The sequence below is a fragment of the Oncorhynchus kisutch genome, linkage group LG20 (assembly GCF_002021735.2).
Source record: "Oncorhynchus kisutch isolate 150728-3 linkage group LG20, Okis_V2, whole genome shotgun sequence".
Taxonomy (NCBI): Eukaryota; Metazoa; Chordata; class Actinopteri; order Salmoniformes; family Salmonidae; genus Oncorhynchus; species Oncorhynchus kisutch.
This window is the reverse complement of record NC_034193.2, coordinates 44,564,099-44,708,277: the sequence shown is the minus strand read 5'-3', so window position 1 is coordinate 44,708,277 and position 144,179 is coordinate 44,564,099. Positions and strand designations below refer to the sequence as shown.

The window sequence follows — 144,179 nt, the reverse complement described above, 5'->3', positions numbered from 1 at the left end:
GGACTTTCCTCTCATGCAGGCTGCCGTTTGCAATGGTGTGGAGTGGGACATGGGAAGGGATGGCTGGGTGAGATTTATACTAGTAGATTCACAAGGGGCTGGAGTGAACTGGTGCTTTTCTCTGCTCTCCTCTCCTCCCATTTTCTATACAGCTGCCAGGTATGTGGGTCACAACATGATTTTGTGTGTGTGTTTTCACCCACCTGTGTGTGTGTGTGTGTGTGTGTGTACCTCGGCGTGCACCTGTGTGTGTGTGTGTTCCTATATGTGAATGTATCTCTCGCCAGACAGAGGGAGATATTTAAGTGTGACACGCTGCATGGCCTGTTTCCTTGCTCCCAGCCGTCAAGAGAAGTGTACACATCCCTCACCCAGGCCAGGGAGGAAGGATGTTTTTGATGAAGTGGAGGGCTGAATTTAGGCCCAGGCATTCTCAGTATCTGTCACCCAACTCCAATAGATCACACCTCAGTGTGTTGCCCTGAGGAAGTGTGTGTCCATGTTGACTCCCTCCCTCCCAGCTACAGATTGCTTTGAGCTGAGCCCAGTAAATGCACACAGTGCTTTCAGAAAGTATTCACATCCCTGACTTATTCCACATTATTTACAGCCGGAATTCCAAATGGATTAAATAGATGTTCTTTTCACCCATCCACACATAATACCCTAAATACTTCCGAAGTGAAAACATGTCTTTAGACATTTTAGCAAATGTATTGAACATTTAAAGGCTTGTTAGAATCACCTTTGGCAGCAACTACAGCTGTGACGTTTTCTGGGTAAGTCTCTAAGAACTTTGCACACCTGAATTGTACAATATTAGCACATTATTTTTTAAATTCTTCAAGCACTGTCAAGCTGGTTGTTGATAATTTCTAGACAGCCATTTTCATGTCTTGGCATAGATTTACTGCCTTATTACAAACAGGATGCATGTTTTGGAATATTTGTATTCTGTACAGGCTTCCTTCTTTCATTGAGGTATCGTGTGTAGGCCAGTGACACAATCTCAATTGAACCCATTATAAATTCAGGCTGTAACACAACAAAATGTGGAAAAAGTAAAGGTGTGTCAATACTTTGAAGGCAATGTACACAGTGACACTTGCTTTCCCTTCCTAAAGTTTCCCTACATTTACTTCCCTACTAAATTGGAGTACATCACTTTAAACTTCCAGTATGTATTGAGATGTTTGGATGGACCTTAAAGTCCTCAGGTTGAGGTGGTCATGCGCTGTATCCTCGGTCGACTACAACGTATTTTGAATATGGTAGGGAAACCGACTGTGCTGTACGTATGTTTGAACAATGCCATAACAATGTCATCTGCCTTGTTTAGAGTGGTTTACCAGATGGCTTCCATGGAGTTTCTCAACCTCCACCAAATAGGGAATTGCCATTGACAGCAAGTAAACAGCCAGAACACCAACTGCCGCCAACGTAAACATCTTAAGGTAGCAAGCGTCTCTGCTACATTCAAAACCACGGCTGCAGTTGTCAGGTAAAAACAACATCCTCCTTACACTACCTCTCAAACACTTTCACAACCCAGACTCAACTCTTACAATCTCTATCCCAAATGTTGAATTAACGTTGAATGAATGTATTAACTGTATACATATTATCTGTATAGGCTCGGTTAAAGGTCATAAAGCATCCAATGACGGGTGGAAATGAAGACCACACAGCTTGAAGAGATCAGGTTGAAGAGGGAGGACATATTTAACTTGTGGGTCATAGGTCAAACTCTCCCCCTTTCCATCTCCCCCGCTCTCTTTCACTCTCTATCAAGGCACGAGGCGAGACCCAGATGCAGACACAGGAGGCAGATGGTTGGAGTCTTACAATGTTTAATAATCCAAAGGGGTAGGCAAGAGAATGGTCGTGGACAGGACAAAAAGTAAAAACCAGATCAGAGTCCAGGAGGTACAGAGTGGCAGACAGGCTTGTGGTCAAGGCAGGCAGAATGGTCAGGTAGGCGGGTACAGAGTCCAGAAATAGGCAAGGGTCAAAACCAGGAGGACTAGAAAAAGGAGAATAGCAAAAAGGAGTATGGGAAAACCACACAGGTTGACTTGACTAAACATACAAAACTAACTGGCACAGAGAGACAGGAAACACAGGGATAAATACACTGGGGAAAATAAGCGACACCTGGAGGGGGTGGAGACAATCACAGGAACAGGTGAAACAGATCAGGGAGTGATAGTACACAGTACATCAGACAGAGGGAGCCCAGTGACAAAGTCCAGAGATATGAGACCAGGGACGATGAGGGACCGGTAGTGACTGAAGGAGGCCAGAAGGAGCTTGCCGTGGATTCTTGTTCTGAGCACACACTGTGCATGCGGCGACGAAGGCAGAGATGTCAGGGACCATTGTGGGACACCTGAAACGTTGTCAGAGGAAGGCTAGTGTACGACGGGACCCTGGATGACAGGTCAGCCTGGAGGAATGAGCCCATTCCAGGACCGGACTGGATTAGGGACAAACAGCCGGTTAACTGGGCCGCCTTCAGGTCCAGGCTGGGAGCGTTGTGGTTCTCAATACCCCAATCCACAGTGGCAGCAAGGCATGAGGTAGGAAGAACGGTTTCAGAGGTTGAGGGTGTGGCAGAGGAACTGTATAGGTGGGAGAGGGCGTCAGGCTTCACATTCTTTGACCCTGGGCGGTAGGAGATGGTGAAGTTAAATCTGATGAACAGGAGGGCCCACCGGCCCTGCCTGGAGTTGAGGCACTTGGCTGTATGGACATATTCCAGGTTTTAGTGATCGGTCCATACCAGGAATGGCTGTTCTGCTCCTTCCAGCCAGTACTTCCACTCTTCCAACACCATCTTCACCGCCAGGAGTTCTCGGTTGCTGACATTGTAGTTCCTTTCAGCAGGATTGAGATGGGACTGGACGGCACAGGGATGAAGCTTCTGGTCCTGGGCAGATCGCTGGGACAGGATGGCCCCCACTCCAACATCCGAAACGTCCACTTCCACCACAAATTGACGCGAGGGGTCCGGATGGATGAGGATGGGTGCTGTTGTGAACCGATGCTTCAGGTCCACAAAGGCTTTGTCAACAGCTGGAGACCATTTGAACTGTACCTTGGGAGAGGTGAGTGCCAAGAGGGGGGCCGCCAGGGTGCTGTAGTCCCAAATTAAAACGGTGGTAGAAGTTTGCAAACCCAAGAAACCGTTGCAACTGCACCCTGGACATTGGATGAGGCCAATCCACCACTGCTGTCACCTTTCCAGGATCCATCTGAACATTGCCCTCAGCAATGACATATCCCAGAAAGGTTATTGTAGAGCGGTGGAACTCACACTTCTAGGCTTTCACAAACAGTTGGTTCTCCAGGAGGCGCTGAAGGAACAGTCTGACATGAAGAACATGTTCTTGTGCAGATCGGGGGGGGGGGGGGGGGGGGGGGGGATGACGTCAAAGTACGCGAACACAAACCGGTTTAGCATGTCCCGAAGCGCATCACTGACCAAAGCCTGGAAAACAGCGGGGCTTTGGTGAGTCCAAATGACATGACCTGGTACTCATAATGTCCACTGGCTGTTTTGAAGGTTGTCTTCCACTTATCCCCCTCGCGTAGCCGAACCAGGTGGTAGGCATTTTGAAGGTCCAACTTGGAAAATATGGTGGCCCCCTGGAGAGGTTAAAATGCCGAAAAGAGGTGGGGGGGGGGGGGGGTAACCACTCAATGCACGGACGCAGGGTCTTGTCCTTTATCTCCACAAAGAAAAAGCATGCGCCGGCAGGAGATGCAGACAGACGGACAGCCCCAGTAGCCAGAGAATCCTCTATAGCTTTGGTCTCTGGTCCAGACAGAGAATACAATCGACCCCGAGGTGGTGTAGTGCCTGGGAGAAGATCAATGAATCAAGCATAAGGACAGTGCGGGGGGAAGGAAGTAGCACATGCCTTGCTGAACACTTCCAGGAGGACATGGTATTCTGTGGGGATAGCAGAGACATCCACAGTCTTGCTAACATCTAGAGGAAGATGACTTGAGGAAGGCTGTGCTGCTTGAAGGCAGTGGGAATGGCAAAATGGGCTCCAACCCAGGGTGGAGCTTGTGGTCCAATCCACTGGATTGTGCTTTTGAAGCCAGGAAAATCCCAAAACAACCGGAACATGGGGAGATGCAATGAGGAGGAACTGCATTGTCTCACTGTTATTACCAGAATCCCGTAATTGAACGGGCACAGTACTATGGGTGACTTCCCCTATAGAGCAGCCATCCAGTGCCCTAGCATCCGTGAGCACAGAGAGAGGCTGAGTGTGAATACCATGCTCCGAAGCTATCGTGGCATCCATATGACTCTGGGGCTGATGAATGTCTGTAAGCACTCGGAGAGACTGAGATTGGTCTCCCCACAGCACAAGAGCAAAAAAGGGTGGGCGGGTGATGGGAATTAGGGAACTCCCAGTCTGACTCACCATAGTACTGCTACCAACTAGAAACAAGGGTTTCCTAATAGCGCAGGTAGCTATAAAATGTCCTGCCCCTCCACAGTACAGACAACAGTTATTATTCATCCTTCGTGAGCTTTCCCCAACTGATAACCTAGCTCTTCCCAAATGCATATGCTCAGGAGTATCCAACTCACCCGTTGTGGATTCCCGAGAGGGATGGGTGGCTTCCAATCCTCTCGTAAGAGCTGGCTTCGGAAACTTCCAGAATCCCTTGGAGGTGAATGCGCCATAGCGGGTGCGCGAGTGTGCCTGAGACCAGACCGCCTCTCACTCTTGCGGTCCTTTAGGCATCCATCAATTTTAATGGTAAGGGCAAGAAGGGAGTTGAGATCCATCTGCAATTCCCGAGCAGCTAGCTCATCCTTTACCGCATCAGATAATCCGCGCAAAACAAAGTATCGGAAAGAAACTCCGGATTCCAGGCACTCTCTGCGGCCAATAGGCGAAAATCAACCGCGTAGTCTGCCACACTACGGGAGTTGGCGTAAGTCAAGCAATTTACTGGCCGCCTTTCTTCCGGAAACCAGAGACTCAAATACCTTTCTCACTTCTGCCATGAATTCCTCCAGATGACCATAAACGGCAGATTGTTGCTCCCAAACTGCCATAGCCCAGGGGAGCGCCCTTCCCGACATTAGTGTAATAATATACGCTATCTTCGACCTGTTTCAAGGAAACGAAGATGGCTCTAGCTCAGAAATAAGCGAGTACTGAGAAAGAAAACCCCGCCAGGTACCAGGATTCCCTGAATATCGCTCCAGAGGAGGTAAGCGGAGTTCTCTGGGAGCCGGGATGGGCTGTATAAACTCACCACAGATAGGTGAAGAATTACTGGGTGATTGGGGTTTGTCAGAGGTAGCCTCTGAGCCAACTCCCTCATTTGCTCCATAATAGCCTTTAACCCATGGTCGTGGCGTTCCGTCAAGGACCTGAGCCCTTCCAAAAGGCCCTGTAGAGACACCTCATATCTCCTAATGGTGGCTCCCTGCAGGGAGACAGCGTGGTGGAGCTGGTCCAAGTCTGCTGGGTGAGACCCACAAGGTGAGACCCAGATGCAGACACCGGAGGCAGATGGTTGAAGTCTTACAATGTTGAATCATCCAAAGGGGTAGGCGAGAGAATGGTCGTGGACAGGCAAAAAAGTCCAAATCAGAGTCCAGGAGGTACAGAGTGGCAGACAGGCTCGTGGTCAAGGCAGGCAGAATGGTCAGGCAGGCAGAATCCAGAAATAGGCAAGGGTCAAAACCAGGAGGACTAGAAAAAGGAGAATAGCAAAAAGGAGTACGGGAAAACCACACAGGTTGACTTGACTAAACATACACACACCTCTTTCTTTCCCTCTACCCTGCTCTTTCTATCACCCCACCTCTCTCTTTCTTTACCTACATGTATACTCCTCTCTTTTCCTCTTCTGACCCCCTCTTCTTCATTCTCACCCTTTCTCTCTCTCAGCCTGGCTGTTATTTCTCTGTATGTTTTGACTATGTGCTACCTGAGCTGGTCTGTGCTGTGGGCCTGTGGCAGGTCTCTGGCAGGCAGCAGTGTTGGAGGGAGGCTTGGTGGTCTGTGTGTGACATGGAGAAGGGCCCACCGGCACCGCAGCAGCCCCGCTGAGGCCAGATCTACAGCTGTCACACCCTGCCAGGGCCTCTGCTTACAGTCACTGTGAGTTACAACCGTTGCTCCTCACTCACTCACACACACACACACACACGCGATACACGCTGACAGGCGCACACACACACAGAGGCGAATGCCTCCCCCCTACTAGCAGCCACACACACTGCAGACACAAACGCTGAGGCAATATATATTCCTACCAGGAGCTTAAGCCCTCTCTGAGAAAGCCCATTCCCACTGGGCTTGTTAAAGACAGGCCATGTAGAAAGAGCACATTTATAGCCCACACATCAAATACAGGGGCAATGTAATGTGTAGCTAATAGCTCTCTGTGCATTCACACCCACACACCCCGTACCAGAGGGCATGCACGCACACACACACCCCGTACCAGAGGGCATGCACGCAGACACACACGCCGTACCAGAGGGCACGCACCCACACACACGCCGTACCAGAGGGCACGCACACACACACGCCGTACCAGAGGGCACGCACACACACACGCCGTACCAGAGGGCACGCACACACACACACACACACCCCGTACCAGAGGGCACGCACACACACACACCCTGTACCAGAGGGCACGCACACACACACACACAATGAATAACCCCCACCAGGGGCCAGACGCACACATAGACGAATGATCCTTAATAGAGGACACACACAAACTCCCAAAGCCCTCAATCACAGTTGTGTACAGGCCCAACATACATGTTTATGTCCACAGATCAATCCAGCTGATCCAGCAGCAGACCGACCTTGACCTGACAGGTCAACAATGCTCTCTGTCTCTCCATTATTGGTGAGATGTTTGGACACAGCTTGTAGCAGGTTGATGAGGCCAGAACTGATATTGGATTTCATAACCCTATAATGCTATAGCCCAATCATTGAAATGCTACAATTGTCTTGTTGTTTGTTCTACAGCAAGGAGAACATCCCCTGACGGTGTGTTTTTCTATCTAGTGTAGTCACGTGTGTGTGTGTGTGTGTGTGTGTGTGTGTGTGTGTGTGTCTGAATGTAAGACAGTATCTCATGCAACAATCACAGGAGGGATTGCTCCTTGGTCCACAGGAGAGAATGGATGGAGAGAAGATGGATGTAGACTAAAGATGGATGGATAGAGGATAGAGACTAGATATGGATGGAGAGAGGATGGATAGAGAATAGACTAGAGATGGATGGATAGAGAGTAGGTATGGATGGAGAGAGGTTGGATAGAGGATAGACTAGAGATGGATGGAGAGAGGATAGAGACTAGAGATGGATGGAGAGAGGATAGAGACTAGAGATGGATGGAGAGAGGATAGAGACTAGAGATGGATGGAGAGAGGATAGAGACTAGAGATGGATGGAGAGAGGTTAGATAGAGGATAGACTAGAGATGGATGGAGAGAGGCATGGGTATGGATGAATGGTGAGTGGAGGACCTGCAGTACTAAAAGCCGGCGACCCAGACCACACACGCTCACTCACAGGGACCGAACACCACTCACAGATCTGCTCCTTGGTCCACTGCTACCACATGCTAAAACACTTAGATACAACACACACACAAAAAATAGCAAAATGTTAAATGTGAAGTGCCAAGCACATTCAAAATATATTCCAGAGACACAGACTGCCAGTCAGTCAGAGACATAAACACATGTTCTTGTGTGCGTTGCTGCTATGCGATGGTGATGAGCAGCACATGACATGAATGGGGCGTGGAGCCCAACCTCTTATCAGACAAAGGAGATACACAGAAAGGAGGGGAGGGAGGAGGAGGGGAGGGAGGAGGGTAAGGAGGAGGAGGATAAGGGGGAGGAGGAGGAGGGGGAGGAGGAGAGTAAGGGGGAGGAGGAGGGAGGGGAAGGGGACGTGCCGCCCCAGACTGCAGTCATGAGGTCTTCATCCCGTTCGGCACGCCGAGTCCCGTGGGTAAAAGGCCATAAAGAAAACGTTGTGCCAGAGCTAAAAATCCCCCTCACACAGTCAAGAGTCACAACACACACACAGGAACGGGACTGCGTAAATCAATGCCACTCGCCACCGGAATACACCTCTGGCTTTGAGTTGAGGACGTCCAGACGAGCTATTTCACACTCACGCTGTTCATGTGACCCCATAAATTCACTTCCCTTTCTGTATGTCTTGACCGAAAAGTTGTGTTTGTCAATAAAATGGATGATTTGCGAGTATATATGTTGTGTGGGATTCATTATTGTGTTCACTTAGTGGGGGATTCATGCCCTTTCTATGCCATCCTCTCTATGCATATTCTGACCTTGAATTTAAGCATGAGGAAACGCATGACAGCCAGCTATTCATTTGGGCTGGCGATCATAGCTGCAGGTGTGTCTACCAATACGCCGTATTCTGCCCCTGACTCAATTCCCCCATAATTCCACCACCTTTCCTTGTGAGGAAACCATGAATAAGGCCGAGCACCAGTCGGTTCCAGGTGGAAAAACCTACTACTTCCGATGGAAATAACACCATTCTCCATGCACTATAATGTATAAATTGATAAAAGCTAGGTAAATGAGGAGTCCGTTTGGAGAAGAAGATTGTAATTACCAATAGCAATTGCTTTAGATCATTGTTCTTTATGATCGCTGGAGATGAATGTGAAACCAAGTCAAATGGAAGCAAACAAATCATATTAACATGATCTGCATTTTGGCCCCTTTTCCACAGTGAAGGAGGCTATAAATAGCTGTGCCATTATTCCGAATTTTAATTGTATGTCCTCCTAATTTGCCGGGATGAAATTTGGAGGTCCAAGCTATACAGTTCTGTAGCGCCGAACCTACCGGGTTGATTTATGCGCTCTAGAATGTTTTAATTATATTGCCCGGCTTTTCTCAATTTAAAAACTATTGGTAGCCACCGTCAGTTATTTCCACAAACATTTAAAACGGTCACTTTAGTGTTTGTTTCCTTTAATATGTACATTTGGCATCATTCCTTTTATATTCCATTCCGTTTACCTTTCTTTCCTCTGTCACGTCCATGTAGTTGTTCCTGAGGGTTGCTAGCAATAGTAGATCATATTAAGCCAATGCTGAACAATAATTTGAGATATGTAGCCTAAAGTGCATTCAGAAAGTATTCAGACCCCTTGATTTTTTACACATTTTGTTAAATTACAGGCTTATTCTAAAATGGATTATATATATATTTTTTTACCCCTCATCAATCTACACACAATACCCTATAATAACAAAGCAAAAGCAGGATAGACATTTTTGCAAATGTATTAAAAATAAAAAACGGGCACATGACAGCCCGCTTGGAGACACCTAAAGGACTCTCAGACCATGAGAAACAAGACTCTCTGGTCTGATGAAACCAAGATTGAACTCTTTGGCCTGAATGCCAAGCGTCACGTCTGGAGGAAACCTGGCACCATACCTACGGTGAAGCATGGTGGTGGCAGCTTTTTAAACCTGGAACCTGGCACACGGATCATGACAACTTGACCATTGTCATTCCAGTTCCATGATTAGTGAGGAATAGGTTATTTATAGGGCTTTTGTTCAACCCCTATTGTACACTTTTCAATATTTCATGGTTTGAACAATTTGAATATGGCAACTTTCAAGATGAATCAAACCAATGTATTTTTTTTATTCATCAATATATTTCGTCCGTAAAGGCTCTCCAAAACTGTTTTCTTTATGATTCATAAATACTTTCCTAATTCTAAATGATCTACAAGATCAGAGTATTTTTTTATCTACCAATTGGTGCAGAAATATGTCATTGATCCCTAACGTTCCCTCAATTATAATGAGTCTGTCGAGAAAATTCTAATTTAAGTACACCATATTAGAAGAGTTGGCTTTAGATAAATGTACTGAAAGTCCCATTGAATGAAAACTCCATGAGGAAACTTGTTGGCCAGCAAGTGGAAGGGTTTTCAATGGTTTAATTAAATGTATTCCTCTCCCAAATAACTCCTTGCACACCTGCATAAGTTAAGTCTGAATACCAAATACTGTGAAGTGCTTAAATGAAAATGCATAGGAAAGCCATATAAAATCTGAACCAGGCCCTTTTTCTAACAGAGCTAAACTCTCAATCTCTTATCCTCTGTGTCAACCTTTTTCTATGTGTGTCTCAGTGAATGTGTTTACATGCACAGTAATTCGATATTAAAAAAGGTAGAGATGCAAGACTTCGCTCTCACGCGGTATCTGCGCAGGTGCTTCTACACCTGCATTGCTTGCTGTTTGGGGTTTTAGGCTGGGTTTCTGTACAGCACTTTGAGATATCAGCTGATGTACGAAGGGCTATATAAATAAATTTGATTTGATCACGGGTTCGCTTCAAGCTCTTACCGAAGTTGAGCCTTGCTTCTGCGCTCTTGGTTGTGGAAATTGACCCGCTATGCTGTTTACTTTCTGCATCTACTTCGTATCACGGAGTCTACCTTTAAGCTAATTATGGCAAAACTCAGTTTGGCATAGGTTACTCTGATTATCTTAAGCCTAAAGCAGATGTTTTTCTCCATATCAAATCATTTCTGAGTAACAATGAAGTACCTTACTGTGATTGTTTTCAATTAAAATAGTCCAAAAGAAACAAAAATAGCTCCTTAGCAAAGAGCAATTTTTGGGAGTGGACAGGGGACTGAACTAGCTGTTATTGGCAGAGCAGTTTGGAACTCTCTTTTTATTGGTCTATTAACTAATTTACCACCTAGAGATGTCACGAGGCAGGCCAAAACTCCCCCACCAAAACAGGCTGTCATTTCAAGCGGTCTTTTCAAACAGCTCTGACACTAAACTGCACTGTAATTTTCACAGTATTGTGGTGAGGGAGGACGTCACTTAAACATGAACTAATTGCTCACACTTGTGCTTGCTTGCAAGACTCTGCCCGGGACGCTGAGAAACTTTTAAGGCAGAGCCGAGAGCGCAGGCTGGTCTTGGCAGGGGAGCTGTGCTTTGATGAATGTTGGGGGATTGCAGACTGTAGCTCAGAGTGGGGGTGGTGGGGGGGGGTTCTATGTCTCTATTATCACCTGTGGGTCTCTGGACAGTGTGTAGGCTTTTATGCCCCTGCAGTGAATTGCATGTTTGTACAATTAAGCTTTTCATTTGGCTAAGCCCAGTTTGCAGTGAAGTAGTAGTAGATACTTCAGTTCTCCTTAAATGTGCAGTACTAGTCAAAAGTTTGGATACACCAACTCATTCCAGGGTTTTTCTTTATTTTGACTATTAAATGGTGATGGTCGGATTTGCGTTTATCGTCGAAGAAATGAGCGTTACACCGAGGCCGGGATCGATTTGGAGGTGGAGGGTCCATCATGGTCTGGAGCGGTGTGTCACAGCATCATCGGACTGAACTTGTTGTCATTGCAGGAAATCTCAATGATGTGTGTTACAGGGAAGGCATCCTCCTCCCTCATGTGGTACCCTTCCTGCAGGCTCATCCTGACATGGCCCTCCAGCATGACAATGCCAAAAGCCATACTGCTCGTTCTGTGCGGGATTTCCTGCAACACAGGAATGATAGTGTTCTGCCATGGCCAGGGAACAGCCCGGATCTCAATCCCATTGAGCACGTCTGAGGCCTGTTGGATCGGAGGGTGAGGGCTAGGGCCATTCCCCCCAGAAATGTCCGGGAACTTGCAAGTGCCTTGTTGGACGAGTGGGGTAACATCTCACAGCAAGATCTGCCAAATCTGGTGCAGTCCATGAGGAGGAGATGCACTGCAGTACTTAATGCAGCTGGTGGCCACACCAGTTACTGATACTTTTGATTTTGACCCACCTTTGTTCAGGGACACATTATTCCATTTCTGTTGGTCACATGTCTGTGGAACTTTTCAGTTTATGTCTCAGTTGGTGCATCTTGTTATGTTTATACAAACATTTACACAAAAAAGTGTTGATTAAATCAAAATATACTTAATATGAGATTCTTCAAGTAGCCACCCTTTGCCTTGATGACAGCTTTGCACACTATTGGCATTCTCTCAATGAGCTTCAAGAGGTAGTCACCTGGAATGCATTTCCATTAACAGGTGTGTCTTGTTAAAAGTACATTTGTGGAATTTCTTTCCTTCTTAATGTGTTTGAGCCAGTCAGTTGTGTTGTGACAAGGTAGGGGTGGTATACAGAAGATAGCCCTATTTGGTGAAAGACCAAGTCCATATTATGGCAAGAACAGCTCAAATAAGCAAAGAGAAACGACAGTCCATCATTACTTTAAGACATGAAGGTCAGTCAATACGGAACATTAAGAACTTTGAACTTTTCTTCAAGTGTGGTCGCAAAAACCAAGCGCTATGATGAAATTGGCTCTCGTGAGGACCACCACAGGAAAGGAAGACCCAGAGTGACCTCTGCTGCAGGGGATAAGTTCATTAGAGTTACCAGCCTCAGAAATTACATCCCAAATAAATGCTTCAAAGTTCAAGTAACAGACAACATCTCAAAATCAATTGTTCAGAGGAGACTGTGTGAATCAGGCCTTCATTTAAAAAAAAAAAAAAACTTTATTTAACTAGGCAAGTCAGTTAAGAACAAATTCTTATTTTCAATGACAGCCTAGGCCTGTTCAGGGATAGAACGACAGATTTGTACCTTGTCAGCTCACGGGTTTGAACTTGCAACCTTCCGGTTACTAGTCCAACGCTCTAACCACTAGGCTACCCTGCCGCCCCATGGTTGAATTGCTGCAAAGAAACCACTACTAAAGGACACCAATAATAAGAAGAGACTTGTTTGGGCCAAGAAACGCGAGCAATGGACATTAGACCCGTGAAAATCTGTTCTTTGGTTTGATATTTTTGATTTGATATTTTTGGTTCCAACCGCTGTGTTTTTGTGAGACGCAGGTGAACGGATTATCTCCGCATGTGTGGTTCCCACCGTGAAGCATGGGGGAGGTGGTATGATGGTACTTTGCTGCTGACACAGTATGTGATTTTATTTAGAAGGTACACTTAACCAGTATGGCTACCACAGCATTCTGCAGCGATACGCCTTCCCATCTGGTTTGCGCTTAGTGGGACTATCATTTGTTTTTCAACAGGACAATGAACCAACACACCTCCAGGCTGTGTATGGGCTATTTGACCAAGACAGAAAGTAATGGAGTGCTGCATCAGATGACCTGGCCTCCACAATCCCCCAACCTCAACCCAATTGAGATGGTTTGGGATGAGTTCGACTGCAGGGTGAAGGAAAAGTAGCCAACAAGTGCTCAGCATATGTGGGAACTCTTTCAAGACTGTTGGAAAAAGCATTCCAGGTGAAGCTGGTTGAGAGAATGTCAAGTGTGTGCAAAGCTATCATCAAGGCAAAGGGTGGCTACTTTGAAGAATCTAAAATATAACACACTTTTTTTTGCTTATTACATGATTCCATATGTGTTATTTCATAGTTTTGATGTCTTCACCATTCTGTAATGTAGAAAATAGTACAAATAAAGAAAAACCCTCGAATTAGTAGGTGTGTCAACTTTTGACTGGTACTGTATATCTCACTAGTGTGTGTGTGTGTGTGTGTGTGTGTGTGTGTGTATGTAGTGTAACTTCATAGCACGTTAGCACACTTAATAGCCTGTGTGCCTTACACCTTCAGGTCATTGCAGCCCTCCTGATTGGGTTACAGAGACTTCAGGAATTTAGTAGGTCACCTAGCATTTCATGCACGTCGTGTTATGAAATGGTGTATTTAATAAAAGTTCAATGTTAGCTATATCTGTGATGAGTTTTTGTGTGTCCTAACCTCCGCCGCCAGACCATACCGGTCAGACAAAGGGGGTGGCAGCCTCACGCTACTCTGCTCAATCCAGTACTTGCTCCCTCTCTCAGGTGGTCAAGCAAACTTCATTACAGTATTATTCCAACCGCATAATGTGGAAATATATATAACACAGGAAAATCACGTTTTTTGGCGGCACTGGGCCTTTTATCGGGTCAGATAGGATAAACTGACTAAAACACCTCGATTTTTGACCAATGTTTCTAATTATTAGGACATTTTAGCTGTGCGTGACCAGCGTGAGCCTCCCTCTTTGGCGCTAGTGAAGTGAGTTCGGGGAAATCGTTAAGAATGAACCATTTTGAAGATACACAAACTTTGTGTATCTGAATATATATGATCACTGTGATGGAACGTTTGTTTTGAATGGCGTTTTCCTGCAAGTAGCCTGATGAGAGTATCAGCTGTCCATGTCAACCAGATTGTAAGGGAAATCAGTCTTCTTGCAAAGCATGTAAACATTTGAATCAAACTATTATTAAATCAGAGTATTCACAACGATCATATTATCAAAATAAATGTACAAATATACCCAATGAGAGGACATAGCCTACATCTCATTGAGATGACTCAAAAGTCAACTACACAATATATTTTGTGCGTCAATGTTCTCCAAACCAGTTTTTTTTACAAATCACAAATACAAAATTATCTACAAGATCAGAGTCTTTTTAAATCTACCAATTGGTGCAGAAATGGAGGGGAATGTGCATATATTTAGATGGCTTCCTGTCATCGATCCCTAACATTCTGAACCGTTCTCTCAATTAGAAGGGAAACCTTTCTTCTTGCAAAGCATGTCAACATTTTAATCAAACTATTATATTAAAATCAGAGTATTCACAATGATCGCATTATCGAATGCATGTCAAATGTAATCATCCCAAAAGTCAACTCCACACGTGACTGTCTTTATGAATGTGTCTGGTATTGACCTTGCGGAGTAGCAGCAGGAATTGAAAAGAGGGTCAAATCAAATTGAGGGGAAGGGAAGTATACAATATTGGCTGGTTGATCACAAGGCAGAGTCATTGAGAGGAAAAGCCCCAGGCAGGCAACCCAAGCTGGCACCAGGCCAGCCACCCAGAGCCCTTTTATATTTAAGGAACACTTAAAGAAACTGTGTGCAGTACAGGGGACTGGGTTCACCAACAGACTGATATGAAAAAGGCCTGATTGTCTGTGTTGTAACTGTACGAAATGGTATTTAACATGGTGGAATCACTTGTCTATGGTAGCTTCGAGCCAGGTGACAGAAGCAGCTGTTGGGTGTGTTAATGTGTTGTTTTGACGCACTACGTGTCATGATGAAGTTAGCGAATAAAGATGTGTTAGAGTCCAGTGTGTACAAAGGTAAACGGCCTCGAGTGTCACGACGTGAGTTTTATGTTATGGGACAGACACTTTGCTCTCACGGTAACGCATCTAGCCACTCTGCATGAGGTTCCTTGGGCGGCGCAAATTAAATGGGGGTAGGATTAGCTTATCGAGTTACCCCTTGCACCTCAACACGCACACACGGTAAGAATAAAATGACAGTCGTGGGGGATCTGTGAGGTTTAACAGGGGACGTGTGAAGGATCGCGTCTAGGTGAGGATTCTGACACCTGCTTCAATGACACAAAACCTGAGATTTCAGCTGCTATGTAAAACCAATGACACTCCATTTCCCATGCAAAGCAAATGAGAGAGAGTGGGAGACATCTAGGCTCTGAGGGGAAAAGCAATGTGCTAATCTTCTAACCTTGTTTACTTCCCCATCTCTTTGACTGGGTGACTTCTTCCCACTTATACAGACAAGAGGACTGACACACACACACACACTAAACACAAGTTACACACAGTTCAGGTGAATGCATTCAGTTGTACAATTGACTAGGTATCCCCCTTTCCCTTTCACACACACTCTGCTGATGAGTCACCGGCATACCAAGCATGACAAGCATGCTGCTTTCTCCGACTACCAAAAGGTCTAACACTTCAGAGTGGAGTTGAAGTGGTGCATTAAGTCATGTTTAAATGCATTTCAGGCGACGCGCTTCAGCTGTTACCTTACAGAGTCATCTTCCTGGTTCACACAGAGGCCAAATCATCCATTGAGTCTCATTCGCTGTGCTGACTTAGCCTAACTTAGTGCAGTGATACAATGTGGTCTGTTGGTATTAACCATGTGGCCATGCTGAGTGTCCTATAGACTCACAGATTTTGTGATAAAACCTACAGTACTAATAACTCTTAGATGAGTGGGAGGCTGGCGATGAGAGCCCCACCCTGGAGGACCATTCAGACAGTCCTCAAGCCCCACCCTGGAGGACCATTCAGACAGTCCACCAGCCCCACCCTGGAGGACCATTCAGACAGTCCACCAGCCCCACCCTGGAGGACGATTCAGACAGTCCTCAAGCCCCACCCTGGAGGACCATTCAGACAGTCCACCAGCCCCACCCTGGAGGACCATTCAGACAGTCCACCAGCCCCACCCTGGAGGACCATTCAGACAGTCCTCAAGCCCCACCCTGGAGGACCATTCAGACAGTCCACCAGCCCCACCCTGGAGGACCATTCAGACAGTCCTCAAGCCCCACGCTGGAGGACCATTCAGACAGTCCACCAGCCCCACCCTGGAGGACCATTCAGACAGTCCTCAAGCCCCACCCTGGAGGACCATTTAGACAGTCCACCAGCCCCACCCTGGAGGACCATTCAGACAGTCCTCAAGCCCCACCCTGGAGGACCATTCAGACAGTCCACCAGCCCCACCCTGGAGGACCATTCAGACAGTCCTCAAGCCCCACCCTGGAGGACCATTCAGACAGTCCACTAGCCCCACCCTGGAGCTGCATCAGAAGGCCCACGCACACAGGCCAGTGGGACCAGCCCAGGATTGTCAACCATGCAGACACTCCTCATCTGTACTTCCCCTAGCACTACTGCCAGACACAGAGCAGGCCGGCCCCCAGAGAGCTGGAAGATAAAGCAGATAATCGGGAGGCTAAAACCGAAGTGTATTCTAAAAACACAGCCTTTGGGACACAACACACTGCTCCATTGACATTAACATGTAGGTGGACAACAGGCTTGAGTCTCTCCCGGCTGCCTTGTCTTCTCTTCCTCTTCCCATGCGAATGCGTCCAGGATCTGTGTTTATTCTTGATAAGTACATACAGCTGTCAGCGTCCAGCGAACAATGTTGGCAGCTCCACATGTGCAACAACAGGCAGGGGACACATTACAGATCCTATTCTCAGAGGTACTACACTAGCTATCTACTCTACTCCATGTACAGACCAGTGTGTGTGTGTGTGTGTGTGTGTGTGACGTCCAAGCCACATTACAGTGTGTGTGTGTGTGTGTGTGTGTGTTCGGAGGGTTGAAGTGATTCACAGAAATCATTCAATGGTCATATGATGTGTATCCAGCTCAACTCAATGCTACCTTTTGTTTAGATACTGTAGAATGGAGATTGGCCTATAGATGTTTTGGTTAGAAACGCACTGTAGAATGTAGATTGGCCTACAAATGTTTTGGTTAGAAACGCACTGTAGAATGTAGATTGGCCTACAGATGTTTTTGGTTAGATATGCACTGTAGAATGTAGATGAACCTACAGATGTTTTGGTTAGATATGCACTGTAGAATGTAGATTAACCTACAGATGTTTTGGTTAGATACGCACTGTAGAATGTAGATTAACCTACAGATGTTTTGGTTAGATATGCACTGTAGAATGTAGATGAACCTACAGATGTTTTGGTTAGATATGCACTGTAGAATGTAGATTAACCTACAGATGTTTTGGTTAGATATGCACTGTAGAATGTAGATGAACCTACAGATGTTTTGGTTAGATATGCACTGTAGAATGTAGATTAACCTACAGATGTTTTGGTTAGATATGCACTGTAGAATGTAGATTAACCTACAGATGTTTTGGTTAGATATGCACTGTAGAATGTAGATTAACCTACAGATGTTTTGGTTAGATATGCACTGTAGAATGTAGATGAACCTACAGATGTTTTGGTTAGATATGCACTGTAGAATGTAGATTGGCCTACAGATGTTTTGGTTAGATATGCACTGTAGAATGTAGATTGGCCTACAGATGTTTTGGTTAGATATGCACTGTAGAATGTAGATTGGCCTACAGATGTTTTGGTTAGATATGCACTGTAGAATGTAGATTAACCTACAGATGTTTTGGTTAGATATGCACTGTAGAATGTAGATTGGCCTACAGATGTTTTGGTTAGATATGCACTGTAGAATGTAGATTAACCTACAGATGTTTTGGTTAGATATGCACTGTAGAATGTAGATTGATTGGCCTACAGATGTTTTGGTTAGATATGCACTGTAGAATGTAGATTGATTGGCCTACAGATGTTTTGGTTAGATATGCACTGTAGAATGTAGATTGGCCTACAGATGTAGGATCTTGATTTAGAATAGAATAAAACTTTGTCCATCCATCCAGGTTGGATGTTGTTGTTCTTTGGCATCCCCTTCCATTAAAAGGATCACATACAGTCTCATTTCATACACATTTAAACAAGTCAGTCCATCACATTGCATACACTAAAAACACAAGAGGACATTTGATACATTCACTCACAACTAACCGCTGTCCCAAACTGCACTGGATAAATAAGGACATATACTGACACAATTGAGGAACACAAGGAACCAATAAATGTTAGAACACGTTCTTCTTGGCCATGGGCGCCGGCCAGAGGGAAGTCTCTCAAACGGAGGGTGTAGAGGGTGGGAGGGGTCGGCGGTTTGCTACAGCAGAAAAATAACCCTGTAGCAACAGGAAATGTGAATTATTATGTCGATTATAATTAAATGGACATGTTTGCAGGGATTGATACATTTTTTCATGAGAGAAAATAAACATTTCAAAGTGGAAATTAAACTCCAGAAGCCTTTTTAAACCTCAAATACACACGTTTTAAATGTTCTGCATTGTGATCAAATTAAGATGTTAGTTATATAGTATATGAAAATATATTTTAAAAAATGGTCATCTAAACCCAATTAACTATAATAAAACAAACCAGTCATTATTACATTATTCCCACAAAACCTCCGCCTACTATCAATCTAGCCCGCCTCAAAGTAAACATTGTAATATTTTCAAATCCCACATAAATATTACATGAGATTCTGTTATGTTCTGTTAATAGCTGACATGTTCCACTGCTGAACCAGTTGATCAGGAACAGAGAGAGGAGGCCTCAGGGTACATCCCAAATGGCACCCCATTCCCTATAGAGTGCACTACTTTTGACCAGGGCCCATAGGTCTCTGGCTAAAAGTAGTGCACTATATAGGGAATTGGGTGCCATTTGGGACGCATGCTCAGTGTGCACTCCACTTCACGGCATTTCTGTCTACCTGGTAGGAAAGCAGACTGTAAATCAGACCGGAAAACGATAATGCATGTGATTGGTTCTTGTGAGGTTGGTGCCGACTGCTCGGGCGCTAAATAAGCTGAGAAGTGAAGTTGTGGGGGTGATGATCTAGGACTTGTCATGGTGCCATTTAAAGTGATACACCCTCAACTAGAGGTTGACTGATTAATGAATGATACCGAGGACGATATATTTGTAATATTGACAATTACAACAATACTGAATGAACAATTAACACTTATTTTAACTTAATATAATACATAAATAAAATCTATTTAGTCTCAAATAAATAATGAAACTAATGTGGTTCAAATAATGCAAAAACACAGTGTTGGAGAAGAAAGTAAAAGTGCAATATAATGTCATGTAAAAAAGCTAACGTTTAAGTTCCTTGCTCAGAACATATGAAAGCTGGTGGGTCAATATTCCCAGTTCTTCAATATTCCCAGGTAAGAGGTTTTTGGTTGTAGTTATTATAGAAATTATGACGCGTCGACTATTTCTCTCTATACCATTTGTATTTCATATACCTTTGACTATTGGATGTTTTAATTTGCACTTTAGTATTGCCAGCCTAATCTCAGGAGTAGACTTGAAGTCATAAACAGCGCTGTGCCTTCAACATTGCTAAGAGCTGCTGGCAAACGCAGTAAAGTTTGAATAAATGCTTACGAGCCTGCTGCTGCCTACCACCGCTCAGTCAGACTGCTCTATGAAATATCAAATCAGACTTAATTATAATATAATAAACACCGAAATACGAGCCTTTGGTCATTAATATGGTCAAATCCAGAAACTATCATTTCGAAAACAAAATGTTTACTCTTTCAGTAAAATACAGAACCGTTACGTATTTTATCGAACGGGTGGCAAAGTCTAAATATTGCTGTTACATTGCACAACCTTCAATGTTATGTCATAATTATGTAAAATTCTGGCAAATTAGTTCGCAACGAGCCAGGCGGCCCAAACTGTTGCATATACCCTGCCTCTGCTTGCACTGAAAGCAAGAGAAGTGACACAATTTCCCTAGTTAAAATTGCCTGCTAACGTGAATTTATTTAAACTAAATATGCAGGTTTTAAAATATATACTTCTGTGTATTGATTTTAAGAAAGGCGTTGATGCTTATGGTTAGGTACATTTGTGCAAAGATTGTGCTTTTTTCGGCAATGAGCTTTTGTTAAATCATCACCCGTCACTGCATTGATTATATGCAGCGCAGAACAAGCACGTTATTAACCTAGTAATATCATCAACCATGTGTAGTTAACTAGTGATTGTGAAGATTGATTGTTTTTTATAAGATAAGTTTAATGCTAGCTAGCAACTTACCTTGGCTCCTTGCTGCACACGCGTAACAGGTGGTCAGCCTGCCACTCAGTTTCCTTGTGGATTGCAATGTCATTGTCCAAAATCGGCGTCCAAATATGACGATTACCGATTGTTATGATAACTTGAAATCGGCCCCAATTAAATCGGCCATGCCGATTAATCGGTCGCCCTCTACCCTCAACTACATCTTATGTAGGCTATATGTTTAAAAGATGGCAGTAGTTATGATCATGACGAAAAGGAAAGGACATGTTTCACTGCCCGGCTACAATTGAGGGATTCGGGCATTGTGCCATATTTAATGTCGATGATGACAGTGACAAGGCATAAACTATATTGCTCCATTACCCAGACAACTGTGAAAGGGACATCATTCTGGACATCACTGTTTTGCTACAGTAGGAGATCTCCAGTTCCAACACCAGCCCCCATTACCTAATGAAACACACAACTTCACCCCAAGACTTAACTGGGTCGCAATCTCCAATCACCCATCTCCTCTCCAATCACATGCGCACACACACAAACATGACACCCTACTCAACAGTCCTGTTTTTTCCGACACCCACTGCATTGCACACGGAGAGCAGACAGACGGTTTTGCCATCCCTGCTCTTAAAATAGCCCAGTTAGCACACCGGGGTCAGATGGTTTTGAAATGCTGCCGGAGCTGGAGGGGCTGGAAGGACATGTGAAGGGCTTCGAGTGGTCCCGAGGCCTCAAGGAGGAGGTATCGCACTCCAATGACAATGATAGAGAGACCAGAGAGAGAGAGGGAGGTACGGGGGGGGCTCTATAAGCTGACGGAGAGAGGAGTGAGGCGAGAGAGGGGAGACTCGAGGAGAGGCTAAGAAAACACCTGTGGCTTTCTCCCTCAGGAGACACGAGGAGAGCACTCGAAGGTCCTCGACGGGACTAAATATATGACCCACCAGTGGAAACAACATGGCCGCTGGTAGTCTGATAAAATGGATGTGGTGAGGGAGGGGAGGAGGGGGACGCCGGCAGGTGGAGAGGGCATTCGCTTCATTGATTATTCATTAGCTTGTCCGATGACAGTGGAATACCTTTCATTTCTGCTTACGGATATGATCAGGCAGACAACATCCGTAGATAAGTGCAGTGTTCTGAATGTGGTGTTCTAAATAAGGATCCTTCTGGACCTACATCACGCAACGGTGTTTGAGAAAATACTCGGAGAATTGCAGAGTATCACGTGACTAGCTACAGTATGTGCATATCAACTACAACTCACGCTGCGATAAGTCAATCGACAGTATCCAGGCAGTACTGACAGATCTGATGGGGAAAGCTGTTTGGTGAAATCTACTCTCACTTCATCATCATCCTAGGGACTGAGTTGGGCTATTGATTGGTCAGAAAGTAGGCCAACGCCTACCGTAGCAGGAGAACATGCAGTCTCCTAATGATTTGACCACATCAGTACCCTCCCCCTCCCTCTCCCCTCAGGGCAGCAGTTAGAAGAGAGTGAGTCATGGTAGAGACGGAACAAAAAGAACCATTCAAAACACCCAGTAACACCAGATCAACTCTAGCCAAGAACTCTTAAACCACCCCTCCTCCTCCCTCTATCTCCAGGCAAAACCAGCTCACCAGACTGCTATGGCTGCGGTGAGACCCAGCCAATCCGGATGTCTCTGAGTAACTGTCTCCCCTCCGCCCTCACCATTTTGACTGTTCTTTCTAAAAACCACCATGGAGACAACCCTCCCCTGGAGTCCTGAACCACATCAGAGAAACTTCTGTTATGGCATCCTGGCATTAGAGAGAGGAGAACCATACCTTACCCAAATGCTGCTGAATCTTCTAATCTGGGATCAGTTTCCCCTCTCAGATCATATTGAGTAAGATTGTGTGGGCAGGGAGGACCTGATCCTAGATCAGCACTAGATCAAAGAGGAGAAACATACCAGATCCATTACCCAATCAAACTGCAGTCTTGACAGTTTAATTTCTCCCAGTTGGATGGTACTTCCAAATCCTTCCTTCCTAACCAACTAACTAGACCCTCGTCCCACGCATGCTGCCCTCAACGGGTTCCTATTGGTTCCCAGGCAGGCCCACGCTCCAGCTCCATCCACATTTGACAATTTCCCATGGTGACAGACGGCTGAACGGTTCTGGACCGTAGCCGGACAAATCAGTCAGCTGGAATTTATAGGGATGCGTCACAAAAGGGCTCTGGCCTAAAGTAGTGTACATAGGGAATAGTGTGCCATTTGGGACGTATTGTTTGTTTATAGCAATAAATTGGACAAGGATTGACGTCATCTGGTAACACTGACACGTACGAGGATGTTCTTCAGAACACGTACACGTCTACAGGCGCCACTCATTGCAATACATGTGTGTCTATGGTTGATAGGCTTTAACTATAAAGACAGGTGCAGAGCCTGTTGTCTTGCAGGAACGCTCACGGCTCTAATCACATGTTTCCTCCCACCGGAGACCTGGGTTCAATCCCCATGTCCTCCCTTCTCACCGTCTCTCCAACTCGACTGTCTCCCCCTTGTTCCATCTAAATAAAGTGCAAAACATACCTAAGGAGAGTGGAATTCCACAGGATAGCCAGTTCATTAGTCAACTTGACCCACAACCTTCTTGTGATGATTAGAAGTATGCCTAGAGGGGCCTTCCGAGTGGCACAACGGGCTAAGGCACTGCATCGCAGATCCGGGTTCGATCCTGGGCTGTGTTACAGCCGGCTGCGACTGGGAGACCCATGAGCAGTGCACAATTGGCCCAGCGTTGTCCGGGTTAGGGGAGGGTTTGGCCGGCCAGGATGGCCTTGTCCCATCACGCTCTAGTGACCCCTGTGGCGGGCCGGGCCCTGCACGCTAACGCGGTTGCCAGGTGCACGGTGTTTCCTCCGACACATTGGTGCGGCTGGCTTCCGGCTTAAGCGAGCAATGTGTCAAGAAGCAGTGCAGCTTGGCTGGGTCGTGTTTCGGAGGACGCATGGCTCTCGGCCTTCGCCTCTCCCAAGTCCGTACGGGAGTTGTAGTGACGGGACAAGACTGTAACTACCAATTGGATACCACGAAATTGGGAAGAAATGTTGAATAAATAAAGTTGAATAAATAAATATAAAACAATAAAAAAGTAGGCCTAGGTAGGCAGTGAAAGGACGGTTACTAAAGTCATGAAAGAAATGGGTCAAGGAAAGGAGATAAGGAAAGGAAGCGATGCAGGACTACTAGAACCCAGTTGCCTGTGGGAGCTCCGTGAGTTGGATCCTCTCAGCGTGTGAATCCAATTCCCAGTCAAATCGGACTTCATTATTCAACACATTTGGCTGTGAAAACCTCAGCGAGGCTCAAGTGGGAATGAAACCTCAGGGAATATGTGAGGTTTCTGTGTGTTTATATCTGGGAGCAATTATTCATGCTTGCAGTTATCACCCGACCCGTTCTACCTGCCAACAGGTAAAAAGCCTGCACGTCTTATTGTAAACGCTGCTAGCCAATGAGATGTAGCCGACTATGCAAATAATATTAAACGTACTGTACATAAAGGCCTTTGGGCCAACATCCTGACTTTGACACAAATCATGCATTCATGCCAATGTTAGCTTTGCATGGAAGTTTGGAATGAAAGGTTTGTTGTATTACCAATTTCAATAGACTCAGGTGTGTCTTCTTGCTACTCAGCTGGAGATAACTGCTCCGTCTCTCTCTGTATACATGTGATGGGGGTTAGAATGACTGACATGTAACACTGTGCCTGTGTTTGGTAAGCGTTGTTTGAAGGTGTCTGGGGCACGGTGGGTGTGTGTGGGGGGGACGTGAGAGGGATGCTCAGGGGATGACTCACCCTCAACCCTCACGACCCAGACTACACACACCCCCGACGCAAGGGTGGAGTTGAAACCTGTCACATAGGCCTCCAGGAGAAGAGAGGGTGTGCACTGTACCCAGCCCGAACCCACCATACAGGACTAGTATCAAGAGAGCGAAGCCATATGAACATACAATTCCTCACCTCCATAACAGACATGCCTCTCTCACCAGCATCTCTGACTATTCTACTAACATCATAGTCCTTACGTTCCTCAACGTGCAGTTAGCTACAGTTGAAGTCGAAAGTGTACATACACCTTTGCCAAATACATTTAAACTCAAGTTTTTCACAATCCCTGACATTTAATCCTTGTAAAAACTCCCTGTTTTAGGTTAGTTAGGATCACCACTTTATTTTAAGAATGTGAAATGTCAGAATAATAGTAGAGAGAATTATTTATTTCAGCTTTTGTTTTCTTTCATTACATTCCCAGTGGGTCCGAAGTTTACATACACTCAATTAGTATTTCATAGCATTGCCTTTAAATTGTTAAACTTGGGTCAAAAGTTTCGGGTAGCCTTCCACAATCTTCCCACAATAGGTTGGGTGATTTGTGGCCCATTCTTCCTGACAGAGCTGGTGTAACTGAGTCAGGTTTGTAGGCCTCCTTGCTCGCACACGCTTTTTCAGTTCTGACCACAACTTTTCTAGAGGATTGAGGTCAGGGCTTTGTGATGGTCACTCCAATACCTTGACTTTGTTGTCCTTAAGCTATTTTGCCACAACTTTGGAAGTATGCTTGGGGTCATTGTCCATTTGCAAGACCCATTTGTGACCAAGTTTTAACTTCCTGACTGATGTCTTGAGATGTTGCTTCGATATATCCACATAATTTTCCTCCCTCATGATGCCATCTATTTTGTGAAGTGCACCAGTCCCTCCTGCAGTTAAGCACCCCCACAACATGATGCTGCCATCCCTGTGCTTCACGGTTGGGATGGTGGTCTTCGGCTTGCAAGCCTCCCCCTTAATCCTCCAAACACAACAATGGTCATTATGGACAAACAGTTCTATTTTTGTTTCATCAGACCAGAGGACATTTCTCCAAAAAAGTACAATCTTTGTCCCCATGGGCAGTTGCAAACCGTAGTCTGGCTTTTTAATGGCGGTTTTGGAGCAGTGGCTTCTTCCTTGCTGAGCGGCCTTTCAGGTTATGTTTATATAAGACTCATTTTACTGTGGATATAGATACTTTTGTACCTGTTTCCTACATGATCTTCACAAGGTCCTTTGCTGTTATTCTGGGATTGATTTGCACCATTCGCACCAAAGTACGTCCATCTCTAGGAGACAGAACGCGTCTCCTTCCTGAGCGGTATGATGGCTGTGTTGTACAGATGAACGTGGTACCTTCAGACGTTTGGAAATTGCTCCCAAGGATGAATCAGACTTGTCTGGTCTACAATTTTTATTTCTGAGGTCTTGGCTGATTTCTTTTGAGGCACATAATTTGAAGGTAGGCCTTGAAATACATCCACAGGTACACCTCCAATTGACTCAACTGATGTCAATTAGCCTATCAGAAGCTTCTAAAGTCATGACATCATGTTTTGGAATTTTCCAAGCTGTTTAAAGGCACAGTCAACTTATTGTATGTAAACTTCTGACCCAATGGAATTGTGACACAGTGAATTATAAGTGAAATAATATGTCTGTAAACAATTGTTGAAAAAATGACGTGTGTCATGCACAAAGTAGATGCCCTAACCAACTTGCCAAAACTATAGTTAGTTAACAAGAAATTTGTGGAGTGGTTGAAAAACGAGTTTTAATGACACCAACCTAAGTGTATGTAAACTTCCGACTTCAAATATACATCCAATGACAGTTTGTGAGTAAGTAGACGTTTAAACTAGGCCTGTCTAAATACAATGACAATATAGATGTCTAGTTTAATGACTAAATAGATAGACATAAGTCCTGAATGATTGACATATAGGAGCTCATACATAGGACATATGGATTTAGTAGTCAATATAAACATATCTGTAACAAAGACATGAGTCGGAGTCTCTGTCCCTCTGTTTCACTGTCCCACTGTGAACGAGGTTTGGGAGTGAGACCGAAAAGTGATATGGGGGAGAAAACAAAATGGCCACCATCTGAGAGTGTTTGATGTTGCTTATCGGTGACTGTGTCATCTGTGGTATGAACTATGAAGAGGATCAAAACTAGGTGGGATGCAAAGTGTGAGAGGAGGAATTGGGGTGAGAGGAGGAATTGGGGTGAGTGGGTGAGTGTGTGTATGTGTGTGAGGGAACGGGCTGAGACGGCTGCAGAACTGCCGTTTGAGGAGAGGCTCAGTCGCAGACTTCAAACGATCTGTTGCTCTCTCCCGCTCTCTGTCTCTCACACAGGGAGTTCCAGCCGCGGTGTGGCCGCCATATTAAACACATCCATTCCTGCAGCGCTGCACGTACGTACACAAAGAGAGAGAGAGAGACAAAACATCACACACACACAGTAAGTGACATACAGACATGGAATATACAGGAGGCCTTGGTTGACATACAGGACTACATGAGCCAAGTCAGTTCATCACGGACATCAATGTCGACGGTGCTGTGCATGTTCTCTTTTCCCTTGGAACATTTACAGACACACAAAATAAATATATTTGACATATACCGGACACGTGCAGTTAAACGTGTTGGCTTTACAAGGTCAGCCATAGTCGTACGGCGGATCTGGAGCAAATTAGGGTTTAAGTGACTTGCTCAAGGGCACAGACAGATTTTCTTACTTTGTCGGCTCAGGTATTCAAACCAGCAACCTTTTGGTTACTGGCCCAACTCTCTAACCACTAGGCTACCTGCTGCAGATACCTGCCCAAACATAAGCACTGTGCCAGACATACACACACAAAAACATACTTGGCTCGATGTTGTTCGTTCCTCAGTACAGTTGTCAAGATGTATCACTGTTATGCAGGCCATACATACAGTGAATTCAGAAAGTATTCAGACCAGGGTTGCAAACTGGTGAGGACCCAAAAAGGTGACTGAAATAAGCAAAAAAATCCCTGCTCGGGAGAAATGCAGGTTTTAACTAATTAAACAACGAAGAATATGATCTACATGATCAGTCTCAAATTTTTTTTTAAAGTGGTTAATGTGAACCTAACTCGCAGCTAAAACAATTTAAGAAAGCAATCCAATGTTATTCATTGCCTAGACTTTACTGTAAATGACACTCAAGTCTGGAGAAAATAAACAATACACTAATATTGCAGTTAGCCATGACAGCCTTTATTATAGAACACCTGTGACCACACACACATCTAAATTTGAAAAAAAAAAAAACATTTTGAAGTAGAATAAGAATCTAACAAAACAGGCATTCTATGTTTGCTCTATTATAATTGCCAATAGTGGAAGTTGATCAGGTGCATAAGGCTACGTGTAAGGCTACGCTCACAGAGTCAAATTTTTACTAATACCCCCTTAATCACACACGTGTTACCGTCAAGTTCAACACAAAAACAAAAAATATTTTGTCCACACTGCACAGTATTACATACACTTTCTGCCTGTGGACATCTGTTCTCCAATGTGCCAGCAGAACATGATGCCATTTGTTGGCATAATGGATCTCTTTCAGGCAGAGTACACCTGACACACCCCTTTTCATCCACCGTCTTGATAAAAGGGAGAAGGTGTGTGGTGTTCCTACAGTCAAAAAAAAAAGCCAAAACCAGCTCCAGCTCCACTGGATCCCTAAATCCACTTGTTTAACAAGCAAACACCTCATTTCACCTAATGCTCTCATTCTGAAAATTAACCACATACTGTAGAGGTTAAACATTAGTTCACAGATAGTAGTTCGTTAGCATTTCACACAGATTGCCAAGGTCAGTAAGCAACAAACTCGTTATATAAACGGCAAGGAGTCGTATACCAGTTAATATATTTTTATTTTTTTACTTAATATTTATTCAACTAGGCAAGTCCGTTAAGAGAAAATTAATATTTAAAATGACGGTCTAGGAACATTGGGATAACTGCCTTGTTCAGGGGCAGAACGACAGATTTTTTTTACCTTGTCAGCTCGGCGATTTGATCTAGCAACATTTCGGTTACTGGCCCAAAGCTCTAACCACCTGATGTAGCGGTCTGACTTTATTAGCCAGCAAATGTTCACACCATAAACTCAATTATTTCATCAGTTAAGTTGACTAATGTTGCTCAACATTTCTCACGGAGAATTCGATCCCGCTAGCAAGATACTTAATGCTAACAATACTTGTTCCACCAACCCTTCTCCCTCAACTCAAACTTTCCAAATACTAGTTGTTTTTTGGTTAAAGCTCATGAAGTACACTTCATCACCTTCTCACCCCCGTATCTGAGGTCAGGCTTCTCACCTACCTCCTCATTATTGTCCAGGGGACGCGCTGATGTAGCTGGTAAAATGCCATTCCACTCTCCGCTGATACTGTAACTAGCAAATTGGTTGTCTCGTCTCTCTTCAGTCGCGTGCTGCATTCTGTTATGTGAACGATTGGCCCCAAACTTTTCTCATCGGATCTACATGGATCACGTAGGTCACCTATTTTGGATTCAAAACGGCGAATTTCGACAAAAGGTGACTGGTTTGCATCCCTGATTCAGACCACTTGACCTCTTCCACATTTTTAAAGCCTTATTTTAAAATGGATTCAATTAAAAATGTTCCTCAATCTACACACAATACCCCATAATGACAAAGCAAAAACAGGTTTTTGGAAATATTTGCAAATGTTTTAAAAATAGAAAACAGAAATACCTTACTTATATAAGTATTCAGACCCTCTGCTATGAGAGTCGAAATTGAGCTCAGGTGCATCCTGTTTCCATTGATTGGAGTCCACCTGTGGTAAATACTAATTGATTGAACATGATTTGGAAAGGCACACACCTGTCTATATAAGGTCCCACAGCAGACAGTGCATGTCAGAGCAAAAGCCAAGCCACGAGGTCGAAGGACAAGAGGTCGAGGCACAGATCTGGGGAAGGGTACCAAAAAATGTCTGCAGCATTGAAGCATTGTTTTTCAGTGCCAGGGACTGGGGGACTAGTCAGGATCGAGGCAACGATGAACGGAGCAAAGTACAAAGAGATCCTTGATGAAAACCTACTCCAGAGCGCTCAGGACCTCAGATTGGGGCAAAGGTTCACCTTCCAACAGGACAAAGACCCGTAGCACAAGACAACGCAGGAGTGCCAAGTCTCAATGTCCTTGAGTGGCCCAGACAGAGTATATTTAACAAAAATGTATACATTTGAAAATATTTCTAAAAACCTGTTTTTGCTTTGTCATTATGGGGTATTGTATGTAGATTTGGGGGGGGGGGGGGGGGGGGGGGTGCTGTAACATACTTTCTGAATGCACTGTAGATATGGCCACGGTGTGTGTTGACTATTGTTTATAACCATGGGAGGGATGTGACATGAGGGATGATACCGCGGAACAGAAAACAAAGAGAATGCAATTCCACAAGAACATCGTTGGCCAGCATATTAGGCTTGACGGATCTTAACAAAACCATCTTAAGGGATTTAGCCAACTACTACTACAGCCAATACATTAAACCCCACAGCCAAGAAACTTGTTATCTTCCCATTTAGACCATCTGTGTGGAAGCAGTCGGTTGAGTTACAAGATTTATACCTAAATTTGATGGTTCTGTCTAAATTTCTAATGAAAAACAAAAAAGGCTTGAGTGTATTCTAAGAAAGAAGGGTGCTGGATTCTTAAAGAAACTCAGGAGAATCCTGAGTAGAGAGCGAGGAAGGGGTGGGTGGTTTGACCATGTAGACAAAAAAAATCCATACAAGACAACCAATCCACTTCTGTATCCTTAATGGAAGTGCAACTGCATTGGATTTAAAGTCACCCAACTGGCTCACATCCAAAGTACACAAAACATGAACAGACTCCCTTGCTTTACCAAAGCTGCAAAGTAAACCCATTAGGAAGCTTTGAGGCTTCAGTACACCCAGTTACACATTTACGCTATTACTTATCAGATCTGGTTATCTGAGAAAGCTTTAGTCCCTATAATCCTAGAAGATTCTACCAAGGAATTCTCCCATCAAATTCAGTGGGTTTTCATCCTGCCCAGTGCTCTGGCAGGACGGCCGGCCGGGAGGCAAGCACATTTCTCTGAGTCATCAGAGAGAAGGGGAGGAGAGGAGGGGAGGACTGGAGTTCCCCTCGCTCTCTCCATTTCTTTCCCTCTCACACACGTGCAAACTCAACAAGCGCTACAACACACACACACACACACACACACACACACACACACAGAGTTAAGCTAACTAAATAAGAGCTGCAACCGACAGCAAAGCTAAGCAAGCCAAACCCTATTGTTCCGGACCTCCCGAAGATGTAAGACTTCCTGAAACACCACAAACAGTAGTTTGTAAGTGAGTGACTAGTGAGTACTCCCAACAGGAGGGTAGTACGCTACCTCAAAAAGATGGATGGGGATACATGCCGAAGGGCCGGGTCACATGACAATAAAAACAATCAATAACAAAATAAATTTGTGAAATGTCAGATACGGAAGTGATGGTTTGGGGAAAATTGCATCGTTGTGTCCCAGTTAAAGCATAAGCCAGTAATTATGATTATTCCCTCCATTGAAACCAATCTGGATGATAGGATCTCCTTCTTCGCATTCGCGTTCCTCTAGTTCAACGTCGAGTGAAGATTTATAGGGGCCGAGCTCTTAATGATGTATAGCAGGGCATGATGTAAGAGAGAACTTAAGTCACAATGACAGACCTATCTTCCTGCTGCATCGGATTGGTTCGGGTATTCCGTCAAAGCAGGGGGGAAAAGATAACGAGCCAGGATAAGTGAATCGTGAGACATACTGTAGTAGGAACCTCTCTTTGAAGTAAGAGACCCTGTTTGTGGAACATTATTATTTTGACTATTCTTTATTTATTTTTTTATGTGGGGGGGGGGGGGGGGGGATTTTTGGACGGGGGACACTTGTCAATTTTCTCCACCTGGCTGGAAGCCGGGGAGGTGGGAGGTAGGGGGGAAACTCAAGACTGCGTTTCCTGCTTCCTGGAAACAGTAAAGCAAAGAGGTCCCCCTCCGGCCTGGTCTGTCCATCCATATACAGTGCCTTCGGAAAGTATTCAGACCCCTTAACTTTTCCCACATTTTTTAAGGTTACAGCCTTATTTTAAAATGTATTAAATTGTCCCCCCCCCCCTCAATCTACACACAATACCCCATTATGTTAAAGCAAAAACAGGTTGAGTCAGTTTCGCAATAAAAATGAAATATCACATTTACATAAGTATTCAGACCCTTTACTCTGTACTTTGTTGAAGCACCTTTGGCAGTGATATCAGCCTTGAGTCTTCCATTTAAGAATGGAGGCCACTGTGTTCTTGGGGATCTTTTGGTACCCTTCCCCAGATCTGTGCCACGACAATTCTGTCTCTGAGCTTTACGGACAATTCCTTCAACCTCATGGCTTGGTTTTTGCTCTGACTGTCAACTATGGGACCTTATATAGACAGGTGTGTGCCTTTCCAAATCATGTCCAATCAATTGAATTTACCACAGGTGGACTCCAATCAATTTGTAGAAACATCTCAAGGATGATCAATGGAAACAGGATGCACCTGAGCTCAATATAAGTCTCATAGCAAAGGGTATGAATACTTCTGTAAATAAGGTTTCTGTTTTTAATACATTTGCAGAATAAAAAAACATGAGCAGCCACACACCCAGAAAAATGTGTTTGTGTGTGTAGGTGCTGACGAAAGACAAATGTGTTTGTGTGTGTGTAGGTGCTGACGAAAGACAAATGTGTTTGTGTGTGTGTAGGTGCTGACGAAAGACAAATTTATTGTGATTGTTTTTAATACATTTGCAAACATTTCTAAAAACCTGTTTTCACTTTGTCATTATGGGGTATTGTGTGTAGATTGCTGAGGAAATTGTTTTATTTAATACATTTTAGAATAAGGCTGTAATGTAAGATAATTTGGAAAAAGTCAAGGGGTCTGAATACTTTCAGAAAGGCACTGTATCTATATTGAGAGAGACATTCAGGAGAGAGGGAGAGTGTGTTAGTGTCAGAAAAAGGAGAGCCAGAGCACGAGTCGGTGAGATAGCCATAGCCCATGCCCACGGAGATCAGTTACCAGTGGCCCCGCTGACCTCTCGGATGATGAGGAGGTGTGAAGGCCAAACCTCTCAGGTGAACCTACGTTAAACAGTCACACTGACCACATTCCTCACAGCAACACATGAGACCTGGGTTCAAATAGTATTCAAAATCTTTAACATACTTTAAGCATTTGTTCTAGCCTGGACTGTTCTGGGAAGAATCGAATTGGCCCACTAAGCCAGGCAAGCTCAAACGAGCACAAATAAACTATTTGAAATGATTTCGAATAGTATTTGAACCCAGGTATGTAATTGATACGTGGGGTCTCAAAGGGCATCGGGAGAGAAAAGCATCCGGTGTGTTTCCGAATACCCAAGTATCCCAAGCTTAATCTCGCTAGTGACTCGATAGCTCAGAATTAAGATGGAGGCAGTTATGTAAGGGCGGAGAGAAAGGGCTAGAATGTTCCTCAGATATCCTTACGAGCAGATGGTGTGAAGTAGTGTCAGACTGAACACTAACTCATGTACACTGCCACCAGCACATACACACTGTGTGTGTAGATAAAACACCCAGTAACGGAGGCCAGAAGGAGAGGAGTGTGGGAGTTTCACTGGTGGTGCCAGGACCTGATGATACAGTAGAGAGAGAGAGGGGTGGGGGTCAGTTGGTCAAGCAGACAGGGAGAGAGGAGAGAAGGAAGACATACACAGAGAAAGAGCTACATATAACTTCATCCCTTCCCAGTCAGTGAACATCCTTCCCTCCAACCAGCCTCCCATCTGGCCTTCATTGAGGACGCTTGTCCTTTTCTTTCTCTCTCTCACACACACACCAAAGTGCCTGCCTGGCAAAAGGCAAATACAGTACATTTCAGTGGAAGAAGAAGCACTGCGATCCCGACTCAGATTTACACGCTGCTACGCACAAGGACTCCAACCAATTTAGGTCTGTCACGACTCTGTTTTATGTCTCAATGCAGTCATTGTGTGGCAGCGAGTGATGTACAAAGGTACTCTAGAGGGCTGAATGGCTGCTTCAAGATGAAATGGAAGTCATAAATAAACAGGGTGTCGCTTTCATGCTGGGCAGTGGGGCGATGGTCCATTCTTTTTAGAGGTGGTACAGTACTGGAGAGAAATCTGCCAATCTCTTGAAGAGTCTGGGTGGGGTGGGGTAGTGTGTGTAGGCCAACAAAGTGTGTGTGCGTGTGTGAGAGAGAGCTAGTGTGTGTAAGTGTACCAGAGGGAGAGAGAAACTGGGACAGACACCAGTGATTTGAGCTCTTCCCTGCGTCTCCTGCCTTTCCTTTGTTGCAGATCGAGCGAACAAGGTCACCCACTCCTACGAGCACTCAAATCAACCACCAGCGACCTTGCCTGTCCCGGATATACATACACACACACTTTACATTTTAGTCACTTAGCAGACGCTTGTATCCAGTGACTTACAGGAACAATTAGGGTTAAGTGCCTTGCTCAAAAGCACGCCGACAGATTTTTCACCCAGTCGGCTCAGGGAATCGAACCAGCGACCTTTCGGTTACGCTCTTAGCCGCTAGGCTACCTGCCACACACACAGGGCTCTATTTTAACAAACCTATCGCAATGGTAAATTGAAGCACAGGCGGTAGCACCATATGTTCAAGCTATTTTCACTATTACAATTATCAGCACACTTACTGGCATTGGCGCGAAAGGGGTGGGTCTTGATGAATCAACAAGTTGTGGGTGTGTCCAGGCTTGGCCACTCACTGGCCAATCAGAATGTTTTCCATGGCGAAATACGTAGTTGCTTCAAGTTGTGTATTTATGGTCTGATGTATAGACTTGACATCAACACCAATTCCAATGTTAGTCTGTTATAGTTGTTAAATGGTTTATAGAAACCAAATAACAAAATATAGACCTATCTTTGCTAAATACGTTCACTTAAACCCATTTGCAGTCCACATTGCTCCAAGTAATTGCGCGGCTTCAACAGCATTCACACTGATATAGGGGCTAGGCCTACTGTAAATTACATTATGGCTGAGCATGGACATACCAAACATTGTCAATAATCAAGATTCAATTATTGATAAAGCTTAAAAAGAGAAGGAATAATTCTAAACAAAACGAAGCAAAAACTTGTTTTAAATATTAGCCGTCTCACCCTAATTTCTCCCTGCGGGCATATAATATTGAAACAACACAGGCTATGGAGGGTTTTACGCACATCCTAACTAGTAGCTGGACAAAGATCCAATATAAAGAGAAAGGGAGAATGTCCACTCACCTTTTATACTGCTCCCAAATAGACTTATGTTTTATGAACAATAAAATCAGAACCATCTTACAGATCAAATCGCATTCACACATCTCCAGAGGTTGCATTGCAAGCGTCATCATTCTAATAGGGTTGGTTGTATTTACATTAGCTGAATATAAATTGATAAAAGTCACCTTGTCCGAGAGAGATTTAAAAAAACGTCACACCAGGATAAGCCTACACGAAACACAGCCCTTATTTTAAGTGTTTCTGAAATCCCTTATGGGAAAAATGAATGGTGGAAAAACGATTGTAACCAATTCCCTGTTTGACCGCTAGGTTTTATGGGTATTATGACACATCGACTCTAGGACTCAATAACCAGCTGGGTTACCACTAAAACTAGCTTTTGGTTGGTCTTAAATATGCCTATCAGCGCAGCCTGAAATTAGCACTTTGGATCATGTTTTTAAGGACACCTCCAATATTTCCACCCTGTCCATCTGAGCGCAAGCGAGCTGATATAAGACAGGTAAATAGCCGAACCTGGCGTTAGGGCTAATGTGCCAGTTTTTACATAACTAAATTGCAAACTAACGTGCATTAATGACAGCCTACAGCATCAGACACACACCTGTGTGCATGCCAGGCTCGTGCAGTCAGTGTGTGCCAGATCACAATCACAACGCTACCGGCACAGAGGTACCATTCTGCCTGCCTTGTGCCAACTGCCACCTTTGCTTCCAAAATCTGCCACCTGCCAAAGGCCAGGATAGAAGATACAGTGGCACATGAAACGTCCATGTTTATGTTTGCTAGAGCACTGGTGTTCAATAGACTAGGTGACTTTACTAACATAGTTGACCCGTTATTGTACTATAAAGTAGGGCAAGTCATTTTTCCTGGTCACAGTGTGTCAAGAGTAGGAGTGCTGATCAAAAGTAACACTGAAAAATAGTCATCGATATTTAGAAAACACAGAATCGCAAACACAATGGTCATAAATCTGAGTGTTGTGTGGTGTGATTTTGTTGTGACCTCCCTGTATGTGTACATTTCCTTCATCGTTTCAGGTCTCATTATTAATGAGGGGGCAAAAATGATCCTAGATCAGCAATCAATACGGGCACAGGTCACATAACCAGGCTAGGTAAAATTCCTAGCCCTGATTACAGTGGAATATATCAAAGTGAAAGCTAGGATTTTTTCCAGACCACACAACCTAAGCAGGAAAAACTATGGGCCCCGATTGACAACAGTCCATCAGTAAACTTCCGGCGCCGACAGAGATGTCCGCTTCGCGTTCTTAGGCAATGATGCAGTATTTTTTTAATGTATTATTTCTTACACTGTTACCCCAGGAAATCTTAAGTCTCATTACATACAGTCGCGAGGAACTATTGGATATCAGAGCAACGTCAACTTCTGTTTCACAGAAACATGGCTCACTCGGGATACATTATCAGAGTCGGTACAGCCACCTGGTTTCTTCACGCATCGCACCGACAGAAACAAACATCTCTCTGGTAAGAAGAAGGCCGGGGGTGTATGCCTTATGATTAACGAGTCGTGGTGTGATCATAACAACATTACAGGAATTCAAGCCCTTTTGTTCACCTGACCTAGAATTCCTTACAATCAAATGCCGACCACATTATCTACCAAGAGAATTCTCTTCGATTATAATCACAGTCGTGTACATCTCTCCCAAGTAGACACCTCAATGTCCCTGAAAGAACTTCATTGGACTATGTAAACTGGAAACCACATATCCTGAGGCTGCATTTATTGAAGCTGGGGATTCTGAAAACAAGGCTCCCTAAGTTTTATCAGCATATCGAATGTGCGACCCGGGCTGGGAAAACTCTGGATCATTGATACTCTAACTTCCACGATACATACAAAGCCACACCTCGCCCTCCTTTCGGCAAATCTGACCACAACTCCATTTTGTTGCTCCCAGCCTATAGACAGACACTAAAAACAGGAAACGCCCGTGCTCAGGTCTGTTCAACGCTGGTCCGACCAATCTGATTCCACGCTTCAAGATTGCTTCGCTCACGTGGACTGGGATATGTTCCGGATAGCGTCGAACAACAACATGGATGTATACGCTGATTCGGTGAGCAAATTTCTTAGCAAGTGCATCGGTGATGTTGTACCAAAAGCAACTATTAAAACCTTCCCCAACAAGAAACCGTGGATTGATGGCAGCATTCGCGCAAAACTGAAAGCGTGAACCACTGCTTTTAATCAGGGCAAGGCGACCGGAAACATGACCGAATACAAACAGTGTAGCTATTCCCTCCGCAAGGCAATCAAACAAGCTAAGTGTCAGTATAGAGACAAAGTAGAGTAGCAATTCAACGGCTCAGACACGAGAGGAAGGTGGCAGGGTCTACAGTCAATAGACTACAAAAAGAAAACTAGCCCCGTCACGGACCACGATGTCTTGCTCCCAGACAAACTAAACTTCTTCGCTCGCTTTGAGGACAATACAGTGCCACCAAAACCTGCGGACTCTCCTTCACCGGAGCCAACGTGAGTAAAACATTTAAACGTGTTAACCCTCACAAGGCTGCCGGCCCAGACGGCATCCCTAGCCGCGTCCTCAGAGCATGCGCAGACCAGCTGGATGGTGAGTTTACGGACATATTCAATCAATCCCTATCCTAGTCTGCTGTTCCCACATGCTTCAAGAGGGCCACCATTGTTCCTGTTCCCAAGAAAGCTAAGCTACCTGAGCTAAACGACTATCGCCCTGTAGCACTCACTTCCATCGTCATGAAGTGCTTTGAGAGACTAGTCAAGGACCAGATCACCTCCACCCTACCTGACACCCACTCCAATTGGCTTACCGTCACAACAGGTTCACAGACGACACAATCGCAATCACACTGGCCTAAACCATCTGGACAAGAGGAATACCTACGTAAGAATGCTGTTCATCGACTACAGCATTTAACACCATAGTACCTTCCAAACCCGTCATTAAGCTTGAGACCCTGGGTCTTGCAACCGCACAGTTACCAAGTCCAACGCTCTAACCATTGCACTCCACGAGTAGCCTGCCTGTTACGCGAACGCAGTAGAAGCCAAGGTAAATTGCTAGCTAGCATTAAGCTTATCAATCATAATCACTAGTTATAACTACTAATCCATTTTAGCAGGCAATATTAACCAGGTGAAATCATGTAATTTCTCTTGCGTCCATTGCACGCAGAGTCAGGGTATATGCAACAGTTTGCCTGGCTCATTGCGAACTAATTTGCCAGAATTTTACGTAATTATGACATACATTGAAGGTTGTGCAATGTAACAAGAATATTTAGACTTAGGGATGCCACCCGTTAGATAAAATACAGAACCGTTCCGTATTACACTGAAATAATAAATGTTTTGTTTTCATATTAAGTCTGATTTGATAGAGCAGTCTGACTGAGCAGCAGCAGGCCCGTAATCATTCATTCAAACAGCACATTAGTGCGTTTTGCCAGCAGCTCTTCGCAAGCATAGCGCTGTTTATGACTTCAAGCCTATCAGCCTAATGGCTGGTGTAACCAATGTGAAATGGCTAGCTAGTTAGCTGGGTGTGCGCCAATACTGTTTCAAACGTCACTCGTTTTTAGATTTGGAGTAGTTATTCCCCTTGCGCTGCAAGGGCCGCGGCGATTCGAGTGTGGCTGTTGTCGATGTGTTCCTGGTTCGAGCCCATGTAGGGGCGAGGAGGGGGATGGAAGCTATACTGTTACACTGGCAATACTATAGTGCCTATAAGAACATCCAATAGTCAAAGGTATATGAAATACAAATGGTATAGAGAGAAATAGTCCTATAAATACTATATTAACTACAACCTAAAACCTCTTACCTTGGAATATTGAAGTCTCATGTTAAAAGGAACCACCAACTTTCATATGTTCTCATGTTCTGAGCAAGGAACTTAAACGTTAGCTTTTTTTACATGGCACATATTAATTTATTTTTGCATTATTTAAACCAAATTGAACGTTTCATTATTTATTTGAGGCTAAATTGATTTTATTGATGTTTTATATTAAAGTTAAAATAAGTGTTAATTCAGTATTGTTGAAATTGTCAAATAAATTGATTAAAAATCCTACAATGTGATTCTGGATTTATTTTTCTCATTATGTCTGTCATAGTTGAAGTGTACCTATGATGAAAATTACAGGCCTCTCTCTCTTTTTAAGTGGGAAAACTTGCACAATTGGTGGCTGATTAAATACTTTTTTGCCCCACTGTATATGAAATACAAAATGGTATAGAGAGAAATAGTCCTGTAATAACTACAACCTAAAACTTCTTACCTGGGAATATTGAAGACTCTTTTTAAGAGGAACCACCAGCTTTCATATGGGGCGGCAGGGTAGCCTAGTGGTTAGAGCGTTGGATTAGTAACCGGAAGGTTGCGAGTTCAAACCCCCGAGCTGACAAGGTACAAATCTGTCGTTCTGCCCCTGAACAGGCAGTTAACCCACTGTTCCTAGGCCGTCATTGAAAATAATAATTTGTTCTTAACTGACTTGCCTGGTTAAATAAAGGTCAAATAAATATATGTTCTCATGTTCTGAGCAAGGAACTGAAACGTTAGCTTTTTTACATGGCACACATTGCACTTTTACTTTCTTCTCCAACTTTATTTTTGCATTATTTAAACCAAATTGAACATGTTTCATTATTTATTTGAGGCTAAGTTGATTTGATTGATGTAGTATATTAAGTTAAAATAAGTGTTCATTCAGTATTGTTGTAATTGTCATTATTACAAATAAATAAATAGATTAAATTTTTTTAAACAAAAATGGCAGATTAATCGGTATTGGCTTTTTTTGGTCCTCCAATAAATCGGTATCGGTGTTGAAAAATCACAATTGCTCGACCTCTACTCTATACCATCTACTGCATCTTGCCTATGCCGTTCGGCCATCGCTTATCCATATATTAATATGTACATATTCTTATTAATTCCTTTATACTTCTGTGTATACGGTACTTGTGAAATTGTTAGATTACTTGTTAGAAATTACTGCATGGTCGGAACTAGAAGCACAAGCATTTCGCAAAAATCGCATTAACATCTGCTAACCATGTGTATGTGACCAATAAAATTGGATTTGAGTTGTGATTGAGGAAACAGCAAACAGCCGAGCCTCCGCCTGCCAGTGGCCCAGTGCTGACCTGATGATTAACAAAGACTCGTGGCCACAGACATCTCACTGGGCTATGACATGTAACATACCAGTGTTGTGTGCTGTTTAAATCTCTATGGAGGTCGGCCGGCCTAATGGATTCGTAAGCAGCTGTACAGGAGTTAGCTACACACATTGTTTCCACTGACCACAAGAACTGGGCCGTGTTCATGAGGCACCAAACGGAAGTAAACCAATTGAAACACGGAGGGACAGCCTGGACTTGCCAGAACACTGTCCTCATATAGCTCCCCCCACCAGCCTCCTCTGCTCCACTCCTACCCTGTTATCTGCTGTGTCAGCCGTACAGCTCCCTACTCCAAGTTTCATGGTCTTTAAACCGGAGGAACACTTTCTGTTGCATGCCCTAATGAACACGACCCCGGCCAACCCAAAGCCAGTGGATGATCAAACAAACTCCTGAACAAGAGAAGAAAGATGAGTAGAAATGAGGGAGGAAACTGACAGAGCTAGGGGGTTAAGAGAACTGGAGGAAGTTTCTTTAAAAAAATGGCCTGAGAATCCTTGGTAAGGGTCTATCAGTGCCTGTGATAAACACTACCGTAATTCATGTAAAAGGCACATTCCTGGTGTTGTCATGTCGAGAGGGTGTTGGAGTCAGGCAGGCCGGCCGGCATGCTTATCACCACTCAGAGTAATGCACAGAATGAGGATGCAGGGTTCTGCATTGCGATCAAAGGTTTAAAGACCATGAAACTTGGAGTAGGGAGCTGTACGGCTGACACAGCAGATAACAGGGTAGGAGTGGAGCAGAGGAGGCTGGTGGGGGGAGCTATATGAGGACAGGCTCATTGTGATGGCTGGAATGGAGTCAAACATGTGGTTTCCGTATGTTTGAGGTGTTTGATACCGTTCCATTTATTCCATTCCAGCCAATTACAATGAGCCCATTCTCCTATAGCTCCTCCCACCAGCCTCCTCTGGAGTGGAGATATTGTAGCGATACCATAGCCACATTAGGAAAAGTCCAATAGGATGGAAACAATAGGTTGCACTACATTTGTTAAATATCTACACTGGATTATCAGCTTCATACTAGTCAGTCTCATATGTGGTAAGAATGCTGCTAAAACAGACAAACATCAGACATTCATCATGATACAATCCTCATAGATTCACAGTCCTGCTGCTTTGGACTAAAAGTACCAATACGTAACAGCATTAAATGAATATGAAATTAATCCAACAGCTCAACTGAGTGCATGTGCAAGTAAGTTGCTTATCCTAGGTGCTTCCTGTAGCATCTCTCTCTCTCTCCCCCCCTCTCGAGGTTGACTCTTCAAGGGCTTTGTTTTAGCAGCACCTTGACCCAGACACCACACGGCTGCAGACAAAGACAGAGCGGCGTCACAGGACAGTGCACAGCACAGACACAACAGTATAGCAGCCAGCCAGCCAGCCAGGCTACAGCCTACCAGCACTGCATCCCAACAGGCCAGAGGGCACCACCACCACTGATAGACTGACACAGCTACACTGCCCCCTTCTGGGCCAGGGGTGGTACTGCAGGCAGGGGGACAGGTGAACAAAGAGAGGGGATTGGTTTTGCATGCATTTCGAGTATAGTATTATCAGGGTAAGGCCGACACGTTGCAATGTAAGGTACCTAAAAAAAAAAGGAAACTTCTAGTTGATTGTAGGAGCGTTGCTAAAATCAAGGCTATATCTAACTATGAGTTACTCCATTTTGAACTTTACTGTTGTTTCACAGTGTGGCAACATTCAGAAACAGAAGAATTTCAATGGAAGTGACTCAGCAAAACATGTCCATGTTCACCAGATGGTGGTGGTGACCTTTTAATTCATCAATACATGCTTTGTTTTTTAAACACCAATAAACAAAAACATTACTTACACAATGACCACAGCGATTAGCTTTGAAACCTGAAAAATCGAAGGGGTTTGTAAATGAACAGGGCTGGCCCACTTGGAAGCCCTCATGGCCAGTGTGTCTGTCCTGTCGCATTGCACCATTTCACTGTCCCACATGGACGTTAGGAAACATCTAACGTCTGTTTGGTCATCGGGTCAGCAATGTGCATGGAGACCTTTGCCAGGGATTTCCACAGACAAAGTAGACATGGAAGCCTAGAGTCAGTCTGTCACCCCAAAGCCTGGAATGGATGATGGCATCCCACTGGGTCAAGTCACATTGAATTAAAACCTTTCTTAGGCAGCTCAATTCTGATATTTGTTTCACTAATTGGTCTTTTGACCAATCAGACCAGCTCTAAAACAAAATACCAATTAGTGGGAAAAAAAGCTTAGAATTGGTTTGCCTGTGTAAACAGCCTTGGACAGTGGTATCTAGTGAATATACTAGTCTCATGTGGCAACTAAACAAGAAAAACTATACAAGGTCTAATGAAGTAAGACCCCACTGAACAAGACTAGGAAGACTAGCCCTTTGGTGGGTTAAGAGACCCCTGCTAAGAGCAATTAACACAATTTTAAGGACCTCCACATAATGTTCTAGTATCATAAATCCACGTGGCACATCAACACTATCCTGTAAAGAATGAAACACCCGGAGAATCTCACTGCCAATACGTACACAGTGGGAGGCCGTTCCTTCTCTTGCTCGAACAAAAGCGCTACCTGCTGCACGCCGAACCGGTAACAACGATATTCTACTTGTAAAATCGCATATTTCAACAGTGGTCAACAACTTTGAGCCAATCAGAGATCACAAACTCCGAAGTGGGGAAGCCAAAAGGAGTGACAAGAAAAAGGGATTAGGGCATTTTCTCCACACATCCACAGTTAAATGTCATGAGCCACTCCCACTCGCTATGCAATGTAGGCTATGGGATGGTAGCTAGCTAAGTGCACAGGTGCAATGCACAACAACACTAAATACTTCCTCCAAGCTAGCTAACCACTGACATGGACGTTATAATTAAATCACAATGGATTAGTTTCCATGAAACAGCTGCCCGTGTTAGTACAATGTCCTTAGCTAGCTAGCGAATATGTTAACGTTAGCTAGGTAAACATTTGGCTATGGACTGGCACTCGTTGTAGTTTCTTGCCAACTCAAATGGGATTATGGAGCATTAATTATGTTATTTCTTCATCTTTCTAGGTTGTCATCTAGCTGTGTCCATCTGGCTAGTATCAACAAGGGCTTTCTACAACAATCTAGCTAGATAACCAACATTGGGAATCTAGACCATAAACTAAGCAACACACACCGACAAGCATTGCCAAACAACGCTACTGCCACCTCCAGGTTTGGAGTATTTTAACAAGGCTGAGTGGTTGACGACTTCAAGGTCTTTGCTGTGTGAACACAAAAGAGATTGACTGCCGATATTTTGTTCAGAGGTGTTTTGTGTCTAAGCTATAAGCATACAGAAGGAGAAGTTTGCTGTAGGTCTGTTCTGGTCAGCTCTGGTTGCAGCTAGCTAACAACAGCCTCTTCCTGCTCTGTGCTACAGCCTAAACGTGGCTATTAATACCAGATCAACCACCAGGGAGATCACATGGCTATGGCTGCTGAGTCACACAGTGGAAATGATGTGGAGCTGGTGCTGGTTATGTTGCGCCTACCTAGTCACTGATCTCAGTCTTTAAGTTTTCCACTCCTACTAGTTATGGATTGGGTTTGGGGTGGGTAAACTAATCCTAGATCTGTGGTTATAACCAGATTACTTACCGGACTAAATGACTGGACACTGGATGGAGATCACAAAGCAATGGCTGCTGAGTCAGAGGACAAATATGGATCTGCCGGAGTCTGATCCAGATGAGTAGGAGTAGGTTGTTACTAGAAGCTGATCTGGGGTCTGTTTTGTGTTTTCCTGTCATAAATGGTCAAGAAAAGGATTTGGAAGGATAAACTGATCCTCGATCTGTGGCTAGGATTGATCAACCACCCACCATTGGAAACTCCTTCACAATGTAAGATGTGGTAGATGTCTTCTGGGACAGAGGGGCATTAATCATTCTCCACATGATTGGAACTGACATCTGACAATAGACATGCGTCTCAACAATGCATTCACTACTGTTAATACAACGCACAGAAAGCAGACCAGATCTAGTCTATGGGGGTGCTTGCACAGACCTGGATTGAGCCTACCAGGGGAAAATGTCATTTTCATGCTTAACTCCTTTAAAGCTATGTTTCCATAAGGTATTGAACACCTTTTACACTTTATGCTCTTTATATAGCAGTTGATGAACTGACCTTCAGTGCAGCATCACACAGACTGTCTGACACGGCCCCTTGGAGCAACAAAGTTCTCACAGATGATTATAGAAGCACATCAAAACGCAAGTGGTCTGCTTTGATGGCGATTGATCCAATCATAAATAATTGACTTTAAAAAGATGGAGGAGCCTCGTTATAAATTCATCTACAGCAGCTACTGGCACGGAGCAGAGAATTCCAAAGCATTTTATCACCCCTTTATCTTCTAACACCTAGTATCTGAGGACAATGCACACCACTAAGTCATGTTAGATCACATTAATCAGATTGGTTACAATAAATAATTGAATTTTTATCTCATCAAAAGAACCGTCTTTGTGCATGATGCTTGGGAAAGTCATGTAAATTGGCAAGTGAACGTGTGGGCCTTGTACTCTTACTTTAGAAATGCGTCCTTCCTTCCTTCCTTCCTTGTTTCCTTGAGGTAAAAGACAGATTTATTAGAAATGGGTTAGGGCTGGACCCGGTTTGCTATTGGATAGGTCTGGACCCGGTTTGCTATTGGATAGGTCTGGACCCGGTTTCCACGATAGCAGTGTAATTTAGGCTTAGACGTGTTTTAACGATGCATCCTTCTTACAAAAACGGCCGAAGACGTAACATGCTTTTCCCAAAACAACACGCAGAGAGAACGTTCTAAGTGCGTCGTTGGCGCATGCATCGTTACTGATTGGATCGAAAGAAAGGGAGCCCTGCTCTCGGATCAGCTTTCTCCATTAAAATCTTACCTTGACATTATAATTATTTCACAATGCTGACGACGGCTCAGCTCCTAGAGATATTACCAACTGCGGCTGCAATATTGAGGCGGCTTATTCCAATGCTTACCCAATAAATAGGAAATAATATATTTAAAAAATACACAGATTTGTCACATCGTTACGCACGTTAGCATAATAACAAAATCCCCATCAAAATCTGTCAGTTTAAACTAGGGATGTTTTTTTTGTATTGGATGCTTCTCAATCCACCACATCCGCCGATGGCCACATCTGCGGTGAAAGGTGCCAGAGCTAAGAGCTGTGTGTCAGGCCATGGGACATCCCGAAAATCCCGTCTGTAGTGTCTGAACGGTTTGGCCTACAGACTGTTATGAGCCCCCTGTGGAAAGATGACTCTCACGAACACGACGGTGTCCTTCGTTTTGCTCTACGAACCCCACAAGCGTATTGGGACTCGTCTGAAGTCGGTAGAGCCTATCAGCCAACTTCTGTATGTAGCGTCCGAACAGTTTGGGCTCCACACTAACAATACATTTAAGTGTTTTATGAGTGGTCTGAGGCAGGCGTTACGATTACAAGCGTTTTCAAGTGCAACGTTAATAACAAGAGTTGTGGTGAACAGCTCAGAGATTTAACGATGCTCCTACGAAGGTACTAACGATGAACTTAACCTTAAGATAGTTTAGGGAAACCGGGCCCACAGCAAAGTTAGCTCCTTCTTGTTTTCACCAATTCAGATCTGTGATTACTTTCAAGAAAGGAAGGGAGGATGGATGCATTTTTTTTTTTAGTATTTGAACAGGGCCTATGAACTGAATGAACTCACTATATAAACCCAGAGCTGCATGGAAAGAATTCAGCGCAATGGAGGTAAATGTAATATTTAACCAACACTGCCACCCAGTGGGCATCTAATGCTACAATTTTCTCTTCTGAACTACTACCACTACAACCAAAACAGTGTGGGAATGATGCATCAGTGTTTTGTTGTTAAAATGCATGGTTTATTTGCATTAAAGATATCTTGGATCTCAAAAGCTGAATTTCATTCCCACTGAGCGCACACTGGTTGAATCAACAATGTTTCCACACCATTTCAATGAAATTACATTGAACCAACTTGGAATAGACGTTGAATTGACATCTGTGCCCAGTGGGTGGTGTCTTACAGGGTGCTGTAGTCATGGCAACCTGACCTCTTGCTCTCCATGGGCTCAGAATCAATCAGGTAAGTCAATTTGAGAATATATCCAAACATACTTATTCTTGCACTGTGCCCTCTCCATTTAACACATATGATTTTAAAGGGAGTGACACTTGAACACATGGGCCTATATCAGGTGATTGCTTTTAAAACAAAAGTATTTAAAAATAAGATAAAAATGACAATTTCTCTTTTAGTTAAGAGTTAGACTACACATCTATTGAAATGATTCACAAAAAAAATATGAATTGTTAACATGTAACCCAACTGTCAACGAGGCTACAAATGACATCCTAATTCATTAACAAACCAAGGAACAAGTAATACTAGCCCTAACCCTGACACCTGAGAAACCAACTAAAATATCATTCCTAAGAGCTTGCGATTAAAGATTTAACTAAAAAAGTGTATCAGGACACACCGGACCTCAATCCTCTGCGTCGACAAACTGCTCCTCCACGCTGCGGATGATGTGGCGAACCCATTTGACGGGGGCTTGGTGGTGGGTGGCAGGGCTGTAGTCGGTTGCTGTCTGGGGGTGGGGAGGGCAGGGAGTCTGGTTCAGGGTCAACCCCTGTAGGGCCACTCTATCCACATCCTCTGGGCCTGAAAAGAGGAACAGAAGATTCATGGCAATTCTGGCTCGTATTCAGTTGGGCAAACTGTAGCAAAACATATTGAAACGGACAACGGAAATCTGTGTCCTCATTGAGGTATTCCCTCCCAGTTTCATTCAGCTCAAAAACAATTTCTCCCTACTGAACACAGTCCTGGGTCATGCTCTGGAGGAGCAAAACTCTGAATGCTGCAGATATAAATGTGTTGCATTCGAGCGGACATTATTCCCTATTCAGCAGGGCAGAAAAGCATGTCTGTTCTATAACATTGATATCTAAATGTTCTGTAGCGAGCAGCCCATTGAAAATCTTCAGTAGTTCAAGATATAGCAAAATGGAAAACAAAACAAAATGTCGTACTGAAGAAGTCCTCTAGCACCTGTTTCAGAAAAATGAGTTCTCCAGTTTGGCATTACTGAGCACCACCCTACATGAAAAAGTCCCAAGTAGAGAAATTATATATATATAAAAGTTGCACTGTTAGTGCTGCCAAAACTTTAATGTGTCAACATTTCTATACAAACCAAGAGAACAAGACAAGACTTGATATGATATTAGGTCTGAAATAAATAATGGTTCCTTCCTTGCACTACCAATTGTCTAGTAATATGGATACATTGTTATTGACCTGGGAGTAATGGCAGTAAGTTACATACAGTATAGAGTCCAATATTTGAATCTAACTTGTCCTAGACCACTGGTCACTAACCTTTTCAGAGTTGAGATCACTTTGAATCAATATGCAGGTGGAGATCTACTGCTCAGATATTTTTTTTAAACATGACTTAATAAAACGTAAGCCTATGCTACATTAACCTATGAAATTTGTGCAATAGGCTATAGGCCCAATACATTATCACAGCATATTGGCTATGCTTGAATTGCCCTGCCAATGGCATTACAATGTTGCTCTTCTCAGACAATTGTATGTTTCAAAACTTGAGGTATATGATCACACTGGTAATATTAGATAATTGTATGTGTTACTTGTTATGCACAGCACCGCTGAGTGAGCATAAATTGAAATAATTCACTTTAAAAAATATATATTTTACTGGACTGATGGTGCCTGCATATTACCATCTTCCAGCCGATGGCGTAACTCGAGTCTCACTTCATTCTTTCTGCCTCATCCACCAATTCATGGGAGAAGCGCGTTTTGTGAGTACTGACGAAAGTGTGGAGTAATGAAAGCATGGAAGACTTAGGTTGCTGGACCCTGTAGCAAAATAAAACACGAGTCGTTGCTAAAACACATCGAGGAAAGAGCTGCCGCAGAGACAGAAATCCGGTCACAGGCAGAGCTAACGGAGCTAGAAATTACATTTTTATTTGCACTTTTAAATACAATACAGGTAATGTCAAGTCACACAGACAATATGTATGTGTGTTTGCTATCGCACTGTTGATTATAACAATTATGTTTTGTACGTTACATTTGTTTGTCCAAATCAAAATGACATATGTAAATAGGTTTGTTGGTGCACTTTTGAATAAAATGATTAAAAGTAGTTTTTTTTTATTGTAATGTCTTTCCCACTCTCGTGATGCGTTCCACATCAAGGTAACAACGGATGACAATTAAGAATGATAGGATCCCCATTTGTCTGGTTCTTCTTACTTTTTGCAGTTAGGAGCACCAGTGCTACAAATAAGACGCAACTTCTGCTTTTGGATGTTAACAAGGCAACACCGCATTTAAAATCCTCCTCCACATTTACTGGATTAGTTGTGCAGAAGAGAACCTCCCCAGACAGTATTATATTTTTCTCGTCAGAACCAGAAAGAAACGCCGCTCAGGCTTCTCTGTCGTCTCATGGAAGATGCACGGTGATCGGAGTTCTGAATGGCCTGCTGTTGGCCGATATATGTGCACTTGATTGGGGTCGCTGAGTAGACGGAGTTTGTACCTTCAGACACATGAAATGGTTCAAAAAGGGAATACGTCGACTTCCTGGCGCGCAGGGCACCTGAATTAAGTGCACCTACTGCAAACCGCGTGAAACGAATAAAACAAACAAAAAACAGGAACGCAAGGCGATCGATTAGTAATTTCTTGGAGATCGGGATCGACCGGTTGGTGACCACTGTCCTAGACGGTAGTCCTTGATGCACTATATAAATAGACAAATGAGGAAACGCACAACAGTGGTGGGTTTGGCCATAGAAAGAACAATGTATATGCAAAAAATACCTAATCTCTACTGTAAAATAATGGTGGTGGATTTGAGATGTTATGGGACTATTTTGCTTTCACTGGTCCTGGGGATCTCTTACCAAATATCATGACATTTCAGCCAAAAACCTGGTTGCCTCTGCCAGGTGGCTGAAACTTGCCAGCAAGTGGATCTTCCATCAACACAATAACCTCAAGCACACATAAAAAATCCATTGTTAATTGACCACAAAATCAGCATTTTGCAATGGCCATCTCAGTCTCTGGACTTGAACCTCATTGAAAACCTGTGGTGTGAATTGAAGAGGGAAGTCCATAGGCATAGACAAAGGATATCAAATATCTGGAAATATTCTGTATAGAGGAATGTTCTAAGTTCCCTCCCAATGTGTTCTCCAATCTCATAAAACATTTTAGAAAAATTCTCAGGTTCCTTATCCTCGAAAGGGGAGGTTGCAGGAGTATTAAACAGCAGATACAATACATTTGACCCCCCATTTTCCCCCCCTATTCTGAGCAATTATATTAGTATAAAATAATACTTTCATACAATATAGCTCAGTATTTGTATTTTTAAAAATAAATAAAAATTAAACTGTATTTTTTGCAAATTTTTATCAAGGGGTCCAATAATTCCAGACCCCACTGTATCTCTCCCCCTCCTTACCATATGGAGCAAATCCATATGTCTCAAAGCTTCCTATCTCCTCCTCCCAGTTTTCTTCCTCATATGATGGCAGAGGCGGGGCTGGTGGCGTTTTTTTTTTTGACTTCTTCCTCCATTTCCACCTATACCTGAAAGGATAGGCCTGCTTGTACCTACGCCCTGGAGAAGGGTCCAGTATACCATTGCATGAATATATCTGCTTTCTCTCTGGAATGGTTTTGGCACCAATGCACAAGCCTGGGGGGTTACTCGTTGTCTGGGGCATGGTCCACTGTCACAGGTCACCCTCAAGAGTTTACTGTAGGCCTGCAGAGAAAAGCATGAACACAGAGAAATGTTGTCATATCAGCTGATAAGCAGTGCTTGACTTGGGCGAGAGCTCGCCAGAGCCGCGTACCTGCACCTCAAATGTTCTATTGTTTGAGCCCCTGTACCTCTTATAGAATATATATGTTCAAAATTATTGTTGAGCACCTAAATATAAACAGTTCCGGAACCCATTTCGGTCCAAGTCAAGCACTACTAATAACGTTTGAAACTTTTGCAAAAGGAAAATGCTCATCAAACGGTGAGCAAGGCTATCGATAGCAACACATTTAAGTAGTATATGCTGTGGAAGGTGTCACTGTAATGTCATCTCCCTCCAAAAAAAATGATTGATTGGCGTCGGCCGTTGAACATTTATTTACTTAGAATATGATAAAATTCAAATTTCAACAATAAAAACGAGAGATTCCTTCATTTTTGGTTCACAGCATCATTCTACAAAATTCCAGCCGTTAGACAGAGAAAGCTTGCACTATCGATATCACCTTGCTGCTACACATTTTGACGAGGCAAGTTCTCCTTCACTAATAATTAAACCGCCATGGATTATAGGCTACATTTGACAAAATACTGCGTGCGATGCTAAATGAAGTCTTCCGGTTGCTAATATATTGATTGTTCGATAGTTAGCCAACGTCGCTTGCTAGCAAGCTCACTTTATTCCAGCATCAATTAACATATACATTTTCCCCCTTTCATGTACACTCAACAGCTCAATGTAACTACATAAACTTGGGTTTCAGAAAGGGCAATTCTAAAAAGAAAATCAAGGTAAGGTAAATTGCTAGCTAATTAACCAAATCCTCGTACACGTACCTCCCGTGGGCTTCGAATGCAGTGTTAAACGTCAAGCGCACGGTGGAGTCTCTTCTGTTCTGACATCCACGTGGGTTCCTGCTTGGTTTATTATTTTGTACCGATTCGTTTTTTTTTCTTCAGTCCAACACTATGTATTCTCTAGGACAACTTTTTGAAACATGCATATATATAATATAATTTAGTGCCCCATTCCCCCATCATAATCTTGAATCAATTGACACAGTATGAATCAGGGGTTTAATGTACGTGTTGAAGTACACTGATCTAGATCATTTCCATCTCTTTGAGAATTCTCTGGGTCCCACAAGTCATTTCTCAGAGCTGAGATTTAGGTCAGCATAGATAGAGGATCTACATCAGGCACACTGCAGATAGAGAGTTATGTCTATACAGGAAATCCCACATTAGGACCACATTTGATCAATTGTAGCAAACCTGTTTAACTGCATTTCTGAATCAATGGCAAACATTATTATTCCTAAAACAGGACCGAGTATTCCTTTCATCATACTGTAAGAAGTTGACATTTTAATTTCTGAAATTAGCATTCATCAGGTTGTAATCATGCCAGGGCAAATCTCTTTATTTACAGCTTAAAGTTGTTTGTACATCACAATTGCAGATAAGACCTCATACCATAAGTAGTAGCCTACTTACAGCCACATACAGTACAGTGCTTCAATGTATCAGTAACAATGGTATGTGGTAGAGAAATAGGACAACAGAAACAAGGTAACAGAAAATCACAAGATATCACAAGCCCAAGCCATTCTTATTGCCACAATGCCACACCTTGTGCACTTTAAAATCCAACCTTTCAATATCTTGAAGAGTAGGAGACTACATATTTAATTGTGTTGGGAAGTATTTAGGAGCACACAAATGGGAAACGTTTGAGTTTATTTAAAATGTTGCAAGTGAAACTTTGTGACAGTGCTCAACAGGTGATTGGTTGTTGCACTGTCTGAAATGGGATGCCATTGGTCAACATCACCTCAAACGATAGGAGGGCTTCTACATGAGGCCGAGGTCAACGCTCAATTTGAAGACATTTCTCAATGTATCTCAACTTCATTTCAATTTGTGTGAAGTGAATCTTTCAAGGTTGTAGAAGTAAACTTTGTAGTGCCAGGCTGGTATGGTATAGAGAAAAGTCATATTTCTCAGCAGTTTATTTAGTGTATAGGAAGACAGGGGGAAACCATATCAACATACTTTGAAAGGATGCAGAAACCAAAGCGATCTTAAAAGCAATGGACACCGCATTCATAGATAGGTTACCGCAGAAACAGAAAAATATATATATATTGCCCCAATGCTCATCTGTTTTTAAATAAAAAACCTTGTGCTGTGCCTCCCAAGTGGCGCAGCAGTCTAAGGCATCACTACAGACCCGGGTTCCATCCCAGTCACCAGTTGTACCGTGTTTCTTGTAACTCATTGGTGCGGTTGGCTTCTGGGTTAAGCGACCAGTGTGTCAAGAAGCAGTGAGGTTTGGTAGGGTCATTTTTTGGAGGACTGGCTGTCAACCTTGACCTCTCCCGAGTCCGTACGGGAGTTACAGCAATGGGACAAGACTGTAACTACCAATTGGATATCACGCAATTGGGGAGAAAAAAATACAAAATCAACTTGTGATGTAACAGTTTTATAAACTAGAGTTGATTACCTGGCCATTTCCTGATAGAACTGTATAAAATTGTATTTTTGTAGTCTCATCTGTAAAAGTGTGGTGAGTGGCACAATACAAATCCTAACTAAAGTATCTCTGTACAACATTTACAAGTCATGAACATCATTCAGACAATTGTTTTTAAAGCAACAGTAAAAATATTCATTATTAAGTTGTCTAAACAACATAGCTATATTAAGAAAAAGAAAAATAGATAAGTGTTTTAAAGGCACGATTACCAGAAAAGGTGAGAACATGCAAAAATAAGAAAAAACAACATATTTTTGTGCAAGGAAGCAAAACATACGTTTAGAGCAATTTAATTTACAGCAGGTTATCCCCTTTGCCTATCAACGTCCCCTCGAATACAGTAGTACAGCAAAGGCCTACTGTATGACATTTGAAAACTGTCTCAACAAAATGTAGATTTGTACACAAAAACCCATTAGGTTTTAAGAGAGAGAATGTTAGCTACGTGAGACATTCATGATATTTACAGTATACTAGCCAAAGGGCAAACACTACCCATATACTCTGTATAGACTCCAGTATGATTGCTATTCCAGTCTTATTAGTACCAAACTCTAGTCTACAGTAAGTTAACTTCTGATGAATATACTACAGTATACTACAGTATCTTATATAGAGATGACAGGGATGATTCAATGAGCCAGACTGACATGGCTTAACACCCAGAGGAAATTCATAAAACACATTGAGATGTGGAATAACATAGAGATAAATACTGTATCTATCTCTATGCAGAATGCATTAAGCATTCTGTACATTCACATCCATAGGGTTACATTCGTGTGCTTGTACATTGTTATGCTGTTGACTTGACAGCCCTGTATGCTGGGAGGGTTTGTCTCTTGTTCAGTGTGGATATAGGGAGAGTGGAGTGGCAGTGTCCGACACAGAAATATAAAGCATATAGGCTAATGGGCTAATACCCACATACAAAAATACTACAGTATACTATAAAATACTAAAGTACCTCCTATAGAATTCTATAGTAAACTGTAGTATACTATACTACACACTGTAGTATTCCTTGATCATGTGTACAGTAGTACTTACTATAGAATGTTATAGTATACTGTAGAAACTATAGTAAATACTATAGTATTAGCCACAAAAAAATACTGTAGTAAATACCTTGTTGTGTGTTCCCTACAGGTTATAGAAAAGAGCAGAAGCTCTGAACAACAATCTATTTCTCCAGTAGGTTTCCTGAAGGAGAAAGCCTCCATTTCTATGTCAAAGATAATAAAACAAAAACAATGTAGTAAATACTACAGTAATGTCTGCAAAAACACTACAGTAAATACTACAATCCACAAAAACAATACATTATTACTATAGTATATACTACAGTTTTCGATTGTTACAGTATTTATACTATAGTTAACTGTAAATACTACAGTATAATACAGTTACTACAATAAATACTACAGTATAATACAGAATACTACAGTAAACACTACAATAAATACTACAATATTCACTGCAGTGTTTTTGCGGACTCTGTAAGTCAGAAAAAAAGTCAACAAAACACTACAGTGAATACTATAGTATATATACCATAGTATACTATGGTTTTTCATGTGGGTAGCTATAGCAGCTCTATGCAATGGGACATCCTTCATAGAAGATATCCCAGGTCTAACCAACTTATTTAGACAGACTTACCACAGAATGTCTGAGTAGAAAATAATGATGATTAAGAGGAATTGGCATCCGGAAATTCTCAACCAGCCAATTAACAACTCACTGTGTGAGTTAAGGATTTACTATATGGATTTATCATACAGTATTACTCTACACAGATCATACTGTACCGTCATCTCAGAGTTCCCTAGGAAGGCATTCTTCTCTTATCTTCCTCTGTACTGACCGATACACTTCACCTGTTCCTTCTTGACTTCACAAAGCCATTCCATCACACCAAGTTCTGCTGCCTCTCATTATCACTTCACATGACTGATATCTTCTTGAGTCAAAGCCAATATCTTTTGACATGGAGATGCTTGTACAATACTTTCTCTCTCCTCTCATCTCTTTCTGTCACTCTTCTTACGCACAGAAACACGTGCTGCTTTACTTTCTTCATCAACATGCCTCTATCCACATACCGGTCTTCAGCGATCAAACACAGATCAACTTTAAGGAAGCAGTGGGGATAGGGTTGTCTGGAAGCTAAAGATCTCTGTTTGTCTATCTGCCAGTCTCTCTCTGTTCCTATCTTCCCCTATGGCTACAACGCACGCTATTGAAGACCAATAGATTTGTGTTCACATTGTTTCAACACACACCACTAGAGTACGTACATCCAGTGTTCAACAACCAGTAATGCCCTACATATTCAAAGCACCTGCCCAGTATAATAATTTTTCCCAGTAATAATTAATCTCGATTGTGTTTAAGACTAAAGATGAGGCTGTGAGAAAAAAATTGAGAACATAGAAGAAAGTGCATGAAGGAGACATGAGGGAGATACCAACATCTGTTGATGAGTCACAGAAAACAGAAGTATGATGACGAAGTACCAAAACTTTAGTAGTCAACACAGAAATTCCCCTATAGCTCCAGTCGCATATTCATTAGGCCACACCGTAGCAAAACGTTTAGAAACAGAACACAAAAACTAGTGTTTCTAATTGGACAAGTCCAGGTAATACCTCCCAATATGTCTGTTTTCTTCTGTTTTGTGCCTAATGAATACACCCAAGTTCACAGTTCCACTCCTGGGGCAGCAGGGGGCAATGATGTCCAGCTGTCCCAGGCCCCACCGTGGCTAGTCTTCCTTTCCCTTTCCCATTCCCGGAGGGGGTTCTAGTCGTTGGTTTCTAGTTGGGGGGTTCTAGTTGGTCTTGATCTCCAAGATGGAGGGGTTGTGGTCCAGGATAGACAAAATGATCTTGTCCATGTACTGCCGCAAACGGAAGTTGATCTCCTCCTGCTCCTTGAGGGCCTCCATCAACTGTGGAGAAATATCAAATTAATGTTATGTTACCATCAGATATGGTGGTGCCATTATCTGGTTATACCAGCTAACCCTGATGTCATGCAGAATGCAACTCTTCAGGTCTTAAACAAGCGTGGTCACCATACCATCAGAACGGTTACACCAGCAATACATTATTTTATGATAGTAATGTAACCTACTGTACGCCTAAGAACCTGATCACATACATGCCTACTGTCTAAATGCTATGTGTACTATGACCTTAATCAATGGGGTTACTCTTGCAGGGTTACTCCGAAATGATCAACTCATCAAATGATTAGCATTATGAATGAAAAACTCACGTCGTCTCGTGAGGCATTGTCTATCTCGGCAGCCAGCGACTGGGCCTTGGTCTGGGTGGCAAACAGGTTCTTAGCCTCATACAGACTCAGACTGAGGATCTGACCATTCAGGTCGTCGTTCTGTTCCCTCAGTTTCAGGTTCTCCTGTTGGGTGGTGTGGGGAGTGAAGGAAGGAGGAAGGGACAAAGAGGGGAGGGTGGGAGTTTGGGAGAGAGAAGTGGGAGGGGGAAGTAGAGGGAGAGAGGAGGGAAGGAAAGAGAGAGAGAGCGATGAGGGTCATAGTTTGATTTGGCAGACTGAAGCGATGGGTTTAGAGGGGGTCCACATCTTGATGAGATTCATCTCAATTCTCCAAGCGCCCCACTTCATCCACACTGTTTCAGTAGGCAAGGCCTGTTAGATTAGACTACTGAAGCCTCACACAACTACACCCACGACAAACCATCTCTCGATTTTAACAGCAGCCGACACAGCACACTACATCTACGGTAACACCTACAGGACAGGACACGGGTTATTATGTTTATCAAGGTGTTATGGCACAAACTACGCCCTGTGTCGACGGGGTGAAGCTCTATAGGCGCTGTATAGTGGTGATATTAGCTGTGGTTAATGGGAAGGGTCAAAGGTTAATGCTCACAAGAAACAACAGTGGGTTTGTTTACCGTCTGACCGTGACGGAGGCGTGCCCCAGCGGATACTACGAGGTGGCGGAGGTCAGAGGTCAGAGGAAAGTCCTGCGAGACAAACCGCTGGACACACAGAGCAGGAGCAAAGAGGAGCACAGGGAGACATGAGAGGGAAGAGACTCATTCATCTCTGTATGGAATACTATCACATCAGCTAGCTGATCTGCATTCTCTTTTGAACCCTTTCTCAAATATGAAACAGTGCCATTATAAAATAACAGATTTTAAATAGTAACCTATGAGTGTTTTAAATAAGGAGTTTCAGATAAACACCATTTAATCTAAAAGTGTTGAGAAAAGAGAAAAAGGGCATCACATATCTGCCTGACACCAATTAGAGACAGAAGTAATGTTTCTCTTCCAGCCCTGTAGTTTAAACTTTGAATCAAAGCCTGTGACTGCAGAAAATAGTCTGGGTACCAGTCTTTTTAGCTAACATTCCACCCCTTGCCACTCCTGTCATTTGCCAAATGTAACAGCTGAGCAGAAACGGCAACCAGGCTAGTGTGAGAGCGAGAGAAAAAAGAGAGAGAGAGAGAGCAAGACAGATACAGATGAAAGCTGCAGGCAAGGCGAGGCATTGTGATTACTCTCCTAGCGTTACTGTCAGTTTGACAGTGTGTACTGACCGAAGGCAAGAAAGATGCCTACAGTAGAATATCAAATCTTTACACATGAAGATACCGCAACACTGCATGTCCCCAGCATTAGAGCCTCTTGCCTGCTTTTGCCTCGAGGCTTTGTGGTTTAGTATCATAACGTCTGCCTTGTCTGAGAGGACATCTTAGAAACACTTTCATCTTGATCTCTTATCTCATGTTTATACTCGGTCCGATGCTCCTAACAGGGTTGGGGAACAATAACAATGTAATTTCACTGCCCTTGACAGACAGATATCACTGGTTTTCACTGCCTAGAAATGGCACACTATCTAAGAAGTCGAAAGGACAACACTTACAGTAGATAAGACGCACTGTAGATAGATACGACTAGTGTATGCTACTCTCTATATTGAGAGTGTATTCGCAGCATTTGACGATCACACAAAACACTGTTCACTCGCACACCAGCAAATAGTGTTGGCATATACAATCACATACAGTATACTTAGAGGTGGAATTGAGGGGGGACGTGTGAAAAAAAATAATGTTTTTTTAAACACTGCGCAAAAGATTGTTTTTGAGCCCCACCTGCTTAAGTCGCTTGCCCAATTAAATCCTAGCAAATACCCCAAAAGAGGAAGTAAAATGCATTCATATAGAGTTAGCATTGGCCACTAGCTCTCAAGCCCACCTGTTTGAGTCTCTTGACCTCGTGCTCCAGCTCCATCTCTCTGGTCTTGGCGTTGAACTCCGTCAGCCCAGATGAGGAGCTGCGGCCGCGGCCAGGCTTCTCTGTCTCCAGCTTGAACAGCTGCAGGTGCTCCAGCTCCCGACGAAGGTCCTCAATCAACTGCAGGAGGAGGGAGACAACCAGGGACGATATGCGGTAGCTGTCGTGAAGACTGTTTAGTATAAAGAGTACCTGGGGTAGCCACGTAGACTAGTCTGATGCAGTGGGCAGGACTGGTTTATGTGCAAACGTATTCTATACAAACACCCAGCTACTAGAGACTTCAGAGGAGTGGGAGCGGCATCATGAGCTTTCGTTTCACACGACATGTAAAAGTGTGTATAAGTGTGTGTAAGCGTGTGTGTTTGTTTGTGTGTGTGTACGCGTGTGTCCCTGTGTGTGTGCTATCCCTCCTCCCACCTCCTGCATGGCCTCCCTCTCCTTCTGGAACTCGTGTCTGTTCTGCCTCAGCTTGTCCATCATCTTCCTGTAGAGGTCCATCTCATCCTTTAGCCTCAGACTGGTGTCCTCCAGCTTGTCTGTCATACGCTGCTTCTCCTGACAACACACATGTATAGACACATTCCAATACATGTGATGATTCACAGAGAATAAAGCACGGATAGTTTTTCAAACGTATGCCCGATTCACATTACAGGCCAAAGCCAAGGCAATCTGTTCTGGACTGGTTATAGTTTCTGGAACCGTGCTGGGAAGGACAGTGTGAATAGAAAAGACCCAAGCCAGCACAGTGCAGTTTGGGGTGGCCCTATAAGCCATGTACAACAGCTTAGGGAGAGGCAAAATAATACAGCAAGCTAGAGAGGGCGGAGTCACTCAATCTCAAAACTGACCCCGATTACCCAATAACCTTGGCTCTACCCCCAACCTCCAGAGTAGCTCATCAAAAATTCAAGTCACATGGTGTTCACACAATAAAGGTCCCACAGTATGAATAAGGCATTAGGTTGTTAGGATGTATGCGGTAAGCAAGAACACAGTCAGTCTAATAATGCACAGTGAATAGTCCTGTAAGAAGAAACATTAAAGACACATACCTTAAAATTAACTATAATTTTAATGAATTTACAGTACTATGCATAGTGCAAATACTGCAACAACAAAAAAATACTGCAAAAAACAGCTATTCATACAAATATTCTCTACAGCTGGCTACCCAAACTCCTTGCTCCCTCCAAAGGATATGTCACGCCCACTGACATTAGTTTCTTCTCCGCAATGAGTCTGGATCTGAGTCCCTCCCCAATGATTTTTAGAATGGAGCAACATTCTAGCCATTATGATTGGTTCCGGAAACCAATAGGTTGGGCCCGGAAAACAATAGGTTGGGCCAGAGACAGAATACACGTGGGTAAAGGCGCGGTTTGAACATCCGTCATTGGCTTTGATACAATCAAATCGCTGATGACTTTACAACACCCCTCATTTTGATGTCACCACAAACAACTTCAACGAATAGTAGTCTCAGACTGAAGTATGTAGTGAAATAATTCAGTTTGAGTCGTCAGGCAGCCTGACGTGTATAGCCTAGCAATTAGTTAGTTAGTGTGACTCTGTTAGGAGTTCACACAATCACACAATCGAATGATCATGCCAACTCCCTTGGATGTTTTCACCAGGCAGGCTGGAAATAGAGGTGTTGATATGAGCCCAGCTGTAGCCTTCACACCTCCAAACGTGTGTGTGTGTGTGTGTGTGTGTGGCTGTAGCAATTGGTCACGTGCTGTTGATGGGTGGGTGTTGATGTTTTTGTAACCAGTTATCGAGGTCTCTGTCTGTGTAGAGCTAGTAGTACTGGAGCCTACTGTGTCTCTGAGGATGATATACAAGCAAGCACATACCTCGTCCAGTTTCTCTGTCTGAGACTTCAGTCTGCACATGTTGACCGATATATCCCCGTTCTCCTCCTCTAGCTGTTGGACTCTGTAGGGGAAGAAGAGGAAACACATTATGATAATTCATCCATGTTTAACATATGTCCGGGTTATTCAAAACAAGGCCACTAACAAAGAGAAATGGAAATTAGCAGTACTGCGGACCTCAAGGTCTGGATTTGGTATCTAGCTCAAGGCCTAATCTATGCTATCTACCTAGCTCTATGGACTACACTCTTAGAAGAAAGGGTTCCAAATAGTAGAACCCTTTTTGATTCCAGGTAGAACCCCTTTGGGTTCCATGTAAAAACCCTCTGTGAAAATGATTCTACATGGAACCCAAAAGGATTTTACTTGCAACCCAAAAGGGTTCTTCAAAGGGTTCTCCTATGTGGACAGCCAAAGAACCCTTTCAAGTTCTAGACAGCACCTTTGTGTACACTTATAGACGTAAATATGAGTATCTAACGATGCAGTGTATAAATGATTGAAGTAAGTGTGTGTGTTACCGGTTGTGTAGCAGCTCTAGCTCAGTGTTCTTGTCTCTCTCCATCTTGCTGTAGGCCTCACGGTGTCGTCTCTGCTCCTCCTCTGTGTTCTGCTCTGCCCGCGCCTCCTGGTCCTTCAACTGCTCCTCCAACTCGTGGACCCTGTGAGCGACACACACACGCACAAGCCAGCACACACGCACATAAACGAACATAAGCATCAATGAGATATGCAAAAACATGCTCACACACACACACATATATATATATTTAAGAATAAATGTGTGTGCGTGCATTCGTGCATGCATTTGTTTGTGTGTATGTGTATATCTACGTGTGTATGTGTGTGTGTGTGTGTGTGTGTGTGTGTGTGTGCGTGGGTGGGCATGCATGTGTGTGTGTAAACCTCCTACCTGTGAACCAGCTGTGTGTTCTCCTGCTTCAGCTTGGACTTGAGATCTCCGTTCATCAGGGTGTCATTCTCCAACTCTGCTACCTTCTTCTCTAGGTAACTCACCTGTGTGTGGGAGAGAGACAGAGAGAGGAGGAGGGGGAGAGAGAGCGAGAGGTTAAAAGATGTTATATCATTCGTTCATCCAATGTCCTTACATCAGCCAGCACAATCAGCAACAAGCTGTGCCAGAGCCATTCGTCTCCATTCACAGCAGAACACAGGTTGACAGTAGCAGCCAATGCAATCAATTTCCCAATTGGTATCCTATCAACTTTCACCTTAATATTATGGAGTGCAGGTAGTGGAACGGTCACAAACAGAGACAGACACGATAAATGGCAGTCCCTTCCATAGAATTAAACAGAACACAATGTATCTCTACGGTACCTTCTCAGTGATGTCGATGTCACAGGAGTCAATGCTGTCTCGGAACAGGTCCTCCGTGCTGCCGTTGCTGCTGCTGAAGTTACTGGTGTGGAGGAGCTGCCTGCAGACAGAGAGAGAGGAAGAGAGAGGAAGAGGCTGTTATACAAGACTAAGAAAAAACAACAAAATCTCTTCCAACTGTGGTAGTCCTAGATCTATCCCTTTTTAGCTTCACCCCATAGGGCATCAATCTGAGCTTTACTGCTGCCACTGTGTGTCCACTCTTGCAGAGAGAATGCCGCAGGATAGGATGTAAAAGGGACTATAAGCAAAGGGGCTGTGCCAGTGGGGGAGCTGATCATATTGCATATAGTGCAGACACACACACATCACACACTATTACACTACAAAGACACACAGGCATGCATGCCCACATGTACACACACACACACACAGTGACATTCAAACTGCCGCCACAACAGCTAGCCCCACTCTAACTAATGGAATGGCTTCACACCAGCCTCCATTACAGAGACTATTCATTAATAAGAGGAGGAGGAGAAAGAGAGGGAAAGAGTAGGGGAGGGGAGGTAGGGAGTAGGGAAGGAAAGGGAGAGGGGAGAGGAGGAAAGGAAAGGAAAGGGAGAAAGGAGAGGAGGAAAGGAAAGGAAAGGGAGAAAGGAGAGGAGAGGTAGGGAGGAAAGGGAGAGAGGAGAGGAGGAAAGGAAAGGAAAGAGAGAAAGGAGAGGAGAGGTAGGGAGGAAAGGGAGAGAGGAGCGGAGGCGATGTAGAGGAAAGAAAAGGGAGAGAGGAGGTGGGGTAGAGTAGAAGAGAGGGTAGAGTAGAAGAGAGGAGAGAGTAGAGAGGAGAGTAGAAAATGAGAGAGTAGTAGAGAGGGAGAGAGAGAAGAGTAGAAGATAGGGAGAGAGTAGTAGAGGGAGCGAGAGAAGAGTAGAAGATAGGGAGAGAGTAGAGGAGAGGAGAGAGTAGAGTAGAGGAGAGAGTAGTAGAGAGGGAGAGAGGGAAGAGTAGAAGATAGGGAGAGAGAAGAGAGGAGAGAGTAGAAGATAGGAAGGGAGAAGAGGAGAGAGTAGAAGAAAGGAGAGAGTAGAAGAGAGGAAAGAGAAGAGAGTAGAGTAGAAGAGAGGGAGAGAGAAGAGAGGAGAGAGTAGAAGAGAGTAGAGGAGGGGAGAGAGTAGAAGAGAGGGAGAGAGTAGAAGAGAGGGAGAGAGTAGAGGACAAGAGAAAGGAAAAGAGTGGAGAGGTTGGGGAAAACACTATACACATAGATCAGCGCTGGCAGGCCAATCTCTCTTTGTCAGTTTAATTCACAGGCTAGAGGAGGGAAGTAGGAAAAAGCCCTATAGACACAGACCACAATGAAAGGATATTCATATGATAGGCAAGCTATACAAAACCTTGAAAATCAACCAATCCTCCATTGTTAACACAATGGAAAACTCAAAAGCTTTATTATCTAAATGTTGAAAGTGTGTGGGCGATGGAGAGAAACACGATGGTGCAGTTTGAGGCCATACGGCGGAGAGTGATGCGGGCACTTGAGATGGGGGGTGTCAGCATGTGGGTCTGGCAGGTGTGATGTAGTTGATGTTTGTGTGATGTTGTCGTTGGTATGAGTATTGTAAAATAATCTATAATAATGCCTCCACTGCATTGTATACAGGTACACTGTATGTACAGTACAAACAAGCATCTTAATTTGATCACCCTGTTCATCAATTTCCTTCATTTGCCCATATTTCCCGTTGCTGCAGGTTTATTTCCCTGCTGTGAGAAACTGGTCAAATTCATATCTGTACACAGTAGTAACTGTAGTAGTAAAGTGAACACAGAAGAGGTAGAGAGGTTCAGTATACCTAAACCATTACCATATTACTTAGGAAGAATTACCTAGATAGTAGTCTAATACACTGGCTGACATAATGATCACATGACTAACGGACAAGATCAACAAGGAAGTGGCCAACATACAAAAACTAACACACATACATATGGAGATATGACCGACCTGCCAAAGGCTGTGCTGGAGATTTTCCTATTGGGGCTGGAGAAAAAGAGTCAGAAAACATCCCAGTTAGTCTTACCCTTGTCAGATGTCATGGATATATGAGTTTATTAGTTATAACAATTAATTATAGATAGAACAGTTATTTGCTGTTTGATTGTTATTAAGGTAGTATTGTTAATCAGTATTTTTCACAAGAGGAGAAAGAGTGTGTTCCAAATGGCACCAAGTTCCCTTTATAGTGCACTACTTTTGACCAGAGCCATATAGACCCTGGTCAATAGTAGAGCCCTATAGACCCTGGTCAATAGTAGAGCCCTATAGACCCTGGTCAATAGTAGAGCCCTATAGACCCTGGTCAATAGTAGAGCCCTATAGACCCTGGTCAATAGTAGAGCCCTATATACCCTGGTCAATAGTAGAGCCCTATATACCCTGGTCAATAGTAGAGCCCTATAGACCCTGGTCAATTGTAGAGCCCTATAGACCCTGGTCAATAGTAGAGCCCTATAGACCCTGGTCAATTGTAGAGCCCTATATACCCTGGTCAATAGTAGAGCCCTATAGACCCTGGTCAATTGTAGAGCCCCATAGACCCTGGTCAATTGTAGAGCCCTATAGACCCTGGTCAATAGTAGAGCCCTATAGACCCTGGTCAATAGTAGAGCCCTATAGACCCTGGTCAATAGTAGAGCCCTATAGACCCTGGTCAATAGTAGAGCCCTATAGACCCTGGTCAATAGTAGAGCCCTATAAAGGGAAAAGGGTGCCTTTTACGACACAACCAGAGAGTAGAGCATGAAGGGGATGTCAATGTTAATGAAATAATGTTCCCTGAGGATGCCTATGGGAACAGTAGTTTTGCGGGCTCAGCAATAGTTCTATCTCAAAGCTTTGTGTCTGCTTCACCATTAAACCAAAGAGAGAAATCTCTCTCACACACACAGGTGTGAGAGTATGCACACACACAAATTCAAGTGCACACACACACACACACACACACACACACACATTTATGCAATTTCAAGCATCTCCCCAGACTGACTGCATGCTGACAAGACGCCTTCAATCATCCATCTCTCCATCCCTCTTTTTCTGTCTCCTCCTGTCCCTCCTTCAAGGATTGATCTTGTGAAGTCTTCCATCACTCTGCCAGCAACACTTCACTCTCAGCGACTCTGCATCATCCATCTTTGCTTTAATATATCCTTCTCCTACAATCCCTCTCTTTGTCGCTTTTTCCTTCTCTGCATGCCCATTCAACTATTTATCATCCCATGTTCTCTCGCCTCCCTCCTTTCCCTCTCTCACTTCTCACTTTCTCTCTCCCACTCTCATTCCCCCTCTCTCCTCCCCATCCTCTCTCCCTCTCCTCTCTTTTACTACCCCCCCTGTCTTTACTTGCTCTCCTGCAGAAGGTAGGGGTCTGACTAATTACTGTAAGCCCAGGTATTCATCTTAGTAGAGAATACTCTTTTCAGGCAGAAGAACTGCAGAGTCAGCAGAGACAGAGCAGCAGTTGAAGGGAAGATAAAACGATTCCAGAGTCCTCACCACTTCATTACATTCATTACCGAGTTCTCCAGCCTAGGGCCACTACTGCTATAGCTTACATATGATAGGGCTGCAGGTGTGTGTGTGTATGTGTGTGTGTGTGTCTGTGTACAAGTAAGTTCTATGTGAGTGTGTCAGACAGTGTGTGTCCATCAAAGCAGGTGTGTGTTAAATCCATAAAGATCACAAAGGATAACATGTCTGAAAATAGACCGTCTACACCTCTCGCTGTACACACGCTGATGATGTGGGTCAATGAATGGTGGCCACCCATTCTTACAATTGGGGATTTACGTAACAGGTTGTGTGTGCGTGTATGGGCGGGGACAAGATGTTTAAGCCCTTTGTGACATCACCAAAATAAACAGCAGGTCACTATGACAGTATTATCTAACCTATCTTACCTACAGTACAATAGTCAGTCAGGGTAAACATAGTGGACAATAGAAGTGTGTCATTTCCCTGAAGTAATGACCAGCTTCATTTTCTGTGAGAACACATCTCATTCTCAGAGCCAGGAGTTTTCCTGTCCACGTGATCTGACATGACCAAAATCCTGCTCCAGTTCTAGACCCACTCAGTCAGCCGGGCTCTAGGCCCGTATGTGTAATGGTCAATAGCATACAAGACAGGGTGTCCTGTCCTGTGTTACCTGTTGGCTTTGAGGTTCTTCAGCCTGGCCTCCAGGTCGTTGAGTAGGTTGACCTTCTTACAGCACTGGGAACAGTACACGTCCATCGTCTCATTGTTGTACAGGTGACGTGTCTTCCTTGGGGTCTGGCCAGCACTACACACACAGATAAAGATAACGCGTTAGAGACAGAATACACACACACACACACACACAGTAAGCAGTAAAATCAGACTTTAAAAAACAGGCACACACATACACAATTTTGTGCTGTAAATATGTGGTAGTAGAGTAGTGGCCTGAGTGAATATGCTTAATGTGTTGTGAAATCTGTTGTGAAATGTAATGTAAATTGTGTATAACTGCCTTAATATTTCTGTACCCCAGGAAGAGTAGCATCTGCCTTAGCATGAATTACTGGGATCATCATAAATACAAAATACAGCAGACACACAAACACATGCAGGTGCAAACACACAGTACATTGTATTCACACTACACCCATCCCCCCCCCCACACACACACACACACACACACACATTGCTGTCTGGGTCTACACATATGATGGAGCACTAATCTAAACACAACTTAGAAGTAGGACAAACAAAAGAAAAGTCCATAGTAATGAGTTTAGGTACTTGATATTCGGAGCAGGACCAAGAAAGCTGAATAGTGTTGGGAGTAAATCCTCCTTCAAAACAGCTCTATAGATGAAAAGTCATCAAGAGAGGCCCTGGGGGCCATATAGGCTACGTCTCCAATGGCACCCTATTCCCTGTATGGTGCACTAATTCTGACCAGGGCCAATAGGTCTCTGTTCAAAAGTAGTGCAATATGTAGGTAATAGGGTACATTGGGACACCATCATACTCAGTTCCAGTCAAGAGTAAAAACTAATGAGTTTGGTACGAGAAGCTCTGAGAGGAAAGAAGCAGACTGAAGTGGTTACACACACACACTAAAAAATGCATGCAAATGCATATTAACATGCACACATACAAGTGTAACAGTATAGCTTCCGTCCCTCTCCTCGCCCCTACCTGGGCTTGAACCAGGGATCCTCTGCACATATCGACAACAGCCACCCTTCGAAGCATCGTTACCCATCGCTCCACAAAAGCCGTGGCCCTTGCAGAGCAAGGGGAACAACTACTTCAAGGTCTCAGAGCGAGTGACGTCACCGATTGAAACGCTATTAGCGCGCACCCCGCTAATTAGCTAGCCATTTCACATCGGTTACACATACACACACTGGGGGATTAAGAGGGTAACAGACTTATAGGACAGGAGGTATGAGACTTGACAGGGGGTGTTTTGTGAAAATATAACATTATGCTCTGTGGGGCTCAGTAAGTCATCACCACTTGGATCTGAAATCGTTCAAACTCTTAGCTCTGTGTGTTCGTAGTTCTGGGTTGGGTGATGCTGTGCATTTATTTGTCATCTTTTTTTTGCACAGTGTTATGCAGATTTCTCTAGTTTATCAGTTTGCCTTTCTGGGTCACATGATGTTTGACAGGTAATTGATCATCTTCGTGTTTGTGTTTCTGTCTCATATCATTTCACGTATACGATTGTATTTCTCGTTGCATATGGTGTTCCCCAACTTTCTGTGGATGTTGTAATGATACTCTATGTAATAGTGTGTCTGTGTATTAGTGTGTCAGGGTCTCCTCTTACCTGGAGGGTACAGAGGAGCCCAGGTCAGAGTAGCCGTTGGTGCGCGTCTCGTCCTCGGGGCAGGGGCTGCTGGGAGTGTAGTCCACGTCCTCTCCCTCTCCGTAGTCCTCAAACTGCTCCTCGTTCAGAGAGGCAGAGGAACGCGTCGACAGGTCAGAGGTCACCGATGGGTTTAGCTGACTGCACCTGCAAAAATAGGAAGTACATTTTCAGGAAGTAACATTCAATAAGTATAAAGTGTCGTAGTGAAAAAAGACATTGTACATACATTTTCAATTTTAAGGGTGACTATTCAGATTCTGACAGTGCAGATTTTTTAATAAGATTGCAAATGATATATTTCACGAGGTAGATGAGTTACATTACATGTACATTAACAACTCTAACCTCTACAGTTTTTTATAAAGAGACTTCACTTATGAAGACACCATATGTTCAACACCACACAAAGATTAACAACTAAAAGAGGTACTCACTTGTCTCCAGGAAAGAAAAGTCCCCCCGGTCCATCCTCCTTGTCTACTCCGCTCCTCTCCCCTTCAGAGACATCTGATCCCGGGTTGCTCTCCACAGCACTGTCCATGTCTAACTCTGCCTTCTCTCTGCCCTCCACCTCTCCTTCCTCCTCTCCCTCTGGGAATAGATGGCACCCAGGCTCGGGGTTAACGGACACCCGCGTGCACATGATGACCGGATGTGCAAGCGCTTTGTCACCACGCTGTAGAGAGAGAGAGAGATTTGATTTATTAGGATCCCCATTAGCCGACGCCAATGGTGCCGGCTAGTCTTACCTGGGTCCGAAACAAATAACGAAAAATACATGACAAACAAAATACTTTAACATTTACATACAGAGAGAGAGAGGTAAGCAGGGGAGACACACACACACACACCTTTGTGCAGTCAACAGAACTACAGGACTACGCAAATAGTACTCTCAAGACTTTCAGTCAAAATATTGATAGCGTCTAACACTGATAGACACGTTTTTAGAGTTTCAGCAAAGGTCATACCATGTTGGTTATCAGTGAACAGTGAGCTCAGACCTAAAAATCCAAGTGCTACAACAAGTGCTCAAATGAGGTCTTAACTCATTCAAGGTGCTAAGTAAAACATTAAAGGGATTTAAATCAGGCTTGTGGATTCCTTCACTGAGGGGGTCACAGGAGGTCATGGAGGGTATAATCAGCCGAGCCGATATATCGGACCAATATTGGCCTTTTCTAGTTTATCGATAGTCCCTCTACATAGCAAAGCTGCTGACTCACTGCTTGAGCACTGCACAATGCAGAGGAATGTCTAGCTGGGAAAATCAGCAGCAGCAAGCTAGCTCATTCTCCCAACAGAAAGGTTCAATATTGAGAAATGGATGAATTGACACAGTGACCAAAATCAAACTCCTGTTGCAAATATTAGTTTAGTTAATTCACTACTAACATGGCTTCTGTTGACGTGCCTCGACATGCATGTAATAAGCTAAGTAGATAGCTATGTGACCTTTTAGCAAATATTACGAAAACTAACCATTTCATCTGTGTTGTTATATTAGCTACTATGCTAGCTAGCTGGCTAGATAAACAAGGTGCTAAGATATCAGATAGGAGCTAATAGCCAACGTAGCTAGCTAACGTTAGCTGGGTATCATTTTGAACATGCACCCTTTTTCTGCAACGAGCCATATCTGACTTGCGGAGTAACGCTTTGACCACACAGACAGTGGTTTGCATTTTGGTACACCAGAATTACATTCATTTCCAATGAAACGCTGCGTTTGCCTTGCAGCATTGCGTTCGGTGTGATGCATACATTGGATTTATCGAACGTATGCGTCAAACTGTGTGCATAAACGGCTTGACAGAAATGGTGGCAGAAGGTGAATGTTGAACTTTTGTTGCATGCATAACCAGCTAATTATGCGTGCTATTTTGCGCATCCACTCTGTGTTCGAAGTGTAACGTTAGCTATTTACAGGTGTGCTGATCTGACCAGCCGCAATCGAGTGATGCTTCAACGCAAATGTTGTTGATCAGTATGCTAATATAAGTCCCAAATGGAAGACAAACAGATTGTCATCTGTAGCACCACCATAGACTCCACTGATCAGCCATAACAAGCTCAATAACTCAATGCATGCACACAATCCTATTGAATATGCATTCACCAGTATTGTGAGTTGGCCAATGCCTTCTTAATGTGCCCAGTTTATCAAGAGATTTACCATTCGAATACAATTATTACCATTATGCTGTTATGTAGTGGTAAAAACAAATTCAAATGTATTTGTTTGACTTTAAAATGTATGCATTACTGCATACACGGCTGTCTCTGGGACATTTTGTCAACAACATTTTTAAATGTAATTTGATTGAATATCGGTCTAAAATATTGGCCATCGGACTCCTGGACTCCAAAAAAATCTATATCGGTGTAACGGTTTTCTTCGGGTGAAAGAGAGTCGGACCAAAATGCAGTGTGGTTAGTTCGATACATCTTTAATGAAGACAAAAACACGAACTGTACAAAAACAATAAACGTACGTGAAAACCGAAACAGCCTAAACTGGTGCAATAACAGAGACATGAACAATCACCCACGAAATACTCAAAGAATATGGCTGCCTAAATATGGTTCCCAATCAGAGACAACGATAATCACCTGACTCTGATTGAGAACCGCCTCAGGCAGCCATAGACTATGCTAGACACCACCAAGACGAAACACACCACAAAAACCCATGTCACACCCTAGCCTGACCAAATAAATGAATATAAACACAATATATTTAGACCAGGGCGTGACAGAACCCTCCCCCCTAAGGTGCGGACTCCCGGACGCACATCAAAACAATAGGGAGGGTCCGGGTGGGTGTCTGTCCATGGTGGCGGCTCCGGCATGGGACGTGGACCCCACTCTATCAATGTCTTAGTCCCTCTTCCTCGCGTCCTAGGATAGTCCACCCTCGCCGCCGACCATGGCCTAGTAGTCCTCACCCAGAACCCCACTGGACTGAGGGGCAGCTCGGCACTGAGGGGAAGCTCGGCACTGAGGGGAAGCTCGGCACTGAGGGGAAGCTCGGCACTGAGGGGAAGCTCAGGCAGGTAGTTGGATCCGGCAGAGCCTGGCTGGCTGGCGGTTCTGGCAGATCCTGGCTGACTGACAGATCTGGAAGAGTCTGGCTGACTGGCAGATCTGGAAGAGTCTGGCTGACTGGCAGATCTGGAAGAGTCTGGCAGATCTGGAAGGGTCTGGCTGACTGGCAGATCTGGAAGGGTCTGGCTGACTGGCAGATCTGGAAGAGTCTGGCTGACTGGCGGATCCTGGCAGACTGACGGATCTGGCTGCTCCATGCTGACTGGCGGCTCTGGCTGCTCCATGTAGACTGACAGCTCTGGCGGGTCCTTGCAGACTGGCAGCTCCATGCAGACTGGCAGCTCCATGCAGACTGGCAGCTCCATGCAGACTGGCAGCTCTGGCTGCTCCATGCAGACTGATAGCTCCTTGCAGACTGACAGCTCCGGCTGCTCCATGCAGACTGACAGCTCCGGCTGCTCCATGCAGACTGACAGCTCCGGCTGCGCTGAACAGGCAGGAGACTCCAGCAGCGCTGTAGAGGAGGAAGGCTCTGGCAGCGCTGAACAGGCAGGAGACTCCAGCAGCGCTGTAGAGGAGGAAGGTTCTGGCAGCGCTGAACAGGCGAGGCGCACTGAAGGCCTGGTGCGTGGTGCTGGTACTGGTGGTACTGGGCCGAGGACACGCACAGGAAGCCTGGCGCGGGGAGCTGCCACCGGAGGACTGGTGTGTGAAGGTGGCACAGGATGGACCGGACCGTGAAGGTGTACTGGAGAGCCTGAGAGCAGGGCTGGCACAAGACGTGCAAGGCTAGGTAGGTACACAGGAGGCCTAGTGCGTGAGGCTGGCACAATTTTCACCAGCCGACTAACACGCACCTCAGGACGAGTATGGAGCGCTGACCCAGGTGCCATCAAATCCCCGACACGCTCTGTCGGACGAATATCGTACCTAAAGCACCAAACTAGCAACTCCCTCATTACTCTCTCCTCCAATTTCCCCATTAACTCCTTCACAGTCTCTGCTTCGCTCACCTACAACACCGGCTCTGGTTCTGGTCTCCTCCTTGGCTCCTCACGATAAACAGGGGGAGTTGGCTCAGGTCTGAACCCTGACTCTGCCACACTCTCCCTGAGCCCCCCCCCCCCCCCCCCCCCCCCCCCCCCCCCCAATACATTTTTGGGGCTGACTTTCGGGCTTCCTTGCCAACCGTGTTCCCTCGTATCGTCGGCTCCTCTCTCCGGCTGCCTCTGCTCTCCTAAGTGCCTCCACCTGTTCCCATGGGAGGCGATCTCCTCCCAAGTGTAACAACCCTTGCCATCCAAAACGTCTTCCCATGTCCATTCCTCCTTTCGCTGCTTCTGCTGTCGCTGCCGGTCACCACGCTGCTTGGTCCTGGTGTGGTGGGTGATTCTGTAGCAGTTTTCTTCGGGTGAAAGAGAGTCAGACCAAAATGCAGCGTGGTTAGTTCGATACATCTTTAATGAAGACAAAAACACAAACTATACAAAAACAAACGTACGTGAACTGGTGCAATAACACAGAGACAGGAACAATCACCCACAAAATACTCAAAGAATATGGCTGCCTAAATATGGTTCCCAATCAGAGACAACGATAATCACCTGACGCAGCCATAGACTATGCTAGACACCACCAAGATGAAACACACCACAAAAACCCATGTCACACCCTAGCCTGACCAAATAAATGAATATAAACACAATATATTTCGACCAGGGCGTAACAATCGGCCCTAAAAAAAATCGGTATCAATCGTTCTCTATAATAGAGGAACATTACTTTATTTCTACATTCCTGAGAAGTAGGAGGGAGGGAGAGAGAAAGAGAGGGGGGGGGGGGAGAGAGGTTGGGTAGGGAGAGGGAGAGGGAGGGAGAGAGAGGGAGAGAGAGGAGGGTAGGGAGAGGGAGAGAGGGAGAGGGGGGGGTGAGAGAGAGGTTGGGTAGGAAGAGGGAGGGAGAAAGAGGGGGAGAGGGAGAGAGAGAGAGAGAGGAGGGGAGAACGAGAGGGGGAGAGAGAACGAGAGGGAGATAGAGAGAGAGGTACAGAGGGCAGACCAATAACACACATGTATATCATCCCACACTGAGCATTAGAGGCTAATAAAGGCATAATTCTCTCTCTCTCCCTGTTGGGCTCCTGAGTGGTGCAGCCGTCTAAGGCACTGAATCTCAGTGCAAGAGGTGTTCCTGGTTCAAATCCAGGCTGCATCACATCCAGCTGTGATTGGGAGTCCCATAGGGTTTGGTCGGGGTAGGCCGTCATTGTAAATAAGAATTTGTTCTTAACTGACTTGCCTACTTAAATAAAGTTATATTTATTTAATTCCTAACATCCCTAGAGCTCTGTTGGAGCCTGTCTGCCTCCCAGAACACACACACACGCACGTACACACTCACTATCTGGAAAGCGCACACACATCTTTGTGCAGACTACAGGACAACGCAAATAGTACTGTCAGCCTTATTAATATCACCAGTCAAAACATTGATAGCGTGAAACACTGACAGATACATTCTTAGGCTTTCAGTAAAGGTCAAAACATGTTGGGTGATCAGTGATCAGTGAGCACAAAACCTAAAATGCAAGGGCTAGAACAAGTGCTCAAACGTGGTCTTAACTCAAACAAGGTCGTAAGTGAAACACTAAAGGAATTTCAATTAGGCTAGTGGAACCCGTCACTGTGAGAAGACCCAGAGGTCACGGGCGGTATTGAGGTGGGGGGGGGGGGGGGGGGGGTAAAGATCATGAGACACTTGTCATTCATTCAGTGTCGCTCCAACAGCTCTAATCCAGTCTAATGCTAATAGAAGAACCTTACTTTATCTCTACATGCCTGAGAAGTAGGAGGGAGGGAGGGAGAGAGAGTGAGAGAGACGAGGGAGTGAGAGAGAGAGACGAGAAAGAGTGAGAGAGAGACGAGAAAGAGGGATGTACAGAGGGCAGCCCAATTACACACAGGTACATCCTACACAGAGCATTAGATAGCTTTAGAGAATAGTAAAGGCAATATCACTCAAGGGCTGTCACCTCTAACTGATCTCTCTCTCTCTCAATACTGGTTGAACTGCTAACGGACGAAAACTCAGGGCTGGAAGCCAAAAGCACTATTCCTAAATTCACTAAAGCGCTGTTGGAGCATGTCTGCCTCCCAGGACACACACCCAACCCTTGATCGCACATAAACACACACACACACATACCCGCCCTTCGATCGCGCACACACACACACACACACACACACACACACACACACACACACACACACACACACACACACACACACACACACACACACACACACACACACACACACACACACACACACACACACACACACACACAGTCTGTAGGATTAAGGGACAGCAGCAGGGACCCTGAGGCAGGGAGGGCCAGGGACAATACAAGGAGAAAGAGCCTGTTTAGTATTCCATAGAGGACCAGAAGGGGGTCTTCACATCTCCATGCCCCATGGAATGCCACCCAGCATGGGGTAGAGGCAATAACCTAGGCCCCATCGCACCTCTCGGGATGGAAATATTACACTGCAAGAAAAAAGTAGCAGTAGTGGAGGCAGAGTGAAGAGTGTAAATTCCTTACAGGAAACGCACAAAGAAAAACACACAGTAGAAAGAATTGGTACGATTTTAGGTGAATGGTGTTGATTAACCCGAATTGACACCTGTGGCTGAAGAACTATTTGGGCGTGAGGAAGCCGCTTTGCATAGCCAGTGTGTACAGCGTAGGATCTGGTTAAAGTACAGTTCAGTGTGCAGAAGTTGAGCGACTTCCAAAGGTCTTCTCCCTCAAGACATGAGACTCAGACAGGGCCTCCATTAAGTCTGAATTAAAGTTCAGTTGAGGGCAGATGGACAGACAGAAAGACAGACAAACAAAATGAAGGCACACACACACCCCTTCTGCACACACGCACTCACACGTATACTCTCACTCACTCACACAAACACGCACGCACGCACACACACACAAACACCGACAGCCAGACAGCGCCACCCCAGCACTGGTAGTCCAGTACAATAGAGACTGGGACAGTTTGGTCAGGGTGGGTGAATGCCTTTATGCCAGTAAGCAGTTGGTAGCTTAGGTCAGAAGAGACAGGGTAGAGAAGGATGGGGTAGTGGTTTGTTTTGGACAGGGTTCAGCTGGCACTCCTCCAGTCACTCCTTAGCCTTTCTGACAACAGTGGGAACAGGGTGATCAATGGGAGGGGCCAAGGGGGTGGAGTTGTTGTGTGTGTGTGTGTGTGTGTGTGTAGCAGTGTGTGTATGGAGACCAGCTTCTCTATCGGATCCTTGCACAACAAACTACTCCTGAAAAGCCTGCTGGCCATAACAGCTGAATACCTAGGCTACCTCGGGCTAACACATCACTGTGTTCCCAAAAGTGCACCAGGATGCTGTCAGAGCCATATATATACAGTCTGTGGAGGTTGCCAAATGACCTCACAGCAGCCAGTGGGTGTTACTTGAATGCCAGAGGGTGTTGCACTCTGCTTTAATAATGCCATGTGCCATGTTAGTACAAGATTTATGAGCATCAGAGAGTGTACAGTTGATCACCACCTCCCAGGATATGCCCATTCTTGCTCTTCTCTAACATTGATAGCTCTGGATCACTTACTGGAGTTCTCTGTCTCTCTAACTCTCTCCCTCTTTCTCTCTATAACGCTCCCTCTCGCTCTCTCTCTCTGGTTTCCCATTCAAAATCAAGTGAGAGATGGGAAGCCCCCAACAACCTGAGAGATCAAGACCCAGGAGAGACCGAGACCCAGGGGCTCTGGTCTGATTTTCTTATATCCAGGCCAACACGCTTCCACACATCCCAGGTGACGTCAGGGGCTGGAGGGTGTGAGGAGATGTAGAGGGGATGAGGTGATGGAGTGTAAAAAGGCTTATTTTCTATTCCCTAACTATGTCCTGATGCCACCAATTAAGTTGTGTTGGCATGTGTGTCTGCGTGTGTGTGCGTACGTGTGTGTGCGTAAGCGCGTGTGTGTTTGTGTGCGTGCAGAAGTGTGTGCGTGTGGGAAGCGGGCAGGTCAAGGAAGGGCAATAACAGCTTCTTCCTGATCCTCGCGCAACAAACAAACTGATCCTGGAAAGCCTGGCGGCCATAACAACTGAATATCTAGCCTGCGTCTCAAATGGCACCTTGTTCCCTATGTAGTACACTATATGGGAGTCATTTGGCACATATCCCTAGGATACCTACAGTACACATCTCTATGTTCTTGTTGTGTTCCCAAAAGTGCACCAGGATGCTGTCAGAGCCTTATATATAGATGTCTGTGGAGGTTGCCAAATGAGCCAAATGGCCGCAGAGCAGCCAATGGGTGTTGCCTTGAATGCCAGAGGGGGTTGCACTCTTCTTTATGATGCCATGTTAGCACAGGCTTTATGAGCTGGGGGTAGTGTACACTTGATCACTGTCTCCTGCTATATGCCCCTTCTGCCTCTTCCAACTAGAGTCCTCTCCCTTTCCCTCTCTCTCTCTCTCTCAATCTCTCTCGCTCAATGTCTTTCTCTCTCTCTGGTCTCTTTCTCACTCTTTCTCAATCTCTTTCTCTCTCTCTAACTTACAATCAACGATTAGGTGGGAGATGGGAAGCCCCCAACCACCTGAGAGAGACCCAAGACCCAGGGGTTCTGGCCTGGTTTCCTTATATCCAGGCCATCACTCATTCCACCCTCTCCCTCTCTCTCTCTTCCTCCACTTCCACACATCCCAAGTGAGATCAGGGTCTGGAAGGTGTGAAGAGAGGGAGAGGTGATGGAGTAGAAGAAGGCTTTTCTATTACCAAAGAGTCCTTGGTATGCCACCAGGCATAATACTTATTTTCCACCATAATTTGCAAATAAATAAAAAAAAGTGGGAGAACTTGCACAATTGGTGGCTGACTAAATACTTTTTTGCCCCACTGTAAGTCTTCCATCTCTCCTCTCTCCCATCTCTCCTCTCTCCTCTCCCATCTCTCCTCTCCCATCTCTCCTCTCCTCTATCCCATCTCCTCTATCCCATCTCTCCTCTCTCTCCCATTTCTACTCTCCTCTCTCTCATTTCTCCTCACACCCTCAGTCATCGGCCGACACAGCCTGCCGGATGTCTTTATTAGGCTCATCATGGCCTGCTCACTCATTGGAGAGGGAAAAGCCCATCAGTAAAATCACTGTTATTGATGCTCTGCTACACACAGTAGAGTAGAGCGGCTCCAGCTCTGGGCGATGCAATGCTGTGTTTGTGTCTAAAGACTAAAGAGAGGATGATTCAGAAGGACGCTTCTCAATAGTCTACGCTGTCTTCCTGTCCTCGTCTCCTCACCTCCATCTACACTACAAACATGAAAGCAATTATATTTCAAGGGATGCTTATCAATAGTCTAAAGATGTCTTCCTCTCCTCATCCCCTTTTCTTTATCTACACTAATATAAAAACACTAGAGGCTCCTACAGAGGTGGGATTGTGTGTCACAGGGACAATAGGTACTAAAGTGAGGTCAGTGTCAGTTGCTGTCATATCACAGGTAGAGGAGAATGAGAGTTTCTGAGAGAAGATTGCCAGGTGGGTGACAGCACTGCACAAAAAGAGAGAATGAGAAATGGCTCCACATCAGTGGTGCAAGCACTGAGTTACAATATAAAGTGCTTTGGACAGCAGAGAAGCGCTAGATACAGTCATGACAAATCATTACTATTAACCAGAAGGTGCTCCTGCAGACATTGGGTTTGTGTGCTGCGAGAGAGAGAGAGAGAGAGAGAGAGAACAGCATGGATCTCTGAGAGGAGGATCAGTAGAGCCATCTATTATTCACATCCAGCGCACTAGAGGAGAGGACATGAGAGAGGGAAAAGACAGGGAGAGAGAAAGGAAGAGGAGAGAAAGAAAGGAACTGCTCTTCCCCTCCAGTCACACACCCACTGAGGGAGAACAGAGTGGAGAGATCACAGAGAGGGATGAGAGAAAGAGGGAGAGAGAGTCAGAGAGAAGGGGAGAGAAACTGAGATAGAGGCATGAGGCTTGACACCAGCTTCACCAGCCATGGGATTGACTTAGACAATGAACAGAAACTTAGAGGGAGGGAGGAAGGGGAAATAGAGTGTCAGTCTAATGACCATGGGATGTTTAACCTACACTGTGTGGTAATATGGTGTGTCATACCATAGCTCTTGGGTAATGCTGTGGGTGGTATCGGGCATGGTGAAATGCAAAACAAAAAACATACATCATTAATTTGTTATGGCTTCAAGTTTGAACAATACATTTGCTGGGCAGACACACTTGCTGGAGCACCTTAACAACAATTACCACTAAGCAACAAGCATCTACAAGGTGTGTTTGTGATATTCAACAGTATATCTGTAAAACATTACGGAATCCATCTCAACTAACTTAATGTATGATATTAGTTCCTGTACTAATATCAGTTCATCAGTTACGCAAGAGCATTAGCATCCACATATTCTTAGCTGGACCCACAGTCAAATTATACTCAAATACATGCAAACACTTCTATGCTATTTCCAACATGTTGTCACACAAACCTCCAGTTTTTCTTGGAAAAACACTGATGAATATAGTTTGGTCACATCAGCAAGTTGATGTTAGTGGGAAAATTACATTTACATTTTAAAGCACCATCTGTTCAGAGTATTTTGAGATAACATGAATATATTAATACACATATGGGATGAATCTAGACTAGATTCATCTGGCTCAAACAGACTTGGGCAGATGTAGCGACTACTTTCACACATGATATCCCACTGGGCCCACACAATGAAATGATGTTGAACCAACGTGGAGAAAGAAAAGAAAGGAATGGAGAGAGAGAGAGAGAGACAGAGAGAGAAAGAGAAGGGGAAAAAACTGAGATAGAGTGGGAGGATGTAGACAGAAATAGAGAGAAAGAGAGAGAGAGAAGGGGGAAAAACTGAGATAGAGTGGGAGGATGAAAGATTAAATGTATAATTGAGGCATGAGGCTTGACACCAGCTTCACCAACCATGGGAATGACTAAGACTCACGATTCCCTAAGTTCCATCTGGCCAACAGAAACTTAGAGGGAGGGGAATCTGAAGACAAGTTTCCTGTCGTGTTGACGCTCCTCTTACTACAGTATGACTATGGTGTAATTGTAATAACTATAGAGTACTGTGTAATATGGATGCCATCCTAGCTCTTGGGTAATGTTTGGTGTTGGACATGGTGAAACGCAAAAAGACAAAACATTCATCATACATTTGTTATGGGTTCTAGTTTGAACAATAATGGTCACTAGGGATAGTCTACGTTGCTGGAGCACATTATGCACAATTGAGAGCATCCTGTACCGCCTGGTACGGAAACTGCACCGCAGGGCTCTCCAGAGGGTGGTGCGGTGTGCCCAACATACCGCCTGCCCTCAAGGACTCCAACAGCACTTGATGTCATAGGAAGACCAAAAAGATCATCAAGGACATCAACCACCCGAGCCACGGCCTGTTCATCCCGCTATCATCCAGAATGCGAGGTCAGTACAGGTGCATGAAAGCTGGGACCAAGAGACTGAAAAATAGCTTCTATCTCAAGGCCATCAGATTGTTAAATAGCCATCACTAGCCGGCTACCACCCGGTTACTCAACCCTGCACCTTAGAGGCTGCTGCCCTATGAACATAGACATGGAATCACTGGTCACTTTAATAATGGAACAGTAGTCACTTTAATAATGTTTACATACTGTTTTACAAATTTTATACGTAGAGTGCATTCAGAAATATTCAGGCCCCTTGACTTTTTCACACATTTCGTTACGTTACAGCCTTATTCTAAAACAGATGACATAAATACAAATCCTCATCAATCTAAACCCAATACCCCATAATGACAAAGCGAAAACAGGTTATTAGAAATGTTAGCAAATACATTAAAAATTTAAAACAGAAATACCTTATTTACATAAGTATTCAGACCCTTTTTCATATGAGACTCAAAATTGAGTTCAGTTACATCCTGATTCCATAGATCATCCTTGATATGTTTCAACAAGTTGATTGGAGACCACCTGTGGTAAATTCAATTGATTGAACATGATTTGGAAACGCACACACCTGTCTATGTAATGTCCCACAGTTGACAGTGCATGTCCGAGCAAAAACCAAGCCATGAGGTCGAAGGAATTGTCCGTAGATCAGGTTTGTGTCGGGGCACAGATCTGGGGAAGGGTACCAAAAATGTCTGCATCATTGAAGGTCCCCAAGAACACAGTGGACTCCATCATTCTTAAATGGAAGAAGTTTAGAACCACCAAGACAATTCCTAGAGCTGGCCGTCTGGCAAAACTGAGCAATTGGGGAGTGACCAAGAACCCGATGGTTACAATTAATGGACATGTGTTTAGGGGTTGACACATTTTTTGTTTGGATAAGTCAAGTCTGACATGTTAAAGTGGAAATTACTAACTTTAGACGCCTTCTTAAAACTTGAATACACTACAACTTACATTTCCCGCTCTCACAACAGTGATCAATTAAGATAGTACACCTGCACTGTATATGTATGTGTTATACAACAGTAAAGTACACCTTTACAACACTTCTGAATCATCTCAACTTTAGTTCCCAGTATAATGCAGCATGATATTCAATGATATTCATGCAAATACATAGTCAAACATGTCCAAGATATTTAAAGCATGTTGGCACACAAACCTTGGAAAAAACCTTGATAATAGTTTGGAAAAATTCAGCAAGTTAGTGGAAAAGAGACATTTCCATTTTAAAGCACCATCTGTTCAGAGTATGGCGAGATAACATGAATATATTAATACACACATTGGATGAATTTGGGCTACATTTATCCTGCTCAAACAGAAAGTTGTAGCCTCCACTTTCACACATCTTTCTCTCTCACTCTAATTCTCTCGCAAATGTCATGTAACATTAACAATATTGTAAAAGCCTTAAAACACCTCTGATTGACAACTACCTCTTTCCCAGGACTAAGTTCCTTTTAAGTGGAGACAACACTGTTCCTAAGACTAATGAATAAAATGGACTACTCCCTCTCTGATCCTATGTGGTGCTGAAGGTCAATAACATTTGAGCGCTGGACATGTCATTGATCTGCAGCCCAGGTCCAGTAGGCAATCATCTGGATAACCATGCAGTTCACACTACTATTGACTGAGGAAGAAGGAAGAGGATGGGAGATGGTTTAAGAAGCTGCTTCATCATGACTGAACAGTGAGCATGATGCAGGCCAACATCTCACCATAACAACAAGGTATATATGCTATACTATACTATACTTAACGCCTAAGGACAAGTTTTCCACTGGCAATGTTTCCACTCTCTCTTCTCCTTCTACTTAGCCTAAGAGAACGAGACAGAACGAGACATGCGTCGTATTACCTCCTTTCAACTTCCGCATGGGAAATCTGAAAGGATAATTTAGCTATACCATGTATTCTAGCCTGGCTCCTATCATTTTCCCACCATCTGCATCTCTCTCTCCCGTGGTCCAGAGATGGGAAATATTCAGATAGTCTGGATAATTATTCCTTGGATTAAAGTCTGGATGATCTTTTATGGATATTGGGTATGTTGGAGAGATGAGGGACGGAGAGAGCGAAAGCGAGAGAAAGCGAGCGAGAAAGCGAGCGAGAGAAAGAGAGCGAGAGAGAGCAGTAGGTATGAGCAGCCACCCACTGGGACAGACATTGACTGGCGAAATTCAATTTTGTGTGTCAGCAGAAACAGGAGTGGGGGAAGAGAGAGAGAGACCAAGAGGGAGGGGAAAAAAGATAGACTGGGAGAGTGAGAGACAGTGAAGGAAAGAGAGAGGCATACTGTGGCTTTGCTGGTGTTTCTCTGACTGTGCTTGCGAAGATAAGAACCAAATCTCATACTGTTGACGCAATGCAGAGCGCTTTTCAGTCTCTTTATCTCTGTCTTACACTCTAACTCAGCAGCCGGCATTCGATTCAAGTGCTCTCTCCAACACAATGGAGTCTACCTGTGCAGTAACTAAACAATATTGCTTTTTAAGTCTATTTTATATGTCCTTTACCAGTAGGCCTATGTGTTAACTGTTTAGTCAGTATGTTTCCTTCTCTGAGTACAGCTGAGGTTATTTCCAGTGTTTCCTATGTGTGTGTTTTGGATCGTTATGATTCAACCTCTTGCAGCAATGGAGAGACTCTCAGCCCACACAGTCACAGACGGAGTAAAAAAAACCTGAGAGTCAGAAGAGAACAGGAACTGATGACTCATAATCCAGCAGCATTCTGTAAAGTAATCACTAGAAGTCTCTATAAGCACTTCAGGTTTCGGCTACTGAGACACACACAGACACAAACAGAAATGCGTGAGGCACGTGCTGACACATAAACTATAGACACACACAAACACAAACACTTAGAAATGGACACACACCCTCATACACACAACCTCATAACTGACAGCCGCTCCTGTATACTTGTTCTAGGACACCTGTACAGTAGTAGGTCCTCGAGTCTCTCTGTGGACTCAGCTTCTCCAAACCACCATTCATTATGTGCCATTGATCTGTCACATTTTCAGGGGGTGTGTTTCAAACAAACACACGCTTTATCTTCGACGATAGGAAGGACCCATTTCACACACCCACACCCACCCCAGAGTGTTTCCTGTCCTGTGTTTTCCAGAGTGTCCCTGTATCCCTGTATCAACCCAATTGGCTGTATTGGGTTTCCCAGTAAAAAATGTTCTCCATTCCTTTGTCCTGGAGAACATTCCTAGTAACCTAATCAGCTACCTGTTCCCCGAAGAGCCAGGTGGGAACAAACATGTGTTTGTGTCTCTGTGCCACACGGGCTGGACGGTCGGTCCTGTGGTGACATTTCCCTCAGCTGTTTTTTCTTTCCTCAGGACTAGGATTAGGCTGGGGTGTGAGATTTCAAGTTTTATACTGGGGAGTTTCAGGGGTTATGTTGAGTAGGGTATGTGTATGTGTGTGTGTTTTATTTTGTGTGTGCACCATATGTGTGTGTGTGTGTGTGTGTGTGTGTGTGTGTGTGTGTGTGTGTGTGTGTGTGTGTGTGTGTGTGTGTGTGTGTGTGCGTGCGTGCGTGCATGCGTGTCAGATAGATTAAAGGTATCCTTGGTATGGGTCGGTCATCCTGACTATCTGACAGAGTATTTCAGGAACGCATACTCAAGACAGATAAAGAGAGGGTGAGAGAGCCAATGTAGTCTGTGTAATATTCCCTAGTATCGGTATCAGTGCCCTAGGAGTCATATTACAGTGTCATCAACATGCTGGCCATCCATTTGTCCTCATGGTGTTAAACCTGTTGACATTGAGCAACAAGTGTTGAGCAACTGGGCCCTGGTCATGTTCAAACAAACCAGTTAGAGGCAGTTGTTTCATATCAAAACAAAACCAACCCCGACTACCAGAATAAAGCCCTGATATAGACGCCATAATGGAGACAGGCCATATCAGGGTTCAGAAAAGCCGTGCTAAAAATGCCCTTGGAATGGAGAGTGGAAAGTGATAGAGAGGTGCCATGTCTTTAATATAATATTACTTTGGTGCCATGAACTTTAGATAATAAAGTCCATTGTTTTTCTGTGGAGAGAGTGTGTTACCTTCTGTCAGTATTGGCTAGTTCTCCATACTATCCAGACTCTCCTCTACATCTAAGGGAAGTGTGGCTTACATCATTTAATAGTATTTAATAGGACAGCACTAACACACAGCAGGTATCACTGACCCAGCCCCTCTCAGCTCCCTTCTATCAGCCTGGTAACACATTCAGCTCTCAGCCGTTAGAACGACCCCCACCAGTAGACACACTTACGGACACAAAAACGAATGCAAGCACACACACATACACACATGAACTGTTTAAAGTTCAAGAGGAATTATTGTTTTGAGTGGATTATAGACCATTCATCCTGGGTCAGTGTCTATAATGACCGTGACTATTATCTATACTGATCAAAAATATAAACGCAACTTGCAACAATTTAAAAGATTTTACTGAATTATAGTTCATATAGGGAAATCAGTCAATTTAAATACATTTATTTGACACTAATCTATGGATTTCACATGACTGGGAATACAGATATGCATCTGTTGGTCACCTATACCTTAAAAAAAGGTAGGGGCATGGATCAGAAAACCAGTCAGTATCTGGAGTGACCACCGTTTGTCTCATGCAGTTCGACACATCTCCTTTGTATAGAGTTGATCAGGCTGTTGATTGTGGCCTGTGGAATGTTGTCCCACTCCTCTTCAATGGCTGTATAAAGTTGCTGGATGTTGGCAGGAACTGGAACATGCTGTCATACACGTCGATACAGAACAGCCAAAAAATGCTCAATGGGTGACATGTCTGGTGAGTTTGCAGGCCATGGAAGAACTGGGACATTTTTACCTTCCAGGAATTGTGTACAGATCCTTGCGACATGGGGCCGTGCATTATCATGCTGAAACATGAGGTGATGGCAGCGGATGAATGGCATGACAATGGGCCTCAGGATCTCGTCACGGTATCTTTGTGCATTCAAATTGCCATTGGTTAAATGCAATTGTGCTTATTGTCTGTAGCTTATGCATACCCATACCATAACCCTACTGCCACCATGGGGCAATCTGTTCACAATGATGACATCAGCAAACCGCTCGCCCACACGTGGTCTACGGTTGGACTTACTGCCAAATTCTCTAAAAACGACGTTGGAGGCGGCTTATGGTAGAGAACATTTAATTCTCTGGCAACAGCTCTGGTGGACATTCCTGCAGTCAGCATGCCAATTGCACGCTCCCTCAACTTGAGACATCTGTGGTAGTGTTATGTGACAAAACTGCACATTTTAGAGTGGCCTTTTATTGTCCCCAGCACAAGGTGCACCTGTGTAATAATCATGCTGTTTAATCAGCTTCTTGATATGACACACCAGGTGGATGAATTATCATGGCAAAGGAGAAATGCTCACTAACAGGGAGGTAAACAAATTTGTTCACAACATTTGGGAGAAATAAGATTTTTGTGCATATGGAACATTTCTGGGATCTTTTATTTCAGCTCTTGAAACATGGGACCAACACTTTACATGTTGCGTTTATATTTTTGTTTAGTGTAGTTATTCCTGCCCAGATCAAAATACAGTGTTAGACAGGTAGATCTGGTTTGGACCAAAACGATATAGCTTAGGCCTATCAGCTATCAGAAGAAGAGGACACATCTCATTACGTAATGTTTTGTTACAGAACATGAGCCGTCTTATTCAAACAGATACGGCTAGCCATGTCACATGTCACTGTGAGAGAAACTAGCTATCTACCGTATGATAAACAGACACCTTTCCTCTTTTCTGTGGAACTGAGACCACAATTACAACATGTCGGTAATTATATTGACAAAGTCACAGGTACTGATCAAGGAAACTCAAACATTGTGAAACCCTATCATCCATTCCGACAGCTTGAATGTAAGACTTCCTATTTTGACACATTGTTGTGTGGGATAAACTTCTCCTTTCTCACTGAACCATAGGCTAAGTTACACAGCTGGAGTGGACAACATTAAGCCTCAGCCCATACTGTACACTTAAAAACTCTCTCTCTCTTTCTCTCTCTCCGTGTGTGTGTGTGTGTGTGTGTGTGTGTGTGTGTGTGTACAGCCGGTTGCGGGGTGCTGTCTCGGTTCACCCCTCCTCTGATTGTAATGGGATTAATTGAAATCCGGGGCTAGCTGGTCAGAGAGGGAGGCGAGAGATGAAGAGTGAATGGTGATTAATTGTATTTTGTTAAAAGAGATAGACGGTAGCCTACAGACTGTCAGTGGAAGAAAGAGCAAAATAAACTAATGAGAGAGTGAGAGAGAGAAAGGGTCATACGCAGACACACACACAAAACACACACTCTCCGTCCCTCACACTGGAACAATGGACTTTGAGCTCTGGTGCTGAACTCTCCACACTCCCAGATCCCCCAACCTCTAACCTCCGCCCCAGATCCTTCTCTCTTATCCTTCTACCCCTCTGTCTCCCTACCCCCGTCCCGTAGCAAAGAGGCTCTGTCTCTTACCCCATCCATTATTTGAGGGGAGCCATGGTGGTCCCCCTGGCCCAACACTCCACCGGCCAAGCCCTCATCTGCAGAAGTCATCCAACTCGCCCCTCAAACCAAGGGCTAAGTCCTCTGCCTTTCTTCTTACACACACAGGTGAAGCCAGATCAGTACAGAAAGTGGCAGGGGTTTAGATAGTCCAAATGGCAGTCTTTTGGATCAGTGTCGTCCAGAAAAAGAGGGAGAGAAAAGGAGGAGAGGAGAGAGTGCTCTTTCAGAGCCTCTAAAACTGTGCTGGCTGGCTTAGCTCCTCTGTGAGAGCACGACTCACACACACTGCAACTACCTCACTCTCTCACACACATGCAGAGATGCAGCAACTCTCTCACACACACTCATTTGGTTGTTCGCTCTCCGGCTGGCTCACATTCACACAGAGGGAGCTCAGTTCTGGCAACAGTTGTTGAGATTAGGCCACTCCCCCCTCCTCCCTGGGTTGTTGCTGAGCAACTGGCTTCAGCTGAGCTGGCCCCGAGAGAGAGAGAGAGAGAGAGAGAGACAGAGAGAGAGAGAGAGAGAGAGAGAGAGAGCCCTGCCCTGCCCTGCCTCTCTTCCATAGAACAGAGCGGCTTTACGAGAGGGGGGAAGTGACATGCTATCTCCACTCAAACAGTCTCATCCAATGACACGGTACATTTATCTACAGGTTCAAAACCTGAAAAGTGGAGCGATGGAGTTCTGTGTGGGTTTGATGATTTGAGAGTGTCAGATGTCCCAATCAGGTGTATAAAAAGTTGTTTGCATATTTGAGCTTCTGTGTGGGTATATGAGAGAGAGAGAGAGCGAGAGAGAGAGAGAGAGAGAGAGGGGAAGAGTGAATGGCGAGAAATTGTATTTCAGACCGGGGGAGATAGACGGTAGGCTACAGACTGTCAGTGGAAGAGCAAAAGAACTAACGTCTAAAAAAGACAGAGTGACACACACACACTCTCCGTCACTCACACACTCCACTGGAACAATGGACTTTGAGATCTGGTGATGAACTCTCCACCCCACCAACCTCCCCAGATCCCCCAACCCCTAAGAGAGGGGAAGGCTGAGGCTTCTCTCCTCCTTCCTTCCCTTCCTGATAGCCTGGGGCTCCCGAGTGGTGCAGTGGTCTAAGGCACTGCATCTCAATACTTGAGGCGTCCCTACAGACCCTGGTTCGATTCCAGGCTGTATCACAACCGGCGGTGATTGGGAGTCCCTTGGGTGGTGCACAATTGGCCTAGCGTCGTCTTGGTTTGGCCAGTTTAGGCCGTCATTGTAAACAAGAATTTGTTCTTAACTGACTTGCCCAGTTAAATAAAGGTAATAAAATAAATTAATATTTGAGTATATTTAAGTCAACAACAGCGGATCCCAAAAGGCCAACACCACAACACAGCTACATCCTTAACACCTCCCTCTTGCATTATCACCTCCCCAATCTCCCCTATACCTCTCCTCCCCAGCTCCCCTCCTCCGTGTACTTCTTCCCCCACCTCCCCCTCTCCCAGGGCCCAGCAGCTTAATGTTAAACCCACACAGTCTGAGCCTGCTGAGCCCAACTGTCTCACAGCATGTAAGTTGACTTTGGCAGGGGTAGTAGAAGGATAGAGTCAGGCTGTGTCCCAGGGGGGTAGAAGCTATTGGCCAGTCAGTTTTCACCATGATGCTCCAGTACTGCCCGCGTCAGAGTGATGGAAGCGGGGAGAACAGGCCGTGGCTCAGGTCCCTGATGATCTTCTTGGCCTTCCTGCAACACCTGGTGTTGTAGATGTCCTGGAGGGCAGACTGTGTGCACCCAATGGTGTGTTCGGCTGTGCGTACCACCCTCTGCAGTGCCTTGCGGTCAGCATGTGGAATTTGATGAATCAGAGTTATCATTTAGAGTGCGGTACACTTCGTAGGACTCTTTTACCTATACAGCAGCCTTTCTGCTGCAAAATTCAACCAAAGATAGCATCTCACTGTGGTAGCACTAGCACCTGTCTGTGGTAATGCTGTTGTCACTACGGTGTCTTGTGCATCTACCTGCCTGTTGTCATTACTGTGGTGTTAATGGAGGAAAGGAAAGGGAAGGGGGGTATCTAGTCAGTTGCACAACTGAATGCGTTCAACCAAAATTTGTCTTCCTCTTTTAGCCCAACCAATCAGAGAGGTGTCTCCCATACAGGACAGTCGTAAACAAGGTACTCTCCTGTCAACCAAGCTGATCTCCGGGGCTGTTCACTCACAATACACCTTGTCCCTCTGTACTGTGCCAACCTAGTTTCTTTGTGACAATCTTACTCCAAACAATGGTGACCGTGCCTGGCGTGCCAAGCCAAACCCTGCAGCATTTCAGGGTGGAGAACACTTCTCTTCTCCCTGTCTCCTCCTCTATATATTTCTCCCTCTATCACCTCTTCCTAGCTCTCACCTTCTTTCTCTCTCTTTTTGTTTCTCAGCTTACTCCATCTCTCACTCTCCCTCTACTTCTCAGCCTCTACCTCCCCCTTTCTTCCTGACATCCTCTCATCATATCTGCTTTTTTGCTCCCTTTGTCTTTTTGACTCAAGACTGTCTCCAGGGGTAACTGACACATGTATCAGATCCTCACCTCACAGACACTAGATCACCAAGTGCTTGACATGCATATATGGAGAGAGTGGGAAGAGGGATGAAGGGAAGGGGTAAGAGAAGGAGGGATAGAGAGGGTAATCCAGGCCAGGGGACCCAAATGAAAGCTAATTATGTGGCAAGGAATGCTCCCCTCCCGGCTCTCTCTCTCTCTCTCTCTCTTGCTCACTTACAATCAAAGACTTTGGCTACAGGTCAACCAATTGGCCCACAGCTATTTGTTTATATGCAATTTGTTAGAGGGCTGGCCTTCTCCTTTCACATTCTATTCAGGTCTACCTGGGTGAGACTGGCGTATTGTATTTCAGTTGGCGACTTGTAGTAATACTTTGAGGGTAATACTTTCAGATCCAGCATTAATGTGATTTCTTGATGTTATTCACAGAGAGAAGAGTAGAGTGATTAAACGATTCTCAAGGGGAATGGAACTGTGTATCGGAGGAATAGTGAGGTGAAATATGAATCAAGAGGGAAGAATGAAGTGAGAGGAGATTTGTTGCAAATGATTGTACTGCATTATGCTGTGACTCCAATCACATCACACACACATACAGTACACACATGCTTTTCAACCACACAAACTCCCTCCGTCTCACTGACACACACACACATTCCTCCCAAAGAAAAATAAATACAAATAGTGTATGTTGCAGAGTTCTGTGGGGACTTGAGAGGCTGCCAGCATTCACTATGCAGCATCAAGACAGAGGAGGGAGAGAGAGAGGGGGGGGGGGGTGAGAGAGAGTGTGTGTGTGTGTGTGTGTGTGTGTGTGTGTGTGTGTGTGTGTGTGTGTGTGTGTGTGTGTGTGTGTGTGTGTGTGTGTGTGTGTGTGTGGGTGTGTGTGTGTGTGTGTGTGTGTGTGTGTGTGTGAGAGAGAGAGAGAGAGAGAGAGAGAGAGAAAGAGTGAGAGAGAGAGGGTGTGTGAGAGAAAGAGAGAGAGAGCGAGAGAGAGAGAGAGGGGAAGAGAGAGAGCGAGAGAGAGAGAGAGAGAGAGAGAGTGAGAGGGGTCTTAAGTGGAAGAAAAGACAGGGATACAGTGAGGGGTACCAGGCACGGAGTAGCTGTTGTGGAGTGGCTGACGTGAATGCCAACAACAGTGCTACTCTCCTACTGCCAAGACGCAGGACTGGGGGAATTCAAACACAACCACGGCCACACACATGCACACACACACAGTCCGATGTTTCTGCTCTACCAAAGTGGGCAAACCATTTTCCTGTAGACCTATTCTACTTCATATGCAGGGGCATGCAGTATTGAACACAAAACCAACACATTTACCCAAGTGGACTTTAAACAAAATGGTGACCAAATGTGCATTTGTTTTGTTATTTTTTTGTTGGGGTGGTTACAGGTACATTATCCATTTCAAATTATAAGTTTATAAAAATCTGTACCCATTAGTGATGAGCGATTAGTGCTTTTTGAGGTCAGTTCGGTTTCGGTACAATTATTTTAAAATAATCACAGTTAACCAAAAAAAATCAGCATCAGATGCATTACGAAAGAATGAGATTAATATGATTTTAGATTTTTTTTATTGAAATTCCAAAACCTAAAACAGTGGACATTCAATTGGCAAAATATAAAAAATATTCCATTGTCTCCGTCAGGTCCACATTGGGTAGACATCAATAGAAAATAGGAAATTACTATGAAATAATATAATATTTCAGTTGTGTATATTCCTTTGTTTTGATTTGATGACTTCGTCATTTTTCATTCTTTAAAAATCATATTTCTCATCTCTGCTCTGGTAGTAGCAGCCAAACAACATTATCTGTGCTCCCCATACTGTACTGTCATCCTATTTAGCTAGACTAGCCTGCCTAACGTATGCTGCAGAGATGTCTGACTAAATCATTTGACTAGTTATTCAAAGTAGATAAGGCATACTTTCATGAACTGTCTCTATCCATCTCACTCTTCATTGTGTTGTGTACTTTCCTCTCTCATGCGATCTGTGTACAGTGGGGCAAAAAAGTACTTAGTCAGCCACCAATTGTGCAAGTTCTCCCACTTAAAAAGATGAGAGAGGCCTGTAATTTTCATCATAGGTACACTTCAACTATGACAGACAAAATTAGAATAAAAAAATCCAGAAAATCACATTGTAGGATTTTTCATGAATTTATTTGCAAATTATGGTGGAAAATAAGTATTTGGTCACCTACAAACAAGCAAGATTTCTGGCTCTCACAGACCTGTAACTTCTTCTTTAAGAGGCTCCTCTGTCCTCCACTCGTTACCTGTATTAATGGCACCTGTTTGAACTTGTTATCAGTATAAGCCTAGACACCTGTCCACAACCTCAAACAGTCACACTCCAAACTCCACTATGGCCAAGACCAAAGAGCTGTCAAAGGACACCAGAAACAAAATTGTAGACCTGCACCAGGCTGGGAAGACTGAATCTGCAATAGGTAAGCTGCTTGGTTTGAAGAAATCAACTGTGGGAGCAATTATTAGGAAATGGAAGACATACAAGACCACTGATAATCTCCCTCGATCTGGGGCTCCACACAAGATCTCACCCCGTGGGGTCAAAATTATCACAAGAACGGTGAGCAAAAATCCCAGAACCACACAGGGGGACCTAGTGAATGACCTGCAGAGAGCTGGGACCAAAGTAACAAAGCCTACCATCAGTAACACACTACGTCGCCAGGGACTCAAATCCTGCAGTGCCAGAAGTCCCCCTGCTTAAGCCAGTACATGTCCAGGCCCGTCTGAAGTTTGCTAGAGAGCATTTGGATGATCCGAAGAAGATTGGGAGAATATCATATGTTCAGATGAAACCAAAATATAACTTTTTGGTAAAAACTCAACTCGTCGTGTTTGGAGGACAAAGAATGCTGAGTTGCATCCAAAGAACACCATACCTACTGTGAAGCATGGGAGTGGAAACATCATGCTTTGGGGCTGTTTTTCTGCAAAGGGACCAGAACAACTGATCCATGTAAAGGAAAGAATGAATGGGGCCATGTATCGTGAGATTTTGAGTGAAAATCTCCTTCCATCAGCAAGGGCATTGAAGATGAAATGTGGCTGGGTCTTTCAGCATGACAATGATCCCAAACACACCGCCCGGGCAACGAAGGAGTGGCTTCGTAAGAAGCATTTCAAGGTGCTGGAGTGGTAGCCAGTCTCCAGATCTCAACCCCATAGAAAATCTTTGGAGGGAGTTGAAAGTCCGTGTTGCCCAGCAACAGCCCCAAAACATCACTGCTCTAGAGGAGATCTGCATGGAGGAATGGGCCAAAATACCAGCATGAAAACCAGTGTGAAAACCTTGTGAAGATTTACAGAAAACGTTTCACCTCTGTCATTGCCAACAAAGGGTATATAACTAAGTATTGAGATAAACTTTTGTTATTGACCAAATACTTATTTTCCACCATAATTTGCAAATAAATTAATTAAAAATCCTACAATGTGATTCTCTGGATTTCTTTTTCTCATTTTGTCTGTCATAGTTGAAGTGTACATATGATGAAAATTACATTCTCCCATATGATGAAAATGAAAATGAATGAAATGAAAATCTCATCTTTTTAAGTGGGAGAACTTGCACAATTGGTGGCTGACTAAATACTTTTTTGCCCCACTGTAAATGTCTTGGAATGGCCTAGTCAAAGCCTAGACCTCAATCCAATTGAGAATCTGTGTGTATGACTTAAAGATTACTTCACACAATCAGAACCCAACCAACTTGTAGGAGCTGGAGCAGTTTTTCCTTGAACAATGGGCAAAAATCCCTGTGGCTAGATGTGCCAAGCTTATAGAGACATACCCCAAGAGACTTGCAGCTGTAATTGCTGCAAAAGGTGGCTCTACAAAGTATTGCATTTGGGGGGGTTCTGCTGGTGTGCAGTATTGGGGGTGGGGGGTGAATAGTTGCATGCTCAAGTTTTCAGTTTTTTTGTCTTATTTCTTGTTTGTTTCACAATAAAAAATATTTTGCATCTTCAAAGTGATAGGAATCAAATTATACACCCCCCACCCCCCAAAAATAATTAAATTCCAGATTACCGGGCCCGTTCTTTCCATTTTTTAATAATGGATTTAATGGTGCTACGTGGGATGTTCAAAGTTTCTGATATTTTTTTATAATCCAACCCTGATCTGTACTTCTCCAGGACCCTGACCTGTTTGGAGAACTCCTTGGTCTTCATGGTGCTGCTTGCTTGGTGGTGCCCCTTGGTTAGTGGTGTTGCAGACTCTGGGGCTTTTCAGAACATGTGTATACATACTGAGATCATGTGACAGATCATGTGACACTAAGATTGCACACAGGTGGACTTCATTTAACTAATTATGTGACTTCTAAAGGTAATTAGTAAAGGGGGTGAATACATATGCACGCAACCCTTTTCCGTTTTTTTTTTTTTTTCATTTCACTTTGCCAATTTGGACTATTTTGTGTATGTCCATTACATGAAATCCAAATAAAAATCAATCTAAATGACAGGCTGTAATGCAACAAAATATGAAAAACGCCAAGGGAGATGAATACTTTTGCAAGGCACTGTATGAGGGCCAGCTTGGGAATTTAGCCAGGACACCGGGGTTAACACCCCTACTCTTACAATAAGTGCTATGGGATCTTTAGTGACCACAGATGGTCAGAACACCCGTTTAACGTCCCATCAGAAAGACGGCACCGTACACAGGGCAATGTCCCCAATCACTGCCCTGGGGCATTGGGATGTTTTTTTAGACCAGAGGAAAGTGCCTCTTACTGGCCCTACAACACTAGCAGCATATGGTCTCCTATCCAGTGACTGAACAGGACCAACCCGGCAAGCCAGCAGTGGGATGCATGGTTCAAAAGGCATATAGACTGGAGAAGGATACGTTGATATATACCAGAAAAGACAATGCATAACAACTGCAAAACACTCTGCAGAAACTTTAGAGTGACTCACAATAAGTGCATTTGAACACAGAGGCTGGAACAACCACATAATATCAGTCGAGCATCGTAACTCATTAAGAACACAGACAGCATATGTCCCTCTCACATTTCTCATACATTTCTTTAGGCTCTAACAGAATATGCATTCCAAATGGCACCCTAGGCATTGGAGCCAGTGGGTTTGGCGACGAGTATGAAGCGAGGGCCAGCCAACGAGAGCGTACAGGTCGCAATGGTGGGTAGTATATGGGGCTTTGGTGACAAAACGGATTGCACTGTGATAGACTGCATCCAATTTGTTGAGTAGGGTATTGGAGGCTATTTTGTAAATGACATCGCCAAAGTCGAGGATTGGTAGGATGGTCAGTTTTACAAGGGTTTTACAACTAGTGCGCTACATATAGAATAGGGTGCCATTTGGGATGGAAGCAGAGAAATAGGCTGCTATAAATGTTAAAGCAGGGTATATAATTTGCTTATCTGGAACATTTTCAGCATTTTGAAGCCACCATCTGCTACAGTACATGGAGAGAATTAGCAAACACCTACTGCACCACTTTACAGTGACAAAATGACAACGTAGGCAGAGGTAGAGAGAGAGACAGAGAGAAAGAGGCAGATAGAGATAGGGAGAGAAGAGAGAGAGGGGGAGAAATAGGATAAAGAGAGACAGGGAGAGAGATAGAAGAGAGAGAATAAGGAGAAAGGGAGAGAGGGATAGAAAGAAAGAGACAGAGAGAGATAGAAGAGAGAATAAGGAGAAAGGGAGAGGGACAGAAAGACAGAGACAGAGTTGATATTCCTCTATTGTGTGTGACCGACTGACTTGATATTTACCTATACATTTGCACTCTCTCTCCAAATTGCTATAGTATGGTCTAGAATGTATATTGCATGGCCAGACTGCATACCTCCTCCCTCTCCCAAGGTAAGTGGCGTTTCAGAGCAGTTAAGTGCCTCTCGTTTTCAGGGCAGGCACAATCAAGCCCCCACACAGTCCTATTTGCCCTGCCTATCTCTCTCTCAGGGAATTATCTGCAGACACTATGGAGGAATGAAACGGAGAGACGCACGCACAGTCGTACACACACACTAGCGATCAGATCCCGTTGCTGCCGCTCGCCATGAAATATTCAGCTGTTCTCTACCCACAACAGAACGACAGCACACACACACAGCCCTCCTTATAACATACAACTGCAATAGCTGCAGCGTCTATACAAGCGGAGCTTGAAGACATGGTTGGCTGCAAAAACCAGGATCTTGGCCCAAAATCAAAGCTATGGTAAAATCACTATTAACTGCCATGCCACTGTGACTGTACAGCGCAAGATGTTATAGGTGATATATAGTCCTAGGCTAGAAAACAGTGCCCCTCTCTAGCGCTAACAGGATAAGTTACCCAGTCCCATTCTGTCTGTGTGACTGATACCAGCACTTCCAGAGTGCCCCAGTACACAGCTATGTTATGGTGAAACCAGGCCACTGGGTTAGTGGTGCCCTCAGGGCACAATTAAAAGAGTTATGTGGAGGTATTGATAACCACTACATGTTCTTCTGCCTTTGTTGGAAAGGTTAGGATCTCTTTATTACAGTATATCATGTAGAATGGGAACAGACACAAGCAATAAAAATAACACAAAAAACTGTATACTGTCTGACCCTGTACTCCAGTCCACAATATGTTCCAATGGGGTGTACGATATTGGCCATAATAGTGCAAGGCCAAGGGGACAAACATTCACTTTCCCTTGACTTGCTATGATCTAGTCGTGGGTCACCATAGCGGTTGGTATGAAGTAGAGGTCGACCGATTAATCGGAATGGCCGATTAATTAGGGCCGATTTCAAGTTTTCATAACAATCAGAAATTTTTGGGCGCCGATTTCCGATTATTATTATTTTTGTAATTATATTTTTTTATACCTTTTTATTTAACTAGGCATGTCAGTTAAGAACACATTATTATTTTCAATGACTGCCTAGGAACTGTGGGTTAACTGCCTTGTTCAGGGGCAGAACGACAGATTTTCACCTTGTCAGCAGGTTACAATCTTGCAACCGCACAGTTACCAAGTCCAACGCTCTAACCATTGCACTCCACGAGTAGCCTGCCTATTACGCGAATGCAGTAGAAGCCAAGGTAAATTGCTAGCTAGCATTAAACTTATCTTATAAAAAACAATCAATCATAATCACTAGTTATAACTACTATCCAGATTAGCAGGCAATATTAACCAGGAGGAATTGTGTCATTTCTCTTGCGTTCATTGCACACAGAGTCAGGGTATATGCAACAGTTTGCCTGGCTCATTGCGAACTAATTTGCCAGAATTTTACGTAATTATGACATACATTGAAGGTTGTGCAATGTAACGATAATATTTAGACTTAGGGAAGCCACCCGTTAGATAAAATACCGAACCGTTCCGTATTTCACTGAAATAATAAACGTTTTGTTTTCGAAATGATAGTTTCCGGATTCGATCATATTAATGACCAAAGTCTCGTATTTCTGTGTGTTATTATGTTATAATTAAGTCTGATTTGATAGAGCAGTCTGACTGAGCAGCAGCAGGCCCGTAATCATTCAAACAGCACTTTTGTGCGTTTTGCCAGCAGCTCTTCGCAAGCACAGCACTGTTTATGACTGCAAGCTTATCAGCCTAATGGCTGGTGTAACCAATGTGAAATGGCTAGCTAGTTAGCTGGGTGTGCGCTAATACTGTTTCAAACGTCACTCGCTTTTAGATTTGGAGTAGTTATTCCCCTTGCGCTGCAAGGGCCGCGGCTTTTGTGGAGCGATGGGTAACGATGCTTCAAGTGTGGCTGTTGTCGATGTGTTCCTGGTTCGAGCCCAGGTAGGGGCGAGGAGGGGGACGGAAGCTATACTGTTACACTGGCAATACTATAGTGCCTATAAGAACATCCAATAGTCAAAGGTATATGAAATACAAATGGTATAGAGAGAAATAGTCCTATAAATACTATATTAACTACAACCTAAAACCTCTTACCTTGGAATATTGAAGTCTCATGTTAAAAGGAACCACCAACTTTCATATGTTCTCATGTCCTGAGCAAGGAACTTAAACGTTAGCTTTTTTACATGGCACATATTTTACATGGCACACATTTTTACATGGCACATATTACTTTCTTCTCCAACACTTTGTTTTTGTCACGGATGTCGTCTGGAGATAGAGAGGAGGACCAAAATGCGGCGTGGTAAGTGTTTGTCATTTAATAGAAAAAACTGAACACTACAAAACAACAAAGTGACAACCGTGACGCTAATCAAACACTGTGCTAACAAGCAACATAACATAGACAATCACCCACAATGACAAAACAGGCTACCTAAATATGGTTCCCAATCAGAGACAATGACTAACACCTGCCTCTGATTGAGAACCATATCAGGCCAAACACAGAAACAGACAAACTAGACATCCAACATAGAATGCACACTCAGATCACACCCTGACCAAACAAAACTTAGAAACATACAAGGTGCGGACTCCGGCCGCAAAACCTGAACCTATAGGGGAGGGTCTGGGTGGCGGCTCTGGCGCTGGACGTGGCCCCCACTCCACCATAGTCTTAGTCCAATTTAGTAGCGTCCTTTGACGCCGACCTAGAACTGGCAACCCTGCTAAAGGACCCCACTGGACTGAGGGGCAGCTCAGGACTGAGGGGTAGCTCAGGACTGAGGGGCAGCTCCGGACTAAGGGGCAGCTCCGGACTGAGGGGCAGCTCCGGACTGAGTGGCAGCTCCGGACTGAGGGGCAGCTCCGGACTGAGGGGCAGCTCCGGACTAAGGGGCAGCTCAGGACTGAGGGGTAGCTCCGGACTGAAGGGCAGCTCCGGACTTAAGGGCAGCTCCGGACTGAAGGGCAGCTCCGGACTGAAAGGCAACTCCAGATTGAAGGGCAGCTCCGAACTGACTGACGGCTATGGTAGCTCCTGGCTGGCTGGCAGCTCTGGCAGCTCCTAGCTGGTTGACGGCTCTGGCAGCTCCTGGCTGGTTGACAGCTCTGGTGGCTCCTGGCTGGCTGATGGCTCTGGCGGCTTCTGGCTGGCTGGCGGCTCCTGGCTGACTGGCGGCTCCCGGCTGACTGGCGGCTCAGGACAGACTGGCGGCTCTGGCGGCTCAGGACAAACTGGCGGCTCTGGCGGCTCAGGACAGACTGGCGGCTCAGGACAGACTGGCGGCTCTGGCGGCTCAGGACAGACTGGCGGCGCAGGACAGACTGGCGGGTCTGGCGGCTCAGATCAGACTGGCGGCTCAGGACAGACTGGCGGCTCTGGCGGCTCAGGACAGACTGGCGGCTCTGGCAGCTCAGGACAGACTGGCGACTCTGGCAGCTCAGGACAGACTGGCGAATCTGGCAGCTCAGGACAGACGGAAGACTCTAGTAGCTCTGGACAGACGGGAGACTCTGGCGGCTCAGGACAGACAGGAGACTCTAGCGGCTCAGGACAGACGGAAGACTCTAGCGGCTCTGGACAGACGGGAGACTCTGGCGGCTCAGGACAGACGGGAGACACTGGCGGCTCAGGACAGACGGGAGACTCTGGCGGCTCAGGACAGACGGGAGACTCTGGCGGCTCAGGACAGACGGGAGACTCTGGCAGCACTGGAGAGGAGGAAGCACCTGTAGGCAGAAGACGGAGAGACAGCCTGGTGCGGGGGGCTGCCACCGGAGGGCTGGTGCGTGGAGGTGGCACTGGATAGACCGGACCGTGCAGGCGCACTGGAGCTCTTGAGCACCGAGCCTGCCCAACCTTACCTGGTAGCATGCTCCCGGTAGCCAAGCCAGTGCGGCGAGGTGGAATAGCCCGCACTGGGCTGTGCTGGCGAATCGGGGACACCATGCGTAAGGCTGGTGCCATGTACGCCGGGCCAAGGAGACGCACTGGAGACCAGATGCGTAGAGCCGGCTTCATGGCACCTGGCTCGATGCCCACTCTAGCCCGGCCGATACGAGGAGCTGGAATGTACCGCACCGGGCTATGCACCCGCACCGGGGACACCGTGCGCTCCACAGCATAACACGGTGCCTGCCCGGTCCCTCTCGCTCTCCGGTAAGCACAGGAAGTTGGCGCAGGTCTCCTACCTGGCTTCACCACACTCCCCATGTGCCAACCCCAATACATTTTTGGGGCTGACTCTCGGGCTTCAATGGAAATGGAAAAATTGTGTGTGTGTGTGTGTGATCGCTCGGAGTAAGTATGAGTCCGGGTCCCGTGTGGTTCAGTTGGTAGAGCATGGCGTTTGCCAGGGTTGTGGGTTTGCTTCCCACGGGGGACCAGTATGAAAAAAGTATGAAAATGTATGCACTCACTACTGTAAGTCGCTCTGGATAAGAGCGTCTGCTAAATGACTAAAATGTAAAATGTATGAGAGAGAGAGAAATCCAAATGAAAAGATAGAATGGAGAGAGTACTGCTTATCAAACTACTAGACATATGAGGACAGGTTGCCCATCACGGCTGAAGGGGAAGTGTTAGAAAGGATGTTGAAGACTAGATAGATCACTTCCCCTATTACTGGGGGTTGTTGTGGACAGCAGGCACTTTCTATGTCCAAAATAGCACCCTATGCCCTATATAATACACTACTTATAGTGCACTTGATAGGGCTTAGGGTGCCATTTCAGACAGCAGTCAGTAGCCCTGAGTAAGACCAGTGTGAACTGAACTGAGACCAGCAGAACCAAACACATGATACGCATCACACCATGGCGGTCAATTACCCTGACAGACAGACAGACAGACAGACAGACAGACAGACAGACAGACAGCTAGGGAGCAACCACAAAGTATATGAGCACATACACACATACAGTTGAAGTCGGAAGTTTACATACACCTTAGTCAAATACATTTAAACTCAGTTTTACACAATTCCTGACATTTAATCTTAGTAAAAAATCCCTGTCTTAGGTCAGTTAGGATCACCACTTTATTTTAAGAATGTGAAATGTCAGAATAATAGTAGAGAGAATGATTTCTTTCAGCTTTTATTTCTTTCATCACATTCCCAGTGAGTCAGAAGTTTACTCAATTAGTATTTGGTAGCATTGCCTTTAATTGTTTAACTTGGGTCAAACGTTTTGGGTAGCCTTCCACAAGCTTCCACAATAAGTTGGGTGAATTTTGGCCCATTCCTCCTGACAGAGCTGGTGTAACTGAGTCAAGTTTGTAGGCCTCCTTGCTCACACATGCTTGTTCAGTTCTGCCCACAAATGTTCTATGGGATTGAGGTCAGGGCTTTGTGATGGCCACTCCAATACCTTGACTTTGTTGTCCTTAAGCCATTTTGCCACAACTTTGGAAGTATGCTTTGGTTCATTGTCCATTTGGAAGACTAATTTGCAACCAAGCTTTAACTTCCTGACTGATGTCTTGAGATGTTGCTTCAATGTATCCACATAATTGTCCTCCCTCATGATACCATCTATTTTATGAAGTGCACCAGTCCCTAATGCAGCAAAGCACCCCCCACAACATGACGCTGCCACTCCCATGCTTCATGGTTGGGATGGTGTTCTTCGGCTTGCAAGCCTCCCCCTTTTTCCTCCAAACATAACGATGGTCATTATGGCCAAACAGTTCTATTTTTCTTTCATCAGACCAGAGTGTGCAGTTGCAAACCGTAGTCTGGCTTTTTTATGGCGGTTTGGGAGCAGTGGCTTCTTCCTTGCTGAGCGGACTTTCAGGTTATGTTGATATAGGAATCGTTTTACTGTGGATATAGATACTTTTGTACCTGTTTCCTCTAGCATCTTCACAAGGTCCTTTGCTGTTGTTCTGGGATTGATTTGCACTTTTCGTACCAAAGTATGTTTATCTCTAGGAGACAGAATGCATCTCCTTCCTGCGCGGTATGATGGCTGTGTGGTCCCTTGGTGTTTATACTTGCGTACTTTTGTTTGTACAGATGAACGTGGTACCTTCAGGCATTTGGAAATTGCTCCCAAGGGTGAACCAGACTTGTGGAGGTCTACCATTATTTTTCTGAGGTCTTGGCTGATTTCTTTAGATTTTCCCATGATGTCAAGCAAAGAGGCACTGAGTTCGAAGGTAGGCCTTGACATTCATCCACAGGTACACCTCCAATTGACTCAAATGATGTCAATTAGCCTATCAGAAGCTTCTAAAGCCATGACATCATTTTCTGGAATTTTCCAAGCTGTTTAAAGGCACAGTCAACTTAGTGTATGTAAACTTCTGACCCACTGGAATTGTGATACAATTAATTATAAGTGAAATAATCTGTCTGTAAACAATTGTTGGAAAAATGACTTGTGTCATGCACAAAGTAGATGTCCTAACCGACTTGCCAAAACTATAGTTTGTTAACAAGACATTTCTGGAGTGGTTGAAAAACAAGTTTTAATGACTCCAACCTAAGTGTATGTAAACTTCCGACTTCAACTGTATATGCACATGCGCAAACGCACAGCTAACCTATATAACCCCGCACACGCACACACACACCCGTATGTCCACACAGGACCACGCATACATGCACACACACACACACACAGTGTTTTCTCTACTTCCTCTTAGTGAATACAACCCAGTAGCTGGAAGGGGCAAATGATGCTCCAGTTGGGTCACTGTATGTTGACACAAATATTTGAGGAAGTCACTAAACTGTAAGCAGAAAGCACACAGACCATAGGAGCAATATGTCTGTTATAACACCGTCTGACCTTCCTTAATTTCAAGTGTGTTATGTTAAGACCACTGCATATTGTGACTACAGTTCTGGCTGGGGTACCGTGTTGAGGAGAAAACTCTGTGCTGAAATAGTCTGTCAGATATTGGAACTTCCTCTACAGAATAAACTTCCTCTATTGCTGCAGGGAATGATGATACCAAATGGATTGTGTATTCCATACAACATTGTGCTGGTAAAGGCTATGTTTTCCAACCCTCTAACATCTCTTCTGTTATTCCTAAATTGTGTCTCAAAGGAGGAACACAGTGTGGGTGTGAAAAAGAGAAACACTGTGTGAGGTTTAGAGTGAGTCTGTGAGACAGGACGTGTGTTTGTTGGTCTGACCATTGCACAGTGGGAGAATGTGAAGTTTGCAGTATGTCGGAAAGGTTTACAGTGTGTGTGTGTGTGTGTGTGTGTGTGTGTGTGTGTGTGTGTGTGTGTGTGTGTGTGTGTGTGTGTGTGTGTGTGTGTGTGTGTGTGTGTGTGTGTGTGTGTGTGTGTGTGAGCGTGAGCGGAGGAAGGCAGCCGGCCAGAACTGAGCTCCTGTGACAGCTCCTCTATTCAGCCCCCACATCACAGGAAAATCAGCGACCTAATTAAAGAGAGAGGGAGAGAGAGACAGTGAGAAAGGATGGAACAGACAGGGTATGGATAGATGGAGAGTAGGGTTGCAAAGGGTCGGAAACCTTCTGGTAAATTTCTGGAAATGTAAGTTTTGCTCTATATTCATCAAAAAAGTTAGCTTATAACAGTGAGACTTTTTTTGTGGGATACACATAAGGCAATTCTAGGTCTTGTGGCATATTTTGGTTAAACTTTTCCCAATTCAATTGAACTGCAACCCTCTGCATGCACAGTGCATTCTTCCATCACATGTACAGCTGATTCTCAAGATCTTGCACACTAATGAGATGTTATTGAGCACACACTACTACACTGTCTGAGCCAAGGACTACATGCTTTCTGGTAAGTTTTGATTACAATACTGGGTGGGGTGAATATATTTTATATGACATACATGATTTTCTGTTAACTAGTAGATAGTAGCTTACAGCAAAGTGTGTTTTAATCATTTCTAACTTGTTAACCATTTCTGCTAGTTAGTTTTTTCTACCATGTGGGTTTTAGCTTGCTTGAGCCTGCTAACTGTGAGTGTTAATTCACCTGTTTCCATACATGTTTCATTTTAAAACATTTATCTTACAAAGGAGTTGTTTAATCAAAAAAATTCTCATCTTTACCATCTTTACATGAAAATGCCATGGGCACTATCTGATGTGTGGAGACATTTCACTGCAGCTAATGTAGAAGGAAAAGCTGTGTACATTTGCAAATACTGTGCCAAATCATATGTGAAGAATGCAACAAAGATACAGAATCATCTGGCCAAGTGCATAAAGTTCCCTCAGCGCTCACAACAAGCAACCTCTGATAAAAGTTCCTCTACTTCTAGTCGAGGTGAAAATGATGAATCAGACACCTTATCAATAGCAACAGCTCATGGTCCTCCTGGAATCTGAAGTTTTTTTGACTCAATGGAGGAACGTAGTCAGAGAAATGCTGACAAATGTCTTGTTCGAGCTGTGTATGCAACTTGTTCACCTCTGATGCTCACAGGCAATGTGTATTGGAAGAGATTTCTGAATGTTCTTCACCCAGCATACACCCCTCCAACCAGACATGCTTTATCTACTCATTTGCTGGATGCAGAGTTCAACAGAGTTCAAGTAAAGGTCAAGCAAATCATAGAGAAAGCAGACTGTATTGCAATCATCTCTGATGGTGGTCGAATGTTCGTGGGCAAGGAATAATTAACTACATCATCTTCACCCCTCAACCAGCATTCTACAAGAGCACAGACACAAGGGACAACAGACACACCAGTCTCTACATTGCAAATGAGCTGAAGGCAGTCAATGACCTTGGACCACAGAAGGTATTTGCACTGGTGACAGATAATGCTGCGAACATGAAGGCTGCTTGGTCTAAAGTGGAGGAGTCCTACCCTCACATCACACACATTGGCTGTGCACCTCATGCATTGAATCTGCTCCTCAAGGACATCATGGCACTGAAAACAATGGATACACTCTGAAAGAGAGGCAAGGAAATGGTTAGGTATGTAAAGGGTCATTAAGTTATATCAGCAATCTACCTCACCAAGCAAAGCGAGGAGAATAAGAGCACCACATTGAAGCTGCCCAGCAATACCCGTTGGGGTGGGGTTGTCATCATGTTTGACAGTCTCCTGGAGGGGAAGGAGTCTCTCCAAGAAATGGCCATATCACAGTCTGCCGATATGGACAGTCCCATCAAGAGGATCCTCCTGGATGATGTATTTTGGGAGAGAGTGGTGTCGTGTCTTTGGCTATGCCGGATTAAGTGATATGACGTGCTATTCTATAAAACCCTTTCTCTGCAATTAATATTACCTGATTGAGCTATTCATGTAAATGGAATCAACTAGAAAGTCGGGGAACCAGAAAAATAATATTTATAGAGCTTTTATCTTCCAAATAAACTCTTAAAGACCAAGTAATATTTTACATCAATAGCAGTCAATATTAATCATCACCTTATTTCAGTCTCATCTGAAAGTTGTAAATTCTTGGTTATCTTCACAAACCCTGGCTAACAAGTTGAATCAGCAATACAAAATTGGGTTTAATTATTTATTTACTAAATACCTAACTAATCACACAGAATTACATATACACAGAATGAATCAAACCTTGATTTCAAATGACGTCATAAAAGAAAACGTCCCTAGCGGGCGGAACAAATATGACAGTTAGTTACACAAAGAAAAGGGGCTGGGTTTGAGTGAAAGAGCGAGAAGACTGAGGAACAAAGGGAGAAGCGATGTCTCTATCGTAAATACAGTATCTTATGCATTCTAAATTACCGTCCGTTTGGAAAAGGAAAATGCAATAAATATTTACTCTGAGCTGCGCTTTAGTAGGTTGGTGGTAGATGGAAGGCAGTGTTGCCCAACCGAGTCCTTTGTCCTTTGAAGAATGTCTCTGGTGGTAAATTGGATACGTTGTAGTAACGTCGTTGTGTGGTAGACAGAATATTCTATCTGTCCTTTCCTAGCCCACGTTTGCAGCTGCTGTTGCTAACTCAACGGCTAGGAGGTATCACTTCTGTAGTGAATAAGAGTTCAAAGTTCATACCATTCGCAACCTAAGCTCACACGGAGGTTGGCTTAGTTCTGTAGTTGACATGTTAGTCCTTTTAACGTATGGACCATCGTCCTCACATCCTCGGAACAGGAGGTTACATTTTCGTCAAGGCTTTATATAGTGGAGCGAGAAGGGTGTGTTTGAAAAGTTTTATAGCCCATGTCTCTTCACAGGGGCGGGCCACTGATTGTGCAGGGCCCTAACCGTATGAAAACCCAAATCTCTCATTTGGAAGCTAAAATTACATTTAATCTCTTCACCAATAATTGTATATTCAAACATTTAAATTGAACAACAATTCCATGTGAATCCGATAACTACAATGTGCAGACATTCCACTGTAGAGTTTATGTCATCCTATCATTGATGAGAATGTCTCAGATGGCATCAGATTCATTCAAGTACCACCGCATATGTTCAATTGGTCGGATTACCAGAATATAGTTAATTTCCCCCCACCTTCTGATGTTCCCAGAATCTCTATGTTAACCAAGGGATTTTCAAATGTCACATCAGTAGGGTAGAAAGAGAAAAAAGGGGGGAAGAGGTATTTATGACTATCATAAACCTACCCCCAGGCCAATGTCATGAAAGTGGTAAGCAGCCAGAAACTCCTGAAACCTATAGCAGTAGCCATTGCATGGATTGAGGGAGACAATGCCATTCTGTCTGATGTTCAGACTCTGCTTGCAGATGTAAGAGAATAAATATGTACTGCCCTGTACTGCACTTCACTGTTGCTCCAAGCAAAGGAAACTGCAGTTTTGAAATACATCAAAAAGCATGAAGACTTCTGCCTGAAGCCCATACACGCCGCAGCATACATATTGGACACCAAGTATGCTGGCAAGAGCATCCTGTCTGGTGCAGAGGTCAACAAGGCCTATGGTGTCATCACTACCATGTCTTGCCACCTTGGCCTGGATGAGGGCAAGGTTCTTGGCAGTCTGGCGAAGTACACTTCTAAGCAAGGGCTTTGGGATGGAGATGCAATATGGCAGTCGTGCCAACATATTTCATCAGCGACTTGGTGGAAGGGACTTTGTGGATCTGAGGCTCTTTCCCCTGTTGCCTCCACCAACATCAGCTGCCTCAGAGTGCAACTGGTCCTTGTTTGGGAACACACACACAACAAAGCACGCAACAGGCTGACCAATAAAAGGGTTGAAAAATTGGTGACCATCCCGGGCAAATTTGTGGCTTTTTGAGACTCAACAAGGTTGGAAATTGACAGTGAAGATGAGGCCTCAGAGTATGAAGTTCAAGAGGTGGACATTGAAGAGGTCCAGGGAGAAGGCATGGAAGCCTGAGAGGAAGACAAACAAAGCTTTAGTTTCTAGACTATCATTTTACAGATGTATGTTGAAAACGTTTTTGGGAGATGCGATGGATCATTGGGGATCATTCAATATTCCCTTTCTTTTGTTGTTCATTGAAATCATCCCATGTGAAGAGTCAACTCAATTAAAGTTAAATTCGTATATATATTTATATATATTTTTTCTATTGGAAGGATTTAATCATTTGCAATTATCTCTACTTATGATACGGTAAAAGGTTTATGTTTCTGTCTACATATGATATGGTAAATATATCCAATGCAAAAAAACACATACATTTGTCACATCCTGACCTTAGTTCCTTTTTTATGTCTCTATTTTGGTTTGGTCAGGGCGTGAGTTGGGGTGGGCATTCTATGTTTTGTTCTATGTTCTGTATTTCTGTGTTTGGCCTGGTATGGTTCCCAATCAGAGGCAGCTGTCATTCATTTTCTCTGATAGAGAACCATACTTAGGTAGTTTGTTCCCACTTCGATTTTCGTTGTTTCACTTTGGATATTTTGTATTCAGTGTTCAGTTATCTTTCATTAAAATGGACAATTACCACGCTGCGTTTTGGTCCAATCTTTCCTACTCCTAATCAGATGAAGAAGATTGTTAGAACATTTAAATGGTATTAATATTAATTTGAAAATATTTCTGTTAATTCCCATATATTCCCATTGTCATGGCCCCTCTGCAGTGCAGGAGCGGTTCCTCCTGCAGGCAGAGGAGGGTCGTTAGTGATTGAAGTCACCTGGGCTCAGGGTATTTGAACGGCTTCACTAATCACTCTTGTCTCTCTCTCTCTCTGCTCCTCCAGGTATGATCCTGTTTGTTTGTTCCTTTGTAGTTTTGCATAGTTTTCACTCAGTCATTCACACACGAAGATTCACGCATCCCTGTACTTTACATACACCTTACATTATGATACTTTCACACCTCATTCCTTTTTCTTTGTTTAAAGTTAATAGTTTGGGTTATAATAAAGAACCTTTTTGATTGGCGTACACCAGTTGTTCGTGTCCCCTCATTTTTGCCACAGGCTATGAGCCGGCCTGTGACACCATTAATTCCCATGGAAAGTTCCCACCTCTGAATATTCACCAAAATGTGCAACCCTAATGGAGCGATAGAAAGGGGTTGGAAGACAACAGAAAAAAGGGCAGTAACAGAAAGGAGCGAGAAAATCAATGAGCAGATGGCAAAAATAACAACATGCAAGTGTAGCTAAAGAAGCTACAGTGTGAAAGAGAACGATAGATTAGAACAGAGGGAAGGAGGGAGGCTATTGGGAAAATGGGTAGGGTTGGAGGGAGGGAGTTAAAACCTTGGCCTTGGGCTATATCAGATGTGCTGGCTCAGATTTGGGGAGAGTTGGAGAGAGAGGCAAGAATGCTGCCGCAAGCACTTTATCCCTTAGAATGTATCCCTTATAGACTTATAACATAGCAGGGCATAGGCATTCACAGACCTACACTGCTGTACTAAGGAAATAAAAGAGATAGAGAAAGGGGGAGATGGAGGAAGACAGAGAGAGAGAGAGAGAGAGAGAGAGAGAGAGAGAGAGAGAGAGAGAGAGAGAGAGAGAGAGAGAGAGAGAGAGTGGGAGAGAATAAGGGGAGGGAGAAAGAGACAGTGGGAGAAAGACAGAGTGATAGAGAGAGAGAGAATGGGAGAGAGTCAGGTGAGGGAGAAATCGACAGCAGGAGAAAGTCAGAGAGTGATAGAGAGAGAGAAGTCTGGATAACTATTCACTCAAGCTATAGGCATGACAAGTAAAGCCATTCTAGATGAGTGGACTCAGCATGCTGCTACAGTGAGGGTCAATGACAGAATGAATCCTATCAGTCACACTTCTCTTTAGGATCAACTCTTCATAGCCAGGGTCTAGTCTCGACCATTGAGTGGTAGAGCTAAGCAAATGACATTTATAGACTTAACACCCTTTAAGCTAAGGTGGACAGAATCAGCCAAACTAGTGGTTACAGTTTCTCCCAATTGCAAAAAACACAATTTTGAAAACTTGGCTGGTTTTATCAAAATACTTAACAAAATTCACAAAACCACACACCCAAACTGCAAAATACCTCATATATCCTGCAAAATGAAGCACCGCAACCAAAACTACATACAGCATTATCAAAATCAAACGTTTGCACGAAATGGCACACACTTCATTCATATTACCAGATTTTTGTCTAACCAACTACACACTGTTGGGCATAATGAAAAGCACTCTCATCTTTAGTATGCTTTGCCATAATACTAAAATAGTTCAAATTATAGAAAATTCTTCAGATGCACAGAAATATTTGCAGATACACATGCTGTTGAAACATTTTTTTTTTTTTTTTTCACCAAACAAGTCAGTGCAACATATGCTCAGCAGATATATTTACATTGGACTGAACCAAAATATGATCACAAAAAATCAGTAAACTAAAAAAGAAAAGGCAAGAAAAATAATTAGGCAGCATCTTGCTGCACAGCTGGTTCTGGCCACAACGCCTCGTCCACATCACAGGCAATATCTTCCCTTGCCAGACATCGAGGGAAGAAGCGCCTTGAGTGCCTTATCCATCCCTGAATCGCACCCACATCAATCTCAACACATGCCTCTTCCATAGCCTGCACAAGAGGCCTGCGCACAAAGGGCTGCCGGTCATATACCTTCCACCGCCATGCCGAAAATAACTCTTCTATGGGGTTCAGAAATGGTGAGTATGGTGGGAGGTATTGCACGAGAAATGGTGGGTGGTCAGCAAACCAGTTTTGGACTGGGGCTGCACGATGAAAGCTCACGTTGTCCCATACTACAACGTACCTGGTTCTTTGATGGTCTGCATCATTCATACGCTCTGGTGGTATGAGAATGTTGTGGAGTCTGTCCAGAAATGTGAGAATATGGGCTGTGTTGTATGGTCCAAGGTTGGCATGACGGTGGAGGACACCATGCGTATTGGAGATGGCAGCGCACATTGTGATGTTCCCACCACGTTGGCCAGGAACATCTATAATGGCTCTGTGGCCAATGACGTTTCTCCCCCTTCTTCTGCTCTTTGCTAGGTTGAACCCAGCCTCATCTATAAAGATGAACTCATGTGGGATTGCATGAGCATCCATTTCCAGTACTCCCTGAAAACAAAGAACAAAAGCAGTCAATATGGTGTTATCCAGTACACTGGGAAACAATGTTGCGTGTAGTGTACTGCAGTCAATATTATACTTACATCCACATATGCTCGTCCGACCTCTTTATTTCTTTGAGAGTTTCTCTCAAACGGCACCTTATAAAGTTGTTTCATTCGGATTTGGTTTCACTTGAGAATGCGAGCCAATGTGGACAGACTGACTCGTTGAATGTTGTTGAATATGGTGTTGTCTTGGATGATGTGGCTTTGAATTTCTCGTAATCTGATTTCATTATTTTCCCAAACCAGGTTTACAATGGCAGCTTCCTGTACCCCGGTGAACATTTGGCCCCTTCCTTCACCATGGTTGCATCTCTCAGTCCTTTAGAATAAAAAAAATATATATATAGGGCTTGGGCAATGCAGCCTAAAGATATTTCCCCCACAGTAGAGTCAATTCTACGGGAAATTTGTGCAGTTAGTGTATGATACAGTGCCTTGCGAAAGTTTGCGACCTTTTGCCACATTTCAGGCTTCAAACATAAAGATATAAAACTGTATTTTTTTGTGAAGAATCAACAACAAGTGGGACACAATCATGAAGTGGAACGACATTTATTGGATATTTCAAACTTTAACAAATCAAAAACAGAAAAATTGGGCGTGCAAAATTATTCAGCCCCCTTAAGTTAATACTCTGTAGCGCCACCTTTTGCTGCGATTACAGCTGTAAGCCGTTTGGGGTATGTCTCTATCAGTTTTGCACATCGAGAGACTGAAATGTTTTCCCATTCCTCCTTGCAAAACAGCTCGAGCTCAGTGAGGTTGGATGGAGAGCATTTGTGAACAGCAGTTTTCAGTTCTTTCCACAGATTCTGGATTGGATTCAGGTCTGGACTTTGACTTGGCCATTCTAACACCTGGATATGTTTATTTTTTAACCATTCCATTGTAGATTTTGCTTTATGTTTTGGATCATTGTCTTGTTGGAAGACAAATCTCCGTCCCAGTCTCTGGTCTTTTGCAGACTCCATCAGGTTTTCTTCCAGAATGGTCCTGTATTTGGCTCCATCCATCTTCCCATCAATTTTAACCATCTTCCCTGTCCCTGCTGAAGAAAAGCAGGCCCAAACCATGATGCTGCCACCACCATGTTTGACAGTGGGGATGGTGTGTTCAGGGTGATGAGCTGTGTTGCTTTTACGCCAAACATAACGTTTTGCATTGTTGCCAAAAACCAATTTTGGTTTCATCTGACCAGAGCACCTTTTTCCACATGTTTGGTGTGTCTCCCAGGTGGCTTGTGGCAAACTTTAAATGACACTTTTTATGGATATCTTTAAGAAATGGCTTTCTTCTTGCCACTCTTCCATAAAGGCCAGATTTGTGCAATATACGATTGATTGTTGTCCTATGGAAAGAGTCTCCCACCTCAGCTGTAGATCTCTGCAGTTCATCCAGAGTGATCATGGGCCTCTTGGCTGCATCTCTGATCAGTCTTCTCCTTGTATGAGCTGAAAGTTTAGAGGGACGGCCAGGTCTTGGTAGATTTGCAGTGGTCTGATACTCCTTCCATTTCAATATTATCGCTTGCACAGTGCTCCTTGGGATGTTTAAAGCTTGGGAAATCTTTTTGTATCCAAATCCGGCTTTAAACTTCTACACAACAGTATCTCGGACCTGCCTAGTGTATTCCTTGTTCTTCATGATGCTCTCTGCGCTTTTAACGGACTTCTGAGACTATCACAGTGCAGGTGCATTTATACGGAGACTTGATTACACACAGGTGGATTGTATTTATCATCATTAGTCATTTAGGTCAACATTGGATCATTCAGAGATCCTCACTGAACTTCTGGAGAGAGTTTGCTGCACTGAAAGTAAAGGGGCTGAATAATTTTGCACGCCCAATTTTTCAGTTTTTGATTTTTAAAAAAAGTTTGAAATATCCAATAAATGTCGTTCCACTTCATGATTGTGTCCCACTTGTTGTTGATTCTTCACAAATAAATACAGTTTTATATCTTTATGTTTGAAGCCTGAAATGTGGCAAAAGGTCGCAAAGTTCAAGGGGGCCGAATACTTTCGCAAGGCACTGTATCAGCCATTCATGAAGTAAACAGGTGTCACACAACTGATACACTATGACATGGGGTGTACTACATAGTGTGAAAGAAATTTAGGTTACATACCTGTACTCCAGTCTAAATGTCCAGTTGACACAGGCAACAGTAAAACGGCTCAAGTTGGGCTGCACTCTCTGTCCAGCCTCTCGCATTGTCAGCTCATGGTTGATGACATGATCAACTAAGGTTGCTCTGATTTCATTTGAAAGTTGTTGTCTTCTTTGGCCATGAACTCCTTTACCAACTCTACCCCTACCTCTCACTCTTCCTCCCCCTCTCATTCTCAACCTCCCTCTTCCTCTTCCTCTCTCTGTAACGGCTTCCATTTTTGTTGTAAAACAAAAGGTGCTAACCTGTGGTCTTTTCATAGTGCTTACTTCCTGATTGAAGTGGTAACATTTAACCATTGAGGTGTTTGGCCAGGTGGCACATGTATTGGCCAATTAGCTCATGTAGTGTCATTTTGAATGGCTGTGTTTTGAAATGGCAAACATGTGACTTTATGTCAGATTGTTGTGTCTTATGCAGAGAACCGTGTTGAGTGCATTTAAAAAGTGCCATTTTGAATTGCAAAATGTGTGTAAAGCAGAAAATGTGTTTAGACTTTTGGAGACTTGAGAAGAGTTTTTGCTCTCTGTGTGTCAGTTTAAATAATTGTGCTGTGCATGTCATTTTAGTGTGTTAGCAATTGGAAAAAACTGTAATATTACAGTTCAGCAATGTGTGTGTGTGCGCATGTGCGTGTGTTTGTGTGTGTATGTGTGCGTGCCTGGCTGCACGTGCATGCATGTGTCTAAGAATTTTGTCCTTTTGCTGACCACCTATCTCACAGTCTTATATTAATTCCAGGACAGTCTGTGATGTGCCTTTAGCTGAGTTCAAGTGTGCTGTACTAGGATCCATAGGGAACTGAGAGAGAACACAGTGAAAGTCTGCCAGGAAACAAACAGTAGAAAGTGATGGCAAAGCAAAGGGTTGGGGGGTAGAAACACCCACACACAAATCAATGCACGTAGACACAAGGAAACACACACACTTAAATTCCATCCTTCCCTCGGCCGTGTGTGTGTGTGTGTGTGTGTGTGTGTGTGTGTGTGTGTGTGTGTGTGTGTGTGTGTGTGTGTGTGTGTGTGTGTGTGTGTGTGTGTGTGTGTGTGTGTGTGTGTGTGTGTGTGTGTGTGTGTGTGTGTGTGTGTGAAAGAGAGAGAGAAAAAGACAGAGAGAGAGAAAAGGTTGGCAGCAGTCCCAATAAGCGGCCACATTCTCTCCCTCTGGCCAAACAGCAGAAAGAATAGAGAGATACAGTTCCTATAGAACATCACCAAACAAGAACAGCATAGAGGGGTGTGTGTGTGTCTGTGTGTGTGTTGTTTACTATATTTGCCACAGGTAGTAGTTCGGTGAGGGAGGTTGCATTTGTGAATAAATTAAAAGGAGAGTTTGGAACGGTGACGATGCTTTGGCATGTGGCAGTGTGTGTGTGTGTGTGTATGTGCGGTGCACGCCAGTTTGTGTGTGTGTACAGTACATATGTGTGGCCCAGTGTGTGTCAGAGAGAGTCCATGCTTCAGAGTATCTGTCCAGATGCTCGTGGCAAGGGGTGACCTCAGCTCTGCCAGTCAGACAGTCTGGCCCTGTGGCACAAACACACAAACACACACACACACACACACACACACACACACACACACACACACACACACACACACACACACACACACACACACACACACACACACACACACACACACACACACACACACACACACGCCAGTGAAGGGCACACAAACGTCCAAAATACAAATGCACTAGCATGCCAAAATCATATACTGACTGAGGGCATTTAAACTTCCCAAACTGCTAGTATGTAGGAGCTACACAAAAGTATGTGGACACCTGCTTGTCGAAAATCTCATTCCAAAATCATTGGCATTAATATGGAGTTGGCCATCCCTTTCCTGCTTTAACAGCCTCCACTCTTCTGGGAAGGCTTTCCATTAGATGTTGGAACATTACTGAGGGGACTTTCTTCCATTCAGCCACAAGAGCATTAGTGAGGTTGGACACTGATGTTGGAAGATTAGGCCTGACAGTTGGCGTTCAAATTCATCCCACAGGTTTTGGATGGGGTTGAGGTCAGGAATCTGTGCAGTCAAGTTCTTCTACACCGATCTCGATAAACCATTTCTGTATGGACTTCAATTTGTGCATGGGGGCATTGTCATGCTGAAACAGGAAAGGGCCTTCCCCAAACTGTTGTCACAAAGTTGGAAGCACAGAATCGTCTAGAAAGTCATTGTATGTTGCAGCGTTAATTTCCTTTCACTGGAACTAAGGGGCCCGAACCATGAAAAACAGCCCCAGACCATTATTCCTCCTTCACCAAACTTTACATTTGGCACTATGCAATCGGGCAGGTACTGTTCTCCAGGCATCCGCCAAACCCAGATTTGTCTGTCGGACTGCCAGATGGTGAAGCATGGTTCATCACTCCAGAGTCCACCATTCCAGCCGACGCTTGTCATTTTGCATGGTGATCTTAGGTTTGTGTGCGGCTGCTTGGCCATGGAAACCCATTTCATGAAGCTCCTGACGAACAATTCTTATGCTGACATTGCTTCCAGAGGCAGTTTGGAACTCGGTAGTGAGTGTTGCAACCGAGGACAGACAATTTGTATGCGCTTCAGCACTCAGCGGTCCCGTTCTGTGAGCTTGTGTGGCCTACCACTTCGCGGCTGAGCTGTTGTTGCTCCTAGATGTTTCCACTTCACAATAACAGCACTTACAGTTGACCGGGGCAGCTCTAGCAGGGCAGGAATTTTAGAAACTGACTTGTTGGAAAGGTGGCATTCCATGACAGTGCCACGTTGAAAGTCATTGAGCTCTTCAGTACATGCCATTCTATTGCCAGACTGTGTGCTCGATTTTATACATCAATCAGCAACGGGTGTGGCTGAATAGCCGAATTTGAAGAGTTGTCCACATTTTCCCCTGAATCATTCCATTGCTTATTTTAAATCCAATGTATATTTCAACCTGTATAACTCAGCGTCTCCATTCTCAAGGCTGTAACATGGTAACACTGTAATACTTACTATATTATGATGGTGCTATAAGTGTTGCCTGAAGAACTCAATGCATCTCCTCAGTTATGCTGCATAAAAACAATACTTTTAAAGTGTTCTGTTCTGAATATATATTGAAACTTTACCCCAGGACATATAAATCAAACACTTATATCGCACACACACACGCACACGCACACACACACATACACATACACACCTGCACACACACACACGCACACGCACACACACACATACACACCTGCACACACACGCACACACACAATGACATTAGCTGAGGTGGGGAAGTAATTTTAAGCCAATGTTGAGCCCTGTATATCAGGCAACACAGCAGAATGTAAAACCTTATTACAGTACCATCATCACACATAATGAGATCAAAGATGCAATCTGTATATACTCTTTAATCTGTGTGTATGAGATAGAGGAGAGAGAGAAAGAGTCCGGGAGAGAAATGGAGAAACAGTATTGCATGTGAAAAATGGAGAAAGAGATAGAAAGAGAAATTGAGAAAATAAAATATTGTGTAAGAATAATGCGTAAGAGAATTAGTGAGAGAAACAAAGAGAGGAAGAGGAGGGAGCTGTCGATGGTCATTTGCAGTCCTCCTTGTTAACCACTGACTGTACTGTTTAATGACGCCTGCTCTGTCCTTGGGTGTTATTGAGGGGACTGCTGAGGCCAATGATGTATATAAACCCTGGATTGCTGATGTTATGTATTGGCCATTGAGAGTCTTTGAAGCCACTGGTCGGCAATATTGGGACTCCCAGTAGGAGCAGTCCTCCATAGGCATGAATGGAATTCTAAAGTATTTCTCTTAAATGTATTAGATTTTTTTCAAAATGTTCTCCCCTTTTTCTCCCCAATTTCGTCATTTCCAATTGGTAGTTACAGTCTTGTCCCATCACTACAACTCCCGTACGGACTTGGGAAAGGCGAAGGTCGAGAGCCGTGCGTCCTCCGGAACAACAAACCCGCCAAGCCGCACTGCTTCTTAAAACAATGCACGCTTAACCCGGAAGCCAACAATGTGTCGGAGGAAACAGTACACCTGGTGACCGTGTCAGCGTGCATGCACCCGGCCCGAAACAGGAGTCACTAGAGCGCGATGGGACAAGGACATCCCGGCCAGACAAGCCCTCCCCTAACCCGGACGATGCTGGGCCAATTATGCATCACCTCATGGGTCTCCCGGTCATGGCCGGCTGCGACACAGCCCCGGTATCGAACCAGGATCTGTAGTAATACAGCTAGCAGTTCCTTCGACCGCTGCGCCTCTTGGGAGTCCAACACTTAAGGACAAGGACAAAATTACATGTATTTAAGTATTTTTGTTGTTGAAGTGGGGTCAGTAACATTAGTCATCTCTAAAAAACTATACTTGAAGGATTTAAAAAATAAAACATTTATTTTAAAAGTTTGCATGAAGCTGTGTGTAATAGAATAAACGTGGCATTTCTATAGCTTCCAAAATATTGTTTACAATATGGTGAGGGCGCCGTGGAGGCGCGTGCCAAAACGGAGGCACTGTGGCTTCAACACAGCGCCCCCTTATCAGTCCTCTAGTGTATTTATAAATAATTGGCTGAGCTGGGCTGTCTATCTCTCAATCTCCCTCACAGAATGCACAGAACACAAATAGCTAGTCCCCTTCAGTATGAATGATATGTACATACTGCAGGCTGTGGTACTGGTAGAGGATTTAAATGTTTAACAATGCTCCATACATCACACCAAGGGCATGTGGACGGTGATTTATCAAAGGAGAGTCATCTTGAAATCCCTGTTGAGGAAATAAAGTAAAGGCACTTATGGATCAATTAGTTAACATATAGGGTGGTGTTATCATATGACCAAGTACAATACAGTGCAGTGATTGTATAGTCAGATAAAGAAGGGTTATACTGTATGGGCCAGGAGTTATTCCTGACCACGTAATCTTTTCAAGGAAAACTCTTGGCCCTAGTTAAAGTACACAAAAAAAATATGCTCTCGAGAGCCTAAAAGGGTTCTTCAGCTGTTACTATAGGAGAAGCCTTTGAAGAACCCTTTTTTGGATCTAGGTAGAACCCTTTTGGTCCAGGTTTCGGTCCTTTTTGTTTCAGGTAGAATACTTTTGGGTTCCATGTAGAACCTACCTAGAACCAAAAAGGGTTATCCTATGGGAACCCTCTTGGAATCGCTTTTTTCTAAGAGTGTATATGGTATTGGACATTGTTGATTGACTCCTTTGTCTTCTGTTGGCAGTCCAATTCCATTGCATTGTGTTAGCTTTTGTGAATCATCGAAAACTCACTACAGTTCTCCCTTTGGAATATACAGTATTTCATTCAGACATCTATCATGACAGAGCGCACCGTGTAATTACCATGTCACAAGAATGACACAGTCTTGGTTGTCACAAACAGTGAATCTTCACTTTAAACCACAGCTTGTCATAATGTTTTATCACATCACATTAGAATAGTGGAGGATGTCTGTCATCTAGGAACTTATGGTTTTCAAGTGTAATGAGTTACAGCTCAAAAGATGCAAGCCACCATTTAAAAACCCATAGTGACAGCGGTGTGTGGTATTTTGTTGGGACAGTGTATTGCACTCTGCTTATAAATTGTAATACACTAACCCTAACCCCACCAAAACCCCAATGAGATCCTCTTACAGTATCCCTCCCAAGTAGAGAATTAAGGTATGGTGTGGTAACATCTGTTTAGGATTAACACACACAAGGTTAAAACTACTGGGAGCAAGTATAGTGAAGTGCTGTGAAGAAATGTATCGCTGAATTGAATCCATCTCTCACAGTCAAAGACAAACTCAAAGACAATATGTGGGAGAATATTTCAATATTATATGGCTGCCTTGAATATAATAGAATTCCTCTCTTAAAAGAAGGCTTTAATGTAGCATGCAATAAAATAAAAGTGTCAACAGATACCAGCCCATTTCCTTCAGCTAGCCTAATGCTACACACCCCTCATTAGATAAATCACAACACTACAAGACATGCCATGTCCCTTCACCTTCCATTAGGCTGCATGCCAGCCAGACATCGTGGATCAATACCTTTGACTAGCAATTACCTCTCCATCCATCAGAGAGCGATTTCAGGGTAAGTCCCAAATGCCACCCTACTCCTATATAATGCACTATGGTTCAGTCCCAAATGGCATCCTATTCCTATAATAATGCACTATGGTTCTGTCCCAAATTGCATCCTATTCTCTATAAAGTGCACTACCTTTGCTGATCATCAGTATGTATGGGCTGTGATAACAGTGTGAGTGATGGGGTATGTGTGGGGTGTGATAGCAGGGTGAGTGATGTGGCATGTGTCGGCTATGATAGCAGTGTGAGTGATGTGGTATGTGTGGGCTGTGTTAGCAGGGTGAGTGATGTGGAATGTGTGGGCTGTGATAGCAGGGTGAGTGATGTGGTATGTGTGGGCTGTGATAGCAGGGTGAGTGATGTGGTATGTGTGGGCTGTGATAGCAGTATGAGTGATATGGTATGTGTGGGCTGTGATAGCAGGGTGAGTGATGTGGAATGTGTGGGCTGTGATAGCAGGGTGAGTGATGTGGTATGTGTGGGCTGTGATAGCAGTATGAGTGATGTGGTATGTGTGGGCTGTGATAGCAGTATGAGTGATGTGGTATGTGTGGGCTGTGATAGCAGGGTGAGTGATGTGGTATGTGTGGGCTGTGATAGCAGGGTGAGTGATGTGGTATGTGTGGGCTGTGATAGCTGGGTGAGTGGTGTGGTATGTGTGGGCTGTGATAGCAGGGTGAGTGACATGGTATGTGTGGGCTGTGATAGCAGGGTGAGTGATGTGGTATGTGTGGGCTGTGATAGCAGGGTGAGTGATGTGGTATGTGTGGGCTGTGATAGCTGGGTGAGTGGTGTGGTATGTGTGGGCTGTGATAGCAGGGTGAGTGACATGGTATGTGTGGGCTGTGATAGCAGGGTGAGTGATGTGGTATGTGTGGGCTGTGATAGCAGGGTGAGTGATGTGGTATGTGTGGGCTGTGATAGCAGGGTGAGTGATGTGGTATGTGTGGGCTGTGATAGCAGGGTGAGTGATGTGGTATGTGTGGGCTGTGATAGCTGGGTGAGTGATGTGGTATGTGTGGGCTGTGATAGCAGGGTGAGTGACATGGTATATGTGGGCTGTGATAGCAGGGTGAGTGATGTGGTATGTGTGGGCTGTGATAGCAGGGTGAGTGATGTGTGCTGCTAGTCAGTCCAGTCCAAACTAGCTTAGGCAATAACTGGTACTGCATATGGTTACAGTGACTTAACATCAACCTCATTAAAGGTTACCTCTAACCATCTATATGCAGACAGAAGAAGACCATTGCTTGAGTTATTCCATGGACTGCACAATTCTGAAGAACTATGGACCCATAAAAGCTATTATCATTGAGATGACTAATAGGATCTCTACGGCTATTATGACAAGCCATAAGTCTGCAGCACAGTATTCTCAATGCGGTTCCACCTCCCCACGCCTCCTTCACAGTATGCTCCAGCAGTGCCCACACAGTAAATATCCCTTCTCTCTCTCTCCCTTTTCTCTCTGTCTTTTTCTCTCTCTCTGTATGTCTCTCTCTCTATTTCTACTGCTCCTTCTCTCCATAAAGCTTTATTTATCCTCTCTCTCTGTCTCTCTCTCTGTCTTCTTAAATCCGAGCATGAAATGAATGCAGTGGCTGATGGGGCACAGTCTTCCCTCGATTCTAATTTGAAATGCTAATGTGGATAGAGGGATGAGAAAAAGAGAGAGAGAGAGGCGAGAGCGTGAGAGAGAGATAGAAAGAGAGAGGAAAAGGGTGAGAGAGAAAGCACGAAGCAAGGAGAGCGAGAGAGAAAGAGAAAGAGAAAGAGAGAGAGAGAGAGAGAGAGAGAGAGAGAGAGAGAGACGGACCGACCAACCAACCGAGAGTTGGTTGGATGTAAAAGCACACGAGAGAGATGGTGCAAGAGAATGAAAGAACAGAGAGCGGGAGAGAGGAAAGAGCGAGGAGGGGGGCGAGATTACACAGTGAATTTCAGAGCTGGTTTTGGGAGCCTCACACACTGTTCTGCTCTGATGTTGAATCACAAAGCTTGCCTGGTGCTCCGGGAATGGAGAGATAATACGTAAAGTTATGAAAAAGATTTGAACTAAATTAAGAGAATAGAGAGACTAGATGAGTTTGACAGGGACAGGAGATTAAGATGAGTAAACCCTGGTGAATTGCCTGGCCTGTCGGCACCAGAACAAGAAAAGTTAACTAACATGTCTCTTAAACTTCTCTGTGAACCAACACAATGAATGTAGCCTACAATATAAGTCTGTGGTAACTCATATTGTATGTGGCAGAGTCTTGCAGTACAAGCTACATTGAAGATTTACGAGCCGCCAATTGAGTCAATAGTCACTGTTTTAGTGAGCCTACAGCCACCCAGGGTTGGGGAGTAACGGATTACAAACAAACTGTGACTGTAATCCATTACGTTACCAGCAAAAATATTGTAACCCGATTACAGATACTTTTGAAAAACTAGATGATTATTTCTAGGATGCTTGCGAAACCTTTTTTGACACCTTTCTGCTTTCTCAATGGCATTCAAATCAGCATTGAAAAAAGTTTTAGTTTGTTCCGCCTGAGCGAGTTCGATCACAAATCAGAGACCCCTATGATTGACACACCAAACGCATTTGAAGGATCCCGGGAAAATAGCAGAAATAGGCTTTTGAAGGCTACAGTCCAAGATATGTCTACCAATGGTGCGACTGCTGTCGGCATCCAAAGATCAGCAAATTTGAATAAACTCTTGGAGGTAATGACAACAGCAGTTTAAGCTGCCTATCAATCATTGTTTTTGCAGCCAGGGGTGTATTCGTTACGGAAACTGTTTAGCGATTGAGAACCAACCGGAAGCAAAAAGAGAGTTTCTATTGAACAAATTCTGGTAGGTCCTCCCTATTTCATTCTGTTTCCTTCTGTTTAAGAAACGTTTTGCAACAGAATCAGAGTAATGAATAAGACCCAGTGGACAGCCAGTGAAAAGTGCACTTTTGCAACAGCTGCATGGTGCGGATCCCAGCCTATGGAATAAAAGGTTGTGCTCAATACTGTGAAAAAGGAGTTTGATTTAAGAAGACCACGAGTGGGGTTTTTATTTTCTTCATGGACAATTATTCGGGAAGCTCAAAGCATGCCATTCCGAGAGCAACATTTATTTTTTAACTCCTTTTTGACCAATTAGGCTAATTAGTCCTTGGTTTCTGGGTTGTGCTCAGGTAAAACAATTTGGCTAATCTATATTTCACTATTTCCAAGCCCTATTCCTGAAGATCAAGGGGTATTACATTAATTGGAATGACTGGAAATCTGACAGACTCCATTGTTGTTTTAATTGAAAAGATAGATTATTGTTCTTCCACACTGATCTCAACTAACCATGTCTATATGGACCTCGTTTAGTGCAAGGGGCTATTGTCTGGAACTAAGGGTCCTAGCCCGAACCATGAAAAACAGCCCCAGACCATTATTCCTCCTCCACCAAAATGTTCCGGGCATCCACCAAACCCATATTTGTCCATCGGACTGCCAGATGGTGAGGCGTGATTCAATACTCCAAAGAATGCGTTTCCATTGCTTCAGAATCCAATGGCAGCGAGCTTTACATCACTCCAGCCGATGCTTGGCATTGCGGAAGGTGATTGTAGGCTTGTGTGCAGCTGCTCGGCCATGGAAACCCATTTCATGAAGCTCCCGACAAACATTGAAAGTCACTGAGCTCTTCAGTAAGGCCATACTACTGCCAATGTTTGTCTATGGAGATTACATGGCTGTGTGCTCGATTTTATGCACCTGTCAGCAACGAGTGTGGCTGAAATAGCCAAATCCACTAATTTTAAGGGGTGTCCACATACACTATATATATAAAAGTATGTCAACTCTAACATAGATTTATCCTGCAATATATGTCTTTCAAATGGTAATATACATTGTTCTAATGCCTCTTAAGCAGGTAGACATTTATTGGGATTAGTTTTGTCCTTGAGGCAGAACTGTGCGATTTCTGCTAGATGGGCCAGATGCAAAGTCAAAATTGTCTATATGATAAAAATGTATGAAAACATAAATGAGCTTTTTGGTCTTATTTAAGGTTAGAGATAGGCATTAGGGTTAGCAGTGTGTTTAAGGTTAGGGTTGTATTACTTTGTGGCTGTGCCAGGTACTAACCTTCACCTCTTACAGTTTTTCTCAATTGCTAAAACACTAAAACCCATTGGCTGAACAAAGTTCTCAGTTGCCTGGACTCATTTAGCTAATTATGCAGTCTGTTGTCAATACCTTAAACCATTTCACATGGTAAAACACCATTTGCAGATCTCACTTAAGACTTTTCAGCAAAACTCTAAACACATTCTCAAAACACATTCTGCACTCTAATGCACATGTCATCCATACTGGTAAACACAAGTGGCAACAATCAAATACAAATAGAGAAGACATGTCATTGATTGAACACAACCACTCAAAATTGATTTAACCTGTTTCAAATGATGTGACACAACCATTATAAGCCAGTTCAGAGAGCAAACAGGTTGTTGAAGGTGGGAAGGAGAAAGTCTGAGAATGGATAGAAGAAACAATGTGAGAGGATGAGGACGAGTGCGTATGCGAGCTGGGCGACGAGGCGGAAGAGGAGGAGGAGGGCAAGAAAGAGGAGGACGAAGAGGAAGACAAAGAGTGGAAATATCTGATGAAATTCGAGCAACAGTTAAAGACCATGTTCTTGTCCATAGACTGACAATGAGGGAAGCAGGACTTAGAGTGCAACCCAATTTGAGCCGATTTTCTGTGTCCACCATAGTAAGGACATTCAGAGAAGAGAACAGGTACAGTATACTACTGTATTTTTGTAATTGCAAATTTACTGTACTACACTATATGCAGCTGTTTCAATAGACATTTGTAAAGTTAATCACTGTATGTATTGTACTGCATGAATATGTTTTGTAACTGCACAACTACTTTTTGTAGAATTGCAAAGCTGCCACATGCAGGTGGAAGGACAGCTATATTCACTCGGGAGCAAGAGGCCGTTATAGTTGGCATGGACCTTCAAGATAATGCAATACGACTCAGAGAAATCCAGGAATGAGTGATACAAGACAACACACACTTCCAGGGAATCGACAGTGTGAGCATTTCCACAATTGACCGTGTCCTCCATCGTAACAGGATGCGAATGAAACAAGTATACAGAGTACCTTTTGAGCGCAACTCACCAAGGGTGAAACAACTGCGAGCTCAGTATGTGCAAGTAAGTGTACATTCAGAAACATTTACTGTAATCCAGATTGTCTACAGCACTAACACATACTATGTGAATGACATTACTCTTCAGTACATACAATGTATGTGAATCAGAAGCCTAATTGTACTCTACAGTATAGCACTGTCTCTGTACGACTTACAAAATCCTACATACAGTATATTGAATTTCTACACAGACAATATTTGACTTGGAATCCTTGGACAGACCCCATGAGTTCATCTTTGTCGATGAAGCAGGCTTCAATCTAACAAAGAGGAGAAGGAGAGGCCGAAACATGATTGGACGGCGGGCCATTGTTGAAGTCCATGGTCAACGAGGTGGCAATGTCACAATCTGTGCTGCTATCAGCAACCATGGTGTTCTACATCACCATGCTACACTCGGGCCATATAACACCCAGCACCTTCTAAGATTTATTGCCAATCTAAGAGATATTTTATTTGAGCAGCAGGTTCAAGAGCAGCAGGGTCAAGAGCCAAATGAGAATCCCATTCCCATCTATGTGATAGTGTGGGACAATGTCAGTTTCCACCGAGCTGCTCAGGTAAGGGAATGGTTTAACATCAATGGGCAGTTTCATGAACTTGTACCTCCCTCCATACTCGTCTTTCCTGAATCCAATTGAGGAGTTTTTCTCCTCTTGGAGATGGAAAGTGTATGATAGACAACCCTACGCCAGAGTAAACCTGCTGCAAGCCATGGATTTAGCCTGTGGTGATATAGGTGAGGAATCATGTCAGGGCTGGATACGGCACACAAGAGGCTTCTTCCCCCGTTGCCTCAGGAGGGACAATATTGCTTGTGATGTCAATGAAGTGCTCTGGTCTGACCCAGCCCAAAGACAAGAAGAAGCACATTGATCACGTTTACTCCTTTGATTTTTGTCCCTTTTAGTATTGTATACTGTAGTACAGTGCATTGTAGGCTGTATACTGTACAATGGACAAATTGTATGGCCCTGAACATTGGGCTTTCCATTTATTAACAGTACTGACTGCTCAATAGATTTTGACTGGTTGTAGGTTCATATCAACAAAGAACAAGAATTACAGTATCACAGAGACAAAGGACAAGTTTGTGAGATGCAGGGTACAGTACTGTAAAAATAGGGGTACAAGGAGGAAGAACAAAAAACAAAATTGCAAAAAGCAAAGCAGAGTAGTGATTTCTGATCAATTTTGAGCTACTATGATAGAACATGTATTCGTTCATCAAAATCAATGCTGGAAAAATATGATTTTTTTTTAGATAAAAAATGTACTTCTTCCTGAGAATTGTATGTTTTGAACAATGTGTTATCTATTTTTCGGAGTATTGTTTACTGACTGCTTGAGAGTGTATATCATTTTGATCACTTTGTTTATGATTTGAGAGCAGTGTTTGATTTTGAACACAGGTAAAACTATTTTGAGGCGAATGTTTCATTTTGCGAGAGGAGTCAGAGGTTATGTAAATAGTGCTTGAAGAGATGAGGTTTTGTGTTTAATGTTTTCAGGAAATGGAGCAAGGTTTCAGAAATTGTGTTTTAGCAATTGAAAACTGTAATGGGAAAGTAATCTAAAAGTAACGAAAATAATCAGATTACATTACTGAGTTAGGGTAATCCAAGTTACATTACTGATTATAATGTTGGACAAGTAACTAGCAACTGTAAAGGATTACATTTAGAAAGTAGTCTAACCAACCCTGCAACCACCACATATCCTTGCATACCTATTCAAGTAAAAATACTCAATCCATTGAGTTGCATGCTAATCTGCTAGCATGCTAATTCCAAAGTGGAATTCATTGCTAATCTTTTGGCATGCTAATTGCACTGGTGGAATGTCAGTGTAATCCATGCAGTCCTAATGAGGACAAGCGTCTTAAGGCAGAGAGGGATATCTCAGCTCAGTGTGGCTCAGAATCAGTACCAGTAAGAGGGGTGTGGAGGGGATTCTTTTGGGGGGCTGAAGTGGGTCTCTGGGGGATCTAAGTTTCCAGTTTGTCCATGTTTTAAGAACCAATCATGCCCTCAGAACACAGTTGACTCTTTAAAACCCCAACAAGCTCAGTCCCTACTCCCTATACGTCAGTAAAGTTTACGGTTCCTTGAACTCTGTTCACTTTATTAGCCATTTTCGGCAATTAGATTGGCTTATTTTGAGCTATTGCAAAGAGACAATGACATGTGCAATCCATACTGACACGGATGACCCGGAACGACCAGACACATAGAGCTACATCATAAACTCTGACGTCTAATAGTGTAGAAATGTCTGATATGCGATGCTATGTGGGTACAATACGCAACATTGTACTAGCTCCTATATACCAGTGGCAGTTTTAAACTTCAACAGGAGTGGTGGTAGATATGACTCTGTTGTTGTTACCCTGCTAGTGCCACTGTGTAGGGGGTCCCACTCTTTTTGCTCTGACCTGATTGTGTAAATCAGGCTTGTCAATTACAGGAGCCTGCTTTCCCCCTGATCTGCTATCTCTCTACCCCTACCTCCCTGCTGCACATCTAGACCAAGCTCTCATCACACACACACACACACACACACACACACACACACACACACACACACACACACACACACACACACACACACACACACACACACACACACACACACACACACAGTCTTTATCACTCTCTCCTCCCCTGCAATGCTCAGCGCACCAGCTTCATCTGTCTCTGTTACCTGCCAAAACAAATTCCCCCAGCCTTCCCCCTCTGTGTGTGTGTGTGTGTGTGTGTGTGTGTGTGTGTGTGTGTGTGTGTGTGTGTGTGTGTGTGTGTGTGTGTGTGTGTGTGTGTGTGTGTGTGTGTGTGTGTGTGTGTGTGTGTGTGTGTGTGTGCACTCGCTCAGCACAGTGTGTACTCTCTCAGCACAGTATCCATTTGAGTGAACAGGCTAATAAATCCTGTGTACCTCCTCTTACACTAATGAGGTGGATGACACACTTCTCATCCTCCTATCTCTCTCTCTCTTAGTTTCTCTCTAGAGGCTGCACTGGAGCACAGGGATTCTGGGATTCTGTCTCCTCACAATGGCAACCAAGTTTTCCCTCCGCAAACCTCTTTAGTCCAGAGCTCAGCTGGAACACTGGATAACAACCCCACTGTCCCAGAAAACTACACTCTCCCACCCAAACTAACCCCCAAAACATCAATACAAAAACAATGTACACTATCTTGCTCGTCAAGAGAAAAGCTATTCACAATGTACTTACAAATAGTTCCAAACTTGTCCTGCGAATGTATATACGTTCAGCTACAGGTAGAGTCCCTGTTCACCACAACTACCTGTGCCTATACCAGGTATGAGACACCAAACATCTCCCAGCATCTAGTGTAACAGATTGAGTAGACACTAGAGGAGGGAGACGTGAACGTGATCAAATTATACATGACCATCTGACAGTTGGCCGCAAGTCAGCCCCTGGAACTGGAACCATCTTTATCTGGGACCAGGCCAACTCACACATACACACATTTACACACACATACACACCTACATTGAGTGTAGGGTAGTAAGGGAACTCTATAAGTTGGGTCCCTTAACCATTCCACCCATGACCATGGTGATGACATTTTCTCTTTGGAACATGGTACGAACAACAAACTATTCACATGTATCAGGTCATCTGTAAATCAACCAGACACTATAGCCTCTGTTTGAGCGTGTGTGTGTTTGTGTGTGATGGATTTATAGCTTCAACTGTTTGGGAGAATTCAGTCAACTTCAGTTGAACTACTACATATACCACCAAGGTCATACAGTTCCATTGCCTTGTGAATGAGACTACCTTTGTTCAATGACATTTCCAGTGAAGGAGAGAGAGGCATTTTGTAATGTCAGAGTCACTTTACAAAAGCTATTGACGGAAATGTATTAAATTACCCGCTTTGTATATATTTCAAGAGCATATACAGTATATACTGTATATTTCTCCATGTGGATAATGACATGGCATTTACAAAGGAAGCCTTGGAAGAAAAACGCTCTCAATCTGGGTACTCACAGAGAGGGCTTACATAAAAGGATACACAGACATAAAATACAAAAGATGTATGTCTTTATCCTATCCTTTATCCTGTAACTCTCAGAAATGGAGTGAAAGTACTACTCTGTAACTGTGTAACACTGATGCCATATCAAGATGTGAGAAAACAGAAAAGCAAAACATTCATTAGTTAATACCTACTGACATTAAACCATGGGCATTAACATTGCTTACATAAAAAGAGAGACCCCTGGCCTAGTGTTGTGGTAGAAAGCGTTACCACACTATATCTTGTTTCCCCAGAAATGACCCGGAGAGTGGTACATTACATGACACATACTGTAACACCTCTCCAGTGGAGACCTGGGTTCAAATACATTGAGCATTTGCTCTTGCCTGCCTAGAGTGCCAGATGGAAATTATTTTAAATAATATTTGAACCCAGGTCTGCTCCAGTGTGGGGTAAGGGAACTCTATAAGTTGCCCCCAAACCTTTGGGGGCATCTCTTGGAAACAACATTATAGACTGTACACCACTCATGACATAATAAGCCAATTATCTTAGTTTTTTTTTTTTTTTTTACCTTTATTTAACTAGGCAAGTCAGTTAAGAACAAATTCTTATTTTCAATGACGGCCTAGGAACAGTGGGTTAACTGCCTGTTCAGGGGCAGAACGACAGATTTTGTACCTTGTCAGCTCGGGGGTTTGAACTTGCAACCTTCCGGTTACTAGTCCAACGCTCTAACCACTAGGCTACGCTGCCGCCCCTTACTGACCTTAAATGAGAGAGAAGCTGTGAAACAAAGGCCATGTCTACAGAATGGGGCTGGGCTGGGGAGAATCTGGGCCAGCTACTGTGACTACTCTTTGGCAATGGAATGGATAAAGTATGCCACCCTCTGGTCACATGAGGTACTTACGCTGAAAAACTGTACTGAAATTTAACTTTGAAGTAAACTACTAGGCCTACAATAAAATCTAAATAAGTAATGTTGGCAAAGACATACATTTGTAAAGGTATGGTGCAACTATATTTGATGTGATGCCTAAGAAGCACTGACTGTATTTTCACTGTGTGAAAATTCCAGTTCTTTTGTATTAGCTTTTGCTATTGACCACTGCCTCCTTGTGGATGAAAAAGAGAAGACACTCAAGCTGACAAGTTGGTTGGATGTCCTTTGGGTGGTGGATCCATTCTTGATACACAGGGGAAACTGTTGAGTGTGAAAAACCCAGCAGCGTTGCAGTTCTTGACACACTTAAACCAGTGTGCCTGGCACCTACTACCATACCCAATTCAAAGGCACTTACATTTTTTGTCTTGCCCTCTGAATGGCACACATACACAATCCACATATCAAATGTCTCAAGGCTTAAAAATCCTTCTATCCTTCTGATTGAAGGGGATTTAACAAGTGGCATCAATAAGGGATCAGAGCTTTCACCTGGATTGTTTTGTATACTCAGTGTATAAACCTTGACAGCGTCCCAAATTATACCCTACTCCCTTTATAGAGCACTACTTTTGACCAAGGCCCATAGAGCTCTGCTCAAAAGTACTGCACTAAGGAATAGGATGGCATTTGTGAAGCAGACATCCCCTGTTAATCCATTGTGTGAGAGTTAGCCTTGACTCTGGCTAGAGTTTATGTCCGGATTCACGTGCTGACATTAATCTAGGTTTATCCACCGCGCAGAGAGAGAAAAGACTGTGTAAAAATGTAACCACATTATGGGTTTGATTTGGGATGAAGGGCTTAGAAAGTCAAAGCTCCCATGTTACAAGAAAACAACATAGTTTGAGGGTTTCACATAACTTTTGACTGAAAAGAGGGGTGTACAACTATAGAGGCTGGCCTGGCGAAGGGCACACACACACATTATGTACCTTGTAGTAGTAACCGCTGTCGATCTCATAGAGACGCTGTGTGATACTGCGAGCTCCCAGTGTGGTCTTCAGGACCCCCTCACAGCCTGAAAGAGAGAGGGGGAGAAGGTGTTCTATACATACTGTATAGAATAATATGGCATTCTTTAACTCCCACTGTCTCTCCATACCTGGGTCGCTTTTCTTTCCATCAAATGAAATCCTTGATGTGAGACCTTGTTGTTCTTGTTAGCCATTATATTAACATAAAGTAATGAGACATCAAGACAGAAAACAACTGCCACAGTTACATGAGGTAGACTAGTTGAGCTCACAATCCATTCCCTGTAAGTATTTAGGAAACGTGCACTTCTGCACGTGTATTTACTTTTCTCCTATCTATAATTCAACACACACATATTAACACAGACAGCGAGCCAATAGTGACACGGGGGGATGAAGGAGTGCGTTGGTATGAATTAATAATTGGTTGGGAGTAGGTTAGAAACGCAGTCTTCGGCTTTGTAAGAGTGAGACATGAGGGCTCAGCTTTAACTTAGAGTGGGAGTAGACTAGTAGCAGCTTAGTCTGACTAAAACAGAGCCTTCAGTCCATCATCTGTGGTTAATCTGCACCTGACATGACACCACGCATGCACCGTATTAACAAGGCAAACTCCCTGGGCCCATACCCTGCCTTAGCATCACTGCACCATCTGTAGGTTGTGGATTTAGCCCCTGGCTGCAGTGGCTGGGCTGGGACCAGAGTAGAGGCAGGTCACTGCTAAGCATGCACACCTGCTGTCAATCAATTACAATGGAGCTCTATGAGTGTTAGATGTTAGCCGTTGTCTGGCCCCAGCAATACACAACAATGTCCTGGCAGGGCTGGTTCCCCACTCATGTGTCCTGGTTGGCTGGTTCCCCACTCATGTGTCCTGGTTGGCTAGTTCCCCACTCATGTGTCCTGGTTGAAGGTGTCCACTCGTGTGTCCTGGTTGGCTAGTTCCCCACACATGTGTACTGGTTGGCTGGTGTCCACTCATGTGTCCTGGTTGGTTTGTCCACTCATGTGTCCTGGTTGGCTGGTGCCCACTCATGTGTACTGGTTGGTTGGTGTCCATTCATGTGTCCTGGTTGGCTGGTGTCCACTCATGTGTACTGGTTGGCAGAAACAAGTCTTGAGTGTGTAGCAGGGAAAAACAAACTGACCTGGTTTACAGGGACTCTCTCTCTCTAGACAGGCCAAAGAGGAGGCCGGCCGGTCAGTTAGAGCAGTTATGATGAGTTGGCAGAAACCAGCCTTGAGTGTGTAGCAGGGAAAAACAAACTGACCATAGTGAAGATGTTAAGATTCAATCATGGGCAGGATTATCATAATGTCAATGAATGACTCACATAGCCCAAAGCAGACTTTTTATTCTCTAAATTGTAGGGCTTCACTTTTGATTGACACTAACTCTCCAGCATCCTTTATGTCTCTCCACCTTCACTTTCTGATGCTGATGCACTATTTCTTTAGCCTGGCTGACGAGACTCACGTAGTCAGTGAGGGAGAGCTGACACACTGTCTGGACAGGAGGCTGTTGTAAATGCAATATTCAAGCTGAGCTTTGATTGGCTCTCTCAGAAAAAAAATATTCTGGGGGGTTGAGCTAGACTACTTTCTTATGAAAAAGAGTACAATATTGTTTGACCATTTTGTAGGTAGGCTGCGTATGTATGAACATGTGACTCGACTCTCCTCCATGGTAACTATATGGTAACTAGGCAGTAGGAGTTACCCAGCCTCTTCAGTCCCAGCATCTATAACCTGAGTAGGAGGGTAACGGCAGAATAGTGTTGCTGAATGATGCTCTTCTGCCTCAGTGGGAAGACACCACATGCATGTATGCACGACACACGCAAGCAGACACACGCACACACACACACCAGTAAAACTGAATTATGCAGTTGCCGATGGTTGGCTCCCTGTGCATGCCTCTCAGTCCTACCTTTGATAGCCAGCACTCCATGGCAGAATTCCTTGAAGTTGATCCTGCCCTGAGCATTGGGGTCCAAGCATTTGGCCAACTTCTTCACCTGGAGACCATGGGACAGGCAACAAAAGGGTTGAACAAAATAATGAGTCATGGGTTAGGCTTCATACAATACAAAGAGAATCTATGCAAACCTACAGATGAAATTGTCAACAATCTTTTAATGTCTGACTCAGATTCTCCATGTTAAGTTGCTGACAGCCCTATCTGTCTGTCAGTGAGTGTGTATGTGTGTGTGTGTGTGTGTGTGTGTGTGTGTGTGTGTGTGTGTGTGTGTGTGTGTGTGTGTGTGTGTGTGTGTGTGTGTGTGTGTGTGTGTGTGTGTGTGTGTGTGTGTGTGTGTGTGTGTGTGACCTGTAGCTGTGAGCCTCCCACCACCACCTGTTCTAACAGTCCCTCTCTGAATCACTACTGAGTCACTACAACACACCTCATGTTGTTATGACCTAGAGCAAAAGTATGGCTCTTTAGACATAGAGGATCTCACTCATATAGAGCACACATTATAGAATGCATAAGACTGTGTGTGTGTGTAATATATATATATATATATATATATATATATACAGTATATACAGGCATATGCATGTTGTACAACACCGCTGCAACCAACCAATACATGTCGCTCCCACCATCAACCCACATCCACATCTTTCATGTGGGCTGGGGCAGATACACAGAGGTACTGTACTGTGCTCCTGAATTATGCATTTAATGCACTTTAGATGCTGCCTGCAGCTCTTTCAACTCCTACTTTTAGACTGGGGCTGGTACAACGGTGTCATGAAATTGTAAATGCTGGAGATAGAGACCTGCTAGTGACTGAGAATGACCGTGTGAATACCAGAGAGATTGTGTGTGTGTGTGTGTGTGTGTGTTGTGTGTTGTGTGTTGTGTGTTGTGTGTGTGTGTGTGTGTGTGTGTGTGTGTGTGTGTGTGTGTGTGTGTGTGTGTGTGTGTGTGTGTGTGTGTGTGCGCGTGTGTCCATACATTTGTGTGAGTGTGTCTGAGAATAGGTGGAAGACAGTTCTTCGACAGACCACACACATACGATGGGTCCTCTCTCCCATCTGTCCAACCTCTGCTATACAGCTGTGCATCACCATCCCTCACCGTGTTAGCCAGCTGTCAGTCAAAACACACACTGGACGGTCACGGCTCCAACACCCTAGTTACTGTCGGCACGGTCAACTGGGTCAACAGGAAAATACTCAGTGAAATTAAGGTCATTGCGTTGGATAATTTGGACCAGTGAGTCTGAGTTTTTAGTAGATTAAACTCAGTTCTGCTGGATTAGGAAGAGGAGGGGGTCAGTGTGACTGTGAGTGCGTGGATAGAGGGAGTGAACAGGATAGGTCAGAATATGGGAGCAGTGAAAGGATGATGTTGAGGTTATGTGTGGCCAGTGGGACACTGAGAGGTCCAGACAGGTTTAATCTCATCTGCATCATGTTCTGTGTGCGTAACTCAAATCAAATGTATTCATAAAGCCTTTTTTACATCAGCAGATGTCACAAAGTGTTTATACAGAAACCCAGCCAAAAACCCCAAACAGCAAGCAATGCAGATGTAGAAGCACAGTGGCTAGGAAAAACTCCCTAGAAAGGCAGGAACCTAGGAAGAAACCTAGAGAGGAACCAGGCTCTGAGGGGTGGCCAGTTCTCTTCTGGCTGTGCCGGATGGAGATTATAAGAGTACATGGCCAAATTGTTCTTCAAGATGTTTCAAACGTTCATAGATGACCATCAGTGTCAAATAATATAGTGGCCCATATGTGGTCTAATAAAACTATTGAGGGAAGCTTTGGGGAAATTGTTAAGATGAAAAGATTTAGCTTCATCGAGCTGCCTCTTTCTCAAATACTAATTTAATTTTGAACTAAGGTAGTTCAAACATTAGAATTCAGGGTCCATATTGACCTATTCACTACATCTGCTGAGGGGAGTGTTGATGCTACATGCATAGTTGAACACCCACACTACCTAATATTAATTTCACCCCTTTTTAACCCCTATCCACATCATCAAGCGGTACTAGAGCACCAAATCTAGGTGCAAAAGGCTCCCCCAAGCCATAAGACTGCTGAACAATTAATCAAATGAACACCCAGACTTTGTTTTTACACTGCTACTACTCGCTGTTTATCATCTATGCATAGTCACTTTACCAGTACCTACATGTACAAATTACCTCGACTAACCTGTACCCTGCACATTTACTCAGTACTGGACCCCCTGTATATAGCCTCGTTATTGTTATGTAATTCTACTGTTACTTTTTATTTTTACTTTATTTTATTTAGTAAATATTTTCTTAACTATTTCTTGAACTGTTAAGGGCTTGTAAGTAAGTATTTCACGGTAATGTCTACTACACCTGTTGTATTTGGCGCATGTGACAAATAACATTTGATTTGATTCAATCCATGTGCCCACAGTCCATGCAAAGCATCCCAAAGGAACCAATCAGAGCTAATGTTCCAGAGAAGTGATAAGCAACAGAACACGGGGGAGCCAGTCAACACTAATGTTCCTGCCCTGTGACATACAGTGGAACACAAGGGACTTATGTTCAGATGAACAACAACCTATTTTTGGATGGGCCTTGCTTCAGTATCATTGTTTATTATCAACAACAGTTAAAAACATCAACATCGGGAGTATATGGGTTGTCCCGTTAAAACTGGTCAGAGGTCAGTTTATGCTTATCAACCTGTGGGAAGTCGAGTGCATCCATCCCCAACTCACACTCAGAACAGTAGGACACACTGCAGGACAGTGGACTCCTGTAGAGCGATGCAGATCTGCTTGTGTATGCATACTATGGCACCCTATTTTGACCAGGGGGACCAGGACCCATAGGGCTCTGGTCAAAAGTAGTGTACTATATAGAGAATAGGGTGTCATTTCGGACACAGCCTATGACTCATTCTTACTGGAAAAAGCCTGTGTGGAGACAGGCAAAGTGGTCTATTACCAACCTAATTATATTTACAAAGATACAGAGCACCAATTAAAATGGTTAATTGTTCACATACAGAGAGTGCCAATTCATTGCACACAATTATTATTCAGACAGAGCAGGTCAGAGAGGGGTTAGGATAAGATAACGTCTCTTGTGTGCTTTGTGCTGTTTCTATTCTAGGCTATATATATCTGTTTCTGAATCTACACAGGCAGGTCTGCTCACACAATCCCTCAGCCAAGTTCAGCAGAGCACAGCCATGCCACAACAAATGGCAGAAGGCTTGTGTTAAGGCCTAATTTATAACAGAGAAAACTCCTTTACTAAAACAAACCTGTCTGTCTATGTTAATTACTGTGTTGAGACTGACACGTTATATTAAATAGCTGATGCAATTGAGAGCTATTGGCTATAGTTCAATAATACTGTCAGAAGACCACAATTAGCCTATTTTCCAGTCTCTCTCTCTCTCAGTAGTTGACCTAATTTCTCTACCACAAAATAACACATTTGGACGAAAATGAGTTTCACTTTTTGGGCCAAAATTAGAGCCCGAATACACGGAATGAGAGTGAAAGGCTGAATCAGATTATCTCACTGGAAAGTGTTACTGAACTCTCCTCCACAGCCACACTGAAAACTAGTTCTAACGTTACTTGAAAATAAAATCTCACGTCTATCTTGTTTTTTAGCATCCAAGTAAATATACCTTTACAGGTGTAAGACACTTTGTTCAGCTTTTGGTACACATTGAACTACGTTTAATTGCAGTCAACGCTGTAGGAACGATAAAATAAAGCACATATCTACCTAAATGATTTAGCAAGAGCCTGTTCCACTTTATGATAGCCAAACAAAAATGAATTTGTAAGTAAATGTCTATACATGTGTAATAACAGTTTACACGACACAAAACACAACAAGAAACATAGAAACAAAGCCTTCAAAACGTATAAACAAACGTATAAACAAACGATACTGTGGCGCACTCCATGAAATACCAGGTGATGCTTGCTTGGAACGTATATTACCTCGTCTCCTTGGCCGAACTGTGAACCGAGATCTACGAAATGCTCCACGCGAATGAAACCATCCGAATCCTCGTCGCACACGTCGAACACCTCTTTGAGTTTTCTGAGGAACAGCAATAGCTGCTCCGGGTCGGGAAGTACACTTTCCATCCGAGGTTTGTTGTCCAGAGGTTGAAAACCCGACTTGAACACCGAAGCAGAGGGCGCCATCCCCGAGGCGGGAACCGCCGCTGCGCTGAGCGCGCTCGAGAGCAGTGCGTGCGTGACTTCACACAATCAGTAGAGCGCGAGGACCACTGGATGCTGCGAGTTGGAAGAGGTTGACATAGATACACAAGCGGGAAAAACCTATAAACAGCATCCAGGATTAAATGGATAAACATATAATGAATAGAACGGTCGAATCACTGACTTGAATGAGGACACCCGTCCTAGTCATTATATTTCCATGCGTTTAATCCTATCCCTATATGCGAAATCCAGACAGATAATTTTTTGATAAACCGGGCACTGATGACACGTTGGCTACTGTTAGAAAATCACCACCAGAGGGCAAAGTCGTTCAAGACATTTTTTTTGTGTCCTGAATGAGCACGTTTCAGTTTTTGAGTTTTTGATGTCCACATAACATGCTTTTTATTGTAAATGTCTGCATGTCTGCATATGATTCTGTGAGAATGTCAGTGTTGACCTGTGATATCTCTGTGTACAGTACACTATAAAGCAGATGCTATTCAATACATTTAATAGTAGGTCTAAACCACCTAAACCTCAATGTCTATGGTCCCCAATGGGTCTCTCCATACATTCTGCCCCATACTGACTGGTCGAGTCCGTGCACCCCCCAGCATCCATCCGTACCCTGTCTGTTTGTGTTGATGGCTTCAATACTGGAGTTCCTGTTCAGTGATAAAAATAACAGAGTGGCTTTTAGCATCCTTTTCACCCTGCCTCAGCCTTAAAGGTATAGACTTAAAGGAATAGTTTAGTATTTTGTTCATTAGTCCGCTGTTAGTGATAGCTCACCCAAATTACAAAATGGTGTACAAGTCTACGGACAAGGTATGACAGCAATCCATGCTTGGTTTTTTGTTTACCTAGTCACTGTCTCCAAATCCTTTTTTTTTTTTCCATGTGTGGCACAAAGGTACTGATATTAGCATTTTTTTGTGCTTACTGACCAAATCACCCTAAAGTATCTCAAATTGATTGTGTAGCTCAGGGAAGTTATTATAGATGATCTGGACATGAAGCGTGAAAAATGCTTATATCGGTACCATTGACTTGCATTTGATTTGTGCCAACAGTGACCACGTAAACAAAACCAAAGCAGTGATTACTGTCTTACCTTGCCCATAGATTGCTAACAGGGTAAGGAAACCAATATGTAATTTTGTAATTTGGGTGAAATATCCCTTTAACACATTCCCAAAAATGTCAGCAGCCAAGTTGGTGTGTTTTGCAAACTATCCCTTTAAGTTTATCAACCTCTTGCTAGGGGCTAATAAAATGACTGCCAAATGAAAGAATTTGAAACGATACAAGCCAAGTTAAAATAAAACATCACAAGTAACTGAAACTCTATAGCAGGCAGGTCAGCTTTGTATCATGTCACCAACAACAATCACTAGTGCCATTAATAGCTTGGCTACATAGTCTCAGTTATGACAAACATACATTTGAAGTAGACGTTGTACTGTATTTTACAGTTTTATAGTAAAACATTTCATATTACAGTTTTGGAGTAACGAATCATCATTAAAGATGTATAAGCAATAGTTTTTCGGATTTCACGAACAGCATACAATACATGAATGAATCCCAAACGTACATAATATTGAAGATTATTCGCCAATGTTATTCATTATCGATTATTCTCTATTATTATTATTAGCATTATTATGTATTCATTCTTTTTTTTACTCTTGTTGATCACATTATCTCACTTCGCTTTAGCAACAGTGGCTTTGTCGTTCATGCTAATAAAACGTAACTGAATATGGATTAGAGATTAGAGGTCATTTGAAGTGAATTGGTATTAGTCCAGTCATTTCTGAACACGTCTCATTTACAGACAGTGCTCCTTTTAGTACTGCAGTCAGTGGAGACAGGCTATCTATGATTACCATTCCCTGCATAGAGAACTACTTTGTGCACTCTATAGGGAATAGTGTGCCATTTGAGACACGCATTTCTTTCATTACCACCTCTCACATAAACCTCTGTTTTTAGATGGCTCATCATCCCAACTAAACTGAACGTCACTCTCTATTGCGGAAGAGTTAGTGTCAAGTTCTTTGGATAAGAATACGAATAAATAATGTTAATATCGCGAGTACCCTGCGTTGAGCTAAATGCTCCATTTTATCAGTCTCTTCGTCAAGACGTTTCAGCCCATCCAGGCTTGATGTCACTTATCTTCTAAAGTCACGGTTCTCAGTGCATTGTGGGATGCCTCGGTATCACTCCAGCCCTCATAGAGCTGGGTTGTAGACTTAATGCACACCCTAGCAAAATGTTTTGCAACGGATAACCAAAACAAGTATATCCTATTGAACAACTTCAGCTTGTCCCTCCCTGTGTCAGACTTCTTTCTTCCATTTGGTGCCTAGTGAATATGACCCTGGTTAGTGTGGGCAAAGCATCATATCACTTCATACAGCAAATATCTGTACAGTTCCTTCAAGTTCATGTGTTTCTATTCTACAACACAATGCTGTGTTGTAGTCTGTTTCTCTCTGTCGCTGCTGTGGAGGCCTTAGCAACTCGTGGCTGGGTCCTGTTCATTATGTCATACCGTAACTAAACAAAAATGGCAGGTGGGACTGTAGGCCTCAGTTCAGACCCATGTCGAAGGAACTTTCAGGAGTGGATGGATCACCTGTCAATCAAAACCACTCCAGTCAAACATACAGTAAGTACTTTACTATTTGGGGGTTTGCTATTATAGTGCCAGGTTTTCATTGAGAGCCCATTGTGAAGCTCAGTTCTGTTATTTGAGGCCTGCAGAGAAAAACACCCTCAAGGCCCATGGTATTTATTTAAAAAATGTCACCCTTCCCTTGTCAATGTTCTCAGTCAAGTTTGAGGATTCTGTTCCAACACGATCAAGCTAGTCAATGAACGTATGTGTGTCTCCATACATCCAGTGCTGTGGTGGCAAGGCCACTTCGTTGAGATGGCCGCATTCCTTGCTACACTTGCACGACTGGATGAACATGGCATCTCTCTGGAAACGCTCGCCATCCGGGCACACAAAAGTCACAGGAACGGTGCGTGTACGACGCGGCGAGCAGCAGCGGCCATCCGTACAAGCGCCGCAGTAATTGGGCCGGTAGAGGCGGACACTCTGACACTCGCCATACGACAGACGCATGGGTTCTGGGGCTTTTGGAGTCGGGGAGCACTTCTTGCCCTTCTGTAAAGGGAAGAGAAGGAGGAGGGGGATGAGAGGATGAGAGAGAAAGAGGGAGATAATCAGAGAGAGCAGAGAAAAGTAAAAGTTTCATGCTGTACTGTCAGGGCACCTGTATTGTTTCAATAAAATGACAAACTTTTGCAGACATCTTTAAAATAACTTTGAATAAATGTCCGGAAGGCCTATGCAACCAAATCATCATGAATGTATCACTTATCACTAACAAAGTGTCAGTACTGAAAACAAAACAAAAAGTTAATTCAATTATGGTAAAGTTATGAAATTAACTGAACACACACAGTGACAAAACAACGTTTTAAATCAAACTCATTGAAACGGATTAATCTTGCACTCAGACAGACAGAGACCTTATTAGTCTGTGGTAAATCAGCTATAATCTCCCAGCCCACAGTCGTTCGTCCCAAATTGTACCCGGTTCCCTACATAGTACACTACTTTCGACCAGAGCCTTATGGGCACTGTCCAGAGCCCTATCGTCCCTGGTCAAAAGTAGTGCACTAAATAGGGAATATGGTGGCATTTGGGACGTAAGCACTGAGCCAGAGAAACAGAGGATTAATATAGACACACCATCTCCCTGGCGGAGTGCACAGGGCCAGGCGCCTAGCTATGGACAGTTGCTTGGCAGGAATGCCATGGGTGGGGTGGAGGGGACTATATTTAAAAGGGCACCACCGACAGTGTGAGTAAATCAACGCTAGTCTGTTCCCACCGGGACGTGCTCCGCAGAGGAAACAGTCTAGGGGGTTGTGGGTTTGTTATCAAAGTGATACCAGATCAGTAGATGATAAGGGAGATATTTTTATTGCCTGGGATGATGATGATGATGAAGATATGTGCAGTCACACTCTCTTCTCTTGTACTGCATGCTTGTGTTCATACTGATGGGCAGACACACACACACACACACACACACTACACAGTTGCCTATTGCGTTGTCTAAATATAGAATTTACCTTGGGCGGGATGGCTACGTCACCGCAGGGCCGGATGGTGCAGAGGCGCGTCTCTCTATCCAGCTTACACTGGGCGTTGTCGTTGGTGATGCGTGAGGACACTCCCATCCCACAGCTTCGTGAGCACTGGGACCAGTCCGTTGTCTGGACAACACACTTCTCCAACGAATGCTTCCATACTGGGAAGGGTGGGAGGAAGAGGAGCGCGGGAGACAAAGGGGAGGAAGGAAGGGGGTTATAGGGAGAATATACCACAGAGGGAAGAAATCAGGATATAGGACTGGCTGATGTACAGACAAACATGAGTAACTATCGACCAATAGTCATCAACTTTTATACCAAAAATGCTAATAGTGCTAGCGATATCGCTCAGTGTACATGATAAGCTACAGCCAAGTATCTATCATGATCAATAACAATGCATTTGGTCAATGTCAAGAGTGCAACAGTTCCTCACCAGGCAGGTGCTTGTAGCCTTGTTCATTCTCCCAGCCCTTGCCTCTCTCCACCAGCTCATTGCCCAGTGTGTTATCCGGCTGGTACTGGTCTGGCTGAGGTTTGGGTTGTGTTGGTTGGCGATGTTGCTTGGTGGGGGGAAGGCGCCAGGTACCCTTGTGGCAGTCCACGGTGAAGCAGCACTGCCCTGGCACCCTGACCAGCCGGGGGTAGGGGCAGGAGGGGGTGGCGGGGGGCAGACGGTTGGCACAGAGCAGGGAACAGCCTACGACGCCGTCGATGCAGGTACACTGGTGTTTACAGCCGGCACGGAAATTCTCACCGTTCTGGTAGATCCTCCCGTTGTACTCACACGTACGACCCTCCTTTCTCGCTGTTAAGAGAGGGAAATGAGGAGAATGCATTGAATTCCATTGAATTCAGCTCAGCACAGTACAGTACAGTTAGGTACAGTTCAGTACAACTCAATTCAACTTCATAATTCCTTTAGGGGCAATTTAGATGGATACTAAGACCACTTTGAGGTAGTAACATATATATACACATACATACAGTATACACATATATGTTTACGATGTACAGTATGCAATGTGCTATCATGTAACGAGGGGGTATTTTGGGAACCCTATTTCCATGTCTCTGAAGAGTCTAAATATGAGGATGTGTTTTAAAGTCAAAGTACAAGAACCTCAACTGACAATCCCAGGTATGACCGGGAGGAATTTGCCATATACTCCGGTTACACTAGCTGAAACCCCCTTTACGCAATCCTCCCCTTAACAACCAGCCGTCGGCCACCGCACTCACCCCGGGGAGGCACGAGAGGGGCAATAACCGACACTGACATGGCACACAGACTGTAACCCAGAGAGAACATTCAGATCTAGAGGGAGGTCAGAGGGTCAGAGAAAGGAAGTCTTGTGAGTAAGAATCCAGAAGAGTCTCTGTCTCCATATCACGGACACGGCGGAGCCTCCAATCTTAGACTATGAAGGATTGGAATCTTGGTTTGATGTAGATAGAACTAGTTCCATTTTAGTCTGTGAGATTGAGCTCCATAAGGAATCTACTTAACATCCAAATGTCCTCCCCCACTGGGATACAACGTGTTAAGTCCTGGGGCTGTGGTGACGTTCAACACATGGTTGAGTCCTACGGTAATGTTTCTCATACATGCACCCTAAGATGCTATCACATAAAAACTCAGCATCAACTAACTACTACACATCACACTTGACAAGATATACACATACACCATTTATACCTCACCATAGTTCCAACACTGAACACCTACAACCTACATTACACACTTTGAATCCTAACACTTCTACAACACACACTTCCGAACGCCCCCACTTCCTCCCCCTATCACAGCCTTACCCCTGCAGATGCCCTGGGCCAGGGTCACGTCATTGCCGTAGTTGCACTCCAGTCCCTTGTGGTGGTCGCAGGGCATCGTGGGGCTGCAGTCCTGGTTCAGCTGGGAGGCACACACCTTGCAGCACCCGCAGCCGTCGGCCACCGCACTCACCCCGGGGAGGCACGAGAGGGGCATGGCTGGACACTCACACACCGCCGGGCAGCTGGCACCCACCTGGAGGAGGAGAGAGGAAGGGGGGGGGGGGGGGAGGGGGGTAGAGGAGAGGTTTAGGTTCATAGGCATAAACAGAGAGAAGCATAGGAAAGCAAAGAAATCATTTTTGTAATGTCATTTCTTGCTGTGGTCTGCCTTCATGGGTAAAACACTACTAGTGATAAAGATGCTCTAGGAGTCTATTTCAATCATTTTATGTTCATTGTGAGATGTCAACTGATTATTTAACATGATTATTGTGTCCCATTTGGAGTGGTTTTGAACACTGTTTACATTGAATTTATATACTTTAACTTCAATGTGAAGTACCAATTTAATTTGCTCATATTATTTCTACCCCTTCACCCTTGTGGATGTTTTGTTTGTCTAGGCAGCTGTTTAAGTGTTGTACCCAATCCCCTGCCAACTCATGATTCGAGTCACAGTACATCACTCTTCCTTGCCAACTTCTTCTAGAAAAAAAATCTACAGTATGTAAAAAGTCCCACCCTCAGACAGTCAGGCAAAGTTATTTGACAAGCACAAACATGCCTATATATAGAAAAGAAACAATTCAAGGTAGAACTGGTAGGCTACAAAATTAGTTGGTTACATTTTACATTACAGTGCACTTATAACTGTGATTATTCCTGCAATCACAGTGTAACAAGTATTGTTATTACTCATTAGTACACTGGGTTAGGGGTAAGGATTACTACTGATAAGTACATTGTAACTAATTGTAACAATGAGTAATTACAAAACTGTTACACTGTAATTACACAAGCAGTTACACAGTAGAACTGTCTTGTAAAAGTGTTACCAAATAGTCTGTAGGCTATACCAGTTTGAAAATATATATCTTCAGGCAACAGAAAAAACACGGTAGACAAAGTTCTCACTTGTGTCTCTCTAAAATACAATTGCTTGTGTTTGTCAAACCACCTCCAACTGGTCATTGCAAACAGCCTAAGTGCTCCACTCATCCGTTGCTATTTTGTTGCATGATTTGCACATGATCGAAATCATACCAATTTGACAGCTGCCAAGGTGATACAACTTACCCGACTGGTGACTGCCATTGTCAAGAAAACAAAGATGATACGTTTTGCCATAATTATTGAAAATTCCAATGAAACGTTAGACAGTTGTCAACAAAAAAAAACAAGCTCTGATCTTGTTATTAGTCCGCTTTAAGAGAGTTCTGAACTTTTAAAACCTCTTTCAAGAATAGACTACAATCGCACAGTTGCGTTAGATGAAAATAAGTAGTTGAAGTGTAGAGAACATTTCTTTTTATCCCTTCCTCGAGATCGTCACAGCACTCTAAAAAAAATAATTCAACAGAGAGAGTATCCTGATCTACTTTATACCAACTCGTGAGCTCCGCAGAAACTCTGCCCATGCGTCGCCATATGTCCAGCCAATTATCATTCGGGCAGCGGGCCAGACATTCCAAATGGGTGGAGTTAAGGAGAGGGCTACAAATTAATTAGGGGGCGTGCTTGGGGATGAATACCGTCATTCATAAAATCCGTAGAGGCAGTCCGTGTTTATTTTATTGGCTGGACGAAAATGTAACCGGTGCTTTTAAGTCACATTTAGTTTTACTGACATTCCACCTTTGTAGCCACCGCTCTGCTAACACCAAGATAAATACACCCGGCTTGCTGGTGAGCGCTGCAGACACTCCCAGTACAGTACAATAATACTTACAGTCGTGGCCAAAAGTTTTGAGAATGACACAAATATTAATTTTCACAAATTCTGCTGCCTCAGCTTGTATGACGGCAATTTCCATATACTCCAGAATGTTATGAAGAGTAATCAGATGAATTGCAATTAATTGCAAAGTCCCTCTTTGCCATGCAAATGAACTGAATCCCCCAAAAACATTTCCACTGCATCTCAGCCCTACCACAAAAGGACCAGCTGACATCATGTCAGTGATTCTCTCATTAACACAGGTGTGAGTGTTGACGAGGACAAGGCTGGAGATCACTCTGTCATGCTGGTTGAGTTCAAATAACAGACTGGAAGCTTCAAAAGGAGGGGGGTGCTTAGAATCATTGTTCTTCCTCTGTCAATCATGGTTACCTGCAAGGAAACACGTGCCATCATCATTGCTTTGCACAAAAAGGGCTTCACAGGCAAGGCTATTTCTGCCAGTAAGATTGTACTTAAATCAACCATTTATCGGATCATCAAGAACTTCAAGGAGAGCGGTTCAATTGTTGTGAAGAAGGCTTCAGGGCGCCCAAGAAAGTCCAGCAAGCACCAGGACCGTATCCTAAATTTGATTCAGCTGCGGGATCGGGGCACCACCAGTACAGAGCTTGCTCAGGAATGGCAGCAGGCAGATGTGAGTACATCTGCACGCACAGTGAGGCGAAGACTTTTGGAGGATGGACTGGTGTCAAGAAGGGCAGCAAAGAAGCCACTTCTTTCCAGGAAAAACATCAGGGACAGACTGATATTCTGCAAAAGGTCCAGGGATTGGACTGCTGAGGATCATTTTCTCTGATGAATCCCCTTTCCGATTGTTTGGGGCATCCGGAAAAAAGCTTGTCCGGAGAAGACAAGGTGAGCGCTACCATCAGTCCTGTGTCATGCCAACAGTAAAGCATCCTGAGACCATTCATGTGTGGTGTTGCTTCTCAGCCAAATGCGTGAGCTCACTCACAATTTTGCCTAAGAACACAGCCATGAATAAAGAATGGTACCAACACATCCTCCGAGAACAACTTCTCCCAACCATCCAGGAACAGTTTGGTGACGAACAATGCCTTTTCCAGTATGATGGAGCACCTTGCCATAAGGCAAAAGTGATAACTAAGTGGCTCGGGGAACAAAACATCGATATTTTTGGTCCATGGCCAGGAAACTCCCCAGACCTTAATCCCATTGAGAACTTGTGGTCAATCCTCAAGAGGCGGGTGGACAAACAAAAACACACATATTCTTACAAACTCCAAGCATTGATTATGCAAGAATGGGCTGCCATCAGTCAGGATGTGGCCCAGAAGTTAATTGACAGCATGCCAGGGCAGATTGCAGAGGTCTTGAAAAAGAAGGGTCAACACTGCAAATATTGACTCTTTGCATCAACTTCAAGTAATTGTAAATAAAAGCCTTTGGCACTTATGAAACGCTTGTAATTATACTTCAGTATTCCATGGTAACATCTGACAAAAATATCTAAAGACAATGAAGCAGCAAACTTTGTGGAAATGAATATTTGTGTCATTCTCAAAACTGATACTAGTGTAACAGTACCAACAAATTTAAGAGGTCAAGGTGAAATGCAAAACATTAAAGTTATATTAATAGTATAGGTATTACACAATTTCAGGGAAGTGAGACCTTGTCTGTCTACTTGTGGCTTAATAAAACCTTGTCCATTTTATGGACTGCACAGATGTGTTTCTTTAATTCCTATGAAGTGTCTACGTCCACGAAAGAGTGGGTACTGTCTGGGTCTTGATTGTTTAAAACGACCCCCATGTCTGCCTAGCTTTCAGTCTTGAATTGGGGTGGTCTGTGCTGACACAGCCATGAGGATAGACGTTGGTGTGTATTGTAAAGTTAATGGTTAGCCCTGTTTATTACTAAAAGCCCATTTGAGGCCATTGTGCGTCTTCTCCCAGACTCCCACTCAATACTACATTCCCATTTCTCCCATCAAGTTCTCTTTCTTTGTGGTTAGCTCCTCCCGTGTGCTCTTTCCATTCCTGACACACCTCAAACACACAATCCTTATTTGATGAAAGAATGTATGAAATATGATAGGGAGAATATGCAGGTGAGAACAATTTGAACGGTTAGCAGTCATATTGGTCTCCTATAGACTGCCTATAGCAGCATTGCTATTGATAGCAAAGCTGTTTTGCAACAGTTACTACTCAATAGAGCGTTGTAGTCCACAGAGCTCATATGCAAATAGAATGGCCTCTTTGAACTGGCAGGTGTTTCATTTTTACTCTTTGAGGGGCAGTGGTTCCTTATTTGAGTTGTGATCCACCGAAAGCCTTTTGAATGAACCTGGTTCCTCTAGAGTTTTCTTCCTAAGTTCCTTCCTTCTAGGGAGTTTTCCTAGCCACTGTGCTTTTGCTCTTTGGGGTTTTAGGCTGGGTATCTGTAAAGCACTTTGTGACAACTGCTGATGTTTGAATTTGATTGATTGCATTATCAGCGATCCGGAAGGCACTAGCCACAACTTACCAGCTAGTCCTGACACACCATTCGGGAAACACTGCTGTAGGGCGTAGAAGCTCTCTGCATC

The 144,179-nt window shown here is 44.0% G+C and overlaps 2 protein-coding genes and 2 long non-coding RNA genes across 12 annotated transcripts in view; 1 reads left to right on the top strand and 3 right to left on the bottom strand.

Annotated features, from left to right (window-relative positions):
• LOC109865784 (uncharacterized) overlaps positions 1-6,535 on the top strand; it is a 17,808-nt gene extending 11,273 nt beyond the window's left edge. For 2 of the 4 annotated variants that reach the window (XR_004204489.1, XR_004204488.1), the window contains 3 exons: positions 153-159; positions 1,340-1,729; positions 6,003-6,535. This is a non-coding gene — a long non-coding RNA (uncharacterized LOC109865784). The remainder of the gene's footprint in view (positions 1-152; positions 160-1,339; positions 1,730-6,002) is intronic. The other 2 variants (XR_004204490.1, XR_002251618.2) reach the window with 2 other exon arrangements.
• A 20,139-nt stretch (positions 6,536-26,674) lies between these two features.
• On the bottom strand, positions 26,675-29,184 carry LOC109865786 (uncharacterized). The gene is made up of 2 exons (XR_002251620.2): positions 28,855-29,184; positions 26,675-26,897 (listed from the first exon to the last, which is right to left on the bottom strand). It is a non-coding gene; the product is annotated as an uncharacterized LOC109865786 (long non-coding RNA).
• A 22,205-nt stretch (positions 29,185-51,389) lies between these two features.
• LOC109865780 (rab11 family-interacting protein 4A) lies at positions 51,390-135,069 on the bottom strand. 6 transcript variants are annotated; one of them, XM_031799017.1, is made up of 16 exons: positions 133,474-135,069; positions 129,434-129,521; positions 127,462-127,547; positions 67,414-67,655; positions 66,938-67,123; positions 65,279-65,413; positions 63,076-63,111; positions 61,068-61,167; positions 60,640-60,743; positions 60,248-60,388; positions 59,706-59,787; positions 58,264-58,401; positions 57,805-57,963; positions 56,488-56,574; positions 55,823-55,966; positions 51,395-55,493 (listed from the first exon to the last, which is right to left on the bottom strand). In XM_031799017.1, exons 1-16 carry the CDS (start codon positions 133,681-133,683, stop codon positions 55,374-55,376), a joined length of 2,058 nt encoding a protein of 685 aa, XP_031654877.1. In that variant the 5' UTR covers positions 133,684-135,069; the 3' UTR covers positions 51,395-55,373. The 6 variants fall into 6 exon arrangements, with proteins under 6 accessions (XP_031654880.1, XP_031654882.1, XP_031654881.1 ...); XM_031799019.1 differs by lacking the exon at positions 56,488-56,574; XM_031799018.1 differs by lacking the exon at positions 63,076-63,111.
• Positions 135,070-135,170: 101 nt separating this feature from the next.
• On the bottom strand, positions 135,171-141,329 carry LOC109865297 (CCN family member 1-like). Its single transcript, XM_031799023.1, has 5 exons — positions 140,962-141,329; positions 139,705-139,918; positions 138,326-138,697; positions 137,869-138,047; positions 135,171-136,891 (listed from the first exon to the last, which is right to left on the bottom strand). Exons 1-5 carry the CDS (start codon positions 141,010-141,012, stop codon positions 136,586-136,588), a joined length of 1,122 nt encoding a protein of 373 aa, XP_031654883.1. The 5' UTR covers positions 141,013-141,329; the 3' UTR covers positions 135,171-136,585.
• Positions 141,330-144,179: the final 2,850 nt, after the last annotated feature.

What these genes read in the sequence shown, in the direction of transcription:
- LOC109865780 (XM_031799017.1), bottom strand. Translation starts at nt 133,683, where the DNA reads ATGGCGCCCTCTGCTTCGGTGTTCAAGTCGGGTTTTCAACCTCTGGAC. An exon ending in GGCTCCTCTGTACCCTCCAG is followed by an intron (nt 65,414 to 66,937) that starts GTAAGAGGAGAC and finishes CTGTGTGTGTAG; the next exon opens with TGCTGGCCAGACCCCAAGGA. An exon ending in ACAATGCCTCACGAGACGAC is followed by an intron (nt 55,494 to 55,822) that starts GTGAGTTTTTCA and finishes ATTTCTCCACAG; the next exon opens with TTGATGGAGGCCCTCAAGGA.
- LOC109865297 (XM_031799023.1), bottom strand. Translation starts at nt 141,012, where the DNA reads ATGGCAAAACGTATCATCTTTGTTTTCTTGACAATGGCAGTCACCAGT. An exon ending in CAATGGCAGTCACCAGTCGG is followed by an intron (nt 139,919 to 140,961) that starts GTAAGTTGTATC and finishes CTCCTCCTCCAG; the next exon opens with GTGGGTGCCAGCTGCCCGGC. An exon ending in AGGCTACAAGCACCTGCCTG is followed by an intron (nt 138,048 to 138,325) that starts GTGAGGAACTGT and finishes CACCCTTCCCAG; the next exon opens with TATGGAAGCATTCGTTGGAG.